Genomic DNA, 144,179 nt, shown 5'->3' with positions numbered 1-144,179 from the left:
AACAAAGCATGGAATTCACAAACGAAGAACAAGAAATTGTAAGTTAAGTGTCCAGAATAATGAACTGAACTAAGTGGACATGAAAAATCGTTCTTCATAACGCTCAACCATTTTAATCAGTTGAAACCGATATGATGCTGGCAGGATATTCCAAATCTCAGCACACCACGGTGTTACACGAGTTTGGGGAGATTTTTTTTTTCAATATTCGTTGGATTTATGTTATTACTAGGTTTATAATTTGATCGACTTGTTATTGAAATTTTGATTTGCGCACAGAGAAATTGATTTTGATTGGGTTAGCTTCATTTTGATTTGTTATACACTGTGTCCCAAAAGTCATGGTCGGATTTCAAAGCATTATATTTTTTGAATGAATATAGTTAGAAATGTAGTATTGCTGCCAGATGAAAATAAAACTTTCAGTTTTTCGTCTGTAAGTTTGAGGCTTTGAACGAAACAAAACACGGCAACAATCGAGCAAATTCATTAATTTCCACTGTTACAATTAATTATACAAGATGGATGTCCAAAGAAAAATGCAATGTGTTTTGTTGCTGGCAAAATTTTAATCTATGACTCGTGTAAGCTGTGAATTTCGTCTCGTATTTAACGGAGAACTACCACACGAGAACAACATTCGTCGTTGGGATAGAAGCTAAAAGAGACCGGAAGCCTATTGGAGGAAAAGCGTATTAGATCGACAAATGATGAAACGGTAGAAACCATTCGAAGAGCATTTGTTCAGAGTCCAAAGAAATCAGTTCGTAAATGTAACCGAGAATTAGAACTCCGAAAATAACAGTTCATAGAGCTTTAACTCCTTATAAACTGCAATAATTGTTACATGCACTACATCCAGATGATTATCATCACAAAAGGAATGAGTTTGCTGTGGATATGCTTAATGAGTCATAGATTCAAATTTGACAGCCACGAAACATATTACTCTTTTCTTGGTACATCCATCGTGTAGGACCTATAGGCTAATTAATTTTAATGTAACAATGAACATTATTGTATTTGTTCGGTTATTACAGTCTTTTGTTTCCTTGAGTGCTTCAAACATACAGACGAACAGCCTTGAGAATTTTATTTTCATCTGGCACCAATATTGCATCTCTATCTCTATTGATTCAAAAAATATAATCCTCTGAAACCTCACCGTGACTTTTGGGACACACTGTATTTGGGATTGTCTTCATTAAATCGCTTTAGTTTCTGTTTTGATGGTGTCTCTAGTACAGCCGTGGCGAAAATGTGACTCACGAGCACATTCTGGCTCGCAATGATAGCTATGCGCTTCCTACCTCACACAACCCCCATCTTCTCACTACTGGAGACAAACTCCGTTCCATTTGTATTTGTCTCCGACCTGCGAGTGGCGTATTGTCGCAATGTCTCTCTCGAAACCATGTACCTTTACAAAAACGAAAGTTTCAAGTAGGATGGGAGGACGCATTTTTTTGCTGCCAATATGAAGAGAACATTAAATGTATGATTTGTTCACAAGTAATACGAGGAAAACGGTTGTATAACATAAAACGGCATTATACTACATGTTACTGATGAAACATTAAAAGGTTAAGTATTGTTGTTATCATCATCATCATCTCTGTACGTCGATCCTTTTTTTTAGCAGATGTACGAATAATGCCGTTAGATCTTCAATTTAAAGTCACAGATTTACAATGTGATGTTAAATGAAAGCTAGATGTAAGGACTTGACAAATGTTGAACTTTTCAAATCTTTGCCAAAAAATAAATATCCGAAGCTTCGTTCTTTCGCTTGCTCTGTTCGCTACAACTTACGTTTGTGAAAAATTATTTTCAAGATTGAAAATAGTAAAAACCAAATTTAGATCACGACTGACAGACAAATACCTTCGTGATCAACTACGACTGGCAGTAAGTGACATAATTCCTGATTTTGAAACTTTGTCGCAGAGACATTCTGAAGACGCTAATGTTAGTATGTGATAATTTGTCCTATGTTTTATTGTTCACTTCTTTCATCGTTACCCGTATTAAACATCAATTTGTAATCTTGTACTGTATAAAATTATATTTAAGTGCTTGACGTAAGGAAAATGATAATCCATTAATAAGTCAGACAGTTGCTTCACTTCCCCTTCGGGTGTCCGCCTCCCTCCATAGGTGCTATGCAACGATGAATATTCTCAACAAATCATAAAGATATTGGAACTTTGTATTTCATTTTTGGTGCCTGTTGCAGGTTACACAGTGGCTCGGCGCACGATGGCATTTTCGCCACGGCTGCTCTAGTATTATGTATTCGTTGAGTTTGATTGTAAATTCGATCTTGTTCCTGGTCTTCCGGCTACGCAGCATACGAGCTAGTCCTCCCACGGTTCTCTCCTCCGTCACTGCTCGCCAGCGCCACTTTGTCTCTGTCTGAAGGACATATCTGGCCGAGAGTCCGTGGAACGGAAATTAACTCCAGACTCCCTGTACTGATATCAGACGCAGTATTTTTCTGTATTCACTCCGCTCCACGCGTATTTAGCGCTGTTTGTGATAAACTAACTAAACTCAGCTGCATTTCAGATCACTTCACGAGATTTTCTATACTGCAACACAATATTTCTCCACTGTCATAGTTCTGATTACGAAATTAAACTCAGTTGTATTTTGCGTTACTGACTAAGGGTACGTACAAGTTGGAGCGACGATAAACGATAAAAGAAGCAGCGATGCTATATCTGAGAGAATTGAAGCATGCATTGCCATTGAGGTGCGCATATTGGAGTAACGATAAAAGCGAAGATACACGATAAAAGCGACGAAAAAGAAAAGTACCATTTTTTTTTCGCTCTTGTCGTTTATATGATCTCTGATTAAGATAATATTAACCTGTATAAATACCGGTGGTTATCAATATATGCCAATATTAATCGATTTATTATTATTTCGGCTTATTAAATTAATTATTGTAGATATTGACAAATTGATCAGTTGTGTATTTATTCGTCATATGTTATGTGATCACAAGAACCAATCACAACACAACGAATTTATACTATCTTTGGGATGAGAAACGGGTTGAATTTTGTACGTATTTAAGTTACATTAACCTTGAACTCAGCAGCTGATACTTTCTATATATCTTCTCTCATTAAGTGGATGCACAGACTATCTTCTACTGATAAATCAAAATGTTCGCTTCCCGCGTCCTCGTTGCTCCGATATGAACACTTGATTCTTTGATAATACCAAAGCGTCGCTAGATCGTTTCTCTTATCGTTTATCGTTGCTCCAACGTGTACGTACCTTTAGGAAGAAAATGTGACGCGTACAACCACAAATTAAAACTACTCGTGAAATACCAGTCACCATTATCATAGTAGGCTAGAGTTTGTGTGTTTGTCACGAATTGATTAAATCCTTGATGACGTGAATCTAGGTAGCTTACATAATCCAGTGGTATTGTAGGTTCCTAGAAACTCTTTACATGGCTTAAAATATAGATTAAACTTGATCGATAGTAGATATAAACTTAAATAGGTTATATGGAATATATGATACTAGTGGCTTGTGCAGCAAACGCTGCAAACTAAGTTCGCTAGACGTTCAAATAAAAATGTTTGATTTATTTTCAACAGTAATCTCACTAGACGTTTTGATTTTATCGATAAATCTGCGAGTGGAACACGAGGAGATTTATATAGAGAAAATCAAAACTCGAGTGGGATTTAATTGACTATTACACGATTAGAAGAAAGTATATAAAGATTAGAAGTAACGAAGTACTCCAATACCATAAAACATTAATTGACTTACGAAAATACAACTGTCTTCAAATGTATTATTGCACCATCTCAACATTACAAATATTATTCTAGATCCATGCTAGATGGCAGTAGTGAGCAATGCCTTCTTGTCGAAAAGTTCTCGATCTATTATACACGATGGCAATGTTACTAGTCAAGAAGACTTGTTGATTCAGTTTCATTTTTATTAAAATACAACATTCCACTTCAATTATCCGAATCCCAGTAATCAACGTCACTTGACAGATGATTTTCAATAAATCTTAATATTAAACAATCTCTGATACGTGACTATCCATATTATCATATAGCAGAAGTTATAACATAACCTAACTAATATACACAAGTGTTCGAAAAGTTTTAATTAACGACGATGACATAAAAAATAAACATGAATAATTTTAAAAGGAATAATTATGTTACTGACTACACTGTTGCTTTTTTTCTTTAGACATCACTCTGATTGTGCTGCATTTTCAAAATTGTCTCATAATAATCTCTTTCTATTATCTAATATAATTTGAAATATATTAACATTCTATGTATTTTAGTTTAATTCTGCTACACAGTTTATTTCAGTGTTTAATTAATAGTTCATAGTATTTTGTTGTTTAATTCGTAAATAACTCTTGTATACATGTAACTCTCATCTAAATCAAATTGTTGAATTCTTTGTAAGTTCATGCATATGTATATACACTTTTTGCTGGTTGTGTGGAAGAGAAGGCCTTACGGCCTTAACTCTGCCAGCTAAAATAAATCATTATTATTATTATTATTATTATTATTATTATTATTATTATTATTATTATTATTATTATTGAATGCACAATTTTCAAATTTGAATGTGGTTGGTTGTTCAATTGATGTTATATTGGACGTGTGCGTAATAGAAGTGGAAATCGTTGATTTAGGCCTACATGGTGTATTCAACTTATTCAGGATTTCCGAATGGTGCTCTTCATTTATTTGTAAATCGGATTTCAGAAGATGCATAGGTATGATCAGTGATTTTTATTAATTCTTGTTCTTGAATGCCAATGCGAGTCATATTTGAAACTGCTGTGCATCGACTGGAGTGGTTTGTAATTATATATATATATATATATATATATATATATTTTTTTTTTTTTGACGTCCAGATCAGCGCAGTTTCAAATGTTGGCAAACAAAGAAACAAATGCTAGGGACGCGATAAAATTAAACAAATGCTAGGGACGCCATAAAATTGTGCGATAAGCAGCCATGATTGGTTGAAATACGTCTTTTCGTACCGTTTTATTGGTCAAAAGTAGTATGACGTAGTAAGAGTGTAATAGTCAATGAAAAATACCAGACATTTTGAAAGTTATAATAATGAAACATACTCCCTCTGAATTTTATTTTTATGCCAAATACTTTTTTTTAACCTATCCACCTTCAGTTTTTGAGTTTCAACGCGAAAACGCAAGTAAAAATGTCAGGACTATCAGTGGGTTTTTTCATGTGGGAGTAAAGCAATAGCTATTTCATGTATTTGTGGATTGTAGATGAAAGTTAAAGAAAGTCAGGTTTGCTATGCTTTCGAACAATAGACATAGCATCTTGGTATAGCTACTGCATGTAGAGCTTGAAATGTAGAGGATAAAATCATTTTATCCTGCTAAGAGATCTTGCTGAAATGATCGGGAGACTACAAAATTTTCTAGGCCTCTTATTTTATCGGTAAGTAATACTGTCTTTCCTTAGGAACTGTAATTTTTGCGCTCCCTCGAGCCAATACTGAATCTACACCACACCACCATTAAATAAATGAGAAAGATCCAACCCACTTCATTAATAACTATAAAATATTTGATTTTTAATAATGATATTATAATCTTACGCAAGTTTTGTAGTTTATATATTAACATCATGGCATGAACTATAATAATAATAATAATAATAATAATAATAATAATAATAATAATAATAATAATAATAATAATGTCATCAAACCACCTCAAGTTTTGTAGATTTTAATATCAAATACACAGCTGTACTCTGAAAATTACACACCGTAGAATCAGACCTATAAATTACTTCTAGTAATATTTTTTAAGCTTTCAATAACCAATTTAATTTCAATTTTTAATATGTACGCATCTTGCAGGTCATGGCCTTCATGTAGTAGCCTAGTGTTTATTGTAGTGTGTGTTTTGTTTTATTTTAAAATGCAATTAGTTCTCAAAACTGACGAAAGATGGATTTTGGAAAATAGGAAAATTATGTAGTAAAACTGACATTTCACTGAAAACTACTATTTTTCTGAAAAACTGTGGGCTCCAAGCTTCAAAATGAGGCGTCGTTTATTAAAATCCGTTCAGCCGTTGTCCCGTAATTTCCATTACCAGTTCAAATTATATATATATATATATATATATATATATATATATATAGATATTGACATAGCCTATACGTGTATATCTATTTATACAGAGTGTACCCCTGATTGAGGTTCTCGCTGATACTTACTTACATACTTACTTACTTACTTACTTACTTACTTACTGGCTTTTAAGGAACCCGGAGGTTCATTGCCGCCCTCACATAAGCCCGCCATCGGTCCCTATCCTGAGCAAGATTAATCCAGTCTCTATCATCATATCCCACTTCCCTCAAATCCATTTTTATATTATCTTCCCATCTACGTCTCGGCCTCCCTAGAGGTTTTTTTCCCTCCGGCCTCCCAACTAACACTCTATAGGCATTTCTGGATTCGCCCATACGTGCTACATGCCCTGCCCATATCAAACGTCTGGATTTAATGTTCCTAATTATGTCAGGTGAAGAATACAAAGCGTGCAGTTCTGTGTTGTGTAACTTTCTCCATTCTCCTGTAATTTCATCCCTCTTAGCCCCAAATATTTTCCTGAGAACCTTATTCTCAAACACCCTTAACCTATGTTCCTCTCTCAACATGAGAGTCCAAGTTTCACAACCATAAAGAACAACCGGTAATATAACTGTTTTATAAATTCTAACTTTCAGATTTTTTGACAGTAGACTGGATGATAAAAGCTTCTCAACCGAATAATAAAAGGCATTTCCCATATTTATTCTGTGTTTAATTTCCTCCCGAGTATCATTTATATTTGTCACTTTGCTCCAAGATATTTGAACTTCTCCACCTCTTCGAAAGATAAATTTCCAATTTTTATATTGCCATTTCGCACAATATTTCCGTCACGAGACATAATCATATACTTTGTCTGATATGTTGTTTTATTGGTTTTTTGATCGATCGACATGTTGGTTTATTGATTGTATGGTTGATTGATATGTTGGTTTATTCGTTGTTTAGTTGATCGATTTGTTGGTTGTTTGGTTAATTAATATGTTGATTCTGTGGATTGATATGGTGGTTTGTTGATTGATATATTGTTTTGTTGGTTGCTTGGTTAATCGATATTGCAGTCTTGACTTATATGTTGATTTGTTGCTCGGAGGTTGATTGATACAGAGGTTTGTTGCTTGCTTGGAGGTTGACGATATTTTAAGTTGTTGGTTAGGTCGTTCTTGCGCTCGTTGATCGATCGTTTGCTCGTTTCTGTAGTAAGGATCACGTAAGAGTAGTTCCTAAAAGTCTAATTTGGTCATCTCTTCAGTGTTGCCAACTAATACGATATATCACCAAAAAGGGTAAAATCACAATGCTACGTACTGAAATAATAATAATAATAATAATAATAATAATAATAATAATAGTATAGTGTTAACAATAACAATATCTTACTTATTTACCACATCTCATCTTTATGTTGCGATTTCCTAAATAGTTCAATAATTTCTTTTATGAAATAGTATAATATTTTCCTCCTGGACTTCTCGCATATTATGTTGGTAATTAGGATTGGTATGATCTAATATTGCTTCGACTAAAGAATTTACGATTCATGAGACCTCAGCCACCGGCGTAGCTCAGTCGGTTAAGGCGCTTACCTGCCGGTCTGAAGTTGCGGGTGCGGGTTCGATCCCCGTTTGGGCTGATTACCTGGTTGGGTTTTTTGCGAGGTTTTCCCCAACCATTAGGTGAATGCTTGGCCTCATATCCCCAAATAACATCTCGCTATCACCAATCTCATCGACGCTAAATAACCTCGTAGTTGATACAGCGTCGTTAAATAACCAACTAAAAAAATTCATGAGACCTAACATAAAATAGTAATATGCGTTACAAGAGCGGTATGTTGAAGTTTTCATGTTAAAGGAAAAGTTTGAAAAAGCGAAACGTAGTTGAGCTTTTTTAATTTCCGAGAATTGAAAGAAAACATACCGCTTGTGTATCGTACATTATTTTGTGCGAAGATCGTTTATTACATACCTGAAAGAGGAATTTCTAATTAGTTGCAATGAAATCTCCATCTTGGTTTCTGTTCAGTGACGGCAAATTTGCAAAACAAAAATATCTATCTTCAACATTGTTGCTTTAAAATGTTTTCTGTTTTTACTATACTCCAGCAGGCCGTGATATACGTCTGTCTTTTTTTCCCCCAGTCTATGGAATCTTGTTGATTTTTTCACGGCTTCCTTAAAGTTACTTGCATCACGAATGCAGTAACTTTAGTGGAGTTGTAGAGTTTACTTAATTTTTGCAAATATTTAAAAGCAATAATTAACAGTGCAATTTAGGTGAAATTGCAGTGGTAAGTTTCCAATTTATAATTATTACTATATTGAACGTCTCTAAAAACAATAGGTTAAAAGCCTAAAGTATTAAAATCAATATGTCACTTAAGCGGTAAGAAGAGGGAAATTGTTATGTGTGTTAGGTTGGGAATACTGAATGTGGAATTTTAGACTTTCCGCGGATAGATTTGTGCGGAAACCAAGCAAATACGCACGATCACTCACAAATTTACTTACTTACTTGCATTTTCGTCTGTTTGCTTTACCGTTAAACCGAAATCATTGCTGCCAACATAACGGTTAGAAAATAACTGCCAGTTGTACAGGGACATCATTTTATTTTTACTAACATTTTTAATATTAACCTGGCTATACCTTTCTATTAACGATTGAAACAGGAAACACCGTTTGCTACCCTTTCCACGACGGAGTTCGATGATACTGGCGTAAAATACAAATCACTTTACTAGGTATAGGAGGGAAGAAAAGTAGTTCATCCATTTATGTAAACTAGGAAATATCGCAATTTTGAGTTTGATAATTTTCATTAGGTTTTTGTTTAATCAAAATACAGTACTGTATTAACACTTAGTGTTTTACACACGAATTGAGCTATCCATTCGGAAGTATTAATTATGCAATGTATATTGTACTGTTACAGCACATTAGCGTACAATATAGAGAATGAAGTTAAATTGAAAAATAATTATAATATGGATATTTAAACACATTTTAAAAAATGGTGGCCGTTCATTTCGATACAGGCTTCAGTTCTTTTGTGCATATTATCGCACTATAGACTATTGTACTAATTCCAATTACCAGTTTCGTCCTTCGTACGAGTAACTCATGTTGAAATAATTCTATACCTACTCTATAAAAGAGTACCTTACGTACTGTAAATTCAATCTTCACTTCTGCCCGATCCGAAAAGATAAAATCACTTAGAAATGCTAGCCACTGTCCGTTCAAGTGGTTTTGTCGCAGGGTTGTAGAAAGGGGGGGGGGAATCACGTGACAGTTAATTACTTAAGGAGGCCCTTTTATTTAAGTTATTTTAAACACTTGAATAATATTACGTAGACGTCCAATTCCTAACAGAAATTAATGTTTTCAGAAAAGAGCTAAGATAGCCCAGCTACTAGACTTTACAAAGGGGCGAACAGAAGCAGGTGGGGGAAACCGGGATGCGACATAGGGAAACGGACGACAGTACCCGTACGAAAATATGATTCAATATTGAAAGCTCTTTCGTCACTGGAAAACGCGAACATATTTCTGAAACGTACTATACTCAGTAACTCAGTACTGCTTACGCGCCCTCGGCTCTGTGTCGTGAACGGTTGGAAGTTTACTAGTAGAAGGGGTGGGAGTGAAGTACATTCAAAAACTCAGGTACAATAAAAATTGAAGTAAAAGTTAAATGATGTCCCTGTAGTATTTGTCAGTACCCGAAATTCGAAACGAAGTTGGTAAAAGAAAATTCAACGTGAGAGCTAGAAAATCACTATAATCCACTAGCATATTTAGTAACAGTGGGAAAATTGTTAGGTTTCACCCTTAGGGTACAGTAGCGTGCAAATTAATCCGAACAACGTAATTACTTAGGCCTATGCAAAAACACTCAAACGGGATAAAAAAAAGGATCTAAGACATACCTCAGTAATCTATGTGGCCTCCCTTGTTCCTAATAACAGCTCTGAGACGATTTGGCTTGGATTCCACTAATTTCCCACAAATATTCTTCATTTCTTCATCGCGAAACCATACACCAATGAGGGCAAAAATCATCTTCTCCTTTGTAGAACAATCCATTTTTTGCATTCTTCTTTTGCAAATTGACCACAAGTTCTCAATGGGGTTGATTTCGGGTGAGTTGCCTGGTCAGGGGAGTACCTGAATATTTTTCTTATTGAAGAATTCTGTAGTTTTTCGAGACGTATGGCATGGTGCCAGGTCTTGTTGGAACACACCTCTGCCATCCGGAAATTATTTTTGCAGCTGGGGTACGATTCTGGTTTCCAATAAGTGAATATATTTGTCAGAATTCATCATTCCCTTGATAGGTATTAATGCTCCAGGCCCTTCATGTGTAAAACAACCCCAAAACATTACTTTAGGGGGGTATTTGGGTGCTTGTTGGAGATGAGCTGCTGTTACTTTTTCGGATCCTTTCCGTGGACCTCGAAATGAGACTCATCGGAAAAAAGTACATTCTTCCAGTCATTCACTGTCCAGTGTTGATGTAATTTTGCCCACATTAAGCGTTTTTTGCACATAACAGGGGTTAGCAGTTGCTTCTTAATAGGCTTACGAGCCCTTCGTCCAGCTTCCAAAAGCCTACGCCGCACTGTTGTGACGTGAATATTCGCCCTAGTGGTAGCCATTAACTCGCGGGTTAAGTCGACAGTAGTTAGTCTAGGATTTAATTTACTTTTCCTGACAATTAAACGATCATCTGCAGGTGAAGTCTTCCTTTTCCGGCCACAGTTTCCTTTTTTCTGGGGTGTGATGGATCCAGTCTCCCTGTATCGTTTTATGATCTAATTAACAGTAGCCAAACCGATGTGACATTCTGCAGCAATTTGCCTCTATGTCATAGAAGAATGCTCTGCTAATGTTATAATTTTAGACCGTTTTTGTGGAGTTGTATCCATTTGTGAAGACGACAGAATGTACACAGGATTGCAGTATTAAGTCTTCAACGCAACTGAAATGCTTATAAGTACAAAACGACAGGCAAAATGTCACATATTATAAAAAAAAAAATAATGACAGACCTTCAACAATGGAATTACACGTACTAGAGATGTCAATTAAAGCGGTATGAGCAGCTGTGAGGCCAACAATGACAGAAAATGTAAAAATATGTCGTGTTCGGATTAATTTGCACGCTACTGTATTAAGTAAGCTATAGTGTCGAACTTTCGACAAGTTCGTGAGTCATTGGTTGTTCGTTTCTAGTAGCGATTTAATTTATGCCTGTTTTCAAATAATAAATAATTAAGTAGAATTGGACACTACATAATAAATCAGGTACTTCTGGCACAAAGAACGGATCACAGTAGAATATAGCTAAAAATCCGCAAGGGTAAACCTGCGTTGGCTGGAGACAGCGGCTGGATACGGAGCTGAAGTGGCACAAAGGCTTAATCCGTGACGAAGATGGAATGGAATAAAAGAGGATGTAACATGCGGGAATAAAGCTCAGCCCCTGCAATCTCGGAGCGGGCCGTCCCTCAGCTCTTTATAGAGCAACTCAAATTTTTATCCGTCTGTACTACTCGTAGAAGCGGACTGCATATATTCAGCGGGAGATGTGTGTGTGTGTGTTTTGGTTGTGATCCGCTTTAACGCTGTGGAATGGGGAATCTTGCATCTCTCCTCTCAAAGTTAATACACTCTGTAGTGACGTCATACGAACTACATATTATACGATTTTTGGAGTGCTCAGCTCACATGGATCTGTTGTGTAGCGGAAAAATCATTGTGGTACGGAAATCCCGACGGGTAAGCAGCAAAGCGGCTTAAGTCTTATTGCCCACTTTGGCGTATTTAAAATATTAATCACTAGTGGTTTTAGCGGCGAATGTTGTATTTATTTTCTTGCAGTGGTTACGATGTTCATTAAAAGTTAAAGTCTGGAGATATCCGAAAGTCATCCCTGTCTATAACGTTTTCGAGTGATCATTTACTTATGAAACACACTGTACATATACGATTTTATCCAAACTGTATTTATTTTCCAATAGCGGGTTGCTAAGGAACAAGATGCGCTTAGGTTTTACAGAAATGGTAACGGATATTTTTTTATGCTCGACTATGCCGAAATGAACAGGGACATCATTTTATTTTTACTTCAATTTTTATTGTACCTGAGTTTTTGAATGTACTTCACTCCCACCCCTTCTACTAATGAAGTTCCAACTCCACACAGAGCCAAGACAGCAGATAGAAAGCACTACTGAGTTACTGAGTATAGTACGTTCCAGAAATATGTTCGCGTTTTCCAGTGACGAAAGAGCTTTCAATATTGAATTATATTTTCGCACAGTTACTGTCCGTTTGCCTACGTCACATCCCGATTTCCCCCACCTGCTTCTGCTCGCCCCTCTGTGAAAGCTGGGCTGTCTTAGCTCTTTTCTGAAAACATTAATCTCTCTTAGGAATTGGGCGTTTACGTAATATTATACAGCTGTTTAATTTAACTTCAATAAAAGGGCCTCGTTAAGTAATTAACTGTCACGTGATTTCCTCCCTTTCTACAATCCTGCGGCATAAACACTTGGACGGACAGTGGATAGCATGTCTGAGTAATTTTATATTTTCGGGTCGGGCAGAAGTGAAGATTGAATTAACAGTACGTAGAGTAGGTATAGAATTATTTCAACATGAGTTACTAGTACGAAGGACGAAACTGGCAATTGGAATTAGATGCAATAGTCTATAGTGCGATAATATGCACAAAAGAACTGAAGCCTGTATCGAAATGAACGGCCACCATTTTCAAAATTGTGTTTAAATATTCACATTATAATTATTTTTCAATTTAACTTCTTTCTCTATATTGTACGCTAATGTGCTGTAGACAGTATAATATACACCGCATAATGAATACTTTCGCATGGATAACTCACTTCGTGAGTAAAAACACTTGTTCTTAATACAGTACTGTACTTTGATTAAAGAAAAACCTAATGAAAATTATCAAACTCAAAATCGCGATATTTCCTAGTTTACGTAAATGGATGAACTACTTTTCTTCCTTCCTATACCTAGTAGAGTGATTTGTGTTTTACGCCAGTATCATCGAACTCCAGTCTTGGAGGGGGGAGCAAACGGTGTTTCCGGTTCTCTAAAGGTATAGACAGGTTAATATTAAAAATGTTAGTAAAAATAAAATGATGTCCCTGTAGTAATTATACACCTGGTAGTAGCCCTTTAATGGACCTCATTAAAGCACACCTAAAGTTCTGTTGTTCCACCAATCAGAAAACACCATTGTAGCAATACGAAAGCGCCAGTATCGATTATTCTCGGATATGCAATAGAAAGACAACTAGCGAAACGTCACGGAGGCTGGAAATCCAATACTGTCGCAGAAGGTTATGTTCTGTTACTATAATAATTAGCGTTAATTGTAAATAATATTCAAATAAATTCAATTTGTCATCTCGTTTTTCAATGTCTAAATCAATTTCAAGGTTATATCAAGGTTAATGTTTATTTTACTCTTTAGATTATATCAAGGTCAATGACATTAGTTTCTCGGAAAACATCAATACTTTCGCGTCTGCGTACATCTCACAATTTACGAGATATTGCACAAGGTCCGTTCCGCTCCCCAGTCAGAGAATAATAACATGAATACTTATGAATAATTTCAAGTTATAAATATGGTGGACATAAAAAGTCGTATGAAACTTGCCTATAATTGTAATTAAGACGCTCGTATGAAAATTATGAAACTCGCTTGCGCTCGTTTCATAAACATACTCGCGTCTTAATTACTACCACTATAGGCTCGTTGCATAATGTACAGTACTATTATCAATAGGGGCCCACTTAAATGTTCTACGTTGAAAAAATCTAAACGTATTATCGCTAGAAGAAAGGATTTACCACTACAGAGAACATTGGACTGAGCATTTACAACGTAAATGTAGAATAATCCTGAACTATAAGTGAAACGAAGAAGATCCGGGGACACCGAGGAAACTCTGAACGAACTTTAAGTGAAGCCGAAATAGACTAGGAAGCCTAATTCTTGTAATGAAGAAAAATACTACAGAAGTAGAATTAAGTAATTAATTAGTTAATTAATTTTGTTTATTTTTTATTAAATAATAAATATTGTAGTTACTGTATACGTGAACATGTAATAGAGTTATCCTGTATGTTCACATGTTGAAATAAATACAAATAAATTAATAGAAATAAACAAATAAATGAAACTAAATAAATAAATAAACAAATAAATAAAAATAAATAAATAAAGATATAACAAAAATATAAATAAATAAAAATAAATAAATATGAATAAATAGGTAAAAAGAAATAAATAAGTAGATAAAAATAAACAAGTAAATAAATAAACTAATATAAATAAACAAATAAATATAATTAAATAAAAATAAATGAACAAATATAAATAAGTAAATACATCAAAACAAACAAGTAAATAAAAATAAATAAGTAAATAAAAAGAAACAAATTAATAGAAATACATAAATAAATAAAAATAAGAGAAAAAATATAAATAAATAAATATAAGTAAATAAGTAAATAAAAATAAATAAAATTTAATGAATATAAATAAGCAAACGAATATGGCTAAAGATAAATAAGTAAAAAAATAAACAATGAAATATAAATAAATAAACAGACAAATATAAATAAAATATAAAATGAAATAGAAATAAATAAGTAAGTAAAAAGAAATAAAGTAATAAAATAAATAAATAGAAATAAACAAATAAATAAATAACAATAAATAAATAGAAATAAATAAGTAAATAAATATAAAGAAACAAATATAAATTAATAATAAAAATGTAAATAAATAAGATTAAATATAAATACGTAAATATAAACAATTATAAGTAAATAAATTAACATTACACAAATAAATAAAAATAAACAAATATAAATAAATAAGTAATAAAAAACGAACAAATATATATGAATATTAATATAAATAAATAAGTGAATATAAATAAGTAAATAAAAATAAATAAATAAATCCTGAATATAAATAAATAAGAAAAAATAAACAAGTAAATATAAATAAACAAAGAAATATAAATAAATAAATAAATATTAATAAACATATAAAAATAAATAAGTAAATAAAATTAAATAAATAAACAAATTTAAGAATCACGATTACAATTTACATTGTTCTGGACATAGTAATATACTTACGGATTTTCTTATACATATCAGAAGATTGCTGCTATTGTAACGTTCGGTAAATAGATAAGACAACAAAACTCGCTATTCATGTTCACCTTGAATTAGAATTAGTACAAGGATACAAGAAGAATAAGAACGTAGATAGTAAAAGAGAACGAAGACAATATTCCCAAGTTCACTGTGTACGCAATCGATACAACGCTCTCCTCTATCATGAACACGGTAGTGAATTCGCTAGGTGTACGGTCTTATCAAAGTGGTGTCTATATTGTCGTAGTTAAAGGGCCGACTTTATTCTGACTTCCATAGTACTGTTTGCCACCATGAGCCCATTTACTCTATATCGAAAAATTACTTAACTATAGGTTTGATGTAAACCGCGGTAGGAGTACGAAAGATTTTAAATACAGTAAAATCTAGATAAAAACGTTATTTTTTTCTTCCGCCATGTTAATAATGTCAAAACAAGTCTTTATACAACTTTTGGCCACTCGAGTGCAATTACGAGGGCCTCCCAGAAAGAAAGTTTCACTAGGACCGTTTACAGAGAGAAAACACAGTTTCATGGAAAGATTTATTGGAACAGATACAGTTATTGTTGAAATACAGGGACATCATTTTATTTTTACTTCAATTTTTATTGTACCTGAGTTTTTGAATGTACTTCACTCCCACCTCTTCTACTAATGAAGTTCAACCGTCCTCCACACAGATCCAAGACCGCATATACAGTCATAGTAGCCTTACGGTTATAGTAAACAGTACGTTCCAAAAATATGTTCGAGTTTTCCAGTGACGAAAGAGCTTTCAATATTGCATCATTTTCCATTTGCCTCCGTCGCATCCCGGTTTCCCCCACCTGCTTCTATTCGCCTCTCTGTAAATGCTAGTGGCTGGGCTGTCTTAGCTCTTTTCTGAGAACATTAATTTCTGTTAGGAATTGGACGTCTACGTAATATTATACCCATACAATTGTTTAAAACAACTTAAATAAAAGGGCCTCGTTAAGTAATTAGCTGTCACGTGATTTCCTCCCTTTCTACGACGCTGCGACGTAACCACTTGGACGGACAATAGATAGCATGTCTGAGTAATTTTATTTTTTTGGATCGGGCAGAAGTGAAGATTGAATTTACAGTACGTAAGGTCTCTTTTACAGAGTAGGTACAGAATTATTTCAACATGAGTTACTGATACGAAGTACGAACCTGGTAATTGGAATTAGGTACACTAGTCTATAGTGCGATAATATGCACATTAGCACTGAAGCCTGTATCGAAATGAACGGCCACCATTTTCAAAAATGTGTTTAAATATCCATATTATGATTATTTTTCAATTTAACTTCATTCTCTATAGTGTACGCTAATGTGCTGTAGACAGTATAATACCATAAAATTTACTTAGTCGTACGTTAAAAAGTGTTAAAATTGTTAAAAAAAAAAAAAGTATATACCTTCGACAGACGGCCCGTTTTGACGCTATATCACGTCATCCTCAGTGTCTCTTGGACCACTGGTGATCTTGACTCTAAGATAGCAATTGTGTGTTAAGTATATATTGTGGGTAGGCTATTGTCCTTCAGCATATTAGCGTACACTATAGAGAATGACGTTAAATTGAAAAATAACCATAATATGGATATTTAAACACAATTGCAGTTCAATACACACACATTATTCGACGTCATAATACATCATAACAGACAACCGGCCAGCCCCCACCATAGGAACAACACACCCCCACCCCTGCCATTGACAAATGCACATCGTAGAGTCAAGATCACCAGTGGTTCAAGAGACACTGAGGATGACGTGACATAGCGTCGAAACGGGCAGTCTGTCGAAGGTATATACCTTTTTTAACAATTTTAACACTTTTTAACGTAAGACTAAGTAAATTTTATGGTTTTAACAAAGTGTTAACGGGAACTTTAATCAATGACAGTATAATATACACTGCATAATGAATACGTCCGCATGGACAGCTCAGTTCGTGAGTAAAAACACTTATTGTTAATACTGTACTGGATTCTGATTAAACAGAAACCTAACGAAAATTATCAAACTCAAAATCGCGAAATTTCCCTAATTTACGTAAATGGATGAACTACTTTTCTTCCCTCCTATATCTAGTAAAGTGATTTGTTTGTATATTACGCCAGTATCATCGAACTCCAGTCGTGGAAGGAGGTACCAAACGGTGTTTCCGGTTCTTAATTGTTGATCCAAAGGTATTCATTCATTCATTATTAGCACTACAGCCCATGAAGGGCCTGGGCTTCCTTAATCAGTAGAAACCATTCATCTCTATCTTGAGCCCGTTGTCTTCATCTCTTGCATCCTCCACATCCTGAAGCCACCTCAGCCTTGGTCTTCCTCTCTTCCTTAATCCTCCCGGGTGTCCATATAATGCCCGTTTAGGTAGTCGGCCTCCTGGCATACGTTCAAGATGTCCCAGCCATCTAAGTCTGCCTTTCTTAATGAAGGAAACTATACTCGGTTCTCCATACAGTTCCATTAGTTCTTTATTTGTTCTACTTCTAAACTGACCATTTTCAAAATGGGGACCATATATCTTTCTCAAGACTTTTCTTTTCCAAACTGCTAGCATATTTTCATTATTTATTGTAAAAACCCAAGCTTCGATAGCATATCTAACCACTGGTCTTAGAATAGTTTTATAAATTATTTTCTTTGCAGATCTGGATAATGAACCGAGTTTAAATAGTTTTCCAAGCCCAAACAGGCACCTATTACCGGCCATTATTCTTGTCTTTATTTCTGAGGATATATCATTATTGTTTGTAATCATTGTACCTAAATATTTAAAACTTGTACAATTTTCAAAATTATGGTGATGAAAGACTGCGGGCTAAAGCAGGGAGATGCACTATCACCTTTACTTTTTAACTTCGTTCTAGAATATGCCATTAGGAAAGTTCAGGATAACAGGCAGGGTTTGGAATCGAACGGGTTACATCAGCTTCTTGTCTATGCGGATGACGTGAATATGTTAGGAGAAAATACACAAACGATTAGGGAAAACACGGAAATTTTACTTGAAACAAGTAAAGCGATAGGTTTGGAAGTAAATCCCGAAAAGACAAAGTATATGATTATGTCTCGTGACCAGAATATTGTACGAAATGGAAATATAAAAATTGGAGATTTATCCTTCGAAGAGGTGGAACAATTCAAATATCTTGGAGCAACAATAACAAATATAAATGACACTCGGGAGGAAATTAAACGCAGAATAAATATGGGAAATGCATATTATTATTCGGTTGAGAAGCTCTTATCATCCAGTCTGCTGTCCAAAAATCTGAAAGTTAGAATTTATAAAACAGTTAACTTATCGGTTCTTCTGTATGGTTGTGAAACTTGGACTCTCACTCTGAGAGAGGAACATAGGTTAAGGGTGTTTGAGAATAAGGTGCTTAGGAAAATATTTGGGGCCAAGCAGGATGAAGTTACAGGAGAATGGAGAAAGTTACACAACACAGAACTGCACGCATTGTATTCTTCACCTGACATAATTAGGAACATTAAATCCAGACGTTTGAGATGGGCAGGGCATGTAGCACGTATGGGCGAATCCAGAAATGCATATAGAGTGCTAATTGGGAGACCGGAGGGAAAAAGACCTTTAGGGAGGCCGAGACGTAGATGGGAGGATAATATTAAAATGGATTTGAGGGAGGTGGGGTATGATGATAGAGACTGGATTAATCTTGCACAGGATAGGGACTGATGGGCTTATGTGAGGGCGGCAATGAACCTTCGGGTTCCTTAAAAGCCATTTGTAAGTAAGTAAGTATGGTGATGAAAGACCACATTGTATTGCTTCTGTACCTCTCTTCTGGATGTTTTCATATACTTGGTTTTCCTTTCATTTATTTCCAAACCAAGCTTTCTCGCTTCTTCCTCAAATTCTTGTAGTGATCCTGATGATCCAGAGGTAAAGCCAGGTTAATATTAGAAATGTTAGTAAAAATAAAATGATGCCCTATATTTTTCAACAATTTCTGTGACTAACCAATTTCTTTCTCTTGTCCTGATCAGTTTCAGCATCATTCTGTTTCACCCACTCTTTCCAAAACGGCTTCATTTCTCATTCTATTCAATTGCATAGTTTTACTGTCTGACAAGGTTTCGCAGAAACTTAAGATTTAACCAGGAACTATACCTCTTCCTAAATGCGAACGCTCTAATCGAAAAATCGAAAGAGAATTGGGAGGACAAATTTAAAAGGTACGCAAAACGCGTCCTTGCAAATGGTTGGGGGCAGTACAAAACTAAATATGTGAGCTCCAAGCCTGTTGGCCACTAGTCTCACTCCGGGTTACGCTGCTCCACTGAAGGAGCTATAGAAAATTTTGAAGGGGATGCCGAAATTGGACGTAACCTCTTAGGTACCACATACGCGAGGGGGACTGAGATTTGACCAAGTGATCACGGGACGGGGCGAGGAGGAGTTAGCTGTTGTTTGCAGTTAGGATGGCAAGACGCTGACATCTGTTGTTCGATAACAAGGCATGTGAAGGCCGTCGGAAGAGGCGCCGGGAATTCTAAATCTGCAATTTGAGAGGTCCCTGTCCTTTCAAATTGCGACTAATTGAGTGACCTCATACATTTAATAGACAATTTAGAGGTTCTGAACTAGGGCATACGTCGTTTACAAGAGAAGGGGAATATATATGGGGAAGGGCATATAGGTCCGTGGCCCATTTCTTATAGGGCTCATCCCGACATTTGTCTTACGCCTTAGGAAAACCACGGAATACCTTAGGCAGGATGAGTTGTCTCATAACAGACTAGCCAATTTGGCTATTATGTAGGAGGTGATTGTTGTCATGAGCCTTGTTGAATCGTCTCAATTTAGAGACCAGATGCGACGCTGACACTGATGAAATATTTATACGCGGCGGAGAGTTCCTAGGCAACAGGAAGAGTAGAAACAAAACAGGACCGTGCGCCGCGTATTATTGGACGATAAGTAACGTGTAACGTGAGAGTGGATGCTGGTAGGATCAATAGTGAAATGTCAGTCACCCGACCCACCTGTTCCAAAGCCTTGTTGACTGCAACTCGTTGTGAAGAGCGCTCATGCCAAATCCTTATCACATTTCAATCTGTCCATCTGAATGACAGCTATCGGTCGTAAAATTCCGCTTCGATTTTAATTGCCTGAGATGAGAAATTTGTTTAGTATTGTTTGGATTAAAGGTAGGAAGTTCCGTAGTAGAGGGCAAAGTCGATCAAAATTTTGAAATTTTTTAATGATATTGAGGTTATGCAATGGAGCGAAGTTCCTCAGAAAATAGCATTTTGTCGTCATATCCTTCACTTATGAAGGCACGTTACAAAAATTGAATTACAATCTACAGAGACATCATTTTATTTTTACTTCAACTTTTATTGTACCTGAGTTTTTGAATGTACTTCACTCCCACCCCTTCTACTAACGAAGTTCCAACTGTCCACACAGAACTAAGGCCTCAGTACTGATTTAGTGATTATAGTACGTTTCAGAAATATGTTCGCGTTCTCCAGTGACGAAAACTTCCAATGTTGAATCATATTTTCGCACAGGTACTGTCGTCCGTTTGCCTACGTCGCATCCCGATTTCCCCCACCTGCTTCTGCTCGCTCCACTGTAAAAACTAGTGGCTGGGCTTTCTTAGCTCTTTTCTCAAAACATTAATTTCTGTTAGGAATTAATTGGACGTCTACGTAATATTATACAACTGTTAAAAATAACTTAAATAAAAGAGCCTCGTTAAGTAATTAACAAAAACGTGATTCCACCTCCCCTTTCTACGATCCTACGACATAACCACTTGGATGGACAGTAGATAGCATGTCTGAGTAATTTTATCTGTGCGGGTCGGGCAGAAGTGAAGACTAAATTTACAGTATGTAGGGTACTCTTTTATAGAGTAGGTACAGAATTATTTCAACATGAGTTACTAAGTATGAAGGACGAAACTGGTAATTGGAATTAGATGCAATAGTCTATAGTGCGATAATAGGCACAAAAGAACTGAAGCCTGTATCGAAATGAACGGCCACCATTTTCAAAAATGTGTTTAAATATCCATATTATGATTATTTTTCATTTTAACTTCATCCTCTATATTGTACGCTAATGTGCTGTAGACAGTATAATATACACTGCATAATGAATACGTTCGCATGGATAACTCAGTTCGTGAGTAAAAACACTTATTGTTAATACTGTACTGTATTTTGATTAAACAAAAACCTAATGAAAATTAACAAACTCAAAATCGCGATATTTCCTACTTTGCGTAAATGGATAAACTACTTTTCTTCTCTCCTGTACCTAGTAAAGTGATTTGTTTGTATTTTACGTCAGTATCATCGAACTCCAGTTGTGGAAGGAGGTAGCAAACGGCGTTTCCGAGTCTGTCATTAATCCAAAGGTATATCCAGGTTAATATTAAAAATGTTAGTAAAAATAAAATGATGTCCCTGTATAAAAAACTGATTTTTTTTATTTGACTTGTGATCGAAGTTATCTGCTTGAATAGGGTAAAATCGATCAACATTGAATTTTTAGTTAAAGATCGATTTTAAAATATTACGGAGTAAAGTCGATCACTGTTTATGTTTTTTAAAAACAAATTAAGTGTATTACCGGTACGTATATTTTATTTGTTATAAGGGGTGTAAAAAACAATAATAATCTACAATATACGCCTATATCACTACATAATGTATCTTTTGTTACTGTGATCATACTATTCGATGCAATTAGGCCTGTAAGTCTCCACTGTACAAACGTGACTATGATTGCCAACTTATAACACATAAAAACACATTTTAATACTTCACATGCTAACAAACAAAGATTTAAGAATTCAAAATTTACATTGAAATACCACACTTCAATTATAATCTAAAATGCAATTCAACATTGCTTAGGTTTATATCAGATGCTATTTGAAATTTTCCCCTCCTCATGTCACTTTAGAAACTACGTTGTTCCCATAGTCAGGTACAGAGGGGTGTACAAAATGTGTTTCTTTGGCAGTGCTTCTCTTACGCAAAAAGTTCACCATAATTTCGTCTTCCTCTTTCCCCACTATCCCATCAATGTAAGCTGTACTATGACACTTTTCTGTTTATAAGTGTTAGTTGGAGGTATTTCGGTGAACAATTTATTCTTCCTGCTGGTCCTGTCTGCTTCGAGAAGGTCGATGGCATGATCGACTTAACCATACAAAGGTACAAGTTTTCTTAGAATAATAAGTTTCAATACTAACGTTTACGAACTGCAAAACTATTATTTCAGGATACAATCTCAACGAAAAGTACATACGTATACTTCCTGTCTCCTTTCACTGCTGACGATAATTTAGAGTTTGTAAGACTTTGTTTTCATTTAAGAGAAAAAGTTGAGAATAACAATTTTCACTTCAATGGTAATTACACAGTGTTCCCATTGTTGGCATTCGCAGGCTTTTTGTTGTCCCTCTCGCTTACATTTGCAATGTAAGGCAATGAAGTCAGCACAACAAAATTTTAACAAGTAACTGAGAAAACATATAATTTTCAATAAAAATCGCAAATGATCGATTATACACCCACTGATTGACTTTACCCACTTCTACGGTTCATACCAAAACATATATTTCAGGTTGAATGCAGCCAGACATATAGATTATCTCGATTCTATTGCACTATAGAGGATTCAACGTTAAGAAAATAGCATTGAACATTATGGAGTTTGTTCCATCAACTATTTACAAGTATTTTTCTTGAGAACTGGAAATTAATTAGTTTCTTTTAATTCATAGAACATAATTTCATTGAGAACTAGATCGATTTCATATGCTAAAATTGTGTTATACATCTAAAATTATCATATATTTAATTTCCGAATAACGGGGTAACATCTAAATTCTACTTCTCTAGTATTTTTCTTCAATACAAGAATTAGGCTTCCTAGTCTTAATATTTTAATAACGGAAAATTGTGCTGCACATAATCTTAAATTTGTATTATAAGCACTTCTTAATATTTTAATAACGGAAAATTGTGCTGCACATAATCTTAAATTTGTATTATAAGCGCTTCTTAACATTTTAGTAACGTAAAACGTGTGCTGTATATAATCTTAAATTTGTATTATAAGCACTTCTTAACATTTTAATAACGGGAAATGTGTGCTGCACATAATCTTACATTTGTATTATAAGCACTTCTTAACATTTAATAACGGAAAACGTTTGCTGCACATAATCTTACATTTGTATTATAAGCACTTCTTAACATTTAATAACGGAAAACGTTTGCTGCACATAATCTTACATTTGTATTATAAGCACTTCTTAACATTTAATAACGGAAAACGTTTGCTGCACATAATCTTACATTTGTATTATAAGCACTTCTTAACATTTAATAACGGAAAACGTTTGCTGCACATAATCTTACATTTGTACATAATCTTACATTTGTATTATAAGCACTTCTTAACATTTAATAACGGAAAACGTTTGCTCCACATAATCTTACATTTGTATTATAAGCACTTCTTAACATTTAATAACGGAAAACGTTTGCTCCACATAATCTTACATTTGTATTATAAGCACTTCTTAACATTTAATAACGGAAAACGTTTGCTGCACATAATCTTACATTTGTATTATAAGCGCTTCTTAACATTTAATAACGGAAAACGTTTGCTGCACATAATCTTACATTTGTATTATAAGCACTTCTTAACATTTAATAACGGAAAACGTTTGCTCCACATAATCTTACATTTGTATTATAAGCGCTTCTTAACATTTAATAACGGAAAACGTTTGCTGCACATAATCTTACATTTGTATTATAAGCACTTCTTAACATTTTAATAACGGAAAACGTGTGCTGTATATAATGTTAAATTTGTATTATAAGCACTTCTTAATATTTTAATAACGGAAAACGTGTGCTGTATATAATCTTAAATTTGTATTATAAGCACTTCTTAATATTTTAATAACGGAAAACGTGTGCTGTATATAATCTTAAATTTGTATTATAAGCACTTCTTAACATTTTAATAACGGAAAATTGTGCTGTACATAATCCTAAATTTGTATTATAAGCACTTCTTAACATTTTAATAATGGAAAATTGTGCTGCACATAATCTTAAATTTATATTATAAGCACTTCTTAATATTTTAATAACGGAAAACGTGTGCTGTATATAATCTTAAATTTGTATTATAAGCACTTCTTAATATTTTAATAACGGAAAACGTGTGCTGTATATAATCTTACATTTGTATTATAAGCACTTCTTAATATTTTAATAACGGAAAACGTGTGCTGTATATAATCTTACATTTGTATTATAAGCACTTCTTAATATTTTAATAACGGAAAACGTGTGCTGTATATAATCTTAAATTTGTATTATAAGCACTTCTTAATATTTTAATAACGGAAAACGTGTGCTGTATATAATCTTAAATTTGTATTATAAGCACTTCTTAATATTTTAATAACGGAAAACGTGTGCTGTATATAATCTTACATTTGTATTATAAGCACTTCTTAATATTTTAATAACGGAAAACGTGTGCTGTATATAATCTTAAATTTGTATTATAAGCACTTAATATTTTAATAACGGAAAACGTGTGCTGTATATAATCTTAAATTTGTATTAAAAGCACTTCTAAACATTTAATAACGGAAAACGTGTGATGCATATAATCTTAAATTTGTATTATAAGCACTTCTTAACCCAATAAAATAACTGTATTGATATTTGACACAGTTTTATTATTATTATTATTATTATTATTGTTATTATTATTATTATTATTATTATTATTATTAATATTATTATTGTAGTATCCAACCTATGCTTTTCTAACATTTAAACAAATGACACCATTGTTTATATGAAAATAAATATTTCTAGTCTATAAAAAGAAACTGTAGAAATCTTGTCTTACGCCTTTCCCTTCAAATAATGTTTGGGCACGTCACTGAGGACGGTGTATTTTCCCGTGATGCATACGTATATGTGTCCCACGCCGTGGGATCGTTGTCTATTCTGGTTGGATGATCGTCCACCTCTGCTTCGGCATGTGGACGTGAGGCTAGCAACCATCTGGTCGGTCATGACCCTTCATGGGCTGTCGTGCTTCGGATTATTATTATTATTATTATTATTATTATTATTATTATTATTATTATTATACGTATATGTAAGATAGAATACGTCTAAACCCACTCAAGGGCTCTTTCCCGCACATTCTCGCGCGTTTCACGTAAAGTTATGAACCTTACACATCACATAAATCGTGTTTACAATAGCTAATTTATGTCCGTACATATGATTGATGCTTGCGCTTGTTGCTGATTGTGCCATGCCAAATTCCCACAAAGCACTTGAGGCCTTGCCATAATACAGTCACGTATATCTCTGTGATAACCGCAGATGTTAGTCACCCCACAAAGTCGTGCGAAAGTCAAGGCGACCTCAAACCGGAATATGCGGACACTGATACTTAAAACGTCGACTCGACTATTCTTTACTCACTTCAGCTTCATTTTTCACGTTCAAATATACTGTATATACATTTAAGCGCAGATGAATGGATTGGTACGTGTGTGTATTAATAGATACAGTCAGCTGATTATTCATTTAGGCTATCCTATAAGTATAATCTTAGACCAAAAAAATGACCAGCTGTTATATGCGAAGTCCCCTTTGAAGATTTCGACGGATTTCTTGAGAGCTTAGGTTTACACGTGAACGAATTTGTTATGCACGCCTACCTTCTATAGACCATATGTTATAACTATAGATGGTTTTCTTGGTCCCACAACATTGGAATGAGTATAAGCGTGCATGGGATATAATCATTACGTCACATGAACTTCAGTAGACACCCTGCTCACAAACACAAACAACGCGCACTACAGGGTCACTCTACAACAGATTCCTTACTCCTAAACAAGTACAGTACACTTCAGTTTAGCAATGTTTATGAAACGATGAAAAAGTAATGGAACGGAGAAAAATTCTCTCCGGCGCCGGGACTTGAACCCGGGTTTTCAGCTCTACGTGCTGATGCTTTAACCACTAAGCCACACCGGATACAACCCCGGCGTCGAACAGAATTGTCTCTGATTGAGTTCCAACTCTTGGGTTCCCTCTAGTGGCCGCCCTCTGCACTACGTCATAGATGTCTATGAACATAGGACCGAAGTCCACACATGTGCTGAGGTGCACGGAGAGAATTTTTCTCCGTTCCATTACGCTTTCATCGTTTGATGACGCAGAATATCTGCATGGAAATATCATATGTACTTCGGTACATTGAAATAATAAATGTTTATGAAGTTAAATTTTACAGCAAAGGTTATTGTAATATAGGCTTAAACATTTCGTTCAGGACAATATCTGTGTTACAGTTGTACCGGTGTTTTAAGTTAAAATACAACAAAGATTTTCTTAATATGGGGTTAAACATTGCATTAAGAGCGGTACGTATGAAACAATAATATTTCAAGTTTAAAATTTACAAAAAAAAAAAAAAAAATGTAATATAGGCTTAAGCATATTAAGAGTAGTGTCTCTGATACAGTAACATTTTGAGTTAAAATTTTACATAAAAGATTATTGTAATATAAGCTTAAACATGTTAAGAGTAGTGCCTCTGATACAGTAACATTTTAAGTTAAAATTTTACATCAAAGATTATTGTAATATAAGCTTAAACATGTTAAGAGTAGTGCCTCTGATACAGTAACATTTTAAGTTAAAATTTTACATCAAAGATTATTGCAATATAAGCTTAAACATGTTAAGAGTAGTGCCTCTGATACAGTAACATTTTGAGTTAAAATTTTACATCAAAGATTATTGTGATATAAGCTTAAGCATATTAAGAGTAGTGTCTCTGATAAGGTAACATTTTGAGTTAAAATTTTACATCAAAGATTATTGTGATATAAGCTTAAGCATATTAAGAGTAGTGTCTCTGATAAGGTAACATTTTGAGTTAAAATTTTACATCAAAGATTATTGTGATATAAGCTTAAGCATGTTAAGAGTAGTGTCTCTGATAAGGTAACATTTTGAGTTAAAATTTTACATCAAAGATTATTGTGATATAAGCTTAAGCATATTAAGAGTAGTGTCTCTGATAAGGTAACATTTTGAGTTAAAATTTTACATCAAAGATTATTGTGATATAAGCTTAAGCATGTTAAGAGTAGTGTCTCTGATAAGGTAACATTTCGAGTTAAAATTTTACATCAAAGATTATTGTAATATAAGCTTAAGCATGTTAAGAGTAGTGCCTCTGATACAGTAACATTTCGAGTTAAAATTTTACATCAAAGATTATTGTAATATAAGCTTAAGCATATTAAGAGTAGTGTCTCTGATAAGGTAACATTTTGAGTTAAAATTTTACATCAAAGATTATTGTAATATAAGCTCAAACATGTTAAGAGTAGTGCCTCTGATACAGTAACATTTTGAGTTAAAATTTTACATCAAAGATTATTGTAATATAGACTTAAACATGCAAATCAATGCAAAAATTTTGATTAAAACATTATATCGTTTCACATTCAGTTTCTTGTTTCTCCTGGAATGCTTATAGAAATGGAGCTTACCCCCTTTTTGCACCGGTGTCTTCTTATTGTGAATGTCTGTAGTTTTCGTCAAATGGATGTATAGATGAATGAATGTAATGATGTCGGTTGGATTGGATTTATTGAAGTAGATTAGAGGATGGATGGATAATTTGATTGTTGTAATGGTGTGGATATGTGTATAAATGACTGTTTTTCTCCAAATGGTTGGGTGATGGATATTAGATAGCTACGTTAAGATATTTAATGAACAATTGATAGATCAGTAGGGTTGAAGAATAATCTACTTTTGAATCGCCCAAAGACATTTCTATAAATATCTCGCAGTATTTGATATTCTTCAGTGAGAAAGAAATTCGGAAGTCCGGAAATAAATATAGTGGTCGAGCTGGCATCGGAATCCGTTTGAAGTGGCAATACCAGGTAATTCTGTGCGAATCCCGACACAGGTCGCAGCACAATCAGCTTCGTTAAACAGCTCGTTAATGTGGTAATTCGCAGCAAGGCATCAAGGCGCACTCTGCAATCTGGGGCTAATGGAAATGAAATGGTGAGCAGTTCCAATGCTCATTTTGATCACTGCGAGCCCCGGACCGGCCGTGTGCGTAGATGAGTGTCGTCGTTGATTGCGTTTCAAGGGTTGAGGAAAGCTGACATGTGGTCACCTGCACGCAGGATGCATTCGCCACGTCTGTGGATCTTCCGTTCAAGGAGGCCTGGGTTCTATTCCCGGTGAGGTCGTGATGAAATTTGTGATGGACAAAGCAGAGATACAGAGGGTTTTTCTTAGAGTTTTCCCTTTATCATTCCGCCAACGTTCTTCCGCCTCCCCCTCATCGCTTCTGTTCTGTGCAATAGTAAAAATAGGCTAGTGTAAAGTATTGGGCTTAATTCGGGTTTCTGTTGCTCTGAGGCTTATCAGATTATTCGTCTGTGGATGGGACCTGCCTCTATCAGAGACCGAGGCATATTGGCCCACCTGTCAACGTCGGATTCATGAATACCACCCAGGCCGCCTATCGGACTTGAACAGTCATTGCATATACAGGGTGAACCGTAAGTAATGTCATTAATTTCAGGGGGTTATTCTTTGAAATATTTCAAAACAAAAAAAGGTTAATACAGTTTTGTTCTTTTTTGCTTCCTTTTCGAGATAAAAATTGTTTTACATGAATTATTTCATAGCGTGTTTTGGGAAAGCCATTGATTTAACCCTTAGAAGCCCGAAGGCTTATGCCACTATTGCACGCAAATTCCTAACTCTTAACCAGGGGTTAGTATATCATCAGTTAAAATAATGGCACTTATACGCTTTACACCCTGTATACTTTGCACAATTGAATGGGAAGTATTTACTGGAGTTTAACCAATATTGTGTTGGCAAAAGTGCAAAACCTCGTAAGTCCTGGGAACGTTCTCAGTAGTTACGGCGTTGTGCACTTTTGGAAACGATTGGCTTATAAGCACTAGTAAAATACTGTTCACAGAAAATTAAGACAAATTAGTGCTAAGAAGTGAAATAGCAGTAATTACTACCACTAATATCTACTTAATTTTTATTCACTCCATCGATTATCTTTCAAGAAACCGGTTGTAATTAGCTAGTTAATCAAAATTCTATCCATCTTGATTACACAACTTTTAACACTGTATCACTTCGGAATATGTATGGTAAGACTTTCCTGTGTTAAATTTCAACGTACCTCGTTTACATGTTTCGACCTATTTATGGGTCATCTTCAGAACTGGTCGATGTTGGTCTTGGCGCCACTTGGTCTGTTTCCTGTGAGGGTGTGTTCCTGTGGTACAGTGTAGAGTCAAAGAGTGTGTGTGTTGCAATTTTGTGTGTGTGCAACCTCATTCAAGAAATTAAATTACAACATCGCATACAGAACAAATAACACTCTACAAAAACATCTCAACACACAAACAACACAAACAAACAAATACAACCACACAGGCGTATACAAACTCAAATGTAACACCTGCAACAACCTCTACATAGGACAGACAGGCAGATCGTTTCAAACACGTTACAGAGAACACATCACAGCCATAACAAAATTACAAAACACCTCCACATATGCAGAACACATCACAAATGCTAACCACACTCACAGAGACATCAACACAGACATGGAAATACTACACATCCAACCAAAAAGCCAGAAACTAAACACACTAGAACAATATGAAATATACAGACACACAAAAACACACCCTCAACGAAATTCCCAACAAACAACTCAACTTCAAAACACACACACTCTTTGACTCTACACCATACCACAGGAACACACCCTCACAGGAAACAGAACAAGTAGCGCCAAGACCAACATCGACCAGTTCTGAAGATGACCCATAAATAGGTCGAAACATGTAAACGAGGTACCGTAAAATGGGGTGAATAGGATCAGTGGGGGTGAATAGGATCAAAACTTTATTCTTGGTTATAAAGTTTGTTATAAACTGTACTTGAGCGGGATCATAGTCATTGGTTACTATTATTGTTCTAGTAAGCAATGACTGTCTTCCCGCTCAATTGCAGTTTATAACAAACTTTATAACAAAGAATAAAGTTTTGATCCTATTCACCCCCACTGATCCTATTCACCCCATTTTACGGTACGTTGAAATTTAACACAGGAAAGTCTTACCATGCATATTCCGAATTCTATCATTGAAATAATCAGTTATTTACTTAGATACTTAATTCAGTTAGTGATTAGTTATCCTACTGCATTCCAAATAGCTGGCTGGAATCTTTGGGTTTCAGTCTGCCCATTTAAGAACTACTGGCTATCAAGGAAAATACCCGCTTGATATAGATTCGAAGTCTCGTATTCCCAAATGAATCCGTGACGCAGACTGAACTCCGCCGTTTCATCTTCATCTGATCACGTCAGCAGTTGGAGGCTCTTTATAGCGCTGCTGCTGTCAGCAAAACGGTTGAAATATAAAACGAATTTCCCTCTAGTCTGCCCTGCACTCACAGTTAGCTTAGCGCTACGAAAAGTATGGCATAGGCATACAGTGCCGGATATTGGACTCTACAATAGTTGCCTGGCTGTCTATTTCCTCTCAATCTTTCCTCTCAGCATCGCTCATTGATTTTACTTTCTGCAGACCGGAGTGGAATTTTTGACATGAATGTGTGTCGAAGACTGTTTTCTCGGGGCTTTGTCGTTTTTGCTATCATAATTCTACAGTAATAAGAAATTATATTGTTAGTTGTGAGGCCGGAGAGAAAAAGACCTTTGGGGAGGCCGAGACGTAGATGTATGTATGTATTTATTCACACTGCAATGGGTATATACCCGGTGGCAGTGGTAACTAATTACACTCAATAATGACAATAATAAACTTATTAATTAAAAATACAATTAATAATAATACTAATAATTAATACTAATACTAATAATTATAATAATAATAACAACAACAACAGGGCATATACTAAATTAAATGAAACGATCACTTAAAACAACATTTGAAATATTCTAATTTGTATCTCAAAACTAAGATCGAACTAAAACCCACGAGTATGATATGTTCATATCTGCACAAGTACCTTTCAACATTACACTCATTTCGCTGTCAACTCACTCACTGCACTGGAACTACGACACATTTCACTGATTCTATCCTGATTTCACTAACACTTCAAAAACATTTCTCTGTTCAAATTCTTTGCACTGCCACTATAAACTATAAAGCTTCACTGACAGGAACACGTTTCACTGACACAACACACTTCACTGACACGACATACTTCTTCACTGATACAACACACTTCACTGACACAACATAATTCTTCACTGATACAACACTTCAATAACAACATATCATTTACACCATTTAAATACTGTGTATAATTATCGTCTATTAGTAAGGTCCTTAAACCTATTTTTAAATGCATTTTTGGTTGTTGGTAAAGCCTTTAGTAAGTCTGCAGGTAAAGCATTCCAGTCCCTGATAGTACGATTGAGAAAAGAAAACTTTCCAGTGTCCGTCCTCTGCCTTCTTTCCCTCAATTTATATGAGTGGTCGTTCCTTGAAGAGTAATTTGGCGGCTGCAAGATAAGGCTGGATGGGAAGATAATATTAAAATGGATTTGAGGGAGGTGGGATATGATGATAGAGACTGGATTAATCTTATATATTACTTATATTATTTTAATGTACCGAAGTACATATGACTTTTCCATGCAGATATTCTGCGTCATCATACGATGAAAGAGTAATGGAACGGAGAAAATTCTCTCCGGCACCGGGATTTGAACCCGGATTTTCAGCTCTACGTGCTGATGCTTTATCCACTAAGCCACATCGGATACCCATCCCGGTGTCGGACAGAATCGTCTCGGTTTAAGTTCCAACTCTTGGGTTCCCTCTAGTGGCGCGCCTCTGCACTACGTCATAGATGTCTAGGAAGTCCACACATGTGCTGAGGTGCACTCGTTATGAGTGACTAGTTGGCCGGGATCCGACGAAATAAGCTCCGTGATTTAACTGTATAATAATGTATTTTACGCTACAACAAACAAAACATTTCATATTTTGTCAGGATACTGGAGTTGTTGTTATTGGTACTTGTTAAAACAACATGAGTCCAAGAAATTAAAAAATATTTTAAGGTGATATGAAGTGAGATAATTAAGATACAACGCTTTTGTAATCAGACACACTAATGTATGGTCCTCCTGTAAAAATTTCACAGACATAACAGAAAATTTAACTATAGGTGTCCACACCTGTGGAGTAACGGTCAGCGTGTCTGACCGCGAAACCAGGTGGCCCGGGTTCGAATCCCGGTCGAGGCAAGTTACCTGGTTGAGGTTTTTCCGGGGTTTTCCCTCAACCCAATACGAGCAAATGCTGGGTAACTTTCGGTGCTGGACCTCGGACTCATTTCACCGGCATTATCACCTTCATTACATTCAGACGCTAAATAACCTATATGTTGATACAGCGTCGTAAAATAACCCAATTAAAAAAAATTAACTATAGGTAGTTTTTTTCTATTTTTCTCGAAACTTATTTTCTGTGACTCATGTAGTTTTACAAATAATGACTGATTCAATTTTAGCTTTGTCCTTCAGGTGGACAGAAATGTGAACCGAGACGGCAGTGAGACAGGCGAAGATGATTTTATTTTAGTAGATTATTTTACGACGCTATATTAATATCTCTGGTTATTTAGCGTCTGAATGAGATGGAGGTGATAATGCCGGTGAAATGAGTCCGGGTCCAGCACCGAAAGTTACCCAGCATTTACTCATATTGGGTTGAGGGAAAACCCCGGAAAAACATCAACCAGGAAATTTTCCGCGACCGGGAATCGAACCCGAGCCACCTGGTTTCGCGGCCAGACGCGCTAGCCGTTACTCCACAAGTGTGGACGCGATGATGATGATGATGATGATGATGATGATGACGATGATGATGATGATGATGATGATGATGATGATGATGAGGAGCGAAGTTTAATTCTAACGTGGACAAGAAATTACTGCTAAATATTGCCTGAGGCTTTTTTGTTGAGTAACTTTGTTGTAAATCTATGCCCCCTGCTTCACTTACCTTGAGAAGAAACCTGTAGGCGTATTTAGAGTTTGTTTCACAATTCAGAATAAATAACACTAGGCCGGGTTTTCACCCACGCACCCCGCACTGTGTTGACTGAGAGCTCCCTTATCGCGTGTTACAGTTAATTCGGCTGTCACGTGACACACATGCAGCTGGATGCCGGCATCAGATCCTCAGATAAGTAATGGATCCAGGCAGAACCTGGGGGGTGATGGAGTTTTAATTTGCTCGTTCGTTTATTGGAATTAGGGTTCTGTAAATGGGATTATTCTGATAGAAAATGGTATTGGATGAGTGACTGGAATTTCGATCGATCTCTAGATAATGCCCTCGATTCAACACAAAATGGCAACTGAAATTGTCCCGTTCGTGTGAACACAGAAAAGTGACACCATGTCCATTGACAATTGAAGCTCGCAGTTAATCATTATCGATTCGTTCTATTGCTTCTCATTTAGGCACTGTTTGTTTGTAAGGGTGTTGTTAGCGACTGAAGCTTCGGTTTTCCACATCGGAGACCCCAGTTCTAGTCCCTGTGAACTCCAATTCAATTTCGTGGTGGACAAAACCGGTGTAGATTGAGTTGTTATACAATAACTGACGTCTTCTGTTATTTGAATTCTGTCAGAATAACTTTATGTCTTCTGTTATTTGAATTCTGTCAGAATAACTTTATGTCTTCTGTTATTTGAATTCTGTCAGAATAACTTTGTCTTCTGTTATTTGAATTCTGTCAGCATAACTTTATGTCTTCTTTATGTCTTCTGTTATTTTAATTCTGTCAGAATAACTTTGTCTTCTGTTATTTGAATTCTGTCAGCATAACTTTGTCTTCTTTATATCTTTTGTTATTTTAATTCTGTCAGAATAACTTTATGTCTTCTGTTATTTGAATTCTGTCAGAATAACTTTGTCTTCTGTTATTTGAATTCTGTCAGCATAACTTTATGTCTTCTGTTATTTGAATTCTGTCAGAATAACTTTGTCTTCTGTTATTTGAATTCTGTCAGCATAACTTTGTCTTCTTTATGTCTTCTGTTATTTGAATTCTGTCAGAATAACTTTCTCTTCTGTTATTTGAATTCTGTCAGCATAACTTTGTCTTCTTTATGTCTTTTGTTATTTTAATTCTGTCAGAATAACTTTATGTCTTCTGTTATTTGAATTCTGTCAGAATAACTTTGTCTTCTGTTATTTGAATTCTGTCAGCATAACTTTATGTCTTCTTTATGTCTTCTGTTATTTGAATTCTGTCAGAATAACTTTTTCTTCTGTTATTTGAATTCTGTCAGCATAACTTTGTCTTCTTTATGTCTTTTGTCATTTTAATTCTGTCAGAATAACGTTATGTCTTCTGTTATTTGAATTCTGTCAGAATAACTTTGTCTTCTGTTATTTGAATTCTGTCAGAATAACTTTATGTCTTCTGTTATTTGAATTCTGTCAGAATAACTTTATGTCTTCTGTTACTTGAATTCTGTCAGAATAACTTTATGTCTTCTGTTATTTGAATTCTGTCAGAATAACTTTATGTCTTCTGTTACTTGAATTCTGTCAGAATAACTTTATGTCTTCTGTTATTTGAATTCTGTCAGAATAACTTTATGTCTTCTGTTACTTGAATTCTGTCAGAATAACTTTATGTCTTCTCTTATTTGAATTCTGTCAGAATAACTTTATGTCTTCTGTTATTTCATCAATTCTTCATTGCCATAGTCCTAATAATTATCATTTTACTTTCTAACCATTTTCTAACGGTAAGCAAACTTTGAAATTCTTTTATTACTACCTTCATCATCATCATCATCATCATCCTCATCATCATCATCATCATCATGTTTTGCTATTAGATCTATGCAAAAGATAGTAAATTTCAATACCTTAAAACAATATACTTTGCATACTTTCACTCGGTAATGAGTTTTGGAATAAAATTCTGGGGAAATTCCACAGATAGTAACACTATATTCCTATTACAAAAAAGAGTAATTAGAATAATAGTAGGTGCCAAATCTAGGGAATCTTGTAGGACTATTTTCAAAAAACTACAGATAATGCCCATGGCTTGTCAGTATATCTTTTCATTAATAATCTTCCTCTTATGTAATCGTGAAAACTTTGTAACTAATTCAACAGTTCATAGCATAAATACACGTAAAAAAAATGACTTCCATACTCCATCGGCAAGTCTATCGTGCTATCAAAAAGGAGTGCGTTATATGGCAGTAAAAATTTTTAATAGCCTCCCTATCGATATAAAAAATGAAACTCAAAACATAAGATTATTTAGGGCCAAATTAAAGAAGTGCCTAATTTCTCAGGCCTTCTATTCTGTAGGTGAATTCATGACATTCAATAACGCTTCATGAAATTGATACTAAAACTTTGTGTTGTACTAGTAGACTATATTGTAAACCTGTTCTGTATATATTTCATCTAGACTGTGACTATAAATTAAGACTTTATAATAGTATTAAGTTTTTTAACTTGTTCCATGTTCTAGCTGTGAAGCAATGTATGAATACCATGGAATGTTAATAAATACAATACAATACAATGCAGTCATCATCATCATCATCATCATCATCATCATCATCATCATCATCATCATCACCATCACTATCACCATCACCACAGTAGCAGCAGCTTTAACATTGGCAGTCTGGTTTTGTCTTGACAGAACTACATTCTCCGTTGATACTCGATCTTTAAAGTTATCTGTGGCATGTCACATGAGCAAAATTTCTTTAATTTTTACACAAATAAAAGTTTGACCCAACCTGCACTCTTAACTCATATCGAACCACTTGCTTGTCGTGATGATGGTGATGATAATGATGAGCGAGACTTTATTCTTTGCCACCAAAGATACATTCTTTAAATAATTTTGTAATTTGCTTCATCATATATTTTTTATTTGGTTATTTAACGACGCTGTATCAACTACAAGGTTATTTAGCGTCGATGGAATTAGTGATAGCGAGATGGTAGACTATTTGGTGAGATGAGGCCGAGGATTCGCCATAGATTACCTGACATTTGCCTTATGGTTAGGGAAAACCTCGGAAAAAAACCCAACCAGATAATCAGCCCAAGCTGGAATCGAACCCGCGTCCGAACGCAACTCTGCATCGGCAGGCAAGCGCCTTAGCCAACTGAGCTACGAAGGTGGCTTTCAACATTATATGAATGTCCACCTCTATGGAATAACGGTTAGCACGTCTGATCTTGAAGCGAGCGGGTTCGGGTTCAAATGCTGGTTGGGACAAGTTACCTGCTGACTCGCCGTAGCTGTAGCTCATTTTGCTGCCATTGTGTTGCCTACCATGCTCCATGACAGACACTGATGGCCACGTGCATCAACGTCGGTTAGTGTAACTACCGGTTAAAATTGCCACCAAACCCCTGGTTAAATATTTTTATGGTGCATTGACCTCTGTTAGAACTTAAACAGGAAGTTAATCACGGCAATCTCTAACTGGCCGTATTCGAGCGGTTAAAGAAGATAACCAGTGATTAACAGGTCTAGTAAAACAAAATGGCGGCCAGATCTACAGCTGATTACTTCGAAGACCGTTAGAATTGTACTTGGATGTTGGTGAGGTGAAGTTTTATTAGTGGAAAGAGAATTCTTGCGAAGAATTAGGTGACGGAAAATTTTAGGAGGGATTTCGTTTATCAAAAGCTATCGTGTCATTTCTGCTGTAACAAATGGGTCACTAAGAATAACTAACAAACAGTCCTATTCCTCCCATAAATCGACTGTTTACATTACGATTCTATGTAATTGATATTTTTAGTATTTTAATGGGAAAAACTCGAGTATCTCTTTTCCTACGTCACAAGCTGAATGAAGAGAGGTTATGGATGGATATTGCATACTTCCCTGGTATAATTGGGGCTCTGAATTGTACACATAGGCCTATTCCTACTAATATTCTTCATCCATTTCCTTTATGAATATTCCATTTCTTTTAATACATAACATATTAAGGATTTCCCATATTTAAATCTAGTAATGCAATCTATCAATACTTCAGATTCACATTGGGAAATAATCATTTTCGCTTTTAATTTTTCATTTTGTACGATTCTAACCAAACAGCACTGAAAAACAAAGAAATGGAACCCGTAAACACAACAACAAATATCTTACTATAATAATACCGGACAGCTGTATTCTAACAGCATTGGCGTGAGTGCGAAATATTGCGGACTTGACATCTAGCGGAGCGGCGTGGAATTACGTCCACAAATACAAATATTAACATAGCGAGAATCAGATTATTGTTTAAAACGTGACGTACTAATGTGGAATAATATACGAGACACTTAAGAAATGTTGAATAGTATTTAATGTAACATTATTTTATATCAAAGTTGCATATTATGAGAAATATTGCATGCTTCATATTATTTTCCGTAATTAATTGTTGCGTATTTTCCTTTGCTTTAATCAGACAAAATTAATTCTGACATTAAGAATGGGTTTACGATAAAGTTTCATATACGCATTGCTGACAACTGCAAAGACAAAAATGGTAGTAATCTGATGCTTGTAATAATTAGTAAAGGCATGTGGACAACAATAAAACTTAATTTGATAAAACCTTAAAGTTTTCAATACATTTTAACTTCTATTTATTTAGTAGGCCCAAATAAAAAAAAAGCTAATTTTTATTTTTATATCAACACAGAGACGAAGGAATTAGGCCTACTAAAGAATTTTGCTGACTCAAGTTTTATGATGCCTCAGAAATCGAAAGTACGATTTGGAACAATTTGTAATGCTGTAATTTTAGCAGTTATAAACAGCTCGTATACACCCTGACATTTTAACATGCACTAATTAATAAAACTATAGCCCAGCAACAATATACATTGCAGTTGATTACAGCTTGTTTCGCGAGTATCTCCACACCGGCCGCCTAGGTAGCAGCACCAGCGTCATTCGCGCGCAGAACTGGTATCTGCCCGATATTATTATAGTAAGGTATTTGATAATAGTGCCCAAAGGCAAATAAACGCAACGCGAAAGTATAGGGAAAGTTCATTTTGATGTAGAACGGAGTAAGCGCAGTCGTTTTTAGGCGTTGACTATTATCTTTGCAGAAGTATGGATGCTTTCCTTTGGTCGTTTTGCAGAAACATTGTACCATCACGACTTCACCTGCCCTTGGTAAGAACACTATGAATGAATGAATGAATAAATGAATGAATAAATGAATGAATGAATGAATGAATATACGAATTAATGAATGCAGCTTTCATTATGAGAGTCAAATTACATCTGGGTTCAATTTTATTTTTGACAACTCCAACGTGATAGCCTGAAATATTCTATTCTGAATCATCTGACTCACAGGAACTCGAGCGAAATTTTGTACTTAGTTCCCCTGACGTCGTAATCCAATTTCATTAGCAGGAAACATCGAATGTTGGGCATGTACCGACCTCGTGAACGAAACATTTCTCACAGCCAGTAGCGTGTTTCTGGCGTCAATGAACAAGAGCATTTTCTGTTTATAAAAAAACCTCTCTTTCCATACAGATTTCATATAAAAATGTTTTCTAGCCATTAGCGCCGAAGAGAACTCAGGAATTAGCCAATTACTCATGCGGTAATGTTCAAAACTTGGGGAAGGTTTTAGAGCCACTCTCCACAAACAACATGCGGGACTCGGGGAGACGCCGACCGGCGTACGCAAACTGTGTGCGAGTGCTGTTGGGGTGGACACATATTATCATCATATACAAGGACAGATTGAATTATATGGATTATTGTTCGGAGCAAGAGGATCAATTAAAAAATTCTCAGTTGAATGTTTAAAGTCCCGTATTGTGGGTCCCTATCACCACGGCATGGCGCGTCCTCAGGTTGCGGATAGAGGAGACGGTCTCCAGATATGGAGGGTAGCTGTGAATATATTGAATACGCAGTCGTGGACAGCCGATAAGGGGTGGTCCTCCAGCTTGGGGATTGGGCGAAGGGCTAACAACCCATCACCGCATAAAACAGCTTGTTACGAAACCTAACAATAAGCCTCGGAATGGGACTGATTCTCTGACACGACCACAGCAAAGGAATAAGGATATAAGATTTGGTTATCCTTCACCTGACATAATTAGGAACATTAAATCCAGACGTTTGAGATGGGCAGGGCATGTATCACGTATGAGTGTTAGTTGGGAGGCCAGAGGGGAAAATACCTTTCGGGAGGCCGAGACGAAGCTGGGAAGATAATATTAAAATGGATTTGAGGGAGGTGGGATATGATGATTAGAGACTGGATTAATCTTGCTCAGGATAGGGACCAATGGCGGGCTTATGTGAGGGCGGCAATGAACCTCCGGGTTCCTTAAAAGCCAGTAAATAAGTAAGTGAATGTTTTAAGTCTTTTGGAATTCCTTTAAAATTTTTGAAAATTATTGCTGTAAACGTAATGAAATATTCTGTTCAGATTTTACATAATTACCTGTGCACCTAAATTTCTTTATATTCTATCTGATTATTAATAATAATTGAAGCGTCGGCTGGAACAACGTTATAAGTTACATTTGGTAAAATTTACAGGACCTGCAAAAATGTGTTCACGTACAACTTTGTTCTTATAGGGTAGTAAACTTTTGAGTGGACAAATTTCACGTACTGCATTGATGGACAGTTGCAAGCCAAAGAGTATAGCAAGGTAACATGACATACAACGTTATTACACGGAAACATGCCGAATGAAAATTTTGTAACTTACAACGTTGTTCCAGCCGACGCTTCAATTATTGAATAAACGTACTTTCCCAAGGGTAGCTTCCATTTGAAAATAAATACTGATAACACAAATTTTTATTTTTATTTTTTTATTTGTTTAGTATGCTGTGTCTTTTGGCAACCCCTACTGAAGGGCAGCTACCCTTGTAGGATTTATATATGGTTTACTAACAAAGAATGGAAAGAAAATTCTAGGCGCCAGTTTTAAAAACTAAAGGAAATGAGATAGAGTGACAAATTCAAGACGCACTGGATGCTGTCGAAGGACTTAATTGGATTTAGACAGAACGTATTGCAAAGAGCTTGCATATTGTGACGATGGAATATGCCATAGATGAGTAGGAAGGCGAATAACTAGCTAGATAGATAGACGGCTGCCACTAACAACGTAGACGAAGCAGAATGGAATGGTAGAGTTTTCTTCAGGAGTAAGGATTGTACAGGGTGATTCACGAGGATTTACCGTCCTTTACGGAGCTTATTTCTGAAGACATTCTGAGCAAAAAATGTCATATAAACATGGGTTCTATTCTCAATATTTACGGAGTTACGTTTCGTTATTGCAACGCATTGCTGTGAACAACGCGTGATCTTGGTCAGCGTGCAGTCAGCAGCCAGCGCGAGCGCTACGGAAATCAAAGGTAGCCGTATGCAGTTACGTAGCGCGACGAGTGGCGTTCACAAGCGTGCGGCCAAGTGTACTCAAGCGGACGACGACATTTTTTAAAATGTGTTGTAAACTCTCCAAAACTGTAAATTAGGATGCAAAATTGAAATGCAAATAATCAAGTCGATGGAAGTGGTGTGATTTGTAATAATTGTTGTGATAAGTGCGTAAAAATAATGTAATGTTCTAGTTAAAAAAAGAAAAAGATGTTTGTACGAAGCAACTAAGGAGTTCACAGCACATTTTTAGCTTCACAATACTTGCCAATTAAAGAAATGATACTTCTGAACAGTTCATTCTCTATTTGTATTATTCTTTTACCTTCAAACTAGAGAAAAAATGTATTTTACAAATTAAATTAGTGTAACTCTGAAAATATTGAGAGTAGAAACTATGTTCATATGACATTTTTTGCTCAAAATGTCTTCAGAAATAAGCTCCGTGAATGACGGTAAATCCTCGTCAATCACTCTGTAGACTCAATTTTTTTCGGAATAGCTGACCAGATCTGTTTAACTTAAGTCTCCTTTAACCCTCACAACCTATCTGGGGTCTTCTCTGACCCCATACTTTTTACATGGCACAACTTAGATAATTACAGTGCACGTACATTACTATTAAATCTCAGTCTAATCTTCTCAATCTCCCCTTAAATGTATTGATTTTCAGAGGAACATCCTGAAAGATTGCCGCAGGTAAGCTGTTCCAGTCTACTATTGTGCGGTTTACAAAGGAAAATTTACTATGTCCGTTCTTAGTTTTCTGCATTTAAACATGCTAATATGATTAGTCCTACCTAAGTATGATGGTGTCACCAGCGTATAGATATTGTACAGTATAGACACTTCGCGTCGGTACCTTTGATGTAGCAGGACTGATTTCAATGACCTTCAAGCCAGCTAGAGCGAGAGATTCTGCTTTCTCCCAGGAGTTGGCGCTGACATCACACCAGCTAGCAGTCGACACAGCGGAAATATAACACATAAATTAATACATCTAGGTACATTATGTATTCAATAAATTGGACCGATCAAATAATAAATCCGTCATTAGCTGTAATGTCTAGACTCTAGAGTTCCTTTATAATGAGAGTTGAGACGTTGACCCCATCAACAATTAAAATATGCGATGATTTAATAGCGCTGAAAATGGAAAAATAAATCTCCTATGAGAAGTAACACCTATATTATATTGTATAGAAATATTAAACGAATTTGATACATAATTTTATAATGTATTATATTAGTTTAGTATAAATATGGGAAATGCCTGTTATTATTCGGTTGAGAAGCTTTTATCATCCAGTCTGTTGTCAAAAAATCTGAAAGTTAGAATTTATAAAACAGTTATATTACCGGTTGTTCTTTATGGTTGTGAAACTTGGACTCTCACTTTGAGAGAGGAACATAGGTTAAGAGTGTTTGAGAATACGGTGCTTAGGAAAATATTTGGGGCTAAGAGGGATGAAGTTACAGGAGAATGGAGAAAGTTACACAACACAGAACTGCACACATTGTGTTCTACACCTGACATAATTAGGAACATTAAATCCAGACTTTTGAGATGGGCAGGGCATGTAGCACGTATGAGCGAATCCAGAAATGCATATAGAGGCCGAAGGGAATAAGACCTTTGGGGAGGCCGAGATGTAGATGGGAGGATAATATTAAAATGGATTTGAAGGAGGTGGGATATGTTGATAGAGACTGGATTAATCTTGCACAGGATAGGAACCGATGGCGGCAATGAACCTCCGGGTTCCTTAAAAGCCAGTAAGTAAGTAAGTATTATATTAGTTTATAATATAATTTATGATATGTAAAATATAAAAAAATTATTATTACAACTAGTTTGTCACTGAGAAAAAGGAAAAGCTGTCAACTTGAATTTATTTGAAGCAAAGCGTTACTGGATTATGCAATAAGGTAAGCGATGTTTGGATCCTATGTTTCAACTCTATTCTCAATTATTATCTTAACGTATGCTCGATTACACTGATCTCTAGCGCTTGAAATTGGAACTAAACGCCGGCGCACACAGAAACAAAACACAGGAAAATTCGCTCAGTGTCCATTCTTTGTAATCCCTATTCGCTGGTGTCACTAATCCAGCATTGATGTCGGCCCATGCTTTGTGTCCCATTTGTGTCTTAAACAATGCGCTCAGTCTGGCTTTTCGTTGTCTTGATTCGAGAAATTCCCACCCTAGTGTTTTATTACTTCCTCTCCGTGGCCCTTCCCCATTATGTTTGCAATGACTATGAAGCTTTCTTCTTTAGTAAAAAAGTGTGCTGCAGAAGATAGAGCACGTATACTGTATCTGACAAGGGAAGGGTTTCAGCTCGAACAGGAATTTCGTATCCAAAATTTGTATGCAGGCCCATCTTTACATCTCTGTAAAGCTCCCAAAAGCATTCGTTTGTGTAATGTGTGGTTCGTCTGTTAGAGCACTGTACAAGTTGAGGGGTGGGGAGAGCACTGCACAAGTTAAGGGGATGGGACACCTGACCCGTAAGCCTAGCCTAGCCTAGCCTAGAAGCTAGTGCGAGTGGTAAAATGTCTAGAGCCCATTTAAGAACATTTTTCTCCAACGTTCTGTCTGAAAATATTGTAGCTAATCAAAAAATTCACACTGTTGTGTGAGTCATTGAATGTGCACAAGGACACAATCTTGATAAATGAATCATTCCAAGGCTAACATATGGAATATATGATCATTCCACCTGAAAAAACTAAATATTTCCAGCCTCTGGATATCTAGTTCCTTAGACAATACAAAATATATGCTCAGAGGATAACAGATTGCATAAGGACTCTTGCTGAGAATCCAGAACTTAACTTGGGAAATCGAGTGTTTATAATCAAAATTCACTCTGTTATTCATAACCAGTTGTCTGCTCCAGTATACCGCCCTATGCTTCAGTGTTCTTGGCAGTCAGCTGGTTACGTGAATCCTGAACAAGTCTCGGACTTCAAAAATGTAATTAAGGTGGCATTTGATTTTTCAGCACTGGAGTGTGGTTCAGAAGATTGTTCAGGTGTTGCTTCTGCGTGTTGTGCTTATTGCTCTGCCCCATGCTGTTTCATGCATTTTATAGAGAAGCCTTATGCACATTTTTAAAGAAGTGTATTGACCAATACCAACCAAACGGAGAGTTACACAAATGAATGCTTTTACGGACTTCTTCACCATTGTGAGGTAAGCCTCTGTACAAATTTTTAACCAAAAATTCGTGTTCGAGCCGAAACCCTTCCCTTTTGAGGTGTGAAGTTGTGGTCCAGCCTGTGGAGGGCGTTTCAGAGTCCGCAGTTTCTCTTGCTTACGTTGACTCCATAGCTACCAAAACAAGTAGATTTTCTGCCCAGCTTAATGGAACGGAAGATTTTGTGTAAAATAACTTTGAATGCAGCTGAGGTAATGCTTTAAATTCTTAAATCCATCCAATTTGCTAATGCCTTGAATTTACTTAGCGACTTCAGCACATTGAAGGAGTTGCAGTTCTTAACGATCTGAAAGTTCAAAGACTTTACATGCGTGATACGACTAAACACGACATAATTGAGTCAGCATAGCCAATCCAGTGAAATTATTATTATTATTATTATTATTATTATTATTATTATTATTATTATTATTATTTTTTATTTTTATTTTTAGGCCTATAGAGTAGAGGTGAAATAACCCCGCAGATTTTCAGATCGAATAATATTATAATGATAATAATAATAATAATAATAATAATAATAATAATAATAGTAATAATAATAATGATGATTTATTTAACCTGGCAGAGTTAAGGCCATACGGCCTTCTCTAACACTCAACCAGGAGTGAAACTGCGTTACAAAAAACACTACAAATTTACAAAGTAGGCCTACACTACAATTTTACACACAAAACTGAATAAGATAACAATAAAATGTAAATAACAAGTAAGTAGAAATCAGACATTTATATATAACATACAGAAAGAAAGGAGAAAGCATAATAAAATGTGAACAGCAGGTCAAAATACATGAGAAATACAAAGTATAAAAAATAAGACAATTATTGATAATAATAATAATAATTATAATAGTTATAATAATAATAATAGTAGTAGTAATAAAATAGTGCAGTACAAAGCATACAAGGCGGCCGGGTAGCTCAGTTGGTAGAGCAGCTGGCTACGGACTGGAAGGTCCGGGGTTCGATCCCAGGTGGTGACAGGAATTTTTCTCGTTGCCAAACTTTCAGAACGGCCCCGAGGTTCACTTAGCCTCCTATAAAAATTGAGTACCGGGTCTTTCCCGGGGGTAAAAGGCGGTCAGAGCGTGGTGCCGACCACACCACCTCATTCTAGTGCCGAGGTCATGGAAAGCATGGGGCTCTACCTCCATGCCCCCCAAGTGCCTTCATGGCATGTTACGGGGGATACCTTTACCTTTACCTTTTTTACAAAGCATACAATGAATACAATATTTTTAAGTACACACAGTAAGGAAAATTATGATTATATATAGCTCAACTTATCACATTATAGATATACCATTATCGGAAAATATGAAAACAAAATTATAAAATAAGAAAATAAGTTAAATATCACTAGAACAGAAAAAAAATGTGAATACGTGATAACATGCAGTACAACACTGGTCATAATAGTAAGTTAGTTTGGCAACTCGCCATAAGATAATTTTCTAACTTGGATTTGAAAGATTTCAATTTTCGGCAGCCCTTGACTTCAGGCGGCAGAGAGTTCCAGTGACGAGAGGTAGCAACAGTGAAAGATGAGGAATACAGAGATGATGTGTGAAGTGGAATAACTCATATTGTGTGTAACAAAAAGTGTAATATCATAGTTTTCTCAGAAAAAAATGTTTGTTTTTCTTCAAATGTCTAACACCCTCTTATTCGATAACTATTGCGAATAGAATTGAAGAGTCCACTGCAAGAATTATGGATGTCATTTGGAACACATTTTGCAGGAGAAGCAATTGAAAGTTTGAAATGCTTAGCGCTCAAAGCTTAACTGAGATTTTCCGATCATTACTGGACAATGACTATCAGTGTTAATGCCATATAACTCTCCATGTACATCTATATGTCTTAAGCTATGCATTGACAGTCTTGGTTCATTTTCGACAAGAAAGAGACATCCATCATTCTTGCAGTGGACTCTTCAATTGTGATTTTTATCCATATCAATAGAAAATCAAATAAAGAATAATTTATCCCTCTGGCGTGTTACATTAGCATGGACGGGTTTCGAGTAAATTTAATTTAAAAGACATTGATTTGAAGGAAACTGAACGGTACGACTAGGTTGCAACGTTGTAGCCAGAGATAGAGGTGGGAGGTAGTTCACTAAGGCAGACAAACCTGAGTTCGTTGACGTCTTACATCTACATTACAAGAAGAAAGAGAAGTACGCTACATGTTAGCAGCGATGTTGCCAGACTGCTGAAACTTCCAATTTAGAGTTTTCAATTAACCGAGCATTAAATCACAAAACGTGTTATAGGTTTTCTATTCATTTAAATGTACCCTATAGATCCTTTTAACTGCATAGTTATTTCACTCCCACTCTGTATATCTAGTGACTCACTTAAGACAACTTTTTCATCTCCTATAACGTTCCAACTGTTCTTGCAATGCACAAAACGTCAAAATATAAATTAAAATATGTCGAAGGGGAAGTGAAGCAACTGTCTGACTTATTAACGGATTTTCATTTTCCTTAAGTCAAACACTTGAATATAATTTTATACAGTACAAGGTTACAAACTAATATTTAGTACGTGTAACGAAGAAAGAAATGAACAAGAAAACATAGGACACAATATCACAACCTAAAATTAACTGTCTTCAGAATGTCTCTGCGACAGAGTTTCAAAATCAGGAATTATGTCAGTTACTGCCAGTCGTAGTTGATCACGAAGGTATTTGTCTGTCAGTCGTGATCTAAATTTGGTTTTTACTATTTTCATTGTTGAAAATAATTTTTCACAAACGTAAGTTGTAGCGAACATGGCTTCAACAGAGCAAGCGAAAGAACGAAGCTTCGGATATTTATTTTTTTGGCAAAGATTTGAGAAGTTCAACATTTGTCAAGTCCTTACATCCACGAGTAGCTTTCATTTAACATCACATAGTAAATCTGGGAGTTTAAATTGAAGAGCTAACCGCATTATTCGTACATCTGCTGAAAAAGGATCGACGTACAGAGATGATGATGATGATGATGATGATGATAATAATAATAATAATAATAATAATAATAATAGTAATAATAATAGTAATAATAATAATAATAATTTATAAAACAGTTATATTACCGGTTCTTCTGTATGGTTGTGAAACTTGGACTCTCACTCTGAGAGAGAAACATAGGTTAAGGGTGTTTGAGAATAAGGTTCTTAGGAAAATATTTGGGGCTAAGCGGGATGAAGTTACAGGAGAATGGAGAAAGTAACACAACACAGAACTGCACGCATTGTATTCTTCACCGGACATAATTAGGAACATTAAATCCAGACGTTTGAGATGGGCAGGGCATGTAGCACGTATGGGCGAATCCAGAAATGCATATAGAGTGTTAGTTGGAAGACCGGAGGGAAAAAGACCTTTAGGGAGGCCGAGACGTAGATGGGAGGATAATATTAAAATGGATTTGAGGGAGGTGGGATATGATGATAGAGAGTGGATTAATCTTGCACAGGATAGGGACCGATGGCGGGCTTATGTGAGGGCGGTAATGAACCTTCGGGTTCCTTAAAAGCCATTTGTAAGTAAGTAAGTAAGTAATAATAATACTTAACCTTTTAATGTTTCATCAGTAACATGTAGTATAATGCCGTTTTATGTTATACAACCGTTTTCCTCGTAATATTTGTGAACAAATCATACATTTAATATTCTCATCATATTGGCAGCAAAAAATGCGTCCTCCCATCCTACTTGAAACTTTCGTTTTTGTAGAGGTACATGGTTTCGAGAGAGACATTGCGGCAGTACACGTTCGCAGGTCAGGGACAAATACAAATGGAACGGAGTTTGACTCCAGTGAGTGAGAGGGTGGGGATTGTAGGTAGGAAGCAAGGGAAATGCACAGCTATCATTGCGAGCCACAATGTGCTCGCGAATCACATTTTCGCCACGGCTGCAGTAGACGATAGGGATTTGGTTTTATTGGAGGTAATGGTTCTGCACACACAAAATTATTTATCAATACTTCCAGAGAAATGTTGTAATGATAGAAGAACCGAGAAAACTCAGTTTGTTACCTCTTTGTTCACAGCAAGTTCACATCAGTATCTGTCTCACTCAACTAACATACCACGCCTTGAGGAAGTGTGTGAAATTTTATTAAGGCTTCCCACGAATGATAACGTCTTTGTTATGACTCATAAAAGTCGTTGAACTAAAATCCATTTACTGCACTACAAATATAATAAATGTTTTGCGATTACAGTGCAAAACAAAATTCCGTTCCTTTGTGTTTTGTAGTTGTTTGATGCAAGTCGTGATTACTGCGAAATGTGGTGATGTTGCAACCGAATTCATTGTCACAGAGTTTTCACATAGATCAGCGGTGGCCAAAGAGGGTGTCGTGATTACATCGTGTAATCACAGACATTAAAACTGGTACGAGGAGTTTCCTGTACATTGCTGTGGGTTTCATTGACGTGCTGAAGGCAAGCAGTGGCGGTATCATGTCGTTGTACAAACTCTGTCTCTACAAGCAGTAAGAGGTGGTTTCGTAAAGAATAAGAAGGATAACTTTTTTGTTGTTGTTTTCTTTTTAGTTAGTTATTTAACGACGCTGTATCAACTACTAGGTTATTTAGCGTCGATGAGATTGATGATAGCGAGATGGTATTTGGCGAGATGAGGCCGAGGATTCGCCATAGATTACCTGGAATTCACCTTACGGTTGGGGAAAACCTCGGGGAAAAAACCCAAACAGGTAATCAGCCCGAGCGGAGATCGAACCCGCGACCGAGCGCAACTTCAGGCCAACAGGCAAGCGCCTTAACCGACTGAGCCACGCCGGTGGCTTTTTTGTTGTTCTGTCGGACAAAATGTAATATGTTTACTTTGATCAACGGTTCAATTACGAGTATTTAAAAACATTAATTGCCACGCTGAATAATGTATTATTATTATTATTATTGACCACTAAGTATGTGTTCCTATAATTCTTCTGTACGTGCACGAATATTGATATTTTTAGATCTTTTTCTTAGAAGGATAAATTATTAGTTTTTATGTCAATTTTAATCTTCTTAATCTTTAGAGGAGGGTAACTATTTATTAGTTACTCATTTAATAATAATATTGTAGAAAAACTGATTCAATATTATGTGCCAACGAACTGTTAAACGCCAGGAATTGACATATTGTCTTAAATCAAAGCCAGGGAAAGATGAGATAAATAAATGTAAGGAAGTCAACTACCTAATGAGGTTTGAAATATCTCGTGCTCTAAAGCATTTTAATAGAACAGAATTTCTCAAAAGAGTAATGATTAAAATAGTTTAAATAACTTGTCCATAAGAATTTTTAAATTTTGAAAAACTACTAATTTCTCGACCAAGTATAGAAGAAAAATTTAGAAAATTCCTAATTATATTCAAGAGGAAGGTTAAAAAAATAAGAAAGAAAAATCGTGTATTATTCACTGGCTCTTGATGACAGCAGTGACATTACTGATACAGCAGAGCTTGAGATTTTTATCCGCGGGATTGATCAAGATGTTAGTACAGGAACCACCACTGGTTGTAGTTTTCATGCCAACTACTTTTCTTTCGTCTCTTTACTTCATAAGTATCATAATTACAGACAATAACTTTGCCACATTCAAATATAAAACAGAAATAATTCTCCTTAAAATTTATGACTGGTTTACAACCAATAAACTAGCATTAAACATTAATAAAACTAACGTAATTCAATTTAAAACCTCTTCAAATTTAATCTCTGAAACATTGGACACAACTATCAACAATATACCTCTACTAGAAACATCAACAACCAAATTTCTTGGTTTGCATATTAATAATACAATAAATTGGAAAAATCATATCAAAGAAATAACCCCCAAACTTAGCTCAGCATGCTTCGCAATTAGGTCGTTACAACAATTTCTAAACAGCAGTATCTTAAAGACAATATATTTTGCCTATTTTTATTCCTTTATGTCCTACGGAATAATATTTTGGGGAAGTTCTGCAGATAGTAAAAATATATTCTTATTACAAAAAAGAGCCATTAGAATAATAGTTGGAGCAAAGGCTAGAGAATCATGTAGATTATTTTTTAAAAAATTAGAGATTCTAACCTTAACAAATCAATACATATACTCTATAATAAATTTCCTCTTATGTAATAAAAAAAAATTTCCAACTAATTCAGCCATTCATAGTATAAATACCCGCAGAAAGAATGATTTTCATACGCCTTCATCAAATTTATCATGCTATCAAAGGGGAGTACATTACATGGCGATAAAATTGTTCAATAGTCTTCCTGAAGACATTAAGAATCATAGCCAAAAACCCTGCATTATTTAAGGTAAAACTAAAAAATTACTTAATGTCTCACACTTTCCTATTCTGTAGATGAATTCTTGACATTTCACAGTACTGTGTAAGTATTTTAATACTATTACATGGTAAACATATTACATTGTATAAAATATTATTTTTACTAAGGTATTAATTCTGTACATATTTCATATTTGCATTTTATATGTATTGCATTTATATTTAAACGTAAGAATTGGACATGTTCTTTATTCTATGCTATAAAGCAAATGTAAGAATATTATGGAACGAATAAATCTATCTATCTATCTATCTATCTATCTATCTATCTATCTATCTATCTATCTATCTATCTATCTATCTATCTATCTATCTATCTATCTATCTATCTATCTATCTATCTATCTATCTATCTATCTATCTATCTATCTATCTATCTATCTATCTATCTATCTATCTATCTATCTATCTATCTATCTATCTATCTATCTATCTATCTATCTATCTATCTATCTATCTATCTATCTATCTATCTATCTATCTATCTATCTATCTATCTATCTATCTATCTATCTATCTATCTATCTATCTATCTATCTATCTATCTATCTATCTATCTATCTATCTATCTATCTATCTATCTATCTATCTATCTATCTATCTATCTATCTATCTATCTATCTATCTATCTATCTATCTATCTATCTATCTATCTATCTATCTATCTATCTATCTATCTATCTATCTATCTATCTATCTATCTATCTATCTATCTATCTATCTATCTATCTATCTATCTATCTATCTATCTATCTATCTATCTATCTATCTATCTATCTATCTATCTATCTATCTATCTATCTATCTATCTATCTATCTATCTATCTATCTATCTATCTATCTATCTATCTATCTATCTATCTATCTATCTATCTATCTATCTATCTATCTATCTATCTATCTATCTATCTATCTATCTATCTATCTATCTATCTATCTATCTATCTATCTATCTATCTATCTATCTATCTATCTATCTATCTATCTATCTATCTATCTATCTATCTATCTATCTATCTATCTATCTATCTATCTATCTATCTATCTATCTATCTATCTATCTATCTATCTATCTATCTATCTATCTATCTATCTATCTATCTATCTATCTATCTATCTATCTATCTATCTATCTATCTATCTATCTATCTATCTATCTATCTATCTATCTATCTATCTATCTATCTATCTATCTATCTATCTATCTATCTATCTATCTATCTATCTATCTATCTATCTATCTATCTATCTATCTATCTATCTATCTATCTATCTATCTATCTATCTATCTATCTTATCTAATCTAATCTAATCTATCTAATCTATCTAATCTATCTAATCTATCTAATCTATCTTATCTATCTATCCACCCGTCCATCCGTCTATCTGTCTATCTATCTATCTCTCTGTCTCTCTGTCTGTCTGTCTGTCTGTCTCATGTAATCACTGCAGCTCGAGTTTTGGTCACCGCTGACATAGATATTTGTTAAACCCATTATCACGCATAAGAAAACTCAGGACACATCCAGCTTCTGTAAGAGGAATATAAATTCTTCTCTTTCCGAAATTACTACTGACTGAAGGGTTGAAGCGCAGTTCGCGCTTTATTTGTGTGCCCTCGGATTTAACTTTGCATTTCCCCGTGAGTTAGACCGCAGCTGTTCCTGACTGGATGTGGAGTAGCGGGTAGAATATTTTGCCACGGACTGCACTGGATGCAAGACCAGCCCCAAAGCAACATGAGTTAGAGCCTTGTTCACTTGAAAATCAATACCTCACGTAGCAGCCTCGCTGAAAACATATGACTGAATCCTGTGGCTGCAAAACTGGCACAAGCAGATTTGCCATTCTCTTCATTGCATACAGAATTTGTGTCCGATGTTGAGGCTTGTACTTCATTATTTTAACAAGTTCAAAGGGAAAAACAGATTTCGAAATTTTTAAGGAAATACACATTTTATGTAATCCTTAATCGAAATGGTAGTTTTCGGCTCACCGTTTTACTTATATGCAGCGATTAATTTTAAACCGAAGGACAAATAATTGTGTTGATTTACAATTCATTTTTGATATGGTCACCTAAGCCCATGTAAAGAAAGACACTCTTTCAGCTTTCCCAATAACGGGACTGCCTCATTGGACAAAGCATAACACACACACACAGAGTGAAAACAAAAACAGACCACAGAAGAGAAATTTGGGGAACGAACAAGACGGGGAAATTGAGTACAGGAATGATAATATCATACAATTTGCTATCTCTAAATATAACTAAAACTACTTTGGTGCCATTTTCTTTAACAGTCTCTGGATTGAACAAATTGAAATCACTTTCTCATTTAAAATTAATAATCCACAACTCATTTTGTAAACTCTCAACAACCTGTAAATGCCCTTGCCTGAAAGAATCTGTAGATGTGAAATACCTGGGAATTATTGTTGATCAGCACTTGAAATGGGATAGACAAATCACCTTTTTATGTAACAGGATACGTAAAACAATTTACAAATTTGTAAACCTTCGCCATTACTTGCCTACTCATGTATTACGTTTGGTTTATTTGGCTATAGTTGAATCTGTTATCCAATATGGTATAACTGGATGGGGAGGCATTACAAAAACTGCTCTTCTTCCTCTAATTATGTTGCAAAAACGTATAATCAAAATTTGTTTGAAAAGGCGACTGGATTATCCAACAAATTTGATCCATTCCGAATTGAATGTTTTTAGAATTGACCAAATTTATAAATACTCTTTAATTAAATTCTATCATAAAAATAGAATGAAATTTGTAGCTCAGCCACATGATCATAATACAAGACGAAATTAAATTCTTAAATTAGTTGAACCTAAATATTTCACATCTGCTGCTTTACTACACATTACAAATTATGGTCCACGTCTATATAATTCGATAATAAAATTTCATCCAGAATTGACTACTTTAAGCAATGAAATTTTCAGATCCAGAATTAAAAAATTTATATGACAGACTTCCCTGTATATATATATATATATATATATATATATATATTATGTACCATGTATTGTAAAACAAGTTTATTTCTATTCTAAGTGTATTTTTCTATTTTATCTTGGTTACTATATCAACATGACCTGTACTAATTATACTACTAATAATAATTTAATATTAATCCATCAATCTAAACATCGTCTCTTTTTTCACTCAGTTATTACTAGTATTATTATTTAATAATTTTATTATCATCTTTATGTGAGCTTTTTTATTAAGTATTTTGTCTACAAAGTATGTGTATCTATGTAACGGAACTGTCCCCGAACACGAGCTTTGCTCTTTCGGGGTATTTTAATGTAACGTTTTTATGTATATGTTATTATTAAATAAATAAATAAAATAAATAAAATAAATACATATAACAGGCCTAAACATAATAAACTGATTAGACGTTCAAACAAAAGTTCTTCCCTCTTAGGAACCAAAGTAGGGCCTACAGGTGATATTTTAAAATGGCAAGTGATCCTCTGATAGCAGTAAGGGAAACATCACGAATGAAGTCGTTGTTCAGCTGGAACTTCTTGCAGAAACTGACACAAAGAGGCGAGGTATTGTGCCCCTAGCGCCAACCATTAGCCCAACTACTTCAATGGAGGTGAGGTGATATTTCTCCAAACAGAATGGAACTGTGGGCTCATAAATTCTGCATTTTTCTGCGTGGACGTCAGTGGGCTGTATTTCCTGTGCCTCGAACCTGACTGTCGGGTCGATAATGTAGGCGGATGTAGAGCCTGGTGGAATGGCAAGCATGTCAATTCGCCGACAGGATCCCTCTTGAGAGATGCCATGGACTTCTTCGTGCACAGTGAGACCTTTCTTCCTCAAGGCTTCGGCAATCATGGACCTGATTCTGTGATGTCTAGAGTTCCGCAGTGTCTCGCTGAAAGGACAGGCACCCAAAACGTGGCCAAGAGTTTCAATCTCACTGACACAACGACGGCAGTGGTTTCCGTCTCGGGACCTTCCTGGTATAGCACGCAGCGGACAAGCATTAGCTGTCATTTTAAGAGCTAGTCTCCATTCACTGCTAGTGAGGCGATCAGGTTGTCGGATCCATGGTGCTATATACCAATATATTAAAATTTCTCAATCTTATGGCTTAAAGCAAAATGTAAAACAAATTGCTTAGTTTTTTTTCATGTTAGAATAATACAACAAATGTAAATATATAAAACACTGAGCAATTTGTTTTATGTTTTGCTTTAAGCCATAAGATTGAGAAATTTTAATATATTGATATACAGCAACATTAATTGTGTTGATATTCAGTAGGAGAAGAACGGGCAAGTTCATCATGCTAAGCAATTTTGCATATAGGCAATTAATTTAGTATTATTTTACCAATCAGAACTCACTAATCTCACAACGCTACTTCCCAAGTGGCACCATTTATCCTACAAAGCGCTTCGTAAAACTTGATTTTTGTACTTTTCCTATGTCTTTCTTTGAGCTTTTTCTTCTCAAATGAAATGCAAATTTAGTTTCTTATATTATATATTACTTTCCACACGTACCTGCAAAATATCGGCCTATTAGAATTTACGGATTAAGCAGCGGTAAATGAGCAATCATTTTTTAAGAAAAAGTAACGTATTTCGATATTACAAAATTTCACTTTAGCGAAGTAATTTCAGAGGTTCCTAGAACTTTGCTATACTAGTATTTTACTATATTTACACAGTTCTCAGAAGCCCTCACTTTTGGAAATAGGAAGAAATTTTATTGTCTTTGCAGCCCATTTCAACCCTCGGGTAACAACTGGATTCAACGTCATTAATGGCGTGCAGCACTCAGTCCATCCTGTTACACGTAGTAATTGCTAGACGAATGCAGCATGCAGGGAATATGGAGCAAGACTCAACAGGGAACACGGGCATGTAGGCGTTATGTTGTTTTCGTCCAAGTGGGAAACGAACCGGAACTTCCAGCGTACGGCAATATCATACACAGAGGAAGCAATAAAAACAAACATATGAGCAGCTACAGCACTCAAGAGCATTACCAGCACAGAGCAACGATGTAGATACGAGTTGGAACACCAGCTCAAGTAAATATCATTAGAAATAATGTCAAAACATCGGATAAGAGCTTACTGTGCAGGCTACTTCACAGGTACAGTACAACTTCTGTGCAAACCTTCACAGAAAGAACTCACCTCTTTTGGGTCACCAAGGTTGCAGCGATGCAGGCGTACTAAGGAAAGACCCGTAATCATGGTAGTACCACGAATAAGTACGCAGTGTTATATAATGTAACATTCCGATGGTGTTGAACAGCAACCTCGTATATTAAAAAAATGAACAATAAGATTTCACTTGATTCCGAGTGAAGAAATTTTCCCGAAACTTCTGCAAAACGCTCCTCTGCTGCTACTGCTACTACTGCTACCACTAATACTGCTACTTCCGATACTAGTACAGCTACTGCTACTACTACAACTAATACTACAACTACTATTACTACTGCTACTGCTACCAGTGCTACTGCTTCTACTACTGCTACTATTACTACTACTACTACTACTACTACTACTACTACCACTAATACTGCTACTTCCGATACTAGTACAGCTACTGCTACTACTACAACTAATACTACAACTATTATTACTACTGCTACTGCTACTAGTGCTACTGCTTCTACTACTGCTACTATTACTACTACTACTACTACTACTACTACTACCACTAATACTGCTACTTTCGATGCTAGTACAGCTACTGCTGCTGCTACTACTACAACTAATACTACAACTATTATTACTACTGCTACTGCTACTAGTCCTACTGCTTCTACTACTGCTACTATTACTACTACTACTACTACTACCACTAATACTGCTACTTCCGATACTAGTACAGCTACTCCTACTACTACAACTAATACTACAACTATTATTACTACTGCTACTGCTACTAGTGCTACTGCTTCTACTACTGCTACTATTACTACTACTACTACTACTACTACCACTAATACTGCTACTTTCGATGCTAGTACAGCTACTGCTGCTGCTACTACTACAACTAATACTACAACTATTATTACTACTGCTACTGCTACTAGTCCTACTGCTTCTACTACTGCTACTATTACTACTACTACTACTACTACCACTAATACTGCTACTTCCGATACTAGTACAGCTACTGCTACTACTACAACTAATACTACAACTATTATTACTACTGCTACTGCTACTAGTGCTACTGCTTCTACTACTGCTACTATTACTACTACTACTACTACCACTAATACTGCTACTTTCGATGCTAGTACAGCTACTGCTGCTGCTACTACTACAACTAATACTACAACTATTATTACTACTGCTACTGCTACTAGTCCTACTGCTTCTACTACTGCTACTATTACTACTACTACTACTACTACCACTAATACTGCTACTTCCGATACTAGTACAGCTACTGCTACTACTACAACTAATACTACAACTATTATTACTACTGCTACTGCTACTAGTGCTACTGCTTCTACTACTGCTACTACTACTACTACTGCTACTGCTACTAGTGCTACTTCTTCTACTACTGCTACTATTACTACTGCTACTGCCATTACTACTACTGCTACTAGTGCTATTGCTTCTACTACTGCTACTATTACTACTACTACTACTACTACTACTACTACCACTAATACTGCTACTTTCGATGCTAGTACAGCTACTGCTGCTGCTACTACTACAACTAATACTACAACTACTATTACTACCACTACTACTACTACTACTACTACTACTACTACTACTACTACTACTACTACTACTACTGCTGCTGCTGCTGCTACCACTAATACAACTACTATTTCTACTACTACTGCTGCTACTACTACTACTGCTACTGCTACTAGTGCTACTTCTTCTACTACTGCTACTATTACTACTGCTACTGCCATTACTACTACTGCTACTAGTGCTATTGCTTCTACTACTGCTACTATTACTACTACTACTACTACTGCTGCTGCTGCTGCTACCACTAATACAACTACTATTTCTACTACTACTGCTGCTACTACTACTACTGCTACTGCTACTAGTGCTACTTCTTCTACTACTGCTACTATTACTACTACTACTACTACTGCTACTACTACTATTGCTACTGCTTCTGCTACTGCTACTATTACTACTGCTACTACTACTACTGCTGCTACCACTAATATTGCTACTTCCAATGCTAGTACAACTGCTGCTGCCACTACTACAACTACTATTACTACTGCTACTATTACTACTGCTACTACTACTACTGCTACTACTACTACTACTACTAATACTATTACTGCTACCACTAATACTGCTACTTCCGTTGCTAGTACAACTGCTGCTGCTACTATTACAACTACTATTATTACTACTACTACTACTACTGCTACTAGTGCTACTGCTACTGCTGCTAGTGCTACTGCTACTTCCGATGCTAGTACAGCTACTACTACTACTACTACTACTACTACTACTACTACTACTGTTGCTGCTACCACTAATACTGCTACTTACGATGCTAGTACAACTGCTGCTGCTACTACTACAGCTAATACAACTACTATTACTACTGCTACTGCTACTAGTGCTACTGCTTCTACTACTGCTACTGCTACTACTACTACTACTACCACTACCACTAATACTGCTACTTCCAATGCTAGTACAACTGCTGCTGCTACTACTACAACTAATACTACAACTACTATTACTACTACTACTACTACTACTACTACTACTACTACTACTGCGAAGTAATTGAAATAAAAACCACGAAACATGGAAATTTATTGTATATTTTATTGACAATAGACAACCATTCATACAAAAAATACAGCTACATACATTCATTTGTTCATAGGTTTAGATATCATAATAAATTATTAATAATTACATTGAACAATAGTACACGTAATGAATACCGGTGCTTAGTTCTACTATTACTGCCTAGTTCAGTAAGGTACGCTTCATTTGTACGTCTATATAACTTCTCTTGCTGTTTGTATGATCACAGAATATTAATAACAGTGTTATTGCCTTTACAGTTTTAAAAACCAAAATTATTGTCTTTTTAATGTTCGTGCCCGTAGTTGGTACGTCTTATGATTGGGCTTATCCAAATTGATGTACCGAAGTACATAATATGATATTTCCGTGCAGGGGTTCTGCATTACCATGTGATGAAGAATGGGTAGAACGGAGAAAACTTCTTTCCGGAACCGGGATTCGTTACCCGGGTTTTCAGGTCTACCTGCTGACACTTTATCCACTAAGCCACACCGGATTCTAGTTCCGATACCGGATTGAATCCTTCTGAGTTTAGTTCAACCTTCTCTGTTTCTCTGTGCCACTGTCACATATTGTGACACAGTACATGGGGTAGCCTACCTAAGGTAAATAGAGAAGGTATTATTATTATTATTATTATTATTATTATTATTATTATTTTTATTATTATTATTGTCTCGTAACACCACCACGCTAGACTTGTAATCCTGTAGACTCGGGTTCAATTCCCGACGTACCCCCGATTTATAACTTGTGTTGGGCAAGCCAGTAGTAGGTAACACAGGGGTTTTATGTGGGAACTCCGGTACCCTTGTGGTATCCCAATAAATCTCCATCATTATCTCATCTCATCACGGGTGTAGCGTAGACCAACATCCTGTAGCGCACCGTGGGCAACGACTATAGCTGTAAATTGGTCTACACAACTGGTCTCATATTGGTGAATGAAAGTCAAGTACCCACCATTAGCAAAAAAAAAAATATCAGCTATTTCAGCACAGTATTGTTTCACGCTACTTTTTACTACGCTATATATTTACACATATTATGAAGTTTTCTGATAAGGACGTGTAGTTTGCGTCAATAACGTTTTCCCACTTATTCTCGGCCACCGGTGTAGCTCAGTCGGTTAAGGCACTTGCCCACCGATCCCGAGTTGCGCTCGGGCGCGGGTTCGATTCTCGCTTGGGGTGATTACCTAGTTGGGTTTTTCCGAGGTTTTCCCCACCCTTAAGGCAAATGTCAGATAATCTATGGCGAATCCTCGGCCTCATCTCGCCAAAATCATCTCGCTATCACCAATCCCTTCGACGCTAAATAAGCTCGTAGTTGATACATTGTCGTTAAATAACCCAGTAAAAGAACTTATTCTCCCCTTTCCTCTGTCTCTCTGGCATTTTCATCATTAGGCTTCAACATGGTGAGACTCAGCATTGCAAATGATAGTTAATAACTCTTTCAGAATTTTCTAAGAATAGTAATTTACAATAAATGTATTAAAAAAAGCTTTTTATCTTGTGAGGGGGGGGTGTTTACGAATCTAGGCCGCAAGTCGAGTGAAGCAACCCTACGAACAAAACAAAATCAATTTAATATATGTGTCGTATAATATTTTTTTTGACGGCCGTTCGTCTTTTTCTCCAACATCCCCACTGCTGTATTCACCCTCATTGTAATAGTGAAATTTCATCACATTAAAACCAAGTGGTAGGATAGCTCAGTGATAGAGCAATCCACTGTAGATCGGGAGGTCCCCGGTTCAAACTGGGGTGCCCCCTAATATTTTATACTTGCATTTAATTCGTAATTGTTTCATATAATTATCAATAAAATAGTTGTTGAAGCAGTTAATTTAATTTGTGTGTTTCTTAGCCAAAGAATCATTTTTAAAAGTAGATCTACCATTGTTTGAACCGCATTTATGATCGGTTGTGATTACTGGCTTGTGACATCTGGTGGGTAACAATTATTGACAATCGGCACAAACAGTTGAATGTCAGTGTTAAAAATATTTCTCGCACGCTACTATATAATAGTCAATTTTTTTCATTCTTGTCTGACGTTAAAAGATATTCTTTTAGGAATGGCTGCCTAAAGAAATTATAAGTTATGTGTCCAGCGTTGTTATAGGAGAGAATGTTATTGATAATTTCCATATCGATGGTGTTGAACAGCAACCTCAAATGTAACAAAATGAGATTTCATTTTATCCCTCTGAAAAAAATCTTTCCGAATCTTCTGCAAACACATCTTACTTTCAGACATGGACACAGGCTTTACAAGAAGATATTTTCATACCCTCTCATGTCAAATATTTATTCGTTATAAATGTATTAACATGTTTTTTTTTTGTTCTCCTATAAAATTGAATATTTTTACATACGATATTGCTGTTCAACACCATCGATATCTGCATTTTATTGATACAATATAGAGGTAGATACTGTAGCTTCATTGTTTTTGTGTATGAAGCTATTTGTGAGAAAATTGACTTCCTCACTGACATTACTTCTCAGAGAAAATGGTATAAGAGCCAGGGTATACAAAAATACAGCACAACAGTTTTAACACGTTTCCCGCATTATACCACGAGTTTTAGGCAGATTTCGGTGTGTATATTGCGATACAAGTGTGATGAGTGCATTACAACAGAATCGAGGAAACAGTTTAAAAAAAATGAGGTTAAGCCGAGTTTTTCTAGTTTCCGAGATTCTGTTACGAACTTAACGGATGCGTATTGCACACTATTTTTTGGACGATCGTCATTTTTAATTCCCCTCCCCCCCCCCAACTGATATTTGTGGAGCTTGTTTCCAAAAGGTACCAAATCCACAATTTTCGAAAAATGAGTTACAGATGGCACCACATTCTTAGCTACCTCTAGAACGGAAACACTAACCATTTCTCTCGAAAAGTACCAAATCATATCTCCAGACGTCACTGAAAACAGTGTTTTACAGCAGAAAATACCACATCCATGCTGAGTTTGATGCCAAAACATACCAAATCTCAAGCGTGTTCCTATTGGTTCTCAACTTTGCGTCACTGATACGTCACGAGTTGTGCAGCAATTTCATTGGTTATTGTGGTGACGTATTAGTTGTTTGGGCTGCTGTGACATTAACAAACTCCCATTTTAGAGTAATATTATAAATTTTGAGTCTGTTGTTAGAACAGAGGATGAGGATAATATTGATGTTAATTATAATGATTATAACAGCAAACATAGCCTAAATTTGTGAAGTGAAAAATGTTTAATTATGTATTCACTTTTACAGTTATAGCAAATAATTCCTGTACTGTATATCCCCATTCATAATACGGAATTATTTCATACCAATATGTACCACATCGTCTGGCCGCGAAACCAGGTGGCCCGGGTTCGAATCCCGGTCGGGGCAAGTTACCTGGTTGAGGTTTTTTTGCGGGGTTTTCCCTCAACCCAATACGAGCAAGTGCTGGGTGACTTTCGGTGCTGGACCCCGGACTCACTTCACCGGCATTATCACCTTCATTTCATTCAGACGCTAAATAACCTACATGTTGATACAGCGTCGTAAAATAACCCAATAAAATAAAATAAAATGTACCACATCCAATTTTGTTGCCAAAATGTACCACATCCAAACTAAAACCATTAATAACTTCTTATAAATGTGTGAAATATCTTAAATACATGCCTAAATATGATTGATGACACACAAAGAATAGTTACAAGAAGTCATAACAATATATAATATTTTTTTAAGGCTATGAGCAGTTTTTTTCATTTCCTGTAAAATTAGGTCTGGTGGATTTGGTACCTTTTGGAAACAAGCTCCACATTTATACTCGCTGTAACATCTTCAGTCATATCGCGAGTTAATCTTTGGTTGAAATCCGAAGGCCTGTGTACTATTGTTGAGACTGGTTCTATTGTTGTGAACTAGATGTTAATGATTTGTTATGAATGTGATTTCGGTGATGAATGAGGACGGTGATATTCAGGGATGTTGTGGCCCGAATTTCCTGGCATTTGCCTTACGGTTGAGAAAAAACCCTGAAAAACCTCAACCAGGAAATTCAACACGACCGGGAATCGAACCCGGCCCCTCTGCGTAAGATACCAGCATGCTGACGCCTACACCACAGAGGTGGTCCTTAATTAATTTGTTTTTAATTTGAATAATGCACATTATATATTTTGTTTGATAAGTAAACATTTCTTCTATAACAAAATACTAACGTCGTTGCCAAGGCAGTACGTAGGTTATTTTGTTTCAGTGTAAAGTCATTGTTGTTTCTGGTAATGAAATTTGTATTAATTTAATATTAATGTATGAGTTTAATTAGAAGTTTTGTAACCACTTAATGATTATGACAAAAGGATTGGTTGAGGATTTAGTGGATGAAGAGGTTTAAGAAGCATAGAGGATCGGTTACGCTTAGTTAATACCGGAAAAATCTAAAAGAAGATATGAAAATGTGTAGCCTTCTAAATAAAGGCACACTACTGGGTGTTCATTTCAAAGTGTGTCATGACGTCACTGTTGTGAGTCAGCGATTTGAAGCGAGTTTCAGATTTTATGTCAGAGAAGTTTCCTATTAATCAAGGCGTTCAATCTGAACTTGAGAACGTGTACGGTATAACTTCAACGTCGTAGCAACAGATGGCGGTCTGTACGGTCTGTGTGCTACCATAACCTCTTTCGAACTGTGTTTTGCGCCGGCAAGTCGTACGCAGGGTATTTGTTATCATCGGTTGCGTACGGCAACATTCCACAACACAAATCAAATGCTCCGTGCCCATGTTTACAGTCGAAGTTAATGTCAACAAATACGTAAGTAATCGTCTTAACCCTCTCCCCATATCCCGACAGTAAGAAAAAAAACTCACCTCAGTACCTGTTTCCAAACAGTTCAAATTCCTGCCACTACAGGCGTTACCGTACGCATCGGTAAGTACGCTTCAGAATGAACGCTGTACTTGCTAGGCGACTTCTCTGGCACATAGGTAATACGCCTCTCCGGAAGTGTAGGAAGATTGAATTCTCTAGGCTCATCGACTAGCCACATGACGGTATACAGCGAGCCATGACACACTTTGAACTGACGTAGTAGTGCGGTAAGTAGTTATAACAGCACTGTGGTTTCTTTTCTTTGCATAGCAACCAGACCGTGCGGAATTGTCAACTTACGAAGCATGTAAGCAGGGAAAAAAACTACGATCGTCCAAAAAATAAATAACATTGTACCAGTATTACCTATTCTATTCGCCGAGACTAGAGAATTTGAAGACCGTGCGGGAAAAGCGCTTCCATGTCCACTTTCGGTGAGAAAAGAGCTGCTGCTGCCACCTAGTGGCTTAGCCTTAAAGCTATCATGTGTCTAAAGCACCAAACGGAAAAATATAGTACGAAAAGTCGCTTTGAATGTTTGCCGGCAGGGAATAGAATGCTTCATATCAAGGCGGTACTGGCATTATCTCAACGCCACAGACATATATGACATGAAGCGTTATTCCCTTTTTTGTCTTCATTCGTTCTCATTGAACTAGCTTCAGTTTTATTCACGTTCCGCCTGGCATAAAACTTCACTGTTATTTTGTTGTAATTGTTATTATTACTATTACTATTATTATTTACACTTCAGTCTTTGTACAGATGGCGCCAGCGTTTTTGGCGTGTGTCCTAGAGTGTAGGGCCCAGTTTGTGAGCATGTTGCCAGTGCAGATGAGAATGGCACAACTTCCTCTACACGTCATATCAGCCATTTGTCAAACACAGTTGTCAGACTGACTGCTGAAAAGGTAAAACATTCGTACTTAACGTTCACATTACTTATTTCACACGCCAAAAACGGTGACGCGGACTTTACATCTGCTAGCTGCACCACACGTTGAATCACATGTCGAAATTTGTTTTGTGCAACATGAAAGACTCGCCTGCCTCCTGCTAGCAATGCAAAAAATATTGCAGGAATACTCCGTCGTCATAGCGACTGCAGATCCGTGTCTTGCTAGTGGTGATGGTGGTGATGATGACCGTGGTGTTCCGTAGAGTTCATTATCATCTTCACGACATCAGTGACGTTGACCATTTGTAGTTCTTCTTCTTCATGGTGATCGTGCTCGTGTTCGTGGTTATGACCGGCTGAAAAGAAAAGAAAAATACGTTGAAGTTCAACTTTAAATTAGGCCTACTTCCTGCTGTATAGACTTCTGCTTTTTTTTTTTTTCAATTCGTATATTAGATCATTTCAATTTCTGTCAGATGCGTTTCCAATTCACTGTGGGCTAAAGCAAGGAGATGCACTATCACCTTTACTTTTTAACTTTGCTCTAGAGTATGCCATTAGGAAAGTCCAGGATAACAGAGAGGGCTTGGAATTGAACGGGTTACATCAGCTGCTTGTCTATGCGGATGACGTGAATATATTAGGAGAAAATCCACAAACAATTAGGAAAAACACGGGAATTTTACTTGAAGGAAGTAAAGAAATAGGTTTGGAAGTAAATCCCGAAAAAAAAAAAAACAAAATATATATGATTATGTCTAGTGACGAGAATATTGCACGAAATGGAAATATAAAAATTGGAAATTTATCTTTTGAAGAGGTGGAAGAATTCAAATACTTGGGAGCAACAGTAACAAATAATGATGGTACACTTTTGGTTCGCACTCCCGATGAAGCAAAAGCTTGTGGCCGGGAGTGGAGTTTACATCGAATAATGAAAAAGTAATATTACAAGTTTAAGCCTACACTAAAATAATTACTTAATTGTTTAATTTAAATAATCAAATATATGTAAGCGAAAGAAAGTGATCAATATCAAAATAATAATACAAGAAAGAATAATATAAGAAATACAATGAAATTATATCAAATATATGTAAGCAAAAGAAAGTGATGAATATCAAAATAATAATACAAGAAAGAATAATACAAGTAATACAATGAAATTATATCAGGTAAAACACAGAAGATTCAGTTAAGTAGAAAGTACAAATAATAAAAGGAAATGGAAAATATTAAATATATATCGCTCTCGCGCTTGTGGAATACCCTACCCAGTGACATCAGAGACTGTCGGAATTTAGTAGCGTTCAAAAGCAAACTTATTAAGCATTTTCTTACTGCGTAGAGTAGGTTTAGTTTTTACTTAGTTAATAAAAGAAAAAATGCTTCTCTCTCCTTAATTTCTTCAATAAACTGTCTAGCTTTTATTAATCAGTTAATCTTTTAGTACCTTGATTTTTATTGTATTTGTAAACTTAATATTAATTGTAATTATAATTGTAATTGTATTCTTAATATTGTAGTTTTAATCCCCTGGTAGAGGGGAAGAGAAGGCCTGATGGTCTTATCTCTACCAGGTTAAATAAATAAATAAATAAATAATACAATTGTAAAATAAATGCAAAATATTATGCAAAACATAATGGAGTAATAATTATTATATACATGAATGATATTTTAGTTTTAATTGATTTGTTGAATTTTGAAAGATTGAAAGATTCCTAACTTAGAAAAATATTTGTTTTTTTTTTTTTAATTTCATGTAAAGAAAAAATGAAAAATAACAAAAGTGAATACTAATCAGTGATTAAAATCTGTTGAAGTGCTTGCTTTTTAAATAATTTATTATTGAAAGTTGCTAATTTTGAATGGTTTTTAATGAAGTTATTATACAACCTCGAGCCGAAATTTGAGGCACGTCTTAGTCCTTTAGAACATTCCACGTTGTATTTCTTTCCTTTATTATGGACTCATCGTATGCAGGCAAATAAATAAACATTTACGCAAATAAACAAACCATGAAAGTGTTTGTTTTCCCCAGCCGTGTGGTTGGTGGTGCACAAGGCTATTTAGTCTGCAGCTTTCTATCTCAAGGCACTTTCAGTTGAAGCAATGGAACGTATCAACGATCACTCTGTGAATCAAATTAATGTGCACCCTATGAATGCACAAAGCCCTGTCGTAACTTTGCTTTCTAATCCTGATGCTGAATAATGCGATATTAATTCAATAAACAGAATAAACAAAATTCGCGGTGATTTACTGGCTTTTTATCCGGAATATGGATAATAAATTCAAAAGCAGAACTCGGCGAGACATCATAAATGGAACAAGGTTCATTAAGTTCGATGTCGCTCGCTAACAAAAGGGACGCGTTGCTAGGAAACGAACGACGCGGTGTCTTGTTGCGGAATGCATTGTGAACCCGCTCTCCATTCAGAACTGGGGTGCCCTGAATAGGGAAGGTTTGTTCGCTCTTTGCCATTTGTTGTGTTCGACACAAATCGCGCATTGTTACATTGTACCTTTCTTTTTTTCATACTTAATTGCTTCTATTTTGAAATGGGTACACAACTTAGGCTAATGATCTAATATACTTACTTACTTTCTTGCTTTTAAGGAACCCGGAGGTTCATTGCCGCCCTCACATAAGCCCGCCATTGGTCCCTATCCTGAGCAAGATTAATCCAGTCTCTATCATCATACCCCACCTCCCTCAAATCCATTTTAATATTGTAACTTATTTTTTTAACTCACAACAGGATTTTATTCTTCCAACAATAATTCCTTTCTACAATTCGCCTTAAACGCTCTCGTCAACAATTGGATTTTCACTCAACACAGTATTCGTTATAGCACTCCACTGACGACAATGACAATTTACTTGGACTAGTACGAACAACAATGAACTGTTAATCTTAACTAATATTTACAAAGCACTATTTACAAATCAGAACTATCAGTTCTCAGTTCACAGTTCTTCTATCTCAGTCACTCGAGTTCACAGTATCTCGAACCACAGACCTTCAGAGACAGTTCACTGTACTCGAACTCAGGTCCCTCCAACTGCGGTCCACTGTACTCGAACTCAGGTCCCTCCAACTGCGGTCCACTGCACTCGAACTCAGGCCTTCGGATGCTGATACAGTTGCGGACGCACACTCGAGTCGAACTCCGGTACACAAGACTGGCTTGCTTGCTCTGGCTTTCTCACTGACTGGCTGACTAATCAACTGAAAACTGCTCTCGTTCCTTCGCGTCCGTAATTTATAACCACAGCGACGTAGCCTCGAAAGTTCCACGCGTCTCTAGAGATGGCACTCCAGAAAAATCCAGAGCCCTCTCCTCTCTACCAGCACCAGATGCGCGCGCACTCTCTCTCCACTCTCTCACCGCGTAGGCCCTTTCCCCTTACTTCTCTCCGCCGCGCGCCGTCCCCGCGCGATCTGCTTTCTTGCGGGACGCTGGTCGTGAGCTCGAATCTCACGTCGCTGTCACAATATTATCTTCCCATCTATGTCTCGCCCTCCCCAAAGGTCTTTTTCCCTCCGGCCTCCCAACTAACACTCTATATGCATTTCTGGATTCGCCCATATGTGCTACATGCCCTGCCCATCTCAAACGTCTGGATTTAATGTTCCTAATGATGACAGGTGAAGAATACAATGTGTGCAGTTCTGTGTTATGTAACTTTCTCCATCCCTCTTAGCCCCAAATATTTTCCTAAGAACCTTATTCTCAAACACCCTTAACCTATGTTTCTCTCTCAAAGTGAGAGTTCAAGTTTCACAACCATGAAGAACAACCGGTAATATAACTGTTTTATAAATTCTAACTTTGAGATTTTTTGACAGCAGACTGGATGATAAAAGCTTCTCAACCGAATAATAGCAGGCATTTCCCATATTTATTCTGCTTTTAATTTCCTCCCGAGTATCATTTATATATGTTACTGTTGCTCCCAGGTATTTGAATTTTTCCACCACCTCAAAAGTAAAAACATTTAAAACTTTAAATTACTGGCTACTGAAATGGAGGTTTGGGGGAAAAATTAAGAATGGAATAAATTAGAAATCAAAGGATTAGAGAAATTATGGAGAGAGAAAAGAATGTTATTGCAGTTACTGAAGAAAGAAGACTAAAATGGTTTGGGGCACGTGAAGAGGATGAAAAATGATCGAAGATTTTACTGGAATGGACTGAGGAGGGAAAGAGAACAATGGATGCATGGCTTCAGAAGGAATGCGACTAGAAGAGATCTTACTGAAGAAGATGTTGAGGATAGAGATTTGTGGAGGAGGAAAATTCTTCTGGGTGAAGGATAACTACCGTATTGTAGAAAAATCTAATTAGTAAATTGAACTAAACAGCTCAAGGAAGAATTAAGGGCGAAATCCTCGCGCACCTTTCAAATACTTCTCCTACCAATTTTCCCCGTTCGTTCATTTCTTAATGATGGACACACAAACCTTACACTTGGATGACGTCACTATTGACAAAAAGTATCACCATATTTCTCTAACGCAAAGCACATAAAAGTTTTATGTTGAAAAGTTACAAGAAAAATACAATGAAAGAAATTCCAGAAGAAATCGTGAAAAGAAAGAAAACGGAAAGTAACCTATTTCTCAACCTGAGGTCTGTTATTAGTTTCTGTTATTCTTATCATTGCGTTTCAGATATTTGTCAAGGAACTAGTATTTTTTTGCGGTATACCAGTTATTTATCTGTGGAAGCTACATAAAATGCTTCGCCACATATCCTTTCGTATCTCATACCAGTTTGATTGTACAACACTAACCAGCTATCCTGTACTTTCCTTGAATCGTTCTTCATTTGTTATCTGACTTACAGTCACTTGGCATTCAAACTGCGCCTAAGTTTTTAGTGCTCGGTGAACGATCGGATATTCTCAATTGTCTATATTAAGTCAGAATTTTCCCTTTCGTTTTCTATGATAATGAAATGTCCTAACGGAGGGTAAGATGTGATGCTAAACAAGGATTTACACTACGTACAATTCTTCATCTGTCAAGAACAGAAGAGTTATTTTTTCTCTGACATCTCAGTTTGTTTCTTTCTTTCAATTTTTCCATCGCCACGTTCTACTTCACAATATACAAGAAATGCCGGAGGGAAAGCAAGTGAGACGTTTGCCTGTCGTAAATAAGATTGTGAACTGTTCTAGAAAGATGTTGACAAGAAAATTTGGAATCGTACAGTATTCGAAACACGCCATCATTGAAATATGTAGGATGTCGGCTTGTAAGTACATGACTTGGGACCAAGTCCCCGAGAGATCAAAGAGAATTTATGGGAGATAAGCAAAGTGTTGCACAGGTTTTCTCGGGGAACTCCGGTTTCGTTCCATAATTACGTCGTTTTTCCATTATTCATTTCAGCGGTGCGGTAACAACGAGAAACTTGTGCACAGTATCATGTGCTTGAGAAGTGATAACAAATTTTTAAAGTTTAAAATATATATACAGGGTGATTCAGACCACCCGTAACAGTCATTTATTTCGGAAACCAGTGCATTAAAATTTTCGACACAAAAGTATTTATAACTGAGGTATATGTGAACTTTCACTTGAGCTAGGTTTCCTCACTCAGCCCTAACAGGAAGTGGGGTCAGTGGCGTATCACTTTAAAATTTCAAATGGGAGTCTGAGACAAATAGGGTACCATTTGATATAACTCTTCAAAACAAACAACTTTCATAGGAAACGTTTTTATTAATAATTCCTACTCTTTGAATGAGAAAACGTACGAAAAGGCAATGGGTAAATCGGACCACACGTGTCATTTCTTTCGGAAAGTAGTGCTTTAAAATTTTCGAGACAAAAATATTTGTGAAACTAAGGTACATGTGAACTTTCACTTGAACTTGATTTCATCAATCAGCCCTAATAGGAAGTAGGGTCAGTGGCGTATCACTTTCAAATTTCAAATGGGGCGCGGGTCAAATAGGGTACCATTTGATAGAGCTCTTCAAAACAAACAATTTTCATAGGAAAACTTTTGATTAATTCCTAATCTTTCAATGAAAAAACATACAAAAACAATGGGTAATTTGGACCACCCTTAAGTAATTTATTTCGGAAATTATTGCATTAAAATTTTCGAGACAAAAATATTTGTAACTAAGGCATATGTGAATTTTCACTTGAGCTTGATTTCGTCCAGGCTTTCCGTAACATAGTAACATTAATTGTCTTGTAACATTTCTCAATATTTATGGCATTGTCTTTTTGTACGTTTTCTCATTGAAAGAGTAGGAACTAATAAAAACATTTCCTATGAAAGTTGTTTGTTTTGAAGAGCTCTATCAAATAGTACCTTATTTGACCCCGACTCCCATTTGAAATTTTAAAGTGATACGCCACTGACCCTACTTCCTGTTATGGCTGATTGTTGAAATCAAGCTCAAGTGAAAGTACACATGCGGTTATATTATAAATATTTTTGTCTCGAAAATTTTAATGCACTAGTTTCCGAAATAAATTACTGTTACGGATGGTCTGAATCACCCTGTATATGCTTTTAATTTATTTTACATTGGACTTTTCTCCTACTATCAATGAAAAAATTGTGCGGATGTCTGCTTTATTTTAGGAGTTATGTAAAGGGGGATATACAGGTTTGAGGATCCAAAGAAGTAAGTTTACAAATTATTTTTTATATAAAGATTGGACATTTATCTTTATGTCAGTGGAGGAGTTTTTACGATATTTACAATATTTTGGTACATATGACCATAAACGTGCTACTATGCGCTTAGCTCCTTGTCTATGCGGATGACGTGAATATGTTAGGAGAAAATCCACAAACGATTAGGGAAAGCACAGGAATTTTACTTCAAACAAGTAAAGAGATAGGTTTGGAAGTAAATCCCGAAAAGACAAAGTATATGATTATGTCTCGTGACGAGAATATTGTACGAAATGGAAATGTAAAAATTGGAAATTTATCTTTTGAAGAGGTGGAGAAGTTAAAATATCTTGGAGCAACAGTAACAAATATAAATGATACTCGGGAGGAAATTAAACACAGAGTAAATATGGGAAATGCCTGCTATTATTCGGTTGAGAAGCTTTTATCATCCAGTCTGCTGTCAAAAAATCTGAAAGTTAGAATTTATTTTTAAACATTAAAAATTTAACTTCTCACAGGAAATAAAAAAAATACTTCGATTGTAGACGTTTTAAAGATTGTAGTTTGTACTGTTCATTTGACATTGAGGAATAAATACAAAAAATAATGGGTCAGGAATGTTCATATTTATGGACATTGTCATAAAAACGGTACATCAGTGCACAAAAATGGCCACTTTTTTGTTATGATAATTACTCATAATGGTGAAATTTTAGTATATCTAAAAATAGTCTATAATTGCACAAACACTGAATACTGAGCATGTCAAATTGGAAGATGAAAGAGTCATTAGTTGCCGAGACAAAAAAATACTGAATTTCCCTAATTGTTATTGCTCAAACCTGTATAACCCCTCCTTAAAAATCTTGAAGTTTCTTCACTCGATGTTTGCTGGTTTCACGTCACTTTTATTTTTCAATACTTTTCTCTATTAATTAAAATAAAGTTTTTAAGATATTGCAATAAAAATGTGCAAGTATATTTCATACTTGTGAATAATCCTTAGCTGATTTATAGATCTTAACATATGTAGTGCATAAAATATTTTGCCATAAAAGTTACAAAACACCGTAAATTTATTATGAAATGATTTACCTAGGCTTGGTCCATGTAATATTTATGAAATAAATAAAGAAAGAATCACTAAAAATATTCATATCTGTAGATGTTATCAGGAATGTCATTTTGAAAGTCAATCCCTCGAAATTTAACATCGGACGTGCTTTTGCTCCGGTATTAACAAACGCAGAACCCATCTTGCGGAGACCTTGGACATGCTCAAGACATTGAGTATATATGGCGCGCCCGTTCAGATAAGACACGCATAACCTCGCTAATTTGCCAATTTTCAGTCAACGAATTTTGTGAATTTTTTCCTACGATTTCTTCACTTTTTACAGAACTCGACGTCCACTGTGGAGGTGCTCTTCCACACTCTCTCGACCGTGCTTAAATAGTGCCACCCACTATTCCACAGTCGAAAACATTGGAGCGGATTCTCCAGTATAGCATCCATGTCTGCTTTAATTTCTGTTTGACTTATTACTTTTTTACGAAATATTTAATGACAGCACGACGTTTGACAGTTTCCATTTCATCCAATATGTTCCGCTCAATAAATTCAAAATTAAACTACACAAAAATAAATTTAGTGAACAGAAAATTATGATTTTTCGTGCTTGAACTAGTTTAAAATGACGTCTAACAATGGGGGCCAACGCCATCTAGTGTCAGGCCACGAACTTTTGCAACGCAACTCGTAAAGTTACTGCAGAAAAAAATTAATAATAATAATAATAATAATAATAATAATAATAATAATAATGATTTATTTTAGCTGGCGGAGTTAAGGCCGTAAGGCCTTCCCTTCCACTCAACCAGCAAAAAGTGCATATACATATGCATGAACTTACAAAGAATTCAACAATTTGATTTAGATATACAAGAGTTATTTACGAATTACACAACAAAATATTATGAACTATTAATTAAACACTGAAATAAACTGTGTAGCAGAATTAAGCTAAAATACATAGAATGTTAATATATTTCAAATAATATTAGATAATAGAAAGAGATTATTATGAGACAATTTTGAAAATACAGCACTATCAGGATGATGTCTAAAGAAAGAAGTAACAATGTAGTTTAAATCAGTATGATTGGACTGAAATGCTAATAAGGTTATCTTTTAAGCTGTTTTTAAAGGTGTTTATTGTCTTGCAGCCCCTAATACTTTGTGACGAGGAATTCCATTGTCGCGAGGTGGATACTGTAAAAGATGATGAATAACGAGATGTTCTATGAAGAGGTATACTTAGCGTGCCACAGATAAGTGATCTGGTATTTACGTCGTGGTTAGAGTGTAGATAAGAGAAACGAGACGAAAGGTAATTTGGTGTTGAGGTGTGCAGAATTCGAAAGAGTAAAGACAGAGTGTAAAGTTCTGCGTTCTTTAAGTCGGAGCCACGAAAGACTTGCGAAGGACGGTGATATGTGATCATATCGTCGGATATTGCACACATATCTGACGCACATATTCTGAGCTCTCTGTAACTTGACTGACAGTTCAGAACAAGTAAAAGAGGATAAACTATAATAATGGGCCACCAACGAGCATTAAACAAAATAGATTTAGCCACTGTATCAAATACAAAAATAAATAATACCACTATTACATATAGTAAGAAAGTAAAAAATTTTGAGATATATTTAGATTCAAATTTAAATTTTCAAAGTCAAGTGACCTACATAGGCCTATGTAAGAAAACTTTTTCCATAATTCATTCCCTCAGACACTTAACCAACGTTTTACCTCTCGGCCTTAAAAAAAAACTGATCCAAACTTTAGTGATGCCCCACCTCGATTATTGCGATTCTCTATTCACGAATCTAAATACTGATCTTGCCCATAGACTACAGCGTGTTCACAATATCTGCGTTCGTTTCGTTTGTAACATTAGAAAATTCGATCATGTAACACCGTCACTAGAATTGTTGTCTTGGAGACCACTCAAAGAAAGAAGATTCTTCAACTCCCTCTTATTACTATTTAAAATCATCACACCTCCACACCCTCTTACCTAGCATCTCGTTTTGTTTACCTTTCACTACCTCGAACCCGGAACATGTGCCTTTTCTCTATTCCTCTGCACAGAACATCCTTCTACTCATCTTCTTTCAGCATATCTATTCCACGCCTCTGGAATTCTCTCCCTGACCATGTCAGAGACTGTCGGACAATATCAAAATTCAAATTTAAATTAAAAAATTACATTCTAGTTCATGGAATTGCTTGTTGAACACCTGTTAGGTTGCGCAACTTCGGCTTAACCCATGACATATAGTAAATATTGTAACTATGCTGTTGTAAAATTGACAATTAATATGTAATGCATTTATTATTATTATTATTATTATTATTATTATTATTATCATCAGTTATCACTATCATCATTGCTATCTCTGCTTTCTTTTTAATTGTATTAACTCGATGAGAGCTCTGTAGTGTTCTTTTGACACTGTTGATCCTCTACAGGGCTTTAATTTAATTTGTATTATTTTCATCAGCGTCTGTATTTCTTTTTTGTATTTATATGTGCTATCTGGTAGGATGGAAGAGAAGGCCTTGTGGCCTTAATCCTGTCAGATTAAATAAATAAATAAATAAATAAATAAATAAATAATAAGTGAGATACGGTTGTGATGTATTCTTAATGCTCAAAAAATGTGCTATCAGCCAGAATTTTTGCCGAACTTTGTACAGAAAATATTGTTTGCCACTGAAGGACTTAACGGATTGTAAGACAGACATCGTTAAAATAACGTTATACCCAGCCCAGCGCTGTTGGGTAACACACACAATACGTAATTTCGCTGTTTTGTTGTGTATAATTTTCTTGTCAACGAAGTACAATAATTGTTGTGCTCACAATAAAGAGAAACCTATAAAGTCGTTGAGCATTAGTAAGGAAGTTCTTCAACGGCTCATAAATTTCAGGTCAGCAAGCTTTCATTCGTATGTGTAGACAATAAATCACAGAGCACGTGAAGGTCAGAGGTGACGTAACGCATCACGTGCAATCGACCACACTTCGAGAAATCACAAACGAATGGTTTATTAGTACTGTTAATTTTTTTTAATGTCCAATGCCGTTTTATGAAGTGAATGATTGTCTATTTTCTTGAAATCATTTCTAGATTTGATCTGTTAGAATTTTAATGTATTTGCTCCTAGTCAAACACCATGTCTGTAGATCCACCACTGTGGAATGACGGTTAGCAGGTCTGACCGTGAAACAAGGGGCTCGGGTTTAGATTCTGGTTGGGACAAGTTACCTGGCTCAGGCTTTTTCCGAGGCTTTCCCTCAACTGCAAATACTGGGTAAACTAGACTCTGATCTAATTTCGCGTTGGAAAATATACTAATAAAAAACATGACTCTATAAAAAGAAGTCTCACTTTAAGTTATTCATAGCACATTACCTGGCGCATAAACTATGATGAATGAGGTGACGTGTGTAAGGAAAGCCGTTCCAGTTTTATTACAGGAAAGTTAAAACTGTATGGAGTCAAGAATCGTCGGTTTCTTGGTAAAAGTGACCAAGTCACATTCCAAGGCTTCCAAGCATTATGAAAATTTAAGGCATAATTTTATATTAAAAACTAATAATATAGCACATTTACCTTCAAAATAATTTATTACTAACATCCAAAGAAGTACAGTTATCTCTGGATGGATCATTAAACCTTTAAATGCCTTTTCCCAACAATTTTGCATTTTGGACTTGTTCACTTTTACCAAGAAACCGACAAAATAAATAAATAAATAAATAAATAAATAAATAAATAAATAAATAAATAAATAAATAAATAAGTAAATAAGTAAATAAGTTAATGAGTTAATAAGTTAATAAGTAAATAAAGATTATCAAACAAATATATTTTAACGCTTATTTATTTTATTTTATTTTTATGTTATTTTATTTTATTTTTTCTTGTGTTATAGATGTAAAATTATGCATAGAAGAAAGTAGCAAGTGTTGCCGTATGGAGAAATACGAGGAAAGCCAGCATCTCTTAATAACGAACAAATACATTGAAAATAAAATACCGGAGAAGATCGCTAAAATAAAAAATAAAAGGAAGGAATTATTGAAGGAAAGTAAAGTTACTGAGCTGACAAGTAAATTCAATTTTGGCAAGTATGCATTTTCTAGACTCACCGATAATAGCATATTTGACTTGGTTAGAAACTATTTAGCTATATTTTTTATTTCTAAATTTAACAGTTTTGATGGTACGACAAAAGAATAGTATGAAATAAAATTAAGAAATGAAGGTTTACCAACGAGAGAGAGCTTGTACGAACTATATAAGTATTTCTGTAATGAAAGAAGGATGAAAAATACTAGAATAAGAGAAGATTTAGATATGCTAGCTGCACATTGCAGATTGAAACGTGAAGTACAACTTAGGACAGTGAACAAATACGGATTGTAACTACATACTAGAATGAGTTGAGTCTTGCTCTTCTTCCTTAATTAAATTGTTTTGAACATATTTGTAATCAGAACTGAACAAAATCCATTTGAGGTATGAGAATATACATTCTGAAGAAGTGAAATAGTCAATAAAAATAATTTGCAATTTTTTTTTTTTTCGATTTTCAGTGCAGTCTCCCCTTAAAATGTAAGTAACTTATGTGCTATGTATGTGTGTGTTAAATGTAAGCAGAACTATTATATGTATGTATATATAATTTTATTACATGATTATAAATGAGTAATAACGAAATGACAGGAGGTCAACGATTTCATTCAACTTGGTAACGTTCTGCAACCAAATAAATAAACAAATAAAAATATTACATCTATACTAATAATGAATCTATATCCGAAATTTTTCTGGTAATTTTCGATTTTCCAAAAATAATTGGTCCTAACATATATAATTAACCACCCTGAAACAGAAAATCGCTTTTTTGAAATTTTTGTTTGTATGTCTGTCTGTACGCTTGTTACCTTTTCACGCGATAATGGCTGAACGGATTTAGATGAAAATTGGAATATAAATCAAATTTGTTGTAACGTAGATTTTAGGCTATATGGCATTCAAAATACATTATTTAAAAGGGGGGTTATAAGGGGCCTGAATTAAATAAATCGAAATATCTCGCTTATTATTGATTTTTATGAAAAATGTTACATAACAAAAGTTTCTTTAAAAATAATTTCCGATAACTTTTATTCCTCCAAGAATTTTGATAGGACTGATATTTAATGAGATAAATGAGTTTTAAAATTAAAATAACTGCATCCAAGGCCGTGTAATGAATTAAAAAACAAATGACTTCGTCTATAAGGGGCCTTGGACAGCAACAATCGAAAGCTATGAAAGATAGCCTACAGAGAATATTTCTGTGTTTGTATGAAGTAATATCGGAAGCTAAATTAACCGATTTGTATAATTAATTATTATTTCACCACTTGAAAGTGTAGTTTCTCTAGATGGACATAATGCTATAATGTCATTAGAGTAACTTCTGATATAATATAATATAATATGTAATATTATATAATATAATTTATTTGAAGGGTTCAGTACCATAGTGGGCCAAGCGCCATTTACTGAATACGTAGAAAACAAGGGTTAAAATTAAGTTATTACCATAATTCAATGGAAACCTATAACAAGTAAAATAAAATATACACATTAAATCTAAATGATGTCAATCTTCATTAAACTATGGTTGCATGTAATAAAAATTAAGAAACAGGTTAAAGGAATTGTCATTGCACCAAATGAGTGTCTCTGGACCAAAATGATCGCATTTTAATTATTTGGATGCAATTTAAATTAAGTAACATATTAAACGATTTATCCTTCTATCAAACACGAATGTTCCCTGGATCAAATGTCCTATTTTAATTATGTAATTACTTTATATTTATTTCTAACTGGTGCAGCGGAGGGCACGGGTACGGCTAGCTATAAATAAGTTTTAAGCTTACTTTCAGTTGATGAAGGAATATAACCTTCGCTTACTTATCAACGTCTTTGATAAACATGAGAAACTATGATAGGGCAGATATTTGCCCCTTTCCGTGTTGACGCTTCAGCACCCTGCTGATACGGTCCGTCACATTCCTTAAGTAGGGTAGGAAGACCGTGCCCTTCTTAGTCGCTCGTTCCTGTGACCGCATCGACGGTGTTACTCTGGGGCGCATGGCTCTCTTTATCTAAATGATGTCAATCTTCATTAAACTATGGTTGCATGTAATAAAAATTAAGAAACAGGTTAAAGGAATTGTCATTGCACCAAATGAGTGTCTCTGGACCAAAATGATCGCATTTTAATTATTTGGATGCAATTTAAATTAAGTAACATATTAAACGATTTACCCTTCTATCAAACACGAATGTTTCCTGGATCAAATGTCCTATTTTAATTATGTAATTACTTTATATTTATTTCTAACTGGTGCAGCGGAGGGCACGGGTACGGCTAGCTATAAATAAGTTTTAAGCTTACTTTCAGTTGATGAAGGAATATAACCTTCGCTTACTTATCAACGTCTTTGATAAACATGAGAAACTATGATAGGGCAGATATTTGCCCCTTTCCGTGTTGAGCGGGCGAGTGTCTTCAAATCAACATGCTTCTCTGCTACGACCTGCTCATGTTGCCAGAACAGGTGCCTGGCTCCTGCAGCGTCTTCCATGAAATCCGGCGGCTCTTACTGGGGATTTACTACGATTTACAGTTATTGGTTCGAGGCTAATGAAGAAATATATTCACCCTTATAGCCTTTACGTGACATAAATTCCTTAAACTGCCTTGAAAATCAGATTATCAGCGGTAATAACTCCTGCAGCAGCCTAATTGAACACAAATTCGTTGCAACACCATAAAAACAGTTAAAATACCGTAACACCGAGAATTATAAGCTACAAGTGAACAATAACTATGGAATATTGCTAATAACTTCTTAAATTTTAATTTTACAAAAAGAAGTTTTATACAGAAACTGTTGGAGATAAACCAAACAATATTATGCTAGTGTTAAAAAAACATTCAGACATACAGGGTGTGACAGTATTGGCACTCTATATCAAAATTTACATATTCCGAATCTCCATTAAAGTTTACGTATGAATACGTAGAAAGTTTACACATTCCCCCGTTTCTTGTTTCTTAATTATTTATTAAGCTTGTTTCGTGGACTTCATATTTGAGACAAATAAGTATGTAAACTCATGTTCAGTAGACCATAAAATAAACAAAACACTATGACTAACCAAACTTTATCACAGATGCTCAAAATGACAACCATTCACATTCAAATAGTATCCTAATGTATCACGAAAACAGTCCATTGTACAGATGGCTGGCTCTCTAGAAGTAAAGTTCCCTTCGGGTATCTTCACTACTATTCGGAGACAGGCGATGTTACATGTTGGACCACGTTGCCTAATATCTACAGTTATAATTAAAGTATTCTGTGTGTTACTTGATAGCGTAATGGTAGCGTTCCGGCCTGTATTCGTGAGGTCAAGCCTTCCTACACAACCTAGTGCTTTTTATGTTCTTTTTTGTTTTGTTTGTAAGAGAGATCGAGATAGATAGAGAGAGAGGAAGTATACATAATTGCTCCTTTCTCTTTTATGATTATTTTAGTAATTATCATTACGTTCATGAATGTATTATGCAATGACTTTATTATTATTATTATTATTATTATTATTATTATTATTATTATTATTATTTATTACTAGCCGTACCCGTGCGCTCCGCTGCACCCGTTAGAAATAAATATAAAGTAATTACATAATTAAAATAGGACATTTGATCTAGGGAACATTCGTGTTTGATATAAGTATAAATTGTTTATTATGTTACTTAATTTAAATTGTATTTGCATAATTAAAATGCGATCATTTTGATCCAGAGACCACTCATTTGGTCATAAAAATTATTTTAGGAAATACAGGAAACGAATGTACAGAATAGCCTATCAAGTTTTCTGTGCATCAGAAGCTATTTTAATCTTACCTGTCCTCGATTCACTCAGAAGTTACTGTAATAACATTATAGCATTATGTCCATCTAGAGAAACTACACTTTCCAATGGTGAATTAATTATACAAATCGGTTAATTTAGCTTCCGATATTACTTCATACAAACACAGAAACATTCTCTGTAGGCTATGTTTCATAGCTTTCGATTGTTGCTGTCCAAGGCCCCTTATAGACGAAGTCATTTGTTTTTTAATTCATTACACGGCCTTAGATGGCAGTTATTTTAATTTTAAAGCTCATTTATCTCATTAAATATCAGTCCTATCAAATTTTTTCAAGGAATAAAACATATCGGAAATTATTTTTAAAGAAACCTTTGTTATGTAACATTTTTCACAAAAATCAATAATAAGCGAGATATTTCGATGTATTTAATTCAGGCCCCTTATAAACCCCCTTTTAAATAATGTATTTTGAATACCATATAGCCTAAAATCTAAGTTACAATGAACTTAATTTATATTCCAATTTTCATCGAAATCGTTTCAGCCATTATCGCGTGAAAAGGTAACAAACATACAGACAGACAGACATACAAACAAAAATTTCAAAAAAGCGATTTTCGGTTTCAGGGTGATTAATTATATATGTTAGGACCAATTATGTTTGGAAAATCGCAAATTACCAGAAAAATTTCGGCTACAGATTTATTATTAGTATAGATTATATTATGGCTGCAAATGGAAAGAAATAAAAGATTTTATTCTCAACAAAAATATCTTTCGTGTATGTATGTATGTATGTATGTATGTATGTATGTATGTATGTATGTATGTATGTATGTATGTATGTATAAGACAGCTTCAGATACTTGAGGTGTACTGTAAGCAATTATATGATTTGAAGTCAGAAGGAAGATAGCAATGACAAAAGAAGCTTTTAATAGAAAAAGGAGCATCTTCTGCTAACCTCTGGAAAAATAACTAAGGAAGAGACTAGTGAAGTGCTTTGTGTAGAGTATGGCATTGTGTAGGAACATTATGACGAAGTGAAGAGAAACGACCGGAAGCATTTAAAATATGTGGATATGGAGAAGAATAGAGCGTGTGAAATGGACAGATAGAATAAGAAATAAAGCTGTGTTGGAAAGAGTGGGTGAAGAAAGACTGATGCTGAAATTGATCAGGAAGAGGAAAAGGAATTGTTTGGGTCACTACTGAGAAGAAACTGCTTACTAAAGATGCACTAAAAGGAATGATGAACGGGAGAAAGTTCGGGGCGGAAGAAAATATCAGATGATAGACAACATTGAGATATAAATTATGGATAGTACGCGGAGACTAAGACTTTTTAGTAGGTTATTTTACGACGCTTTATCAACAGCTTTGGTTATTTAGCGTCTGAATGAGATGATGGTGATAAGGCCGGTGAAATGAGTCCGGGGTCCAACACCGAAAGTTACCCAGCATTTTCTCATATTGGGTTGAGGGAAAACCCCGGAAAAAACCTCAACCAGGTAACTTGTCCCGACCGGGAATCGAACCCGGGCCACCTGGTTTCTCGGCTAGACGTGCTAACCGTTACTCCACAGGCGTGGAGAGACTAAGACGAAGATGGAAAAGAGGAAAGGTTAGAGAATGCTGAGTTTGCAGTGAAGGGCCTGCTTTCGGGCAGAAAACTATTAATGAATGAACGACAGTTAGATGAAACGACGAGAGTTGAAGATATTGAAGACCTACTACAGGGACATCATTTTATTTTTACTTCAACTTTTATTGTACTTGAGTTTTTGAATGTACTTCACTCCCACCCCTTCTACTAACCAAGTTTCAACTGTCCTCCACACATAACCAAGGCCGCAGTACTGAGTTAGTGATTATAGTACGTTTCAGAAATATGTTCGCGTTTTCCAGTGGCGAAAACTTCCAATATTGAATCATATTTTCGCACAGGTACTGTCGTCCGTTTGCCTAAGTCGCATCCCTATTTCTCCCACCTGCTTCTGCTCGCTCCACTGTAAAGACTAGTGGCTGGGCTTTCTTAGCTCTTTTCTGAAAACATTAATTTCTGTTAGGAATTAATTGGACGTCTACGTAATATTATGCAACTGTTTAAAATAACTTAAATAAAAGGGCCTCGTTAAGTAATTAATTGTCATGTGATCCCCCCCCTTTCTACGATCCTGCGACATAACCACTTGGACGGACAGTAGATAGCATGTCTGAGTAATTTTATCTGTGCGGGTCGGGCAGAAGTGAAAATTGAATTTACAGTACGTAAGGTACTCTTTTATAGAGTAGGTACAGAATTATTTCAACATGAGTTACTAAGTATGAAGGACGAAACTGGTAATTGGAATTAGATGCAATAGTCTATAGTGCGATAATAGGCTCAAAAGAACTGAAGTCTGTATCGAAATGAACGGCCATCATTTTCAAAAATGTGTTTAAATATCCATATTATGATTATTTTTCATTTTAACTTCATTCTCTATACCGTACGCTAATGTGCTGTAGACAGTATAATATACACTGCATAATGAATACGTCCGCATGGATAGCTGAGATCGTGAGTAAAAACACTCATTGTTAATACTGTACTGTATTTTGATTAAACTAAACCTAATGAAAATTACTGTATCACACTCAAAATCGCGGTACTTCCTAGTTTACGTAAACGGATAAACTACTTTTCTTCCCTCCTGTACCTAGTAAAGTGATTGGTTTGTATATTACGCCAGTACCATCGAACTCCAGTCGTGGAAGGGGGTAGCAAACGGTGTTTCCGGGTCTCAATCATTAATCCAAAGGTATAGCCAGGTTAATATTAAAAATGTTAGTAAAAATAAAATGATGTCCCTGTATATTCAGCATCTTGGCACTTAATGAACACTCAGAATTCGTTTATTCAAGAAATCGAAGCTGTGTCCTGTTTGAGTGTGCAGGTTGTTCTCTCCCTCCCACACTGGCAGAAAGATCCGTAAACAGTACGCACTTTCCTCGTAGCTAGTTGCTAACAGATCGATTATGATAATTACGAACAGCTTGAAACTATTACTCAACACAAAGCGAGACAGTATAGAACTTGTTGCACATGTAACCTACCAACAGCCGCCTTGGAGCAACAGTGACACAAGTCTGATACGACGGTGAAAGTGTTGGGTTATTACCGATCGCACTCTAACATCGAAGAGAGTTGTGAGAGGAAGCATGATGGATTTGATAAGGATTTAAGGAAACTTTAATGGTCTAAGGTGAAAAAAATAGGTACACATCAATGATATTAACCCATTGCGTAATTTAAGGGTACGGGCTATTCCATATGAAATCGATCAGTAAAAAACCTCGCCGCATTTTTTATACTCTAATTTTTTCCCTATTTATACAAGGTGCTTAGGAGAGTGCATTTTCAAAAATATACCATCGAAAGTCAAACTGTTTTCGTATTATTGAGCGACAAATTTAGCGTATTTTATAAAAACAAGCCTCTTTCAGCGCTCAGAACTCTGGAATCATTTACTGCAGAATATTGAACGAGAGCTCATTTTGAAGCTGATATTTGGTAGGTTATGTTAAGAAGTAATCCTTATTTTTATTGTACATAGAGAGACAGATAATCTGATTTTACTTACTTTTAGGCTTTTTGCCAATTTGTAAACATGTAAAAAAATATTGAGAAAAAACCTTGCATTATTAAGAGGGCTTCGGCATTGTTTGCTTAGTGGTATGGCAATAAGTTTCGAGGGTATTAAATAGATTTTCACACTCCTGTACTTGAACGGCGCAGTACCGCACGCACTGGCCGAGAGCTGAAGGTAAGAGCTTTGGGCGTGATTTTACTCCTGTGTTTATGAAAACCAGTGATGGAGCTAGCACAGCCATGCGCTACTAGACGAAACATCACGTGTTTGTCTCCTGGCCTTGCTTGTCTCGGCTAGCTCCCGCCTCACAGTCAGCTGGTTAGTTCACGCGCGTACTATTTATTTTCTTTATTTGATATTTTCAATACTTTCTTATCAACATCCCATCAGTAAAAAATATATTTGTATGTGTACTTTCAATGCGGAATCTAACTATATAATTTTTAAATATTTTTTCCTTGGCAAAGGCGTCTTAATGAAGAAAAATTTAAATTTCTCCATTTTCATAAAAAGTAAGAAAAACTGTTTACATGTTAATATAAACTTTAACTTTTCAGCATCAAAATAAACCATGATTTTGATCATTGGGTGAAAGGGTTTCGGAGCTGCAACAGTTTAAAGTTGCTAATTTTATGAAAATACGATAAATTAAAATATTTTTAATTTAAACACTATGAAGTTCTGATGCCTCAAACTTTGCACAAAGCATTGTATCACAGTTCTCTACGTACAAAAAAAGTTTCATTGTATTTAGAAATTGTAAGGTCAATTTTCTCTATATTTCGTTCGATTTGAGATGGAATAGCTCGTACATACACATAGACCATGTTTGCGTTTTAAAGTTTGTTTTGGTTCGTGTTTTTGCATCGAAATTTGTTACAGAAACGTTGGCAGCACTATTGTATGGTTCATCCTACCCAAACATCAGACAGTAATAACAGTGATATCGAAAACTGCCTGTATTTGATGTATTTATTTAATAGATTTATTTCTATTGACAGAGTTAAGGCCATAAAGCTTTCTCTTCCACTCAACCAGTATTTTATGTACCAGTAGTTCTGAAATTTTCTCTTAGCTTCTTGAGTTTTTGTAACAACCCGTAACTTAGATCTAGTTATTTTATATTTAAATTTTTATTACTGATTAGTGTGTCCATTACACAATATCTCTGATCATTGATCAGCATAATGCACTTTCATGACAACTACTTTCATCATTTTCACTATGCTGCCATCTAGCGACTGCAAAAGAAGTCACGTTATAATATAACCCTTATGAAATTCCATGCAGTAATAGCTTGCAGCTGTACTTTCACTTAGCGTTCGTTACCAAAAACTTCATTTCCGACAGTGGAGATCCTAACGGTTGTTCTCTTTTATACGTTGCCACATTATAACATGGATAAAGATTAAGTTTTGTTCCTACAGAATTTATATGTTATGGTAACAATGGTTATTAGAAGAGAAAAATTCGCACCGGCACCGGGGATCGAACCGAGCTGCTTGGTTTTACGTACCAAGCGCTCTAACCACTGAGCTACGCCAAAGTTTAACCCACAGCTCGTCCTCATGCGCACTGCCTCCTTTCTGAGATATATCAAGTATTTGTGCGACAAAACTTTTTTCGAAGACTGTACACATTTACTAATAAAGTATGGTGTTATACATAATTTTATGCTCGACTATGCCGAAATGTAGTAATTATACACGTGATAGCAGCCCTTTAATGGATCTCATTAAAGTAAACCTATTCATTAAAGTTCAGGTGTTCCACCAATCAGAAAATACCATTGTAGCAATATGAAAGCGCAAGTATCGATTATTCTCGGATATGCAATCGAAAGACAACTAGCGCGAGATTAGATAATATTAAACTCAGTCGAAAAAACAACACACAAATTAACATCAATTCACCGTCATCTTCCAGCCTTTCACAAAGCACATCCCCGCAAATTCATTTCACCAATTGCCGGAAAAAATTAATAGGTCGAGCATAAAAAATCGTATGAAACTTGACTATAATGGTAATTAAGACGCTCGTATGAAAATTATGAAACTCGCTTGCGCTCGTTTCATAAACATACTCGCGTCTTAATTACTACCATTATAGGCATAATGTACTGTTGTGTGACAGAAAAATACAACTCCATACTTTATACAATAACTTTCAGTCGTAATTTATAATGTATTGTACCATATTTTTGTGGAATAGGGCCCATGGGGAGTAACCTGCAGCAGACAATACGGTGACCGTTTTGAGAATATTGTTTAGGGCAATAACTGGTGCAATGTGTATCAAACTGCAGCAGATATTTTAGAAGCGTTGTGTGGGTTTTATGCACACTCCGCTCTTCACATGCAGTTGTATATCGGTGATCTTCGTCATAGTAATAATTTCACTACATTTACAGATAGCTCTAACATTAATTAGTTACATATACACAACAAACCAATGAAATGACGGTTATAATTCAAGTTTAAATATAACTAGTGGCTTGAGCAGCAAATACTGCAAACTAAGTTCATTAGACGTTCAAATAAACATTTTTCAGATTTATTTTCAATGAAAAATACCAGACATTCTGTAACTTATTTTTTCCATAATAATGAAAGATACTCTCTCTCGGGCCAGTACTCAAGAGAACCATGTATATAAATATCTACACCACACCGCCATAAAATATATGAAAAAGACCCAACCCCACTTCATTAATAACTATAAAAATATTTTATTTTAATAACATTATTATGTTACGTAAGTTGTGTAGCTTTCAGTAACATGTACACTACATAGCCGCCACTCAGTAAAATATAGAAATCAAACTCTAATTTAAGATATTCTCTACATCTACTTATATAACCCCAAAACGTTTCACTCATATCATCAATATAGCATTAATATGTATAATTAATGAAAAATAGTCACATCATGGCATTAACTACAATAATATTTCATTTCTAATGGTAATAATATCATCAAACCATCTCAGGTTTGGTAGTTTTTAACATCCAATATACAGCTGTACCCATAAAATTACACACCATTGAATCGAACCTATAAATTATTTTAATAAGTTAAGTTTTTAATAACCAATTTAATTTGAGCTCTAAATATGTCAGAATTCTTGCAGATCATGGCCTTCGTGTAATGTTGTTTACTGTAGTGTGTGTTTTGTTTTATTCTGAAATGCAACACGGCCGACTTGATGCTCGTTTCGCATCAAGCATCAAGTCGGCCGTGAATGCAATTAGCTAGTTCTCAAAACTGACGACAGATGGATTTTGGAAAATAGGAAAATTATGTTGAAAAATTGACATTTCGCTGAAAACTACTATTTTTCTGAAGAACTTTGAGTTCCAAGCTTCAAAATGAGGGGTCATTCATTAAAATCCGTTCAGCCGTTTTCCCGTAATTTCCATTACCAGTTCAAATTATGTATATAGTTGTGTTCCTGCGCAACTGTCGCTCATTATTTTGCGATATGAAGGGTATTCCCATGCAAATTAGTGCATCTGATTGTAATAAATTTTAGCAAAGAAGATTAATTGTGTGAAACATTGGCATTACCGACAAGCAGCTTATGAATGAGTGCCCGATATCCCGATATTGATTCAGTGCAGTTAAATATAGAGTCATTACAGATTTATTTTTGTATTATTGTTATCGTGGTGGGGTTTTATTCTTATCAAATTCCTTGTCACGGGGGGGGGGTTTTCGACATGACGCTAGCCGTACGAGCGTGGAGTTATCTCGACGCCAAGCTTCCGTATAACACAATGCGGGAAATCACATCGACATTGTTTCTATCTACCAACCGCTGTTGCCATGTTCGGGATTATTTCAAGCTTAGAACATGATACTATTGCCAGACATCTACAGGGTGTCCCAGAAGTCTCCATACATAGGGAATATCAGTTCAAAATATAAATGTCACGTAATGTGTTTAATATAACGGCTTTCGAGAGTCAGGCACAAGTCGCTGAATGTTTTCCAACCTGTTCCGATGCAAAAGCTGCAACAGGTCCTTCGTCACATGACAGACATCGAAAGGTGTTGAGGGAATTCTGAAATGTCAATTTTTAGCGATCCTATAGATGGAAGCTTGAACTATAGAACTATCAAATCACAAACAATTTAAAAGTGGAAAATGTTCGTGTAAGGTAACGTTGGACATTTGGTACACTGATTAAAAACCAGGAATGTTCAGGTATCAAAACTTGTTTTTCTCGATAATGATGTTTCGTCACAGTCCCTGTTTTCTTCCGACACCTTTCAGATGTTGAGAATCCCGAATTCTCTTTGGTAGACTTATGGCTTAAGATGACCCCAGAGATAAAATTCAAAGGGTGTGAGATCTGGGGAGCGGGTTGGCCAAATTGAGAGCACTATATGATATTTTTATTTTAAAAATATATTTCCTATGTATGGAGACTTTTGGGATATTCTGTATATTGATTTTATATGTATTTCTATATCGCCTTTGCAGGAAGAAGGAATACAGGCCTATATACATCTGTAAAATAATTACTAAATTGATTCGTTTGTATATTTATTTATTTCCATATTTATTTGCTTATTTGTGTATTTATTTATTTCCTTATTTACTTGCTTATATATATTAATTATTTATTTACTTGTATGACTTGAGGCTTTCCCGGCGTTTAATGTAGAATAACTCTTCTCGGGTTCTCAACCAGGTGAGTTGGAGATTTGCTTCCAAGCTTTCGACGGCTAGCTCTGCCATCTTCTTCAGGGAATGAAGATGGCAGAGCTAGCCATTGAAAGCTTGGAAGCAAATCTCCATCTCACCTGGCTGAGAACCCGAGAAGAGTTATTCTATTTATTTACTTCTTTATTTGTCCGTTCGTTAGTTAGTTCCTTTATCTATCTATCTATCTATCTATCTATCTATCTATCTATCTATCTATCTATCTATCTATCTATCTATCTATCTATCTGTCTGTCTGTCTGTCTGTCTGTCTGTCTGTCTGTCTGTCTGTCTGTCTGTCTGTCTGTCTGTCTGTCTGTCTGTCTGTGTGTCTGTCTGTCTGTCTGTCTGTCTGTTTATTTATTTATTTATAATTCAAAGATACACGTAATAAATTTAGGTTATAAATTTAGTTCATTACAATAATTTAAATGAGGAAAAAATATTAAGTAAATATTTGTACTTTACATTCACATATGAACATAATTTACATACCTAATAAATTCTTGGTAACGTTTTACCTGAAAGACTTTGTGATGTGGTTATCTTAATGTTGCACAGATGAAGTATACAAAATAACTAAAAACGATTTGTTTCAAATTTTGGACATACAGTTAACTTAATGTTACACATTTTTAATGACTCTTTGCTTACAAAGATCGAACTATTCTTGTTGGTGATTTTGAACCTTTCAAAATAACTGCCAAATCGCATTGGTCTGATAAAAAAACTATGCTAACACAAAGCTTGATTGAATTAATTTAGATTCCAACCTACGATAAATTGTTGGAAAGTATAAGTATTTGTTAAAACTCCTTTTGTTCTGTGAGTACAGTGGTAGTTTTACCATCTGATTTTGTAGACCTAAATGTTACTGCATATTTCATTAAAATTTTCAATATATTTAACTCACATTTCAATCCGGGCTCTTTATTGTGATATTTATACCAACGCCAGAATTAGGTGCACTTTTCGCACTTAGAACCTTGTTACGCTCTAGGTGACGTAATGCTGGTCATCACTGTTTTGGGATCTGACGTAAGTAGAACGTTGAGAGGTAGAAAGTGGAAACAGGAGATAAAGTGTTCTGGTCCAGAACTGCCCATGCGAATCGCTCTGATCTATCGTTTACGTGAAACACGATATTGAAGAAGCCGGTCCAGTACGAGAACAGGGATTTCAGGTCTTTTGTCTGATACTATGCAAGATATTTCATAAACATTGAACATATTTTCTCCTTGTACTTTGTGTGTAAAGAATGTGTGGAATTTCTTTTCATGACGTTGTCTTAGAATGTGTTTTGAAACCTTCATACTTGACTGACTTACTATCAAACGCACCTGCCTTTCTTCTGCTTCAGGATGTAGGCGAAGGAAGACTATCTATTGTATGTGTGACACAACGAAGCAATTCGATTTTTTTTTATTCCTAGCTAATTTGAGTTTATGAAAGTCTGTAATATAACCTCGGACAGCATTCCATTTCCTCACGGCTAACATCTTAGACGACTCTGCAACATATCTTCCAACTTAAAAGTCGTATCCAATACGTTACGTCCATTTTCCGGTTTTTTTCCTTCAGTGTTTCTCTAGGTTTTGATGTGGAGCACGTCCTTTCCTACACCGGATATGGGCATCAATTGTGGGATCCATGTTGAAACAAAAATGGTAGAATTTCAAATACTTACTATACAAAGACTACAAGGCACAGCCGAATGCTAATGTTATTAGTCGTTACGTCATGAATCAATGTAACTCCAGATCACATACACGAGGCGCATCCAGAAAGTAAGTTTCCCGATTTTTCCTCTTGAAAGTAAACGTAATTAGCCGTGTCAATTGCGCATGCGTAACAGATCTATGACGTATCAATCATATGCCAGCCGGACAGGTCCCGCCTGATGCCAGTAGCGTGGCAGCAGTGGTCCGAAATGGAAGCTCTTATTCCTTTTCCCGCCGCCTGCGAGGTTCGGTCGGTGATAAAGTTCTTTAATGCACAAAGCATTGCGCCAATTGAAATTCATCGGCAGCTCTGTCAGGTCTATGGGCCGAACATCTCTCTCTCTCTCTCTCTGTCTCTCTCGCTCTCTCTCTCTCTCTCTCAAGAAATTCCTGTCCTCCGGTGAGCGTTTTGGCAACGACGAAGAGCTGAAGACGTCTGTCACACTCTGGTTCCATTCACAGGCGGCAGAGTTCTACGACAGAGGGATACAAAAGTTGATCCCACGATACGACAAATGTCTCAATTCTGATGGTGGCTATGTTGAAAAATAGCTGAAACATTGCTGTACCTGTTGCCAATAAATGTTTTCCCGAAAGTGTGTGTTCTTTTTTTTTTAAATAGGGAAACTTACTTTCTGGATGCGCCTCGTAGATTGCTCATTCCTATGTTAAAATCGGTTTGCAATTTGAAGAGAACAACCGCCAGGATCGCCACCCGTCCGCCGTAAACGAACACGAGATGGCAGTACAGTCGCTAATGCAATTCAAATGGGAGTTATGACGTGACTGCTTATGTAATAACTAGATGGCAGCATAGTAGACCTGACAAACGTTGTTACCGTCAAAGCCTATAACGCCGAGCAATCTGGGTATATATGATCTAGGATATAACTTATGTGACCACGCTATCTCCCCTCCCTACGGGCAGGAGGACAAATTTTTACAATAATGATTTAGGGTTTTTAGTTATTAAGGTAAAATTTAGGTTTCTTTTAAATTCAACAGAATTTACACATATGACTCTTACGACTATGATTCGGAAAATTATGTATAGTAATGTCACAAGAGGTCTGAGATTTGACGATAAATCCGCTAGCGAAGCGAGTGGATTTATTTGAGAAATCTCAGACCTCGAGTGACATTTATTAGAACTATTTCGGGAATAAATTAAAAATGTAAATAATATTTCCCTAAAATTCGCTCACAAAATGTTAATAAACGTATATTTATGAATACTTAACCTATTGAGACATTGTGAAGTCGAAATAGATGAATAACGATTACTACAACAAAGAAATTGAATGTTATTCAGTAATACCAATTGAGAAAAGCGAAATACAGATTTAAAAATGTTAATTACATGTACTGCGCTTTTCTCTTGTTATTTTAACAGAAATACGTTTTCATTATCTGCTGAAATCATAATTTAATTTAAACATTTTATAGTATAGGCCTAATTACTAAGGATGTTTGAGAAAAAGGTGCTTAGGAAAATATTTGGGGCTAAGAGGGATGATGTTACAGGAGAATGGAGAAAGTTACACAACGCAGAACTGCACGTATTGTATTCTTCACCTGACATAATTAGGAACATTAAATCCAGACGTTTGATATGGGCAGGGCATGTAGCACGTATGGGCGAATCCAGAAATGCATATAGAGTGTTGGTTGGGAGGCCGGAGAGAAAAAGACCTTTGGGAAGGCCGAGACGTAGATGGGAGGATAATATTAAAATGGATTTGAGGGAGGTGGGATATGATGATAGAGACTGATTAATCTTGCTCAGGATATGGACCAATGGCGGGCTTATGTGAGGGCGGCAATGAACCTCCGGGTTCCTTGAAAGCCAGTAAGTATAGTATAGTATAGTATAATTACATTAATTAAATTAACAATTGTTATGAAGGAGTATCATTTCCTTTAGATACAATGGACATGGAATTAGAAGATGAAGATGTAGGTATGGAAGTAGGATTTCGCACTTTATTTATGGATTCATGCTCATCGATTTACGTGGAAACAGTTGACGACATTGACTAAACAAAAGAACGACCAAGCAATAAATTGATAAATCGAGCTGCAGAAATTATCGCGATATATGACTGTGATTGGTTGGAATTCAAAATTTCATTACACTTCATTGGCTGAAAATGGAATGACGTCATATAAACGAAATAGTCTAAGAAATTATGAGTTCAGAAGTAAGGAAAAAAATAGGTATAAACCTATAAATCCGGTCCCTACTAATGATTAGTCTACGTCTCTACTTGTAGCTTTCCGTTCGATGCGATCATAGATACAGCTGGCCCCAGCGTTTTTGGCGTGTGTCCTAAATATATAGTGCCCAGTCTGTGAGCATGCTGCTAGTGCAGCTGAGAATGGTACCACTTCCTATACACATCACATCAGCCATTTGCCAAACACAGTTGTCAGACTGACGCGGCAAATGCAAAACGCTCGCACTTAACGTTCCCATTACTTATTTCACACGCCAAAAACGGTGACGCGGACTGTACAAAACAGTGAATTAAAGCGAGATGTTTACACATGAATATATTATTAATTTTGTACTTTTGTTTCAGGCGGTGAAACCACAACGCCTGTCCTGCATTTATTAGGTAAGTGGAAAGCTTCTAGCATTTTGCATCAATCATGATGTTACTGAATATTCACTTGATATAATTGATGGCATGCTTGATTGAAAGGATATTTACCCATGTTACACATATATAAATATTTCAGACACATGTTTCATAAACTTTAATGTAGTCTGTAGCTGACAGACAACTGAAGTTGTAATATTTGCATATGGGAAGGAATAGAGCGCAGAGTTACTATGAATGCTAAATGTAGTTCATTAAAGCTACCCGACGCGCCGTTAAGCTACGAGCCTCTGTACGGTCGTTATGATTGTTTCCATACTTTTTAAACAGAATAGTACATTCCGAACGAATAGCTGCTGAGGTTCTAGATAGCTGTTTGAGCTGTTTAGTAGTTTATAATTGATTATTTTATCAAATGCAATTCCTTTCTTGCTTTGATGAGTATTTTAGGGAGGAAATGTTATAGCCTAAGAAGGAAGGTGCGACCGTAGTCTAAAACACGGCAGATCTACAAATGCAACTACACTAATAGACAAGTATTCAAACTAACTGTCTAGGTGTGAAAACTTAGGGAATAGTGTGTGAAAAACAGTGGCGCGTACTGAGTTCCATGTCATGGCATTCACTGTAATAATCTCATTTTTAATGGTAATAATGTCATCAAATATTCTTACATTTTGTAGTTTTTAATAGCCAATACACAGACAGCTGTACTCAGAAAATTACACACCAGAGAATCTGACCTGTAAATTCTTTTTAGTAAGTCTTGAAGTTTTTGATAACCAATGTTACAGAAACGTTCTGAAAAAGTTACACAAATGAAGATCGACATAGGTATTGACATTATGATGTCAGAGAATCTGAGCCATCTGAACTTTAAATATGTCAGCAATCCTGCAGGTCGTAGCCTTCGTGTGATATTGTTTATTGTAGTGTGTTTGTGTTTTGTTTTATTCTGAAAAGCCATATTTCTCAAAACTGACGAGAGATGGATTTTGGAAAATAGGAAAATGATGTAGAAAAATTGACATTTCATTGACATTCTGAAAAACTTTGGGTTCCAAGCTTCAAAATGAGGGATCATTTATTAAAATCCGTTCAGCCGTTTTCCCGTAATTTCTATTACAATTTCAAATTATATATATATATATATATATATATATATATATATATATATAGATGTAGAAAGGTCATCTTATCATGGTGAAAATCTCACTTATCGGAAGTTGTTTTCATTTCAGTTGTGTTTGTCCTGTTGTTTGGTGTAGTTACTTTATGTCTCCTTAGTCTATTTTTACCCAGACCTTTAAGGGGATATAATGGTGAAATAATAGTAAAAAATTAAGAAAATCCAATTACAAATTTATTGTGACTCCCTACCATCCCATCGCACCTCCTCATACTCATCTTCTTTCACAATAGCCCTGCCAAGACTCTGGAATTCGCTACCTGCTAGCATCAGGGACTGTCGAAATAAAATTGAATTCAAACGAAAACTTACTAGGCACTTGGTCAGTAATTGATTACTTGTAAATAGTTTCTTTAATCTATCACAAAATATTTCAATATTCAGTAATTTCATCACTATACAATTTTGTTATTCTAGATTTAATTTGTAATTCAGTAAATATAAAATATTCTTTGTTTCTCTATGATAAGTTATCTAGCTTTAATTATTCACGTAATCTTTTCGTACTTTGATTTTATTGTAATTGTAAATGTAATATTAATTGTAATATTATTTGTAATTGTAATTGTAAATTTAATACTAATTGTAATTTTATTGTTGATATTGTAGTTGGAATCTCCTGGTAGAGGGGCAGAGAAGGCCTGACGGCCTTATCTCTACCAGGTTAAATAAATAAATACTACTACTACTACTACTACTACTACTACTACTATGAAGCTAATTCATCTATATTCCTATGACTATTTTCAAGTTTTCGAGCCAATATGAACTAAAAATTTTGAAAACTTCGTCGCAAGGAGCCTTTTTAGTGACGTCGATATAAAATACATTTAAAAAACATAATTTCAAAACTATTAGGCCTAATCAAATTTTGTACAGACTATAGTATTCTAGGCATGTTTATGTAGCTTAGAAATCATACATTTTGTAGAAGTTTTTAAAATCACATGTGTCCCCTTAGTACATTAACTATGATGGCTTTACGAATTCTCGTCACCGGAACTGTGGTCATTGTACTATTTCGTCACCGATTAAATTTTCGTCACCGCACTTGTGGTTTCCGATTAAATTTTCGCCACCGGACTTGTGGTCACCGATTAAATTTTCGCCACCGGACTTGTGGTCACCGATTAAATTTTCGCCACCGGACTTGTGGTCAGTGATTAAATTTCCGCCACCGGACTTGTGGTCACCGATTAAATTTTCGCCACCGGACTTGTGGTCACCGATTAAATTTTCGCCACCGGACTTGTGGTCACCGATTAAATTTTCGCCACCGGACTTGTGGTCACCGATTAAATTTCCGCCACCGGACTTGTGATCACCGATTAAATTTTCGCCACCGGACTTGTGATCACCGATTAAATTTTCGCCACCGGACTTGTGGTCACCGATTAAATTTTCGCCACCGGACTTGTGGTCACCGATTAAATTTTCGTCACCGCACTTGTGGTCACCGATTAAATTTTCGCCACCGGACTTGTGGTCACCGATTAAATTTTCGCCACCGGACTTGTGGTCACCGATTAAATTTTCGCCACCGGACTTGTGGTCACCGATTAAATTTCCGCCACCGGACTTGTGGTCACCGATTAAATTTCCGCCACCGGACTTGTGATCACCGATTAAATTTCCGCCACCGGACTTGTGATCACCGATTAAATTTTCGCCACCGGACTTGTGATCACCGATTAAATTTTCGCCACCGGACTTGTGGTCACCGATTAAATTTTCGTCACCGCACTTGTGGTCACCGATTAAATTTTCGCCACCGGACTTGTGGTCACCGATTAAATTTTCGCCACCGGACTTGTGGTCACCGATTAAATTTTCGCCACCGGACTTGTGGTCACCGATTAAATTTCCGCCACCGGACTTGTGATCACCGCTTAAATTTTCGCCACCGGACTTGTGGTCACCGATTAAATTTTCGCCACCGGACTTGTGGTCACCGATTAAATTTTCGTCACCGCACTTGTGGTCACAGATTAAATTTTCGCCACCGGACTTGTGGTCACCGATTAAATTTTCGCTACCGGCCACAAGAATGTTTTTAAGCGTAGTAGGATTGTTAGGTTGTTTCCAAAGTTACGCAAAATGTTTTTCCATGAGTTCACTTAGCCGGTTGACGGTAACTCCTCATGAATCACCCTGTATAGCAGAATTGTAACTATCGATAAAATACGGAACACAGATTGGAAGATACCGTTTTCAAACCCAGGAGAAAGCTGAATATATTATCTTACAGTAATTCACATAATGATTTCTAAACCTATTGACTACCTATTTGATGTTTGTCACGACTAAAATGTGGCCAGAGTCTAGACTTCTCTTTCTACCTATGTGCCACCTCCCAGTGTTTGATATCAAAAACATATATTTCTTTGGATTAAATATTTTTACAGATGTACTGTAGACCATATTAAACCTGGGATTTCTGCCATCCTTTATCCTTCCTGCTTGAACGGTTGAATTCGCTTCCAGCCATATAAACATTCTACAGACATCCCTCGACTCTTTCTTGTGAAAAATTCCTACCGCATTCCTCTCGTCGATGTTAGAGGGCGGGAGGTATACATGTACAAGGTATGTGTCATATCGAGTATGGGAACAGGTAGGCCTATATATCTGGGATTCCTGGAATACTAACTCCATCGCCCTTCAATGTCACAGGGACTTTTATCACTTTTTGGAAGAAATAAAATACCTATAAATACAATCCGTCTTGTTTATTTGAGGAATATTACCATTAAATAATTTCTTCAATGAAATGTTAAATCAGTAAGAGAGATGTTTTCACTTTTGTGATGTTTACTTCATTTCAATGGGTTATGCCAAAAATTAATTTTCATGTAATAGTTGAACAATATCTGCAGCAATTTTACTTCCGCTGATATTTCCCCAGTAAATTCCAGCAACTTCAAATTTATTTGTCAGTTTTTTCTCGTTTTGTTATATTTACGCAGTCTGCTTCATTTTCATAATTATTTTAGTATTTTATGATATGAAAATCAATAAAGAAAAAACTAAAATTATGCCCTTCTGCGGAAAATAACCTGTACCTAGCAAAATATGTTTATATTAAAACATATTAGAAACAATAAATTATATTACATATCTCGGATACACATTATCTTTTTTCGATGAAGTAGACATTTCACAGAATACTTCTAAATACACCAAAACAATGGGAATAATTAACAACATTATGAAACCTTTCCTAGTACAAAGGCATACTAGAATTCGCCTATACAAGACCTTGGCGAGACCTGTACTTTGTTACGGTAGTGAGGCATGAACATTGAGGAAGAAAGACGAAAGCAGAATAACGGCTAATGAAATGAAATTTATGAGATGTTCAGCGGGATATACGAAATGGGATCACAGACGCAATGAAGATGTAATGGAAGAATTACAACTAGAACCTACAATTAATCACGTAAAACATTATCGGAACGACTGGTTAAATCATCTGCATCGCATGCGTAGAGATAGAATTCCAAAAGTCTTGCTCCACTATCGTCCAAACGGGAAGAGATCTCTCGGTTGTCCAAAAAAGCGCTGGATTGAAAATTCAACTGTGAGATCGTAACAACAACCCATGGCTTAATACTTGAAGGGGAGAAGAATATTTTAGTATTTTTATTTTCATTATATTCGTTCAATATATTTTTGTCATTGAAACTCTTACATGGTATTCTATATATTTTCAATATAATAGTTTATCTTATTCTACTTATCTTTACTTTCAAATACAGGGTGGAAGTGAAATAACTTTGTAGATTGAAAGGGACGGTAGGGTATACTTAAAGGAATAGAAAACCTATATTACGTTTTGTGATTAAATGCACGGTTAATTAGAAAATTAAGTTGGAAGTTCCTGCACTCTGGCAACATCGCCGCTAACACAGTTGTCGTCTTTCTCGTAATAAAGATGTAAGAGATCAACAAACTCACGTCTGTCTCCTAGGCGAAACTCCCTCTATCGCTACGACGCGAAGTTGCAATCTGCTCGCATCGTTCAGTGGCTTGAAATTATTGGTTTTTAAATTAAATTTACACGAAAACCGTCCACACTATTGAAATACGCCAGAAGGATAAATGATTACGATCCTATTCGCAATAATTACCGAATAAGAGGGTGTTAAACATTTGGGAAAGAAAAACCTTTTTTTTTTCTGAGACAACATGAACTTTCCACCAATAATATTACACATTTTGTTACATACAACATGACGTATTCGCTCTGAAAATCTGCAGGGTTATTTCGCTTCACTATATCTATTAAATTAATATTCGTTTCCTGAGTTTAATTTACATTTTGTCAGTCTATTAAATATTATTTTATTTTCGCCATATTTACTTCGAATTCTTTGTTTATGCAGAATTTTCTCTCTATTTCTATTTTCTAAATATTTTAATAATCATTATATGGGTTGCAAGGAGTAGTGAAGTGCATTCCATAACCTCTCCTACTCGAATCCCATCCTCACCTTCCCGTGGTGCAACCTGTTTTTAACAAACGAGGCCCTGGGGACCGATTTTTATTATTATTAAAATATGTTTTTATATATTATCATAAGGCTTCGAGACTTTGGACCCGAATCAATAAGTTTACTGTGCATGCACTATAGGTTGTTGACTCGCTGCAGGTAGATAGAGATGTGTTGAGGTAACAACGTTGCTATTTAGAGTACAGTACGGTAGTATGAGGATACACACATATGTACATTCTGAAAGTAAATATACATTACACAATGACAATGTCAAAAGAATATGGAAATCCTTTATTCTCCTGTCTTTTATAAACATTTTTGTTTAATTATACACAGTGTTAATGGTGGAAATAAGCATGTAGCAATTTTAATTTTTTCATTTATCCTATTGGTCGTCTTTAGGAAGTGCAGTTACAGTACCGAATTGCAATGTACTACAAGATACATTCTCAGTGTCTCAAACGTAAATCTTTTTCAGTTATCTGCCAAAGTTTGTACTGTAGAAAGCTGCGCTCTACGTCGCATGACGTGATAGGAGCAAAACGAAAAAAACCTAACATCATTGCAGTCTCTAAGAGACAGTCCTTTATTCTCGGGTAACTCTATGTCCACTAATTTGCTGTTTATGTTATATAATGTTCCATATCCTTTATGTTTACAGTCCACACCTGTGGAGTAACGGCTAGCGCGTCTGCCCGCGAAACCAGGTGGCCCGGGTTCGATTCCCGGTCGGGGCAAGTTACCTGGTTGAGGTTTTTTCTGGAGTTTTCCCTCAACCAAATATGAGCAAATGCTGGGTAACTTACGGTGTTGGACCCTGGATTCATTTCACCGGCATTATCACCATCTTATTCAGACGCTAAATAACCTAAGCTGTTGATAAAGCGTCGTAAAATAACCTACTAAAAAAATTATGTTTACATAATAGTAATATGCGTTACAAGAGCGGTATGTTGAAGTTTTCATGTTCGAGGAAAAGTTTGAAAAAGCGAAACGTAGAATTGAAAGAAAACATACCGCTCGTGTATCGTACATTATTTTGTGCGAAGATCGTTTATTACATACCTGAAAGACGAATTTCTAATTAGTTGCAACGAAATCTCCATCTTGGTTTCTGTTCAATGACGGCAAATTTGCAAAACAAGAATATCTATCTTCAACATTGTTGCTTTAAAATGTTTTCTGTGTTTACTATACTCCAGCAGGCCGTGATATACGTCTGTCCTTTTTTCCCCCCAGTCTATGATGAGTCTGGAATCTTGTTGATTTTTTCACGGCTTCCTTAATGTTACTTGCATCACGGATGCAGTAACTTTAGTGGAGTTGTAGAGTTTACTTAATTTTTGCAAATATTTAAAAACAATAATTAAGAGTGCAATTTAGGTGAAATTGCAGTGGTAAGTTTCCAATTTATAATTATTACTATATTGAACGTGTCTAAAAATAATATGTTAAAAGCCTAAAGCAGTAAAATCAATATGTCACTTAAGCGGTAAGAAGAGGGAAATTGTTATGTGTGTTAGGTTGGGAATACTGAATGTGGAATTTTAGACTTTCCGCGGATTGGTTTTGTGCGGAAACCAAGCAAATACACACGATCTCGCACAAAATTGATTTCCACTTCTGTTTCACACGTTCAGTAACCGGTGTACTTGATGTCTCATTAATTCTCTGCATCATTTTCTAAATTAATTTGAGGGCTTCCGGCATCTCTTGTTCTGACTTTTCTAACCGTGTAATAGTTTCAGACACAGTTTGAAAATATGTTTATATGAAAACCAAATTATTCGTCAGAACCTTCAAATCCAGAGCGTTTTCCTTTGCGTATTTGTTGGCATCCATTCTACAGTACCCCCACCCACTGTACGCTTTACCACTATTCTCAGTACGCCGTTATGCGGATTTCCCAATGAACTGCTGTATTGGGTGCGAAGTCTCGAAGCCTGATTATCATATTTATTAAAACATTTATTTTCACTTTATTTTGAAAGGGTAGCCAAAAATAGACGTAACCTAATGGCTGCAAATGACGGAAGGGATCCGAGCTCTTGCACTGTGCGAGTGACAGTGGAGTAAACTCGCTCCAAGTACCGAAGGCAGTATTCGAAAACCTAGGCCCTTATTTCGAAGCCTTTAATTCGGAAAGTAGCCGAAACATGTGTGAGGAAGGAGATGTAGGCTCATCCCGACATTTGTGTTAGCGCCTTAGGAAATCCACGGAAGAACCATAGGCAGTATGATATTCTGAGTTATATTAAATTTGTTTACTAGTTTTAATCTGCTTTTAATTTGTAAAGTTTAACCGCTTCTGTAACTGGTTAGATATTAATTATTCTCCACCATAATTTTTCTGCCCTAAATATAATTTCAGTTTCCTTTAATTAAAACAAATAAATATGTTCTTGTTTAGTCAACACAGATTCGAACCTCATTAGTGGCGCCAATATGGCATCACTATGAGGCAACTAAGCCAGGAGATGATGAGATATGGTGATTAGTTTCTTTCCCCTCCATTGCATAGCTGACTAAGCTACATATTAAACTAATCAGACTTCAGATGCATGCAAATAATTGTTCTTCCTCTGACACATATCGTTAAGTGATAACACTGGTATGCAACCATTTTTTTTTTACAGAAAAACTGTTTTTATTTTTCAGTTCCCCACTATGAATAGTTATGAAGTCCAAATGTAGTTTCGTTTCATCATGCCCAGTTTTATAAAAATAACATTTTTTTTTTTTCGAAATCTATGAAAATGTCTAAATATGAAATTAGTATACATCCTTAGATAAATCGTATTACACTTTAGTATTGCGTTAAAGCTGGTAATTTAGACATAATGGAATCACTATAATGTTATAAAACGGCAGAAATTAAAGATTATTATGAACAAAGTATCCCTGAATTTAATTTTCCTTGCTTAATATTGCTAGGAAACTGGGAAAAAAATCCACTTTAATTATAAATTTATTTATTTATTTATTTATTTATTTATTTATTTATTTATTTATTTATTTATTTATTTATTTATTTATTTATTTATTTATTTATTTATTTAAATTTATTTATTTATCTAACTAGCTAGCTAGTGAGTACAAATTAAAATTAGAAAACAAAAATGTTTCTAGCCACTACTGTAAGAGCCAGGCTCGTGTACGGTGTGGTCTTAGTATATAACATAAAATTTACAAGGAAATTTTACTATTTCGTATGCCATTCCTTGAAACTGGTAAGTATAAGCTTTAAATTTTAATGTGTTTGTATTTTGTGAAAAGAAGGTCTCTTAAGTAGTGCAATAAAATTACTTATATATCAATTAATTATACTATATAATAATATAGTATTATTTTATTATCAATTTAAGGTTTAATAATTAATTTTATATTCTCGAATGTTATATTACGGCGTTAAAATATGTTTTTAAAAATGATACAAATTTTGAAGTTTTTCGTCTTTATTTCCAAGAATTACAGAAACATCTGGCGCGATAGAGAAAATCTGAATACAGGCTCGGATTCAACAATCTTCAATAGCTAAAATCAGTCATATAAGTTAGATTATAGTATTGAATTTATTTTTTTAAGTCATGAACTTTGCCAATTTTGAAGTTTTTTTTTTTTTTCATTTTTCTTTTCATAATTACAGAAAAACCTAACGTGATACAGAAAATATGAATACACATTCGGATTCAGGGAACTTCAGTTAACTAGAATTAGTATTTTTTTCCTCTTTTTCTTGTAATACCTCCATATTGCCAATTGTTGTTACTAAATGTATTTAATTCGTAAATTTTAAGCCATCTCTTAGTATAGCTATTTATTGCTTCTAAAATAATATGTTTAATAGCTATTTTATTTTATATATATATATATATACATTTCTTCCTATAGCCAATACAGGTTGCCACTGACAAAGAGTACCATGATACAATAAATATAGAGAAATGCTTGATCCTTTATGAAACATATTTTTGTTGTTACAGTGAAAAATAATAAATTGACATAGATTGAAACAGAAAATAATATACGAAGTAACGTCAAGAAGATGGGAATTAAAGACATGGTCCATGTATATAATGCCTGAAAATAGCTATTGATCCTTTGCGTGTTTGTTTTTAAAATAATGTGTTTAATCTGTAACTATAGTCAGTGTATTGATATTATATCTCTTTGTTGTTACCTATTGCTTTAAAAAGAATGTGTTTAACTTATAATTTTAAGTCAATTTTTCTACTATTCCTTTACTGTTTACATTTGTTTTAAAATTTTTGTTTTGCCCCTACTATTATATATTGCCCTTCAAGAATTTCGTTATTCGTTAGTTATAAGTCATTACCAGGGAAAGGGATTTGGAGTATTATAAAGAATGGTGAAACGTAGTATAGATATTCGTAACTCAGTGACTGTCAAGCGAGCTGCGTCACGGCGCATGGAAGAATACAGTCCACTTCATACAAACTTACACGCAACGTCTGTAAATATATTTCAGAATAAACAAATGGAATAGTTTAATGACATATAGTGACCTACATACTTAATCTGCATTTCTTTTTGAACAATATGTGCTTTTCTTCGCAACGCACAAGACACCAATAAACAACATTACAAATATACATAATTAAATATCAACCTCTGCATCTTCGCGTGTCAGTGGACATATTGATGTTGATAGACAGTTGTCTTCTGTATGGAACTCGCCTCTGAATATGTAGATCCAAACGAAATGGCATTTTCAATTAATGCTATGCCTTGTTATGCCTTGTTATAATAAATTGTAAATATTATTTTCAAATTTTCAAAATACAACTTTGCTCTGTTGCAAGGAAGGAAATTTTGTAACATGGAAAAACTCCGCTCTCCATCTGCAGAGACAATTAGAGAGTACTTGAAACAAGATACGTCAATTAAATTCACATCTTGAATGACGTCATTGGGAAACGTCTTTGTTGGTACATCTGAAATCCGACTAAGAATATCGTATCCATCATTTTTAATCAAAACTTTGTTCATTTTTTCACCAACACGTTTTCCTATTTCACCTTTTACTGCACTCAGTTTATTTACAATAGTCCTCATAATATTTATTTGCTCAACTAGTTCTACTCCTGACTTTCCTAATTGAATAATGGCATCCGGTAAATATCCAAAATTTGACTTAATATCCGTGACTTCTTTCTCGATTGTTTCATCATTTAGCAGTTCCTGGCGTATTTTAATCGCAGCCGCGTCATCGGTATCGAAAGACTGGACCACTTTCTTCACAGATTTGAGGTGATATGCGTAATAATTGCAAGCTTCTAACCGTGACCGCCATCTCTTAAGAACTGGACATGGGGGAAGCGACAATTTAGGGAATTGTTTCCTGAATTTTGATACTCGATCTGGAGGTTTTACAAATATAGTCTTTCAATTTTGTATTGTTAGTTGGTTTCACTTTCGGCATTGTACCTGCACTCCACTACTCTGAACTGCAAACCTGCATGTTGAAGTTCTTATGCGACAACTGTCCCGTTCACCTGTTGTTGACGTGTAGAGACCTGCGAGTATGTCATGGAGGGGAGGACTTGGTATAAAGGGTTGTAAACAAATGACTGTGTAGATGCCAATACTAGGTTTTACTACTCCAAATTCCGTTCCCTAGTCATTACTTATGTTATTATTTTAATTATTGTAATTGTTCTTGAATCACGTATGTAACTTGTAACCGTAAATCATTGCTTGTAATATCCTTTACTACTCTTAACTGTTCTATAGTTCATGAATTAAGTATTAATTTGAAAGTGAAAGTCAAACTTTGTTATATTAATGTACTGTTGTTTATCTTTTTAAGGTCGTGTATTTACTCTGAAACGGTAAGACATTCTTGTATATCTTTTGCATTGATTATTCCTCAAACATCTCATTAATCTTTAACAGGATCCATTCTTTCATTAAGGTGCATTCTTCTACATAATTTGTGTGAATTGTAACTGTGACCACAATTTTATATTATAATTTTACTATTGTTTATTGGTTATAAAATATGTATTTTGATGCCAACTATAATCCTAATATACCTCAGGGTGAAATAGGGTTTATTAAATTGGATAATAAAAAAAAATTGTTTTCTCTTGTAGCAGAAAATATTTTTTGAAATGCATATCAGTGAATAGATGTTCATATCAGCCAGAACCTCAATCAGAGGTAAAAGCAAGATGCTGGATATTTTAATACGAAGTATGAACGGTGCGCAGACCGCATTATTTTGAGAGCAGTGCCGTATCTGTTTACTTTAAGGCTAGTTCCAGAGGTTCGGCAATGTGCGATGCGTGTTTCTGCTGTTTATAGAAACAAATGCCGCGCTCCGCTTTTCCTCACTGAGGCTCCCAATTGACCCCAGCAGTTCTCCGCGTGTATAATTTAGTAGATTTTGATTGGAACGGCTTATTACGCTATTTTAATCGAGGCGTTTGTAAATAATGTATACAAAGTGGAACAAATGGGATACCGACAACACAATATTTTACTTTGCAATTACTGTAGCATCGATAGCTTCGTATTGTAATTCTGTTTTGAAAACCGTAATCTGTCCCAGGCAATGTATCAACTATACAAATAAAAAATATCTTGTAACTCTGTGTTTAGACGTGTATTCAAATTCAATTAAATTATATTCAGAAACGTGAAGCAAATTGTGTAATTTACAATATTAAACCTTTCGTCATAATTATATCATGACTAGATACAGAACATGTGACCAGGAGCCATTTCCACAAAGGTATGGTGTTGTACATTACAAATTACTGATGAAAGTTGTTGTAAAATAAGGAGTTTCATCTTTCTATTACACAAAAGAATTAAAATGTGCTGTACATCGCTACGTAGCCACGGAATCGCTACTAGTGACATCATATCAATAAACATACTACGTTATAACATGAAGCAGCTGGTTATCTTCGTATTTCATTCATCGAATTAGGTTATGTCTGTCTCTTTAATTGTAATGTATTTTAAGGTTGGTTATAGAGCAAAGATTAGTAGATTTTTTTTTATTTTATTGGGTTATTTTACGACGCTGTATCAACATCTAGGTTATTTAGCGTCTGAATGATATGAAGGTGATAATGCCGGTGAAATGAGTCCGGGGTCCAGCACCGAAAGTTACCCAGCATTTGCTCGTATTGGGTTGAGGGAAAACCCATGAAAAAACCTCAACCAGGTAACTTGCCCCGACTGGGATTCGAACCCGGGCCACCTGGTTTCGCGGCCAGACGCGCTGACCGTTACTCCATAGATGTGGACAAGATTAGTAGATTCCATGAATTTCGTAACCCTGCAATGTTATTTATTTTAATTTACTTCTTTAATAATGAAAAATTTACTTCTTTATTCTTATCATCATGTTCTTTCCGCAATTCCCGCATAATGCTCCTTGATAGTTTCCCATATTAGCCAGCAGATGCCACTAATAACGATCTTTACCTCAAACTTAATTTTTACGAAATTACAAGCACTGCAGAATATAAATAATTGATTAAATGGCGATCTTACTCGTGTTAATTATGTAAGCATGTGTGACTTACAGCTGTTTCGGTGTTACTTGACACCATCCTCAGAGCCTACTAGATCTCGGCGCTATTTCAACTTCGCTGCCTGTTGTGTGGGTGCGTTCGTGTGATGAAGAGTTGTGTCAAATAGTGTGTGTGTTCTGAAATTGATCTGTTCTGTGATCTCTTCATCACACGAACGCAGCCACACAACAGGCAGCGAAGTTGAGATAGCGCCGAGGTCTAGTAGGCTCTGAGGATGGTGTCAAGTAACACCGAAACAGCTGTAAGCCGCACATGCTTACATAATTAACACGAGTAAGATCGCCATTTAATCAATTATTTATATTCAAGTGTTAAAAGTAGTGTACGAAAGATTCAACATGGCCTGCAGAATTATTGAAATGGTGACGAAGATGAAATTGTTTCTTTTGAAGGAAATAGAAGCAAAAAAATATTCTATAACACATATTCATCAAAATGAATCTTAATAATATGAAACAAATATATTTAAATCGCATTAGTACAAGTATACAGGTCTATAAGTCTCCTTTCATTAGTATAGAATACTTGATAATTCATTAGTAAGTTACAAATACTAAATTCAGAATGGCGGAAAGTGGACAATTATTATTATTATTATTATTATTATTATTATTATTATTATTATTATTATTATTATTATTATTATTATTTAACTACTGTGAATTGTTGTGTTCTACTCCTTGTTCCAATATTTTTTACAATTCAGAAGAATACGTCTTTTGTTTTTCGAAACAAAAAAGGAATAACGGCGTGAAGTATTTGAAAAAAATTTGTAGTACTGAAGCCTATATAAAATTAGAAATTAAATCTTATTTGTGCACCAAGTACGTAATACTACTAGGTTCAAAAAGTTCCCGGAATTTTACTACCATTTTTCGTAATAATATATAACAAGGGATATTATACATTTGTTTTGTTGGTAACATTCATGATGTCATTTCCTTAAAGTTTGCTGATAATGGCAATTATTGGTTTTGAGTTGTAGGCAATTGTTTATCATAGTGTTTTGTTTGTTCGTCGCATTTTGTAATTATGTCCACAGAGCAAAGTACAAACATCAAGTTCTGTGTTTTGCTGGGGACATGATCAGTATGGCTGATGAAGATGGTGATTTCTTAAACAAAATGAAACTGGTGCTACTTGTACGACCCAGTCCCTAAACGACAGTCATCTGAGTGGAAATCGAAAACATCTCCTCGGAAGCAAAAATTTCCTAGGGACACTTCCAAAGGCAAAGTTATTTTAAATGTTATGTTTTATTTAACGACGCTCGCAACTGCAGAGGTTATATCAGCATCGCCGGATGTGCCGGAATTTTGTCCCGCAGGAGTTCTTTCACATGCCAGTAAATCTACTGACATGAGCCTGTCGCATTTAAGCACACTTAAAGCAAAGTTATGTTGGAAGTTTTCTTCGACTCTCAGGGTCTCATGCACCATGAGTTCATTCCAGAAGGTCGTACTGTAACGAAAGAATTGTACGTAGAAACCCTCCGTCGCCTCTGGGACGCAGTGAGAAGGAAACGTCCAGAAAAGTGGGTAGAAAACAACTGGTTCCTTATGCATGACAATGCACCTGCTCATCGCGCAATTATTGTAAAGAATTTTTCTTGCCAGGCACAACATAACTGCTTTGGATCACCCACCATACTCTCCTGATCTCTCACCACCTGATTACTTTCTGTTTCCCCGTCTGAAAAGTCATCTGAAAGGACGGAGATTCAATGCTGAAGAGGTTATCGCAAACGCGACGAGAGCACTAAGACGGGTTTCACAAAATGGCTTCCAGGCCTGCTTCCAGGAACTCTACACGCGTTGGCAAAAGTGTGTTGTTGCGGAAGGCAACTATTTTGAAGGGAATGCTGTAGAATAGTGTTTAAGGTACGTTGTTTCTATGATACTAGCAAATTCCGGGAACTTTTTGAACCTAGTATGTATTATGCATATATTTCTTCAGCTTGTATGGAGAATTTTCATTTTCAGAAAAAGGAAATACTCTAAAGCTACAAAGAAGCGAGATGGTGAACTAGGGGTACAGTTGAGCAAATTTTGCGGATACGAAATGATGGTATATATTTTATTACACGATGGATGAAGTCCACACCTGTGGAGTAACGGTTAGCGCGTCTGGCCGCGAAACCAGGTGGCCCGGGTTCGAATCCCGGTCGGGGCAAGTTACCTGGTTGAGGTTTTTTCCGGGGTTTTTCCTCAACCCAATACGAGCAAATGCTGGATAATTATCGGTGCTGGATCCCGGGCACATTTCACCGGCATTATCACCTTTATCTCATTCAGACGCTAAATAACCTGAGATGCTGATACAGCGTCGTAGAAAAAAGATGGATGAATAGCACGTAACGAATTGTTCGGAAACGCGTAAAATGTACAGTGAGGCCCAGCGAACGTCCCAGGTATTTCTGTCGGCCGACCAGCGACAGGTGTTGCTAAATTTAGGCTAATAAGAATCTACATGAAGATTAATTTTTTTTGGTCCTACAGGATATATATGTTAATAACTATTGGTAAGCTAATAAGTAGACTTCGTGGAATTGCCACGAGAATCGTAAGGTTTTCTACGCACGCGGTATAGACTGTATGAGAAGGGGGCGTGCAACGGCTGGAGTATGCCTCTGATGTGAACACTGAGCAGTATACTGCGGTTACAATAAAACCTGTATCCTGCATTCAAGAAATATAATGAATGATCACTGAAGTAGGAAACGTCTAAACATGTAAATACACTATTATTTTTTAGTGAGATATATTAACTCTTAAAATTTAATGTAATATACTCACATCATCTTTGAATATGTACATTGCAGTGAAGAGTTACGTACATTTTGAGCGACTGCAAAGTGAACCTCCTCCGATGGTCACTCAAACACTTTTTATATTGGGAAAATGTACGTTCAACATCACACGATGTAATAGGTGCATAGCCTATTTGAAGAACGGAAAGTCACTACTTTTCAGTACGCCAACTTCAGATGTCTTGTCGTGACCTGATAGTACATCATTTATAATACGAAGTTGTGAATAGGCAGAATTTTTTTAGCAATAATATTTCTCAACTTACATTTCACTTTGTCTGAAATTAGTGAATTGTTACTTTGGATAACGGTTTGTGATACTTTATCCACTATATTAAGGGCGTCTGAGAGTTGTAGTTTAGACGATTCTAACAGGGTGATGCTTTTGGACACGATTTTAAAATTAGAATCAATGAACAGAATATCTTTCAATAGCTGTTCAGAAGGAATGATTTTACAGCTGCAACAGCGGAACTGTCTGTACTATCCAATGCATCAATTACCTCCATTATTTTGCCGTAATATTCTGCATAATAATTAACAGCATCCAACCACGTTTTCCAACGGGTCAAGACTGGCTGCGGGGGTAAGGGTATTCCAGGGGCAATTGTTTGGAACAACAACACTCTCATTGTAGTATGTTTGATTGAATTCTTGTCTGCACTGAACAAATGTTAAGCTTTGACTATTCCAAGCACAGTAATGCAAAAACAAGTGCTTACATAGGTATACATTAGCTGTAGCTGCTCTATCTATTTGGACCGGTCACAGCTCTTAACATGAACTGCTTATACTACGAGACCGGGCGGTCGCTCACCTCTGCTATACTACCGTACATCGGCAACCTGATTGCATGCTGCGTGTGGCAATTCAACGAAGTCTACTAATAAGTTTTCAAAATTGGACCAACCACTAAATATGCCGATTCGAATATTGTCACATGTTTTCTACCCTAACCTGTATGGCTGGTGAATCCCCTAATGTTTAGCTTATTGCATCACTCCTGACAGTGTTTGCTATCCTTCAGTTATCGCCTCTTTCTTCTTTTTGTGTGCGTGCCAAAAGACAGTGAATGAGGGAAAGAGACATACAGATCACCACGTGAAAGCTGCATGGTTCGTGAATTCCCGTCCCCAAAATTAACTGTGTTAGTCTGTATTGGACAGCCTACAGTAAAGGCATGCAGTGAGTCAATTAAAAATAAGTGCAGTTTATTACATTACTAGTGGCTTGTGCAGCAAATGCTGCAAACGAAGTTCATTAGATGTTCAAATAAAAATGCTTCAGATTTATTTTCAATGAAAAATAGCCTACCAGACATTTTGAAAGTTATTTGCTTCCATAGGGGAGAGTCGGGTAGTATCGGACATCGGGTAGTATCGGACAGTGCGTTTCTTTCATCTACCACCATATGGTAGTACCTGAATGACATGGTTACGTTTCTGTATGCGACATCACAGAAACGTAACCATGTCAATCAGGTACTATCATCGTGTGGTAGATGAAAGAAACTCACTGTCCGATATTACCCGATGTCCGATACTACCCGACTCTCCCCTAATAGTGAAACATACTTCCTCTGAATGTTGTTTTATGCCAAAGACTTTTCCTTGAACCTATCCATCATCAGTTCTTGAGTTTCAACGCGAAAACGCAAATAACAATGTTAGGATGATCAGCGAGTTTTTCATGTGGGAGTAATGCAGTAGCTATTTCAGGTCATTGAGGATTGTAGGTGAGAGTTAAGAAAATTTCAGGTTCGATTAAACCAAAGAAATATGAAATTAATTTTGATCTAGTTTCAAGACACGGCTAAAATAGGAAGCACGACTCATTACTACCTAGGAAAATTAGAGATTCACACATAAATATCTAAATCTCAGTGCCATTAAATATATGAAAAAGACGTACATAACTTGATTAATAACTATAAAAATATTTCATTTTAATAACAATATTCTTACCTTATGTAAGTTTTATAGCTTTCAGTAACATTATATATAGAGCTCTGTTATTCAATAAATTATAGAAATGAAGATCTAATTTAAAATATTCTTTCCCCAAAAGGTTTCACTTTCACATCATCAATATAGCATTAATGTGTGTAATTAGTGACAAATAGGTCTACTCACATAATTGCATTAACTACAATAATATTTAATTTTTAATGGTAATAATGTCATCAAACATTCTTAAGTTTTGTAGTTCTTAATAGCCAATACACAGCTGTACTCGGGAAACTACAGACAAGAGAATCAGACCTGTAAATTATTTTTTATACGTTATCAGAAAATTACACAAATGAAGATCGACATATTGATGTCAGAGAATCTGAGCCATCTGAACTCGAAATATGTCAGCAATCCTGCAGATCGTAGCCTTCGTGTGATATTGTTTATTTTAGTGTGTTTGTGTTTTGTTTTTTTTTTTCTGAAAAGCCATTATTTCCCAAAACTGACAACAGATGGATTTTGGAAAGTAGGAAATTGATGTACGAAAATTGACATTTCACTGAAAACTACTATTTTTCTGAAACAATTTGGGTTCCAAGCTTCAAAATCACGGGTCATTCATTAACATCCGTTCAGCCGTTTTCCCGTAATTTCCATCACCAGTTCAAATTATATATATATATATATATAGTTCAAATTATATTCTATTTTGCAATGGTATATATTGAATGCGTGAACTGTAGGTACGTATTTTGAAAACGTACATAGCCTAGCCTTCATACGGAAAAAAAAATCGTATGACACAAGAAGAGATAACTTTAGACGTAAATTACCTGACCGCCCAGTTCCGTGTAGAAAAACAATACTAGTGAATAGGTTTAATGAAACAGATTCTGTGAGTAGGTTTAGTGAATTACACATCACATAAGTTGAGCAATACTTCCAGCGGTTACTGTATGGAGGGTGAGTACCAAATGTTATTAATATAACACAGTACGTAAGTGACAGAGAATAGATAAGATTAGTTATTACATTAATTCCTCGTGGAGTGAAATCGAGTAGATGCACGCGTTCAGTTGTATGACAGATAAGAGGTTTCCAAGTCGCTTAATCTGTAATCCCATCAATCTTATCTGCCTCAGCTGTTTCTATCTATATGAATATTCTTGAATCTCGTACACCAGACAGTCAACATCTTGTCTGCTGTATAATTTGTATGAACCTTTTGAAGACTATCACATTGTCATAATTTAGCGAACTTTGTAAGATCTGTTTACGATACCACTCAACAGATCCTGAGAGATAACATCAGGAGTGAGGCATGTGTTTTCCATATGAAAAGCGTAGACTGCGAATACTTTGATGCTGAGGGTATAGAGTTCGAGAATCTTCATGGTAATAGAGGTTAAGGGTGTTTGAGAATAAGGAGCTTAGGAAAACCTTTGGGGCTAAGATAGATGAAGTTATACGAGAATGGAGAAAGTTACACAACGCAGATTTGCACGCATTATATTCTTCATCTAACATAATTTACGAATATTAAATTCAGACGTTTGAGATGGGCAGGGCATGTAGCACATATGAGTGAAACCAGAAATGCATATAAAGTGTTAATTGGGAGACCGGAGAGAAAAAGACTTTGGGTCCACACCTGTGTAGTAACGGTCAGCGCGTCTGGCCGCGAAACCAGGTGGCCCGGGTTCGAATCCCGGTCGGGGCAAGTTACCTGGTTGAGGTTTTTTCCGGGGTTTTCCCTCAACCCAATACGAGCAAATGCTGGGTAACTTTCAGTGCTGGACCCCGGACTCATTTCACCGGCATTATCACCTTCATATCATTCAGACGCTAAATAACCTAGATGTTGATACAGCGTCGTAAAATAACCCAATAAAATTAAAAAAAAAAGACTTTGGGAAGGCCGAGACGTATATGGGAGAATAATGTTAAATTGGATTTTGGGGAGGTGGGATATGATGATAAAGGCTGGATTAATCTTGCTCAGGATAGGGACCAATGGCGGGCTTATGTGAGGGCAGCAGTGAACCTACCGGTTCTTAAAAATCATTCGTAAGTAATTTTTATTATTACAAAAGACCAGTTTTGAGTTTTCTTCATATAAAAGGAAATCGAAAATGGATATGTCACCGTCATCTTCACGCAATAGCGATGAACACTAATCAGTGACTAAGAAAATCTTCATTATTTTCTGTTTGAGTGTAAATCAGGATTAGCATTGCATTATGAAAGTAAGTACCTCTCTTCCTCCACTATTCCAGACGTACGAGAAATCGTCCAGAAGTAAAGTCCCGTATAGAAAAAGTTATGAACGTTAGTAGCATTAAGAGAAAAAATACAAAGTGCAGAAATGAAATTCATGAGAAGCACGAAGCCATTTTATACAAGTTTAATCTTGATAAAAAGTGGCCGGGGTTTCAGGAAATTCCTATAATTGTGTGTAACTTTATATACAGGAATTAGGATAAATAAAGAACTGTTTTTGAGCCATACATAATATAAACACACTAGAATATCCTGTAAATATTCTATTTGATAAACATTCTACACAACTTATAAAATACGCACACTGATATTAAAGTTCATTAGTCAACTGATTGTGTATGGAGTTCAGTCGTGGATGGTCATGCATGGCTTAGTTTGGTTGCAATATGTTTGGGAGTATAACGTTGGTAACCACATTAAGAAACTATTTGAGGTTAAGTCTGACAAGCATACTGAAGTAGCCGGTATTGTTCCTCTAAAGGTTTTTTTATGATATTTTCTCAGTTATCGAAGAACAAAGATTTTTCTTAAAGAAGATTGTTCACGAGGATCGGACTTTTTAACAACAATAACATAATAAAACAGTAGCGATCGTCTTTTTTTCTTTCCTAGCAGTAATACCAATCGTATTTCACTACAGTTTAACTTAACCGAGACTCTGTAATACGGCGCATTGCTTTAAACTTTCGGTTACGTTTAACTTCGGTTTAAGTTAATCTTTAGATTAACCCTATTTATAATACCGGGCCTAATTGAGAGGGCGGTAGACCTAAACTTTCGCTGCCAAAAGTTTCGGTAACTTTCGAGCATTGTGTAATATGAGTTTTGTACGCTATAATTATTGGTTTTACCCCATTAACTTCTACTGCAACAAAATGATCAAAGTTGATGATATCAAAGCGTATCTTCTTGCTAATATAATATTCACGAGGCTGTCGTGATAAGGGTTCCGCAATACGCTGGGAAGATCAGGTTTTGAAATCCTGAAGAAAATATTTTCTGACTCACGGAGTTGAAAAACACGAGTATCGTACCATCTGAAGTTTAGGATGATGAAAGGTAATTTCGCTCCTGAATTCTTGTTTTTCAGAGTATTTTTTTAATACTGATGCTATATTCTTCGTGTATTCATCAAGACACGCTATTTCACATCCCTCTCTTTTCATTAGTGGTTTATTGTCAAGGCCGATGATAAGAGTGGATGGAATTCTGCGGTCTTGTTCCCAACGAGGCTTGTGAGTAATTAGCAGAGATAAATTAGATAAAAAGTACACTTGTCTGGGTACTCTACTGTACTTGAGTAGTAAATTGGCTGGGTCACTGGCTAAGAAGAAACTGCCTACTGAAGGACGCGCTGGAAGGAATATTGAACGGGGAAAAAAAGGTTCGAGACAGAAGAAGATATCAGATAATAATGAACATTAAGATATATGAATCGTATGCGGAGACCACAAGAAAGGAAAAAAAATTGAGAATGCTGGGTTTGCAGTGAAGGACCTGCCTATGACATATAGCTATGAATGAATGAATATGATTCGTAGCTTCCCAAATAATCGCTTCTCGTATTAATTTTAATGTTAATGGGATCAATATTATGCTATAGCTTATTTCTAACGATATTTAAAAAAAATCATTTGTTGCTAAAAAGATGTTCAAAATAGGGAGTGAATCGAATTCTCCAATGCCAACTCGGTGAGACACAAATTTAATTTCTTTATCGTTGCTTCGATCTAATTCTGAATGATAACACTGTTCAAGTCTGAACCTGAAGACTGAAATTTAGAGAATTTAAAAGCTAAAATTGGTGTATAGGTACGTAATACATGCAAGCCAAGAGAAATGCCTCGGGCAATATCATTCCTGTTAAATTCTGTGCCTGGATGCTCTCAGATAAAAAAAATCCAACAAGCTGTAAAATCTGAGAACATGACAAAATTAAACTTAATTAAAATACTATTTGAAAACATTTTTCTGTTCCGCGGACTCAACGGTTCCAAGGGTGAACGGCTATGTAGTCCAAGCACCTACGCCTATGGGATCCTGTGTCAATATAGCTTGTGTTCTTTCCAAAACTTCCAACCCGATTTTGACAGAAAACACGTCGATTTAGTTCAACGCAGCTGATTGAATTTTGTGTTCCACCCTTTTATCTTCCAACCCCACTTCGGAATTATAAATTGCGCCTCCTATCTTCAGACACATAATGTTAAAGGGAATGATAAACCGTATCGGACTTAAAAGAAAAATAAATAAATAATAACAATAAAAATAAATAATAATAATAATAATACTGATACTGGCTTTTAAGGAACCCGGAGGTTCATTGCCGCCCTCACATAAGCCCCCCATTGATCCCTATCCTGAGGAAGATTAATCCATACTCTGTCATCATATCCCACCTCCCTCAAATCCATTTTAATATTATCTTCCCATTTACGTCTCGGCCCCCCTAGAGGTATTTTTCCCTCCGGCCTCCCAACTAACACTCTATATGCATTTCTGGATTCGTCCATACTTGCTACATGCCCCGTCCATCTCAAACGTCTGGATTTTATGTTCCTAATTATGTCAGGTGAAGAATACAATTCGTACAGTTCTGTGTTGTGTAACTTTCTCCATTCTCCTGTAACATCATCCCTCTTAGCCCCAAATATTTTCCTAAGAACCTTATTCTCAAACACCCTTAACCTATGTTCCTCTCTCGAAGTGAGAGTCCGAGTTTCACAACCATAAAGAACAACCGGTAATATAACTGTTTTATAAATTCTAACTTTCAGATTTTTGGACAGCAGACTGGATGATAAAAGCTTCTCAACCGAATAATAACAGGCATTTCCCATATTTATTCTGTGTTTAATTTCCTCCCGAGTATCATTTATATTTGTTATTGTTGTTCCAAGATATTTGAACTTCCCCACCTCTTCAAAAGATAAATTCCAATTTTTATATTTCCATTTCGTACAATATTCTGGTCACTAGACATAATCATGTACTTTGTCTTTTCGGGATTTACTTCCAAACCTATCTCTTTACTTTCTTCCAGTAAAATTCCCTAATCGTTTGTGGATTTTCTCCTGACATATTCACGTCATCCACACCTAGACAAGAAGCTGATGTAATCCGTTCAATTCCAAACCCTCTCTGTTATCCTGGACTTTCCTAATGGCATACTCTAGAGCAAAGTTAAAAAGTAAAGGTGATAGTGCATCTCCTTGCTTTGGCCTACAGTGAATTGGAAACGCATCTGACAGAAACTGACCTATACGAACTCTGCTGTACGTTTCACTGAGACACATTTTAATTAATCGAACTATAATAATAATAATAATAATAATAATAATAATTTGGTCCAATTTCTGAGATAGTCAGAAACTAATCATTTAATGGATTGAAGCTTAGTTGATATTAGACCTATTTTGAAGATACTGTGCTATCACTCTATCGAGCGAATTTGGGCAGACGGTAACGTTTGTGACTCGCATTCGGGAGGTCTCGGGTTCAAACCCCTTGGCCGGCCAATCTGATTGGGGTTTTTCATGGTTTCCTTCAGTCACAAAGGTAATTGCCGGATTTTAAATTTGCATACCATGATTCATCACCGCCTCAATGACCAGTATCATAAACATTAATCAAAATCTAAAATCAGTTACATGAACACAAGCCATCTACAACACACAATAGAAACAGGAACTCAATTGTAACAATGGCCTACTAATATACCCACAGATCTAACACGCGATCAATGGATGTATAAATAAACTTAACAAAAAGAGTGGTATTACTGTGTATAGTAGAAAACAAATCTATTTTGTTGGTATGACTGGAGTTCCTGTTATCATGGATTTTTTTCTGTTAAGTTTATTTATACACGTTTTAACATCTGTGGTAATATCGCGTGTTTTTTTTTTCCTTCGATCTGTGGGTATACCAGTAGGCCGTGGTTACTATTGTTGAGTTCCTATTTCTATTGCGTTGCAGATGGCTTGTGTTGATGTAACTCATTTTAGGCTTTTGATTAACGTTTATGATAATGGTGATTGAGGTGATTAATCATGCATGGTATGTAAATTTCCAGCTTGGCATTTGCCTTTGTGACTAATGGAAATCAAGAAAAACCCCAGTGAGACTGACTGACCGCGAGGTTTGAACCGGGACTTCCCGAATGCAAGTCTCAAACTCTACCATCTGAGCTAACTTGCTCGGATCGTGGAATATCCCGGAGGCTTTTGTTCGTTTCTATTTTGTTAAGTCTATTTTTACAAACTGAAGTCATATCGCGTACGTAGGATCTTTGGATATTTATCAGTAGGCCGCGAAATATTGTTGTGTCCGTTTTTATTGTTATTTGTTATAAATGACTTATATTCATTTTTAACCCCTGTAATCATATTGTTGTTATTGAATAAATGATTGGTGAACGGATTTTTTTGGGGGGGGGGGAATGTATCGTCCCTTTAAGGGGTTAAGTACAGCTTACAGCTTAAAAAGTTTTGGAAACATTCAACATTTTTTTCCTCCATTACTGTATCTTGTACAATAGTGAAAATTGGTATGTGTAAAACACTGTCCTTCTGCTATATGAAAAAAATATTTGTACGGTTAAAAAAATTACTCATATATTTTTTTTTTCAAAATTGAAAATGGTGGCAGTTCACTGTGCAGTGATGAAGCGCTTCCCTCACAACTCATAAACCTGTTAACTTTTTCATGTTCTCTCTCTTTTATTTTATTGCTGAAACTCATATTTACAATATCATGTTCTTTCAACTACATTCCTTAAAAAATAATATTTTTTTTGTCCACTTACTTACTTACTTACTGACTTTTAAGGAACCCGGAGGTTAATTGCCGCCCTCACATAAGCCCGCCATTGGTCCCTATCCTGAGCAAGATTAATCCATTCTCTATCATCATAACCCACCTCCCTCAAATTCATTTTAATATCATCTTCCCATCTACGTCTCGGCCTCCCTTAAAAATATTGGTATCATAACTAAAAACGCTATAATTATACATAAATAAAATAAATTATTAATATAAAAATTGTTGATGCTCCAGCATGAGCAATACCTCTTGCTAGTGGTGGGTATACTGTTCACCCTGAAAGATTCGTAACAAGCTGTTTTTTACGGTGATGGGTTGTTAGCCCTTCGCCCAACCCCCAAGCTGGAGGAAACCCCTCATCGGCTGTCCACGACTGCTTATTCAATATATTCACAGCTACCCTCCATATCTGGAGGCCGTCTCCTCGATCCGCAACCTGAGGACGCGCCATGCCGTGGTGATAGGGACCCACAATACATGGTTTTTATTTTGTGTTAGAAGAAAATACTGATATTTGACCATTTTTAAAAGAATATATTTTTATTACACAATCTATCAAAGGTAGAGGAGTGATCTTGCATCATATTGTTGATATTACATGTATAAATAACATGTAAAAATACACACAAAAAATTTCATCACAGAATGTTGTATAGTTTTTTTAGTTATTTGGGAAACGCTTCATCACTGCACAGCGAACTGAAGTTTGAAAAGAATGCAAATAATTGTTTTTAAATCGTATATTTTTTCATATAGTAGAAGAACAGTGTTTTACACATACCAATTTTCACTATTGTACAAGATACAGTAATGGAGGGAAAAAATGTTGAATATTTCCAAAATTTTACTGCTGTAAGCTGTACCTAACCCCTTAAAATGATGTATCTAGGTGCAATTTTAATTTAAAAAATATGGGTTGAGGAAGAAGGGATGGAACAGAAAATTTAATCAGCAGTGGTTTTGAACTTCTCCCTCGAAAATTACATCTTTTTTTTTTTTTTACTCTGCCATGCATATGTTAAGTGAGAAGTTTTGAAATGAACACACGGTATGAGTACATAATTAATGAAAGCATATCTGACTCACCAGCGATAAGAAGTCCGAACATGATTCCGAAGCCAGTCATGATGGCGAGAAGCTGGAAGAGTCCGGACTGCTTGTTGGCCCTCTCCCTCTGGAGCACCTCGAAGAACACCACGTACAGCAGCGTTCCCGTCGCCATCCCTTGCAGAATCGCGTTGGGAGCTCCTCCTTCCACAGATTCCGCAGCACTTTCACTGAGTCCTATGCCGATACCAATACCGATGGGCGACACGAGGGCGAAAGTTGAGATGTAGATCACGGTGAGCATTAACCTCGTCCTGGAGCTCACGAGTTCGATGCCCACGCAGAAGGCTATCACAAGCTTGTGTGCCGATACAGCTCCCAACATGTACCACACAAAAGAAGTGCTCGTCTGCAGACCTACAGCAAGACCTTCGAAGAGTTCGTGGATGGATAACGCAAGTACGACCAGAAGTCCACGGACTGATGCCACAATGGGGTCGTCCGTGCTCGAGACAGGGATGTGCGAGTGAGGGTGTGGAGGAACCACCATTCGAACCTCGTCGTAACCCTGGCCACTCTTGTTTATTTCGTCTGTTGATAAAGTTATAGGATAATCGTGGAGAACTTTCTGTGATGAAGTATCGTCAGATCTTGCCGGTATATCAGCAGCGCCATCTTGCTCGTTTTCTTTATTTCCTGAGCATTTTCTTACACTAAAACTCCTGTGTATTACATTATCAATTTTTGAGACTCCTTTAGATTTCTCTCGCCTGTGTAAATAGAGATGAACAAATTCTTCGACTAGATACATCGTGAAAAATCCGCAGCACATCACGAGTTCAGGGAGGTGAAAACTTGTCTTTGAAATCTTTTCTTCTCCCTGCAGATCTTCTATGCTTTCCCTCACTTCGGGTAACATATGGAGGAATGTTGTACACAGCAATGCGCCTCCTCCAAAGCAAAGCATCAGAGATAATATTGTACGAGATTTTCTGGAAGTCTGCATGACTCCGTCTACAGTCCTGTTCCACTCCAGCCACGAAGATAACTTTGTGGGGAGCATGCCTAACAAAAAGGTTGCCAGGCTCAAGACAACCATCGCTACAACTTTCGCAAGCACGATACCTTCATCGTCTCCATGCTCGTGTTCCATGTTGGCCTTGGAGAGGATTCCGACAGCTGTTGATAATGCCAGGTGCAAAAATTGATGTTATCTGATACTCAGATATGCTGATAATTCCCCCTGCTGCACTCTTTTCGACGCTAGATGGTGTTGGAGTGATGTGAGGATGATGAAGCCTTCACGGTATTTCTTAAAGAGTACTGACGCTACGTAAAAGTTATCGCTTGGAATTCCCACGCATGCGCAGTACGGTATTGCTTTTCTTCTTATCCTGAAAAGGTAAAACCGATTGGTTATTGTTTATCACATGGTTTTGTCTTACCAACAGGATAAATATATCAGATGATGAAATAAAATATTTCTACATTACGCAGAAGTGTTCAAATGAACAATGTCATTGGCATTGTCAGTGGAGAACTGGGGAAGGAACATTAGGTCCTTAGCAAGGGAAATTGAGGCTGAGAAAAAGTGTTTAAGTAAGCTTCACACCTATTTAAATGAACGATTAGAGTTCAGAATAACACAAACCAAACCAAAGTTACGTCACGGCGAACAGATGTATTATAGGCGCCAATTTCCTGATTGGTTGAATGGTATGAATGTTACTCTCGATATGTATTGTCGTTATAATCGATATAAAATGCATTACCAACTTAATCTACTTGCTGAATTTAATTTAATGTCTCTTGGAAGTCGTAGATTACTTGCTCAACAACTTTTATTATATAAAATATTCAACGGTCTACTGGATAATAGCGAAATATTATCACAAATCCAGATTAACGCTAGAACATCATATTTAAGAAATCGTCAATTGTTATATTATAAATATCAAACACTTCATCACTTAAAAATTCACCAGTGTTAAAAATGTGTTCAATTTTCAATGAAATATGTAAAACAAGGGATCTAGATTTCTGCATTTCTTACATGGAATACAAACATTTTCTTATTAACATACTGAAGGTAGTTGATTTTATATAATATTGCTATTTGTTACTCTGTAATTTGCCAATTATAGCTACATTTTACATTTTTGGCTATGATATCTATATTTAACTATTTTTCATTTATTTTATTTTGTATTTTTCATTTCTATCTATATCTGTATCTTTTACTTAGGTAGATATATTTGCCTGTTTTTTTTTTTTTTTTTCTTTTCTCATTTTCCATTTTAATTTGTATTTACACTTGTATCTGTTTCATCTCTTTTTTCATGTTATCTATGTTTTTTTTTTGTAAACGAATATCTGTCCTGTCTATTGTAATTTGGGCTTTGCCCTATTATAGGCATAAATAAATAAATAAATAAATAAATAAATAATTAATTAACAGTCAGTTTTATATTGTTGACTTGTACTTCAAAATGGAAATAACGGCAGTAATGGTAAAATTTATTTTCCCTGGACCAAAACTATAATACAAACTGACTAAATCGCATCTAGTAACAAACTATTTAAATTCCTATTATTTAATTTTTTTAATTTGGTAGCATTTAATGCTTATCGAATACTAAAAACGCTAACCGAACCATCACTTCCGCTGATCTTTTTTTTTTTTTTTTTTTTTTGCATATATTGTGTGATGGGTGGCCCCTATAATGCATCTATTCCGAAAATTCCATATATTTTTGTCCTTTGACCCCAGGGAATTATATTTGAATGCAGTGAAGTTCAGTTATTACTTGAATTTGTACCTCAAATTGCAGACAGATCCTCAACAAATAATGCATGCTCTATAGGTCAAAATAATCTAAGGCCGAAGATTCTTTCAAAGTTTTTGGTCTAGGGCAATGTATTTCAATGCAATAAAGGTAAGTTATTTCTTAAATTTGTGTCCTGGAACAAAGAACAAAAAAGCAGTAGAATTGTCTGTACATAGTACATGGACACTTCTATCAATTTACCCCCAAAAATATGTAATGTTCTATACGAAATAATTTAGCACTTTCTGTTGATATTACCTTTGTCGCTCACTGTTATATTTACTAACGTCTTAATATACCACCAAACACTGTTGGCAATGATAGAAATTTCATACTTTTTCCACGTGATTTTAGTTCTATTTCTGTAAAGACATTAAGATGAATATATTATGACATTACCAAGATATCGTCCACACCTGTGGAGTAACGGTCAGCGCGTCTGGCCGCGAAACCAGGTGGCCCGGGTTCGAATCCCGGTCGGGGCAAGTTACCTGGTTGAGGTTTTTTCCGGGGTTTTCCCTCAACCCAATACGAGCAAATGCTGGGTAACTTTCGGTGCTGGACCCCGGACTCATTTCACCGGCATTATCACCTTCATATCATTCAGACGCTAGATAACCTAGATGTTGATACAGCGTCGTAAAATAACCCAATAAAATAAAAATTACCAAGATATCGCATTCAACTACAGTAGCGCCATACCTACGTGTGAGTCGTGTATCACAGTACAGTTCATCACTCTTACACTTAAAGTTCACAATTTCTTTCACGTAACATAATATGTTAAATATTAACACTTCTTGTAGAAATTTCACAGCACACTTTCGATCAGTGTTGTATTTCTTTATAAGCATTTTTTTTATTAAACGCTTTGAAAACAAGATAACATATCAAAACACTTTTCGCTGTAATAATTTGTCGATTTTCAGATCTATTTAAGAATGTTTCTTGCGTTGTAACTAGGGAAATGTTGAAGATTCTCGTCGCATGTTTACCTTTCATATTGCAATGACTTTCTGTTGTTGATTAAAGATGAGCGTAAAATAAGGTCAATGTAGAGTATCCACCGCCCACTGAACGAATATTTCACACTTTTATCACTGCCAATGCTGCGCTATAACCAATTTTCGGCAATCTAATGTAAAAGACTGCCTACAATTATTTGGAAAGTTTCAGAAAAAATATACAAATTCAATTTTCTAACACGATTTTTGTTTTTAAATTAATTTACTGGGAGACATCGTTAGATATAGGCCACTCTTACACTAAACCTGGAGTAATTTAAGCTTATTAATCAGATATGATTCTACTTACTGTTTTTTATATGCTCACCTGTATGTAATTTCTATTTTATACATATTTCATTGTTATTTGCCATCTAAAGATCATTAAGAACGATGAATATTACTTAATACAGCATCTCCTACCTTTCTTCAAATAGTGTTTATATGCCATGTTAATTTTCATTTGTTTTCATAAGTTAACAATGATGCACATTGGGGGCAACATATAAGAAATTATTTTCCTACACAATCCACGCTATATTCACGTTGTTTTGAAATGATTAATCGAAGATGGTTTGCTTATTGTTTATTACACGCACATTTGTATGTAATTTCTATTCCATATTTTTTTCTATCCCAAGTTCATTAAGAATGGTGAATATTATTCATGCTTGTTTCCTGTATTTCTTAAAATAATGTTATGTGGCATGTTAGTTTTTATTTGTCGTTATTTACGTAAAAGTGACGCGCCAAAAAATAAAAACAATTTCGTACTCACTCCACATCCCTATATTCACATTTGTTTTTCAGCGTTTTATTAAAGAATTTACCGGTATTTAAAATACTAATAATTTAGAAACATGTTACATAAATCATCCTTGTGCCAGAAGAGAATGCTCCCTGTACCAAATTATATTAAAGAATGTACCGGTATTTAAAAGACTAATTTAGAAACATGTTACATAAATCATCATTGTGCCAAAAGAGAATGCTCCCTGTACCAAATTATATTAAAGAATGTACCGGTATTTAAAAGACTAATTTAGAAACACGTTACATAAATCATCCTTGTGCCAAAAGAGAATGCTCCCTGGACCAAATTATATTAAAGAATGTACCGGTATTTAAAATACTAATTTAGAAACACGTTACATAAATCATCCTTGTGCCAAAAGAGAATGCTCCCTGTACCAAATTATATTAAAGAATGTACCGGTATTTAAAAGACTAATTTAGAAACACGTTACATAAATCATCCTTGTGCCAAAAGAGAATGCTCCCTGTACCAAATTATATTAAAGAATGTACCAGTATTTAAAAGACTAATTTAGAAACACGTTACATAAATCATCCTTGTGCCAAAAGAGAATGCTCCCTGGACCAAATTATATTAAAGAATGTACCGGTATTTAAAAGACTAATTTAGAAACACGTTGCATAAATCATCCTTGTGCCAAAAGAGAATGCTCCCTGTACCAAATTATATTAAAGAATGTACCGGTATTTAAAAGACTAATTTAGAAACACGTTACATAAATCATCCTTGTGCCAAAAGAGAATGCTCCCTGGACCAAATTATATTAAAGAATGTACCGGTATTTAAAAGACTAATTTAGAAACACGTTACATAAATCATCCTTGTGCCAAAAGAGAATGCTCCCTGTACCAAATTATATTAAAGAATGTACCGGTATTGAAAAGACTAATTTAGAAACACGTTACATAAATCATCCTTGTGCCAAAAGAGAATGCTCCCTGGACCAAATTATCGTATTTTGCAGTGGTCATCAGTACTCGTTGAAATGGGTAATAATAAATAATATAATTATATACAAGTTATACTAAATATGTTTAGGATTAGTGTAAAACTGGCCTATGTCTCCTATAGTAGGCGGGACATCAGCGAATACGGATTATAAAGAATGGACACTTCGCGTCGGTACCTTTGATGTAGCCGGGCTGATTTCAATGACCTTCAAGCCAGCTAGAGCGTGAGATTCTGCTTTCTCCCTAGAGTTGGCGCTGACATCACACCAGCTAGCAGTCGACACAGCGGAAATATAACACATATAATTAATACATCTAGGTACATTATGTACTCAAATAAAATAAATTGGATCCATAAAATAATAAATCCGTCATTAACTGTAATGTCTACACTCTAGAGTTCCTTTATAATGAGAGTTGAGACGTTGACCCCAACAACAATTAAAATATGTAATGATTTGATAGCGCTGAAAATGGAGAAACAAAACTCTTACGAGAAGTAATAGTAATATGCGTTACAAGAGCGGTATGTTGAAGTTTTTATGTTCGAGGAAAAGTTTGAAAAAGCGAAACGTACATTATTTTGTGCGAAGATCGTTTATTACATACCTGAAAGAGGAATTTCTAATTAGTTGGACTGAAATCTCCATCTTGGTTTCTGTGCAATGACGGCAAATTAGCAAAACAAAAATATCTATCTTCAACATTCTTGCTTTAAAATGTTTTCTGTGTTTACTATACTCCAGCAGGCCGTGATATACGTCTGTCTTTTTTTTTCCCCCAGTCTATAAATGCGAACTTAAAACAAACGGTAAGGTTATGTAATGATTTATTTTTCATTTTAATATTTTAACAATATTATTTATATAACATATTGCAGTAATAACATCGGCATCTGAAATCTTGTTGATTTTTTCACGGCTTCCTTAATGTTACTTGCATCACGAATGCAATAAGTTTAGTGGAGTTGTAGAGTTTACTTAATTTTTGCAAATATTTAAAAACAATAATTAACTGTGCAATTTAGGTGAAATTGCAGTGGCAAGTTTCCAATTTATAATTATTACTAGTATATTGAACGTCTCTAAAAATAATATGTTAAAAGCCTAAAGCAGTAAAATCAATATGTCACTTAAGCGGTAAGAAGAGGGAAATTTTTATGTTTGTTAGGTTGGGAACACTGAATGTGGAATTTTACACTTTCCGCGGATTGGTTTTGTGCGGAAACCAAGTAAATACGCACGATCTCGCACAAAATCATATACCTATATTATATTATATACAAATATTAAACGAATTCGATACTTAATTTTATAATGTATTATATTATTTTATAATATAATTTATTATATCTTAAATATAAAATATTATTATTACAACTAGTTTGCCACTGAGAAATAAGGAAAAGCTGTTAACTTGAATTTATTTGAAGCAAAGCGTTACTGAATTATGCAATAAGGTAGGCGATGTTTGGATCCTGTGTCTCAACTCTATTCTCAATTATTATCTTGGCGTATGATCGATTACACTAACCTCTAGCGCTTGAAAGTGGAACTAAACGCTGGCGCACAGAGAAACAAAACACAGAAAAATTTGCTCAGTGTCCATTCTTTATAATCCCTACTCGCTGGGGACATAAGTAACATTCACTTAAAATAAATACACATCAGCTTAACTCACATTACTCACTTTAGTAAATATCCAACAGACTTTACTTGTACACTTACGTATAAACCACATAAAGTTTTACTCATTGTTGCAATTGAAAACTCTTTAAATTGTATTGGGCCTACTGCAAACCACTAAAAATAAAATTTCTCAACATGGAACTTCGTTGATAGCAACGATTGTAAAACAAAAGACTATCTCACCGGCCTTCGTTGTGCCCGTAGTTCAACTGTTTCGTGAGCTCCTCGACTTCACGGCAACGCTGTTGATAAGTTTTATCTTGACTTATTGCACAGAACGACTGTCCAAGGTAGACTAGGCGACGTTAAACTGACCGTCTTCATAAATATTGCTTCCTTCTGCCAAAGTACGTCATAGGAAACCTGTACGCCAGTAACTTCCGTGAAACTTCGAATTCCATTTGCAGCTTAGTGTAGTAGTGCAACAGCATGCTCTAAGGTTACGAAGTAAAATTAGCCGATCTCGTCACAAACTGGGTATTCAACATAGAGAATCAGACGCGGGAAGATGTCTGTACTCTATAGACGGGGAAGTACGACCACGTGCGATGTTGAGTTCAATAAGTGAGTCACGTACTGAATAAACTATGTGGGTGCTAAAACGGCGCAAATCGTGGCACAATCTTGTGGTTTTATACCGAGCGTTTCTCGCTACAGGTTCAAGGTTTCTAGTAAAGCATTGCCTCAAATTACAGTTGTCATAGCTCATTGCAAACTTAGGTTCATACTATACATTTCACAATGAGGAAATTTTTGTTTGTAATGCTTAAATCACGTTTAGATGTTGCTTTCACGTCAATTGTGACGTATTGTGTGCTTACGCAAGCGCTGTAAAATAGATTCTTCACTAGAGCTTGTTTGCTGTTAGTGAATTAATAATAATAATAATAATAATAATAATAATAATAATAATAATAATAATAATAATGATAATAATAATAATACATTTTATTTTGCCTGGCAGAGTGAAGGTCTCCAGGCATTTTCTTCCACTCAACCAGGTCTATTAATACAAATATGTAAGTTATTATTATTATTATTATTATTATTATTATTATTATTATTATTATTATTAAAAAACAAACAAATGGCTTTTAAGGAACCCGGAGGTTCATTGTCGCTCTCACATAACCTCGCCATTGGTCCCTATCTCGTACAAGATTAATCCACTTTCTATCATCATACACCACCTCCCTCAAATCCATTTTAATATTATCCTCCCATCTACGTCTCGGCCTCCCCAAAGGTCTTTTTCCTTCCGGCCTCCCAACTAACATTCTATATGCATTTCTGAATTCGCCCATACGTGCTACATGCCCTGCCCATCTCAAACGTCTGACTTTTATGTTCCTAATTATGTCAGGTGAAGAATACAATGCGTGAAGTTCTGCGTTGTGTAACTTCTTCCATTCTCCTGTAACTTCATCCCCCTTAGCCCCAAATATTTTCCTAAGCACGTTATTCTCAAACACCCTTAATCTCTGTTCCTCTCTCAAAGTAAGATTCCAAGTTTCACAACCATACAGAATAACCGGTAATATAACTGTTTTATAAATTCTCACTTTCAGATTTTTTGACAGCAGACTAGATGACAAAAGCTTCTCAACCGAATAATAACAGGCATTTCCCATATTTATTCTGCATTTAATTTCCTCCCGAGTGTCATTTATATTTGTTACTATTGCTCCAAGATATTTGAATTTTTCCACCTCTTTGAAGGATAAATCTCCAATTTTTATATTTCCATTTCGTATAATATTTTGGTAGCGAGACATAATCATATACTTTGTCTTTTCGGGATTTACTTCCAAACTTATCGCTTTACTTGCTTTAAGTAAAATTTCCGTGTTTTCTCTAATCGTTTGTGTATTTTCTCCTAACATATTCACGTCATCCGCATAGACAAGAAGCTGATGTAACCCGTTCAATTCCAAACCCTGTCTGTGATCCTGAACTTTCCTAATGGCATATTCTAGAGCAAAGTTAAAAAGTAAAGGTGATAGTGCATCTCCTTGCTTTAGCCCGCAGTGAATTGGAAAAGCATCAGATAGAAACTGGCCTATACGGACTCTGCTGTACTTTTCACTGAGACACATTTTAATTAATCGAACTAGTTTCTTGGGAATACCAAATTCAACAAGAATATCATATAATACTTCACTCCTAACCGAATTATTATTATTATTATTATTATTATTATTATTATTATTATTATTATTATTATTATTATTGAATACGTAGTATTTATCTACTGTCAGTTGGGGTGATCTTTTTTTTTTAAATATTTTTGTGTTTGCTTATTTATTGTTTGAAATTGTTTTATTTTTTTTCTGAACTATGGTCAGGTTCTGTTCTCTACAGGTGAATAGAAAGTGAAAATGCCAATATACAGGGTGATTCAAAGCCTCTGCGACAAACTCTGAGGGGTGATAGATCTAACAATAAGGAACCCTTTTAGTTAAACAACCTATGTCTTTTGACGCGTCGTTTCGAAGTTACTGTTGAAAATGTTTTTGCGCGGGCGTACGTCAATGTATGCGAATGAGTGCACCCCTGTTTGTTTGTAGAGATGTTTGTAAGAGACGAGAAGGGTTGTTGTTGTTTGTTTACGTTTAATGTTCAAAATGATAAATTCTAAACGACACGTCAAAAGACATAGGTTGTTTAACAAAAAGGGTTCCTTATTGTTAGATCTATCACCCCTCAGAGTTTGTCGCAGAGGTTTTTAATCACCCTGTACTATGAACCTGAGCCTCGATCAAGGTCCTATCGCAACTACAGTGTGGAAACTCTTCAAAAGAATTGAATGCTATAAAAAGTGGGATTTCTAACACATGGGTATCTAAAATTTTCAAAATTTTACGTAGTAATCTAGTAAATAAGGTGTTTGAAAAGCATGAAATCTCCCCAAATGGTCAGGAAGTTCTGAGTAGTGAAGAAGAATAGAGTCTTTCAAATACATTTGCATCAGTCGCTAAATGTGGGTTTCCGCTGACAAAATGCGATCTGAGTAAATAATGATGTCCCATTACTGTTGCCTCCGATTGTACTCTAATTTATTTTTCAAGATAATTATTTTTCTACGCGTACGTGAGTTATACAGAGTGATTTATATAGAACTGACACATTTCTTTCATTAATTGTTTCAAAACGAATTGTGCTAGCGACAACTTATTATACCTAAAATGTAGACGAATTTTGGGAGATTATTTACCTCTATAGCAAATGTTGAAAATGTCCTCAATCCTGCATAAGGCACAAATCAACACGTCGTTCCATGTTACTGGCCACTCGTTGGAGGACTCTGCTGTTAGCGTGAATCTCCTGTGTGATGTTGTGATTCAGATCGTCCAATGTCTGGGGACGTGTGGCGTAAACCCTGTCTTTTAAGTAACCCCATAGAAAGAAGTCCGGCGTTGTCAAATCCGGAGATCTCGGTGGCCACAGGTTCCTGGAAATTATTCGGTCGTCACATAACCGGATAGATGGATTTTTTTTTATTTTATTGGGTTATTTTACGACGCTATATCAACATCTAGGTTATTTAGCGTCTGAATGAAATGAAGGTGATAATGCCTGTGAAATGAGTCCGGGGTCCAGCACCGAAAGTTACCCAGCATTTGCTCGAATTGGGTTGAAGAAAAACCCCGGAAAAAACCTCAACCAGGTAACTTGCCCCGACAGGGATTCGAACCCGGGCCACCTGGTTTCGCGGCCAGACGCGCTGACCGTTACTCCACAGATGTGGACGGATAAATGGAACCATGCTTCATCTGTGAACCATGTGATGGACCATATGGCAGGATTTTGCACAATGAACGTCTGAAACCAACGACAATAATTCAATCTTTTATCCTTATCTGGTTCCTCTAGCTGATGAACAACCGTAACCCTATATGGCTTTAGGCTCTCTGACACATTGAGTAGGTGTACCCTGTCTCCTGCGACAAACGTCTTAATGATTTTTTGGGTGACTGCTCCAGTCGTGCTCTTACGTCAACAACAACCGTGGGAAGCCTAGATGAACTATGCTTGCCCTTTTCACTCACCAGAGATCCAGTTGTTTCCAATTTGTTTACCAGTCCCAGTATTGTGTTTCTTTTGGGAGGATTGCGAACACCAAATTCTCTCTGGTATGCCCTTTGAGTAGCTGTAATTGAATTCGTAATCCAGTATTGCTTCAAAAGGCAGAGTCGTTGATTTAATGTGTATTGCATTTTCACGTTGACACAAAATGTCGAAAACAGCTGCCAACAATAGGAATAAAACATAAACATCTGTGCATCTAGTGCTGCCAACAAAGGGAATAAAACATAAACATCTGCTTATCTAGTACTGCCAACAATAGGAATAAAACATAAACATCTGCGCATCTAGTGCTGCCAACAATAGGAATAAAACATAAACATCTGCTCATCTAGTGCTGCCAACAATAGGAATAAAACATAAACATCTGCGCATCTAGTGCTGCCAACAATAGGAATAAAACATAAACATCTGCGCATCTAGTGACAAGGAATCGAAACTCCAAAACATTCTGCTTAATTTGGTGCTAAAATTGGGTCAGTGCTGCCAACAATAGGAATAAAACATAAACATCTGCGCATCTAGTGCTGCCAACAATAGGAATAAAATATAAGCATCTGCGCATCTAGTGCTGCCAACAATAGGAATAAAACTTAAACATTTGCGCATCTAGTGCTGCCAACAATAGGAATAAAACATAAATATCTGCGCATCTAGTGACAAGGAATCGAAACTCCAGAACATTCTGCTTAATTTGGTGCTAAAATTGGGTCAGTGCTGCCAACAATAGGAATAAAACATAAACATCTGCGCATCTAGTGACAAGGAATCGGAACTCCAAAACATTGTGCTTAATTTGGTGCTAAAATTGGGTATTGAATGAATTTCTAACGGAATAATTAAAGAAAGAAATGTGTCAGTTCTATATAAATCACACTGATTGTTTTATGAAAGCAAAGGGGAATTTTCCAGCGATCTGACATCATGCAAAACTCCGAATAATTGAACGTGTGGGCCCTCCGGAAGCGGTTCCGTCACAGATGGAAATCCGTACGTCACGAAATGAATGTCGGCTACGGATGCGTTTCCAACCCACCAGCAGCCTCCACCACAGCGCAATGCAGTTCGCTACAACTGTTTTCAACTCTAAACTGCAGGTATTTATCCCTGTACGGACAATGGACGTCACATTCCCGTATTAAAACCCAAGACATTCTTGCTGGCCATTGGATCCAAAGACCACGACTTCAAACCTGTCCGAGGGCGATGGATTTTAATCCTTAACTAGTATGATTTCGGTCAGAGAGCCGTGCAGCACGTCTGCTCTTGTCTCTTAGCATTTTTTCGCATCAGGTGTCTCCAGTTGTGATAAGCTGTCTCTTTCCTCATATCCTTTTAAAATCCATTGACAGCTAATCCCAAAACTGACTGGTTGTTTGTGTAAAGAGTGTCTGTGTCAGTTTGACCCGTTCCATAACATTAGAAGCGCAGTTGGTATAGCGGTGGCTTTCTGTGCCCGAGGTTGCGGGTTCGATCCCGGTACAGGTCCATGGCATTTAAGATGGCTTAAATGAGACATGCTCATGTCAGTAGATTTACTGGCAGTTGCGAGCGTTAATTAAACCATATTTTTTTTTATTTCAAGACCTCTAACTCAATGTATATTATCGAGAGACCATTGAAATTATAATTATATGTGAATATTATTACCAGTGATGTCAACTCGGAACTACATCTCATGTTACACAACTTGATCGGTATTTCGGGTATCCATTATACCAACTGCACATTATTATTATTATTATTATTATTATTATTATTATTATTATTATTATCATTATCATCATCATCATCATTAGTATTATTTTATTCTTTCATTTAGTTGCATTTCTTATTTCATAATACATGAAGTGGCATTGTTATGCCTCTTTTCCAAATTCCCTTGGGATTATTATTATTATTATTATTATTATTATTATTATTACTATTATTATTAGACTATTATTTTATTGTTTCACTAAGTTGCATTTCTTATTTCATGATATATGTAGTGGCATCTTTCTCGAATTCGCTTAGAATTACTATCATTATTATTGTTGTTATTATTATTATCAGTATTATTATTATTAGTATTATTTTATTCTTTCATTAAGTTGCATTTCTTACTTCATAATACATGAAGTGGCATTGTTCTGCCTCTTTCCCAAATTCACTTGAGATTACTATTATTATTATTATTATTATTATTATTATTATTATTATTATTATTATTATTATTAATATTTTATTAAGTTGCATTTCTTATTTCATGATATATGTAGTGGCGTCTTTCTCAAATTCGCTAATAATTTCTATCATTATTATTGTTATTATTGTTATTATTATTATTATTATTATTATTATTAATAATATTTTATTAAGTTGCATTTCTTATTTCATGATATGTGTAGTGGCGTCTTTCTCAAATTCGCTAATAATTACTATTATTATTATTGTTATTATTGTTATTATTATTATTATTATTATCATCATCATCATCATCATTAGTATTATTTTATTGTTTGATTTAGTTGCATTTCTTATTTCATAATACATGAAGTGGCATTGTTATGCTTCTTTCCCAAATTCCCTTGGGATTACTATTATTATTATTATTATTATTATTATTATTATTATTATTATTATTATTATTATTATTATTATTATTGTGACAGCGACGTGAGATTCGAACTCACGACCAGCGTCCCGCAAGAGAGAAGATCGCGCGGGCTCCACGGAGCACTGAGGGATGGCGCGCGGCGGAGAGAAGAGACGGGAAAGGGCCTACGCGGCGAGAGAGGCTGCGCGCGCAGCTGCTACTTACGGAGTGAAGGGGGAACGGACCTTCCCGACTCTTCCAGAAGTCCGTCGAAGTGGAAAAATCGGGAATTCGAAGTTTCTCGGTTACGTCGCTGTGGTTATAAAAGAAGAAGCGTGAGGGAACTCAGACAGTGAGTGTGTGATTCATGATTAGTTCAGTCAGTAAGCCAGTGAACAGAGCAAGCCAGCCAGTCTTGTGTACCGGAGTTCGACTTGAGTGTGCGTCCGCAACTGTGTGAGCATCCGAAGGCCTGAGTTCGAGTGCAGTGGCCCGCAGTTGGAGGGACCTGAGTTCGAGTACAGTGAACTGTCTCTGAAGGTCTGTGGTTCGAGATACTGTGAACTCTAGTGACTGAGCTAGAAGAACTGTGAACTGAGAACTGATAGTTCTGATTTGTAAATAGTGCTTTGTAAATATTAGTTAAGATTAACAGTTCATTGTTGTTCGTAATGGTCCAAGTAAATTTTCATTGCCGTCAGTGGAGTGCTATAACGAATATTGTGTTGAGTGAAAATCCTATTGTTGACGAGAGCGTTTAAGGTGAATTGTAGAAAGGAATTATTGTTGGAAGAATAAAAATCCTATTGTTGAGTTGAAATAAATTTACATTATTATTATTATTATTATTATTATTATTATTATTATTATTATTATTATTATTATTATTTTCCTCCTCCTGCCTTCTTGGATTAAATCAAATTAACTCTACCGTTACGAGTAAAAATCTTCTTGATTTGGTTTTTACTAATGTCAATAACAGTACAGTTAAACTTGCCGATCACTCTCTAGTTTTAGAGGATATTTATCATCCATCTATCTCTATTTATATTGAAGTAAATTTATCGTTACCAGAACAGTGTCATATCAGTTCATATTTAAATTATTCTCAAGGTGATTATCTGAATCTTTATTCTATTCTATACAATTATGATTGGACTAGCATATATATGACTACTGATGTAAACACTGCTGCAAATTCCTTGTCTCAAATTATAAGCAATGCTATATCTCTTTGTGTCCCTGTCACCTTTGTTAAAAAATCGCACTATCCTAAATGGTTTTCAAACGAATTACGTCAGTTTATTCTCCACTAACTACGTTAATTGGTTTGAAAATTATTTAACAGATAGACAGTCTTGTGTTCGACTAGGTAATTCTCTCTCGGTTCCATTTAATAGTGTATGCGGAGTTCCTCAAGGGTCTACATTGGGACCTCTCCTATTTTTATTATTTATAAATGATATAAGTAAAAGAATAAGTTCTAGCTGCCTTTTATTTGCGGATGATCTCAAAATCTTTCGTAAAATCGGCTGCTAAATCTCTCTCTCCGGTCTGCAGATGTATTAAATATGCTAATTTGCATGGAATGAACTTGGATCCATTTAATGTGTAGTATATCTTTGAGTTTTTAACTCACTGATCTTATTTTAATAATTATTTGTCCATTTTATTTCTTGCATTTGATCAATTGTTTAATGTAGACTATTCCATTATTTCAATTATCTCATTGTACTAATTTTATAATTTTATAATTATTATTTGATCATTGATTTATGTAGACCATTATATTGTTTGTATTTCATCTCATTGCCATTTTCTATCATTCATTCTCATCATCATTTGTTGTTTTGTTCTGTTTTTTATCGTGCAAAACTGTAATTGGCCTTGTGCTGTTGTTTTTGTCACGTTAATATTCTAAATAAATAAATAAATAAAAATAAATAAATTATTTTATTGTTTCACTAAGTTGCATTTCTTATTTCATGATATATGTAGTGGCGTCTTTCTTAAATTCACTTAGAAATACTATAATTAATATTATTGTTATTATTGTTATTATTATTATTATTATTATTATTATTATTATTATTATTGTTTCATTAAGCTGCATTTCTTATTTCATGATACATGTAGGCCTAGTGGCGGGCAGGGAATGGTTGCGCCCCACGGTCAGGTAAGATGCAGCAGATAAAAAAGGGTCCCTGTTTTGGGGGCATAGTTGCGCCCCGTTCCCATCACATAGAGAAAAGAGGCGTGGCATAGTTGCGCCCCGATGACATACCGTGAAAGACTCCGTTCTTTTAAACCACATGATCGAGGAATTCAGAAGCGGTAAAATAGACAACTGTTCTTAAAAAATGCAGCTACCACTACAATATTTTAAAAAATTATTTATTTTGTAACAATCACTTTCATGTGTACTATGTCCATCTGGGCGCAACTATACCATGCCTGTAGTGGCCTCTTTGTGAATTTCGCTTAGAATTACTAACATTATTATTGTTATTATTATTACTATTATTACTACTAATATTTTTACTATTATCATTATTATATTATTATTATATTGTTACAATTTAGTATTCTTATTTCATGGTACAGCAAGGGGCATTGTTATCTATCGTGCATCTTTCCCAAATCTAATGGATTATTATTATTATTATTATTATTATTATTATTATTATTATTATTATTATTATTATTAGTGCGGGGACTAAACGGAAGGCTGGGTTTGCAGTGAAAGATCTGCCCATGGGCAGAACACATGTATGTATGTTTGTGTATATTGTATGTATGTACGTATTATTATTATTATTATTATTATTATTATTATTATTATTAGTCTATTATTATAATATTTTTGTTATTATTATTATTATTATTATTATTATTATTATTATTATTATTATTATTATTATTAGTGCGGGGACTAAACGGAAGGCAGAAAATAGGAAGGGTTGGAGAATGCTGGGTTTGCAGTGAAAGATCTGCCCATGGGCAGAACACATGTATGTATGTTTGTGTATATTGTATGTATGTACGTATTATTATTATTATTATTATTAGTCTATTATTATAATATTTTTGTTATTATTATTATTATTATTATTATTATTATTATTATTATTATTATTATTATTATTGGTGCGGGGACTAAACGGAAGGCAGAAAATAGGAAGGGTTGGAGAATGCTGGGTTTGCAGTGAAAGATCTGCCCATGGGCAGAACACATGTATGTATGTTTGTGTATATTGTATGTATGTACGTATTATTATTATTATTATTATTATTATTATTATTATTATTATTGTTAGTCTACTATTATAATATTTTTGTTATTATTATTATTATTATTATTATTATTATTATTACTATTATTAGTCTATTATTATAATATTTTTGTTATTATTATTATTATTATTATTATTATTATTGTTTTATTAGTCTATTATTATAATATTTTTGTTATTATTATTATTATTATTATTATTATTATTATTAGTCTATTATTATAATATTTTTGTTATTATTATTATTATTATTATTATTGTTTTATTAGTCTATTATTATAATATTTTTGTTATTATTATTATTATTATTATTATTATTATTAGTCTATTATTATAATATTTTTGTTATTATTATTATTATTATTATTATTATTAGTCTATTATTATAATATTTTTGTTATTATTATTATTGTTATTATTATTATTATTATTATTATTATTATTATTATTATTAGTCTATTATTATAATATTTTTATTATTATTATTATTATTATTATTATTATTATTATTGTTTTATTATATTGTTACATTAAGTTGCAATTCTTACTTCATGATGCACGGAGTAGCGTTGTTATCTATTGAGCGTTAGGGCCGATTTATTATCTTCGTTCCAGATTCGAAATCTGATATTCGTAACGACTCTGTCGGTCATCGCCCTACAGATCTTCCCTATTTTGGGATTCGTCCAATTTCTCCCTCCCCTCCAGTCTGTCTTCGAACGTAGGCGAACACAATGCAAGAATTACTGATTTCCGTGGGTGATTCCCCGGGGTTCGGGTTTCCTGGTTCGCTCGTGGCACGCCTCGGTCTGTTTCACTGCTACCACACCCTCTGCAATCCGTGCCAAGTCCCCCCCCCCCAGCCACTACCCTTTCACATCAGTCCACTGTGTTGTTAAACCATAATTCACTCTACTCTTCGATGGGAATGAATAACTCTGGGGGTATTAATGATACAGGCCTCCCTGCCGTGATATATTACTCCACACAGGACAGAAACGTCGGACTAGGGCGTGCTTTGTTTACGACTCTCAAAGAAGGATTTTTGTGTATAGATGTTCATAGACTTAAACTTGTACTTGCTATTTGGGACAAGGAAATTGTACCAGAACAATGGAAGGAGTCCATAATTGTACCTATTTTTAAAAAGGGGGACAAAACCAACTGTGGTAACTTTCGAGGAATATCACGTTTGTTGACGTCGTACAAAATTTTCTCAATATACTTTTGAGAAGATTAACTCCGTACGTAGATGAAATTATTGGGGATCATCAGTGCGGTTTTCGGCGTAATAGATCGACTATTGATCAGATTTTTTGTATTCGACAGATAATGGAGAAAAAATGGGAGTATAAGGGTACAGTACATCAGTTATTCATAGATTTCAAAAAGGCATATGACTCGGTTAAGAGGGAAGTATTATATGATATTCTTATTGAATTTGCTATTCCCAAGAAACTAGTTCGATTAATTAAAATGTGTCTCAGTGAAACATACAGCACAGTCCGTATAGGTCAGTTTCTATCTGATGCTTTTCCAATTCTCTGCGGGCTATAGCAGGGAGATGCACTATCACCTTTACTTTTTAACTTCGCTCTAGAATATGCCATTAGGAAAGTTCAGGATAACAGAGAGGGCTTGGAATTGAACGGGTTACATCAGCTTCTTGTCTATGCGGATGACGTGAATATGTTAGGAGAAAATACACAAACTATTAGGGAAAAGACGGGAATTTTACTTGAAGCAAGTAAAGCGATCGGTTTGGAAGTAAATCCCGAAAAGACAAAGTATATGATTATATCTCGTGACCACAATATTGTACGAAATGTAAATATAAAAATTGGAGATTTATCCTTCGAAGAGGTGGAAAAATTCAAATATCTTGAAGCAACAGTAACAAATATAAATGACACTCGGGAGGAAAATAAACGCAGAATAAATATGGGAAATGCGTGTTATTATTCGGTTGAGAAGCTTTTATCATCCAGTCTGCTGTCAAAAAATCTGAAAGTTAGAATTTATGAAACAGTTATATTACCGGTTGTTCTGTATGGTTGTGAAACTTGGACTCTCACTCTGAGAGAGGAACATAGGTTAAGGGTGTTTGATAATAAGGTGCTTAGGAAAATAGTTGGGGCTAAGCGGGATGAAGTTACAGGAGAATGGAGAAAGTTACACAACACAGAACTGCACGCATTGTATTCTTCACCTGACATAATTAGGAACATTAAATCCAGACGTTTGAGATGGGCAGGGCATGTAGCACGTATGGGCGAATCCAGAAATGCATATAGAGTGTTAGTTGGGAGACCGGAGGGAAAAAGACCTTTAGGGAGGCCGAGACGTAGTGGGAGGATAATATTAAAATGGATTTGAGGGAGGTGGGCTATGATGATAGAGAGTGGATTAATCTTGCACAGGATAGGGACCGCTGGCGGGCTTATGTGAGGGCGGCAATGAACCTTCGGGTTCCTTAAAAGCCATTTGTAAGTAAGTAAGTAAGATGTTCATAGACTGATGATCAGAGCCCGGATTTTTTGTAATATGAAAGTGACAAATACGTAGGCCTACATGAATGTATAGCCACTCCTGTATACTCCTCTATACTACTAAGATTTATTTAAAATCATCCGTCCTCAAGTGAGGTTGACCACTGGGATCCGGAATTAACAAACATAAAAGATAAAGGGAAATGCAACGAGCAAAATAATGATTCCATTTGTATATTAAAACAATAATTTACGTGTTAACATATAGATGATAATGTAGAATTTGAAGAGAGGCATTCAGAATATCCATTACGATCCTCTGAACCTCATAAAAGACTCAAGTAAGACTCAAGCTATAATTATTGGACATAAGCGTTTAGTTAACTCCCTTAATAACAGCAGTCTTTCAGTTGTTACCCTTAACAACACGCTAATCCCTTATTCATCTGTCGTAAAAAATCTTGGCTTCTTTTTTGATAATAATCTAAGTTGGAATTTTCAAGTTAAAGAAACGATAAAAAATCTGTTCCTCCATTCACTGTTTGAGTCGCTTGAGAAACTTCTTGCCCCAGCAACTAAAATTTACCCTAGTACAAACCCTAGTAATGCCGCACTTCGATTATTGTGACGTTTTGTTAAGTGACCTAAGTTCTGAACTGTCAGTCAAGTTACAGCGAGCTCAGAATATGTGCGTCAGATACGTGTGCAACATCCGACGATATGATCACATATCACCGTCCTTCGCAAGTCTTTCGTGGCTCCGACTTAAAGAACGCAGAACTTTACACTCTTTGTCTTTACTCTTTCGAATTCTGCACACCTTAACACCAAATTACCTTTCGTCTCGTTTCTCTTATCTATACTCTAACCACGACGTAAATACCAGATCACTTATCTGTGGCACGCTAAGTATACCTCTTCATAGAACATCTTGTTATTCATCATCTTTTACAGTATCCACCTCGCGTCAATGGAATTCCTTGTCACAAAGTATTAGGGGCTGCAAGACAATAAACACCTTTAAGAACAGCTTAAAAGATAACCTTATTAGCATTTCACTCCAATCATACTGATTTAAACTATCACTGACTACATTGTTACTTCTTTCTTTAGACATCATCCTGATTGTGCTGTATTTTCAAAATTGTCTCATAATAATCTCTTTCTATTATCTAATATTATTTGAAATATATTAACATTCTATGTATTTTAGCTTAATTCTGCTACACAGTTTATTTCAGTGTTTAATTAATAGTTCATAGTATTTTGTTGTTTAATTCGTAAATAACTCTTGTATACATGTAACTCTCATCTAAATCAAATTGTTGAATTCTTTGTAAGTTCATGCATATGTATATACTCTTTTTGCTGGTTGAGTGGAAGAGAAGGCCTTATGGCCTTAACTCTGCCAGCTAAAATAAATCATTATTATTATTATTATTATTATTATTATTATTATTATTATTATTATTATATAAAAGGGAATTTGAAAGGATTTAAGGATATTAGTTGTAAATTTTGGTAAACAACCCCTCGCACCAAATAGTAAGCCTGTAACATCCCAGTTGTAAAGCGAAATGCCATATTTTTCACTGAGGTATGGAAGACAAGGTACATATTTGCTTCAACAAGTTATCTCTGATCGGTGGCACCTTACCAAAACCGGCCCTGAAATGCTGCATGATGTTTCTCATCAGTTTTTCGCGACTTGCGGACCCACTTAGGAAGCCGCATTGATATTGCAGCACAAGAAGTTGTATCTGATGATGTCGGCATGACCGACGAAAACGTTAATCTATACTAATAATAAATCTGTAGCCGAAATTTTTCTGGTAATTTTCGATTTTCCAAAAATAATTGGTCCTAACATATATAATTAACCACCCTGAAAATGAAAATCGCTTTTTTGAAATTTTTGTTTGTATGTCTGTCTGTCTGTCTGTCTGTCTGTCTGTCTGTCTGTCTGTCTGTATGTATGTATGTTTGTTACCTTTTCACGCGATAATGCCTGAACGGATTTCGATGAAAATTGGAATATAAATTAAGTTCGTTGTAACTTAGATTTTAGGCTATATGGCAGACAAAATACATTATTTAAAAGGGGGGTTATAAGGGGGCCTGAATTAAATTAATCTAAATATCTCGCTTATTATTGATTCTTGTGAAAAATGTTACATAACAAACGTTTCTTTAAAAATAATTTGCGATAAGTTTTATTCCTTGAAAAATTTTGATAGGACTGATATTTAATGAGATAAATGAGTTTTAAAATTAAAATAACTGCCATCTAAGGCCGTATAATGAAATAAAAAACAAATGACTTCGTCTATATGGGGCCTTGGACAGCAACAATCAAAAGCTATGAAAGATAGCCTACAGAGAATGTTTCTGTGTTTGTATGAAGTAATATCGGAAGCTAAATTAATCGATTTGTATAATTAATTATTATTTCACCATTGGAAAGTGTAGTTTCTCTAGATGGACATAATGCTATAATGTCATTACAGTAACTTCTGACATAATATAATATAATATAATATAATATAATATAATATAATATAATATAATATAATATAATATAATATAATATAATATAATATAATATAATATAATATAATATAATATAATATGTAATATTATATAATATAATTTCAGTTATTTGAAGGGTTCACAACCATAGTGGGCCAAGCAACATTTACTGAATACGTAGAAAACAAGGGTTAAAATTAAGTTATTACCATAATTCAATGGAAACCTATAACAAGTAAAATAAAGTATACACATTAAATCTAAATGATGTCAATGTTCATTAAATTATGGTTGCATGTAATAAAAATTAGAAACATGTTAAAGGAATTGTCATTGCACCAAATGAGTGTCTCTGGACCAAAATGATCGCATTTTAATTATTTGGATCCAATTTAAATTAAGTAACATATTAAACCATTTATCCTTCTATCAAACACGAATGTTCCCTGGATCAAATGTCCTATTTTAATTATGTAATTACTTTATATTTATTTCTGACGGGTGCAGCGGAGCGCACGGGTACGGCTATTTATGTAATATAAGGACTTGTACCTTAGACATGTAGAAAGTAAAGTCATTGACTGAAAATAAATCTTTGTATTGCTTATTCATTAAGCTTCAGAGAATTGCTGAATGTGCCATTTTTTCTATTACAAAAGAAAATATACATCAGATTATGTCCAGAAATGCAATTTTTATACTGAAAGAAGAAAATATGCATGCAATGTAAATGTATATTAAAACAGCCAATCATGTTCACTATCAAAGATGTGTGAAGTGATTGTTATGGCTATGATGATCGAAGAAAACCATATTTCCATATATTAAATTTGTTTACATGCAGTATACATTTTGCATATAAATCCGGACTGTACAATTCATAAATCAAACTCTAGTGTAATCGTTTTTTGTATGCTAACGACCAAGTTTTGATTGCAATAGAAAATTATTTAAAATTGGCAACATTTCATTTAAATAAAGTTGATAAAATTATAATATGGAAATCTCCTCATTGTAAGGTATGAGAGGATTTTTAGGAAACAATTCCATCAGATCACTTAGAAATTGAAGGAGTAACCATAGAACAGGTATCAGATTTCAATTTATTACTTTCGCCATGTAAATTCCGAGGATAGACGTGATACTAACATCAAAATTAATAAATGCAATGAGATATATGGAGTAATAAAAATACATTTTCGGAAAGTACTGTAAATGAGCACAAAATTACAATTTTCACTTTACAATAATTTGTTTGATATAGCAGTGAAGTCTGGATTATCAGAATTAAATATACACGAAAAAAATGTGACGTGAAATTTTGCGACCAAAACTGGAATGCCCTATGCTGGAAAGGGCAATAAATTAAAATATACGGGATATATTACTTACTTTAATATACCAGGAAGCAACAATTTTGTATTCAGTAGAATTATTTATTTAAAGAAAAAAGCATGAGTTTATACAGTAGCAATGACAGATACAATAATAGTAATAATAATAATAATAATAATAATAATAATAATAATTGAGGAGCATGGTTTGAAAACGTATTAATTCCACCAGTGGACGAAATTTAATTTGAAACTTTTTCTTACTTTATCCTCATGCTGTTAAATCTCAACTCTCAAGTCATCATATTTGTCAACCATGAAGCAATGCTTAAAAGCAATTGTGTATGTGTAGTGAAAACTTGTTCGGTTTAAGAATAATCCCATTTTTCGTCATGCCTGTATAAATTTTGTTTCTTGGACATAATATGATTTGAAACGTTGCTTCTCAATTATTATTTATTTATCTATTTATTTATTTATTCACTTATTATTTATCTATTTATTTATTTACTTATTATTTATTTATTTATGTATTTATTTATTTATTCATTTATTTATGTATTTATTTATGTATTTATGTATTTATTTATTTATTTCTCTTGACAGAGCTAACGCCATAAGAACTTCTTTTACAGTCAACCAGTATAACAACACACGAAAATGTAGTAATAATAACAATAATAATAATAATAAAAATAATAATATTAATATAATAGTAATAATAATAAGAGCAAAATAAAAACAAGTTTAGTTACATATATTTCTAAGAGTAGAACAATTACAACAATGTGAACCGAAGAAATTATTAAAATAATAAGGATAATTTGTACATTAAAAATAAAAATGAAATATTAGAAAAATTATATTTAAAAAAATTTATTATTATTATTATTATTATTATTATTATTATTATTATTATTATTAATTACAGCTGGCAGAGTTAACGCCATAACCATCAAAACGTGTACATGAATAAATTTACAAGTTACAAAGATGAAAAAAAAAAACATTGAGATTCCTAAAAATGGTCTGTGTACACCAGTTATGAATTGGGGAGTAAAATACAAAAACGTACGAATTAAACAATGAAATATAAACTGAGCATCAAATTTAATCTATTGTACATAGGATATACATAATTATAACTATGAACGTTTAGCATTATCAAAATGGATTTTCTAACAAAAAAATTACCTAGCATCAAATCAATGACTGTTAACCGTCATGATCATTAGATTATATTGCTAAGACAGCTGTCTTTAAATCTATTAAATTTGATTATTGTCTTGTTACCCCTTGGGCCTATACTTTGTGATAAGGAATTCCATTGACATAAATTGGCTACTGTAAAAGATGAAGAGTAACAGGATGTTCTATGAAGGGGTGTACTTAGCGTGCCACAGATAAGTGATCTGGTATTTAAATCGTGATAGATAAGGGAAACGAGATGAAAGATAATTTAGTGATGAGGTATGAACATCATAAAATATTTACGAAATTTACCAAGAAAAACATTTCAGACATTGCAAATTGCAGTAAGCACGTACAATATGAGTTCAATATCTTTTGCACCCTTCAGTATTTTGGTGACTAGACTGAATAGTACATTGTGATGTATTTTTGAACAGGCCTTGAAGTTAAACAATTTATAGAATAAATGTGCATGGTGCACATGAAATGAAGTCATCTTTCATATATATTTCATGAACAAGGTATAAAAAAGGTATCCCATAGTATTAATTGCCAATTATACTTCAACAACCTTTGTTTGAAACAATTTTTCATTTGGTACATAAGATAAAATGTATTTTGTGTGAGTAAGATAAATTGGACAACCTG

General features: G+C 35.2%; 1 protein-coding gene across 2 annotated transcripts; it reads right to left on the bottom strand.

The window, feature by feature from the left end:
* Nucleotides 1–58,442: 58,442 nt before the first annotated feature.
* On the bottom strand, nucleotides 58,443–126,452 carry LOC138698565 (zinc transporter ZIP1-like). 2 transcript variants are annotated; one of them, XM_069824576.1, is made up of 3 exons: nucleotides 126,215–126,452; nucleotides 118,784–120,138; nucleotides 58,443–64,581 (listed from the first exon to the last, which is right to left on the bottom strand). In XM_069824576.1, the coding sequence occupies exons 2-3, from the start codon at nucleotides 119,895–119,897 to the stop codon at nucleotides 64,448–64,450; spliced, it is 1,248 nt and encodes a 415-aa protein (XP_069680677.1). In that variant the 5' UTR covers nucleotides 119,898–120,138; nucleotides 126,215–126,452; the 3' UTR covers nucleotides 58,443–64,447. The 2 variants fall into 2 exon arrangements, with proteins under 2 accessions (XP_069680677.1, XP_069680678.1); XM_069824577.1 differs by lacking the exon at nucleotides 126,215–126,452 and adding an exon at nucleotides 126,071–126,191.
* Nucleotides 126,453–144,179: the final 17,727 nt, after the last annotated feature.

This window comes from Periplaneta americana, chromosome 4 (genome assembly GCF_040183065.1).
Source record: "Periplaneta americana isolate PAMFEO1 chromosome 4, P.americana_PAMFEO1_priV1, whole genome shotgun sequence".
Lineage (NCBI taxonomy): Eukaryota > Metazoa > Arthropoda > Insecta > Blattodea > Blattidae > Periplaneta > Periplaneta americana.
This window is presented reverse-complemented; position numbering and strand designations above follow the sequence as displayed.

Coding starts and splice junctions, on each gene's coding strand:
- LOC138698565 (XM_069824576.1), bottom strand. CDS start 119,897: ATGGAACACGAGCATGGAGACGATGAAGGTATCGTGCTTGCGAAAGTT. Junction 64,582..118,783: donor GTTCGGACTTCTTATCGCTG/GTGAGTCAGATA, acceptor TTTTCTTTTCAG/CCGGTCATAACCACGAACAC.